The sequence below is a fragment of the Oryzias latipes genome, chromosome 9, assembly GCF_053564925.1.
Source record: "Oryzias latipes strain Hd-rR chromosome 9, Olatipes_Hd-rR_3.1".
In the NCBI taxonomy this organism is placed as follows: Eukaryota; Metazoa; Chordata; class Actinopteri; order Beloniformes; family Adrianichthyidae; genus Oryzias; species Oryzias latipes.
The window spans coordinates 5740119-5884297 of record NC_136245.1 but is presented as its reverse complement, the minus strand read 5'-3'; the positions used below and the strand labels follow the sequence as shown (position 1 = coordinate 5884297).

The 144179-nt window shown below is 39.2% G+C and overlaps 2 protein-coding genes and 2 long non-coding RNA genes across 7 annotated transcripts; 1 reads left to right on the top strand and 3 right to left on the bottom strand.

Moving 5' to 3' along the window:
* Positions 1-28083: 28083 nt before the first annotated feature.
* LOC144994514 (uncharacterized) lies at positions 28084-28391 on the bottom strand. Its single transcript, XR_013658076.1, has 2 exons — positions 28256-28391; positions 28084-28192 (listed from the first exon to the last, which is right to left on the bottom strand). It is a non-coding gene; the product is annotated as an uncharacterized LOC144994514 (long non-coding RNA).
* Positions 28392-32194: 3803 nt separating this feature from the next.
* Positions 32195-32422, bottom strand: LOC144994515 (uncharacterized). Its single transcript, XR_013658077.1, has 2 exons — positions 32367-32422; positions 32195-32303 (listed from the first exon to the last, which is right to left on the bottom strand). It is a non-coding gene; the product is annotated as an uncharacterized LOC144994515 (long non-coding RNA).
* Positions 32423-49337: 16915 nt separating this feature from the next.
* adgrd2 (adhesion G protein-coupled receptor D2) lies at positions 49338-106114 on the top strand. Of its 4 annotated transcripts, none has more exons than XM_078952539.1 (27): positions 49348-49473; positions 49541-49616; positions 50751-50818; positions 50952-51006; positions 51102-51329; positions 51405-52034; positions 53318-53440; positions 60621-60715; positions 60959-61249; positions 64817-64928; positions 71309-71443; positions 71764-71872; positions 75893-75998; positions 76093-76148; positions 76228-76354; positions 76486-76589; positions 76825-76927; positions 80077-80230; positions 83128-83261; positions 86434-86549; positions 91685-91805; positions 98116-98157; positions 98268-98321; positions 98396-98543; positions 100636-100694; positions 100772-100802; positions 104994-106114. In XM_078952539.1, the coding sequence occupies exons 3-27, from the start codon at positions 50774-50776 to the stop codon at positions 104999-105001; spliced, it is 3186 nt and encodes a 1061-aa protein (XP_078808665.1). In that variant the 5' UTR covers positions 49348-49473; positions 49541-49616; positions 50751-50773; the 3' UTR covers positions 105002-106114. The 4 variants fall into 4 exon arrangements, with proteins under 4 accessions (XP_078808664.1, XP_011477905.1, XP_078808665.1 ...); XM_020706244.3 differs by having other exon boundaries at positions 50949-51006; XM_078952538.1 differs by lacking the exon at positions 49541-49616 and having other exon boundaries at positions 49338-49473.
* A 9503-nt stretch (positions 106115-115617) lies between these two features.
* nr5a1 (nuclear receptor subfamily 5 group A member 1) lies at positions 115618-135439 on the bottom strand (the record flags this gene model as incomplete). Its single annotated transcript, NM_001104696.1, is given in 7 exon segments — positions 115618-116401; positions 119876-120023; positions 125203-125322; positions 131910-132565; positions 133307-133448; positions 133755-133873; positions 135264-135439. Coding segments are annotated over 7 exon segments (1461 nt in total). The 5' UTR covers positions 135286-135439.
* Between the last annotated feature and the right edge of the window lie 8740 nt (positions 135440-144179).

The window sequence follows — 144179 nt, the reverse complement described above, 5'->3', positions numbered from 1 at the left end:
CTGGAACCAGCAGAAGAGATCACATCACTCCTGTGTTAGTTTCGCTCCATTGGCTCCCAGTTGATTCTAGAATTAAGTTCAAGATCCTCCTGTTAACCTATAAGGCCTTACATGGAATGGCCCCGTCCTATATTAAGGACCTCATAGTCCCTTACCAACCAATCAGAACACTTCGCTCGCAAAATGCAGGACTGCTTGTGGTTCCTAGAATTGGTAAAAGTACGGTTGGAGGTAGAGCGTTTAGCCACCAAGCCCCTGTCTTATGGAATAAACTCCCAGCTCATATAAGAGAGGCCGACTCAGTTTCTACATTCAAAGCTAGACTGAAAACATTCCTCTTTGGACAGGCTTATTGTCAGACTAGTTAGTATTCAGAGATTATTTAACTTAATGTTAGTTTGTTTAAATTAAACTTAATAATAACTATTTCTTTTAAAAGGCTGCTAGAAGTTGAAGCTGGGGTAACTATGGTACACTGGGGTTCTGTCCTCTTTCCTTTTTTACTTCTACCCTTCCTCTCCTCTATTCTTGATCATAATTTATCATTTAGTTCTCCATGCCTCTGTTTGGTGCAGTGCGATTCATGTATTGTCCCTCTTTTCCTCTCCCCTCCTGGGGAGTGGGAGTGCTTCCAGACTCCAGTTGGCTCATCCGTGCTCCAGTTCCTGACCGTTTACCTCGCCTTTGCTCCTGCTCCTACACCTGGCTGTGGATCCTGCCTCTGGCTCATCTCTGGCTCGTCTCTGCTCTGTACCTGACCGAGTACCTCGTCTCTGCTCCTGCTCCTACACCTGGCTGTGGTTCCTGTCTCCGGCTCGACTCGCGCCTTTGACTGTCCCGATAACCACGGCTGGATGAAGCTCGTCTGCTGGACTTTTATATATGTAGTTGTAGATTTAGATAAGTTAATTCTTCTCTAAGATTTCTGGTAAATCGCCTGTCCGTCCTGGGGGAGGATCCCTCCTTCATGTGGGCACCCCTGAGGTTTCTTCGTTTTTTCCGGAATCCGGTTTTTTTGGGAGTTTTTCCTTACCGCGAAGGGGGGTCTAAGGGCAGGGATGCCAGTATAGCTTAGTCAGTTTGTTAGTTCATTTTAGTATTTTTCTATTGAACTCTTTGTATTCGTGATCCTTTTGATTTCATGTTTTACTTCGAAGCCCATCGAGACGACTGTTGTTGTGATTTTGGGCTATACAAATAAAAAATTGAATTGAATACGCTGTCATTAATCTCAGACTCCGTCTCACTGAAGTGTAGCGCTCTCTTTTTTTCACCACACGTTTCCATGGTGACTCCGGAAATCGGCGATCCATTGAGAATGTCTTTATGTAATTGACGACCACGTGCATTAAGCCTGGGTTACCAAGTCGAGCGTAATTACGCCAACACATATCCGGTCTTTTGGATCCGACATACCCTGAGTAAGCAAGTTCAGGCGGATTTCAGCCAGAGCTCAGGGTTAAAGTCAGGGTAGTTTAAACATGCTTCCTGGAATACCCCCCTGTTCTCCTCCCTCTCCCAGCTCTGCTCTGCTGCTGACTCAACAGCTGTGACTACTCATCTCATCAACACCTGCTCTACTTAAGGAGACCCAGCTCCAGCATTCAATGCCAATTCGTTAACCCTGATGGTAACTAGTCTCTCTAAAACTCACGTCTGGCCCCCTTGCCTCGATATCTCGCTAACCTTGTTTTGTTGTTGCCTCAGGAACTTCTTCCCACAAGAGTCACCTGAGTCAGATGCTACCACGAGCAGCTGCTTTCCTCCTGAATCCTCTGAGGAATCCACTCCCAGTTCTCCAGCCACGCCATTCACCAAAATCTCCAGCCTCGCCACGAACTCCGATCTACACCCAGACCTCCGGTCTCGCCTCGTTCTCCACTTCGTCAGAGCCTCCAGCCACGCCAACTTCCAAACCTTCATCGGACCGGAAATAATAAATTTTACTCACCTAACCACTTACCTGTCTCCTCCTTCCGGGTTACAGCATCTGGTTCTGTCTCGTTTACGGATAATGACACTGTTGAGAGAACAAAATATTTGGGATTTTAATTTTGTATGTGAAAATGCTTTCTAAAGATGTTTTATTCTGGACTTTTACTAGTTGTTTTTTTTTTCTCCTTAAAATGGATTATTATTTTATCTCTACTTTTTTGCCTTTTGGAAAGTTGGCCCCCCATTTTGGGGCAATGTGCAGCACTTTTTTATTGCAAGTGAATTTCTATAGAACGTTATTAATAAAACAAAAACAGCGTATTGCAGAATTGTAATTTTTACATTTTTACAGTATTTGACAGTGGCACAATCTTTGGGACACCATCGCACCTAAAATAAATTATAAAAAAGAGAACTTTGTTGTTCATTATAGTCCTTATATGTATTCATCCTGTAAGAAAATGCCTTTCCAGCTATGTGTCTTTAAATAAGTGCCCCATGTTGTGACCTCCTAACCCAATTGCAGACTGGCATTTCCTGATCACCCTAATGAGGCTTGGGTCCAAACCAGGGGGAGAGGGCATTGCCATTTTAATGGTGTCTCCACCATTAAAACATCTCCACCAACAATGACTGTCACAAAAACAACAGTCCTCCTCTGTAATTAATGACAGAAGATGATGTATATTTAAAACATGGAAGTGGCTATTAGGATGCACAACGCAGAGGTTTGAAAGGGTGAGGAAGCGATATGAAGGAATTACAGGAGTGGCCATTGTCCGGTGGACAGTGAATGATTAGTAACATCAGCGTATTCATCCTAACAGCAGTGATGTTGGCTGGGTGAGGACAAAGTAGAGTGACTGAGTGACATGGGTAATTAATTTGGAGAGGTCATCCTGGGGTGTGTGCATGGGAAGAGCAGGTCAAATCAACAATGCAGAGACCCTGATGGCCCCACATGTCGCTGACAGCAACCTACTGAACTTTGCGTGGCCTTGCTGCAGAAAGGTTACTGTACATGAGCTACACTAATAACCATTCGCTCTGAGGGGTGCAGCAGATGTACTCCTACATATGTATTTAGCTCCACTTTGTTTTGATAGTGTGTTGAATGAGAAACTTATATGTAATTAGTATAGAAGGAGAGCATTTTTTAATCCACTAATTCTTGCAAGTGACTTCATGCAACTTTAGGTCTTAGTTGAATATATATCAAAGCAAACTTTATTTATATAGAACCTTTGAAAGCATAACAAAAAGTGCTTTACATTAAAACAAAACAAATAACATAGAAACGAGCACGAAAATTAAAGGAACCCCGTCCCCAAACCTACACACAAGCCCCCCAACCCTTTCACATCTACCACCCCCTAAATGATGAGGAAAGACAATGAAAAATAGGAAATAGGCTGCGCACGGAAACAGGATGTTTGTTATTGGGAACGCTAATAATAATTGGAACCTCCCTCTCTGTAAATAGCTGCATAGCCAGCCAAATGCAGCATCACAGGTGGGGACCAGCCCCACCACAGCTCAGTGGAGATGCAAATTCCCATCTAGAGCTCCAGTGGTTGAATATATATGAAAGTATTCTACAGGCTTTTTCTGGAAACTTGACTGAATGTATTGATCTGCAAAATAGATGAATTGCGATTGTCTCAACATTTATTACAGTAGCTAATGCATATATTAGCTAATGTATCTAGACTTTAGACATGTCAACAGTCTTGCTGGCTAGCTCCATTATATTTTATTTTGTTTTAAAAAAAAAAGCAGCAGTAAAGCACTTCTAAAGCTCTAAGTAAAAGGTACTTCTGTATATTTGTCTGTAGAGAGCTGCCACAACAGGGTTGAACTTGAAAAGTGCCTATAACGTAATCAGTTTAACTGCTTAGGCTCTCCTTTTTCCTTCATCTTCTAAATCTGTTTCGTCCCTTTCAGGGTCATAGGGCTGCTGGAACCTATCCGGGCCACTCATGGGCGAAGGCAGGGGACATCCTGGACAGGTTGCCAGTCCGGGTGCTTTTTGTTGTTTCATGTAAAAAAAGTATAATTTAGAATTCTGTTAAATAATTTTCTCATCCTCGCATTGTGTAAGCACTTCATGGTGAAAAAGATCATTTCACTTAGACTTGACATTTTTTCTCCTGTTGGTTACAAGCTGAGTATCATTGTTCTCTTCACTGTGAATGACATCTCCAACCTCAGTGCTGATTCTAAGCTAAATCAATTAAAGACTTAGAGACCAATACAAACATCCCCCTTTTAGAAACCTTAATTATTTCTTACAATTATAGAGACACACACTAAAACACGCACAAATGACACAAAGTTCGAGGCTGGGTGTCAGGGCCACCAGGATACTCTGCATAGCATAGCCTACTGTGACTAGAAGATAGAAGCTCTCACTCTCAATTAATCAGCAATACCATCATCTCTCTCTGTCATGGGTTAACTTCTATTTGTCTATAGCTTGTCATAGCATTCTTCTTCTTCTTTTATGTCTTCTTGCTTAGATGAAGCAACGTTACCGTGAAAGAGGGGGCAACCCATACTTGAGCTTTTGATACAAGATTCCTCGTGAAGTCTGACTCCCTACATGCTCTTTGTGTGAAGTTGGCATATTGATTGTTGTATGTGTTGGTGCTTCCTGAGATTTCTGTCAGTAAGGGTTATGTCAGCAGCATTCCTCTTCCTCACTCTGGCAGGAGCCTGTAGAAGAGCAAAATGAGTGTGTACAGTATGACACCTCCTGCAGTTGCAGAAATGCTTTAAACTTTCAACACCTCAAGCAAACTCTTAAAATAGAATTGTCATGGTCAATGAAACAGATATCCCAATTAGTGACTCACCAGGAGTTTTCTTCTTGTGTCACCTGTCATCTCAGAGTCTCAAAACATTTGCCCACAATTACATTGTTTGCTCCAGTTACTCCAATATTGCAAAAACTCTTATCTAATCTTATCAAATGGATTTGTTACTTTCGTTGAGATTAACTTATGGCACTTAAAGTCCAACGCCGATCATTTTTTGAGCTCTTTTAACCCTTGTGCTATCTTAGATGACCCCACCCTTACATTGACGTGTTCTCCCTACCATGACAAAGGTGGATAAAGGTGAGGAGGATTTCATGTAATCCATGGACAGCAGTGAAAATCACAAATCATTGAAGCAAAAGGTACAGTCTTGTGGGGTCCAGGTGCAGGAGGTGTCATACTGTACACACTCATTTTGCTCTTCTACAGGGTCCTGCCAGAGTGAGGAAGAGGAATTTTATGAGTTGTTTAGAAGAAAAATCTTTAAAAAAGAAAAGTTTCACTCAAATGCAAAAGTAATTTGTCAATGTGACAACCTGGACTAATGATCTAACAAAAGATGGGAAAACGAAAGTTTCTTCCAATTCTTTTTTTTGTTTATCAAGATTTCTGTGCTGTGATGATCAGTTTTAAAGTGGACGAAAAAGACATTCTGCTCATCTGGCAGCTTGTCTACAAAGTTGATGGTGCTGGTTGTGGTCTTGACGTGCTGCAGGTTTTATCACATCCTAGAAAACTTAGCAGAGGAGTGAAAGCCACCCAGCTGGTCTTTAAAGGGCATCTTTTCTGCACAGGTTCTTCATTATGCTGTCCATTGTTCACAGCTATGTTCTCTGTTTCATAAAAAGAATCACACGGTGTTCCCTCGTTTATCGCAGTGGTTATGTTCCATAAATAACCCACGATAGTGGAAGTGGATGTTTCGAGGCTGTAAAATTCCTACATAAACAGTTTGTACACTTCTCAGACAAAAATAAACATTTTCACACTTTTTCGTCTTGTCTAAAGTCTCAGATTTCAAAACTTTCGTGGAAAGGTAAGTCCAGTATTATAGAATGAAAACAAAGATCGGGATTGAAGATATGTGCAGATATGACAAACTGAACGCGTTAACCAATCAGGATGCAGAATACACTACACTGTTAGAACCCTTTTAAAAATCGTGCAAAATTGTGCTGAAAGAAATCGTTGAAAACCCATGAAAGACCAGATTATGAAAGGTGAATCGCAATATAGCGAGGGAACCCTGGTCAATCCCAGATTCTAGTGGAGGTTTTCCAGTCCGCTAGAGTGGCTGCTGCTTTTCTCCGTCTCAGGAGTTCAAGTTTGACTTGTTTATGGATGGGGTGTGTTTGTTTTGCTCTTAATTTCCAGTAAATGTGATTAATTCCACCCAAAAGGTGTGCTTAGAAAGCTGCTAACCTGTCATGTTGATTTTTTGATTATTTTTTTTTTATACAATAGTGGTAAATACAGTTTCCACACATTGCTGGGAGGTTTGTAACACGTTCTGAGAAAGCACGGGTAAATATCGTATGTGGGACATTTTTTGTTTTTAATCCCCCGGCCTGCCCTCCCGTTCCGGCTATGGGAGCACCGGGAAAGTGAACTCGGCCCTCCCGTTGCCAGTCATCCGATGCATTCATCCGTGCAGACTCCCTTCTCTGTTCGCTCTCCCACCCCGTTGCTCTTCACTCTGCCCATTAACTTCAATTAATGTGATGGTTCATCAGTGGTGGAGGACTCTGTCACAGGGCTGTAACCCACTACTTATATGATTACACTTAATGGGAGAAAATACGATAAACAAATTGAATTATACCTGACCTATTTTCAATGTTTGGGATACAGAATTACTATTCATGTCATCTGTGAAGTATGAAAACCAAGAGATCTAATTACTTTGGTGTCATGTTATGGATAGACAAGGTATGTAAATATAGTCCATATTCATAGTGATGAACTACTCTGCTTTGCAAAGGCCAGAAAGAAAGACGGAGTGAAGATGAACACCCCTCCTTGTGTCCTCTGTGGCCATCAATTCTTAACAGAGAGCAGCCTTCATTCTCTTGTATTGATGATAGCTTTCTCGACACTGTGGACTCATCCAGCAAGCACACAAATGATGAAGACAGATGGATACAGATTTAATTAAATCTAGACCTGACTATATGAAGATTGAGGGTGGTAATTGAGGATGAATGGATGCCATGGCTGTTAAGTCAAGCTCTAGCTTAAATCTTGGTTTAGAGAACTTTGTGTTGCATTCTGAACCGAAAATAGGAAAATGTGTACAAAGAGTCATGTCGGCCTTCCCACTGCACTTCTAGCCCATCCCAAAGTGTTGGTATTTCCCTTCAGAGTGCTGTCATTAGTGGTTCAATTTGTTAGTATATCACCAGTAGAGAAGCAAAGTTACTTTGCTTGTATTAAAAAAGCAATCTTCAGGGGTTTTCAAAAGGTATGAATCAAAATGAGCTGTTTGCACTGTAAATTTATACAATAAACTGTAAACAGATTAGGAATAAATGCGCTGTAATTCTTTGTTTAAATACAAGTACCAAAGTATTTAAATATTTATTTGCACTTGAGTTTCTTTTTTTTTAGCAGATAGTTGCTTCTTCTAAAGAAAATCCATCCATGGATCCCTTAATTGGGGTCTCATGATTTTTTTTGTGCAATTTTTTTTTCTGTTTAACCGTATGCGTTCCTTTGTTTACATGTCTTGGCTCATTGTGTAGTTTCAAGGTCCATTTCCTCTTTTTTTTACATGTTTTTTACTGTAGACTGCCCAATGTTTCCTTCATAATAACATCTAGTTATTAAATCAGAATGTTGCGTAAATCATAAACAACACTTCTTTTTTTAGGGTTAGGCGAAACATTTGTCTCATGGACAAAATTCAAATTAATAAATATTTTCATATTTTCCAGCCGTGCTTTCCTTCTACACCTTAGCTGGAGGAACGGTATAAGGCTTGTCAGACTATTTTTTATTTTATTGGCAGAAAAATGAAAAAACTTTTAAAAAACGTTTGTTCAACTTAAGTTGTGTACATTGATAAATTCTGAGGCCATGTGTTCTTTAAGCTTAAACCATTGCTTTGAAGTTCCCCACAATCATAAAGTGGGATTGTTCTGTTAATGTTGGTACATCAGAATAAAAGTCCCATAAATAAAACTGTTAAGATAACCAATGGAAGCTAAAAATTTTATTAAATCCTTCTTAACAATGGGATTTTATTTCAGCAGGTTAACATTCTTGACAAAGAGAAAATCTGTGTAACATCACGGATCTTATTCAGATGGTTAGGTGGCTCCAGTGAGCATGACAATAGGTCTTATGAATAGCATGAGCTCCCTCTGTTGGCCGGTGGTTGGTCCTTACTATGTAAGGTATGCAGATGTGGGGCCAGTGATGACTTCTGCCAGGGGCTCAACCATGTTAGAAACAATGCTTGTGTGGAAAATTAAAAATGTGAAAAATAAAAAATCAGGAAATCGTGCTTACTTTAAACTGATCTGACACGTCTATCTTTAGGAAATGAGGTTCTTTGTATTGAGCAGCTGTCTGTCAGTTTTTTATTTGTCATGGAGCTGCTTTTCTGTCCTCGCCCCTCACACCTGGCCCTCTCTCATGTCTGCTTGTGTGTCCATGAGTTTCTTTTTTCCGACTCAGTATATGCTGCCGCTAGTGTCTTCAAGAATTCACTGACTCTAAAGGATCGATGAAGGGAGGAGGTTCAGAGCCAATTATTTTCAGCTTAATGGTCCCCGGGGTGCAGGGTTGAGCAACAACAAAACGCCTTCAAGAGACATCAAATGTGGACAAGCCAGCTCCTTCGTTTCTCAACCGCCACAGTGCAAACATCAACTTTTGGTCCTCTGGAGGAGGATGAAGCTACACTGTAACATACTTTTAAATGCATGCTCACACACAAGCAGTGGGAGCAGCTGCAAAGCACTTGAAACATCAACACTTTGTATAAGCAGATTTTGTCATCTAGCCGCTGCTCTGTTTCAGTCTATCAGGACAAAATAAATGAATCCTGTTAAAGGCATATTTCATGTTCACAGGCTTCTGTTCAAGCCTATTTATTTCAGTGTTGCACAGATAAAGTAAAATGGGATACTCTCACTGTTGGTAGTAGGTTATGGTAAGCAGTGACTTGCCAGGAAGAGCTTTTATGAATTCACGCCGGTGAACCCTTTAAACTTAAAAACAAAAGCAGTTTTAAAACATTTTCCAGCAGAGGTTCGTATGATGTTAAAAAACTGACATGACAGACATCTGAATGAAATACTTGAATGGCTTTATAGCAAATTCTGTCATCTGCCGTCGCCCAAAAATGACTGGGAAAGACTCCAGCATCCATTGCGACTAATGAAGACAGGTTTGGATAGCTCACTTATTTGAGCAAGTTTTCTCACCTTTGCCATGTTTTTTTAAATAAAATTTAGATTACATTGATTGCAAATAAAGGTATTAAGAAAGTCTTAGTAAAAAGTGGGCTGGTTTATAAATGCTAAGTTTAAAAATATGTTATCAGAAAATACTGAGTATTTTTGCAAATCATGTCAAAATGTATTATTTGAACATTTCATGTAAATATTAAATTGTAATATTAATCAAAATGCTGAATCATTTTGGTCATTTTACATTTAGGCAATACATCTAAGTCTATATAAATATTTAATCTTGCTAATAATGTAACCATTCAAAATGACATTTAAAGGTTTAACCTAAACCTCAATGTTTAATGTTAAACCTAAATGTAAATCAGCAAATGTTAATCTAGTTAACATATACTAACTTGTAAAGTTTATCTATGCATGTTGCTGTTAAACCTGAACTTAAAAGCAAATGTTTGGTGTTACTCAAATATAAATCTGAGATGTGCGTTCTTTTTAAGTGTTAATTTATATGCAGATGTTTATGGCGTATGAGATGTAAAAACAGTTGTAAAGGGAAATTCTAAGTGTTCTAAGTGAGCATTAAATGTAAATATATTTAAATGTTTTAAAATTACGTTAATCAGACCACGCCCATCACAGGACCCCTTTGTGAGTGCAGACCCTCCCCCACCCCCTGGACCGTGGGTATTGGCAGAAAAGAAGAGGCCCCTGCAATGTCAGCTACATTTTATGTTTCTTATTGGAATGTATTAATCAATAGATTCCACCTTACAATTCATTTGTTAAAAGAGTTGTTTGATTCGTGTGGGCGTGGCTCAGAGTTCAAAGCATTGTGACTCTTTCAATGGGCGTGGCCAAATGAACGCATTTTTCAGACACGTGAACATTTGCATTTAGCTTTACATTTAAGTTTAAATTTATTTTTTCAAAGTATATTGTAGTATAACAAATTAGGTTAATGTTTAACATTTAGAATTGAACATTCTAAAACATTTAGATTTCCTAGTTAAACTTTAGATTTCACTTATATTTTTATAATTTTAGCCATTTAGACATATTATTGTAATGTAATAATTATTTTAATGTTCAAAATTGAGTTTGAAATATATTTAAAATTAATATTCTGAATTTTTATCTTATCTTTGATTCTAACATTACCTTGTTATTACTAAATTGAACCGCTGAACCAAATTTTTACCAAATTAAAATAGGTAGTTTTGTTTAGCATTTATCTTTACATTTCTATTTAGAATACAATTTTGCATTTTTTTAACTAACACCTATTACAATATTTTTGTCACTGAAAATCAAATGTAATGACAACACAGCAACTATCATGAAGTTGGCTAAATCTAATAAAACTGAGTTAATTTTGACAACCTGAGCTTCTCTAGTTGGCGGCCCATGGTTGATGTTGTTTAAAGTTTACTGAAACCTTCAGGTAAATACGCTACATTTTGGCATGAATTAATAGTCTTCAATATTAAGTATAGTTTTGTAATACAAATAAAGTTAACAGGTGTTTGTGAGCCTGAGTTTGACAATATAGACGTTTTCTTTGGAAAATTTAAATTGAAGGTGACTTCAACTGACAGCAGGCTTCCCTCACTTCTGCTTTTGAAGCCTCTGAAATACTAGAAATCACTACAGAAGCTGTCAAATCTGGTTGAAGGGAAACATGATCACCAGGGAAGCCTTGTTAAAGCTCAGAAACTCTCTGCACTGATCCGTTTTATGTGTACTTTACCTCCGTCACTGAGAAACACAGTTGTGTCCTCTGATAATTATTTTTAAAAAATTTGGGAGGTGAAGCACCTACTGGGCTTGGAACCGTCTCCTTTCCAAGGCTGCCGAGCAACGGGATGCCAGGTTGTTTAAAGCAGTCCCACTGGGCATCTGCGAGGCAACATTCAATGAGGCGCCGCTGGCGACATTATCCCCCAACAGCTTAGTGCTCATCAACTATTTAGATGTGCACTTAACGCTTTTGGGGAAGCAAATGTTTGGTTGCTGGCGAGTAAAGAAACGCCCATTGAAAAAATGTCAGGAATAAAGAAAGGAAGAATTTCTAGCATTGCTCTTCAGGGCCAGAACCAAAGTGGATTCAATATCACTCCGTCCAGAACCCTGTTTTCTTCACATTTGCGACGAGGCAGTATGGGTTTGTGAGACAGCCTCTACTGAGGTAACCTCCTCTACTCTCACCCAGGCCCTGAGACTCCTCCTCTAAACCCCCACCAAACCTCCTTCTCGTCTTCAGTCACTTACATCTTCACTGCATCCCCACACTCCCACAAGCAACTCCATGAGGGGTCGCATGATGAATGAGCAGAGAGTCAGCAGGACCTCTGCTGTGTGTGTGCATGTGTGTGTTCATGCAGAGGGAGTCTGCATGCGCATGCATCTGTTTGTGTGCTGGTCAGAGAGTGATGACCACAACTGCCAGAGTGATCACAGTGGGATTCATTACAGCGACAGACAGGGCCGCCTCTAAAACACTGACCAGTATGTGTGCATGTCTTGACAAGCCCTCCGCTAAAATGGCGTCTGAGGATTACACTGACTGGGACGGAATAAACAGCGCCATGTGTGTGTGTGTGGTGTGTGTGTGTGTAGGTTTGATAAATTATTTACATCACTGAGAAAGCAGCGTCGACACTGTTTATGCCCACACCTGTTCTTCCCCGTGCTTAAAAGATGATTTATGTGTTACGGTCACACTGGATTTCAGCAACTATTGGTCTGCTGTCTTTTGGGACACAGAGCGGTGGTTACAAAGTGCCGCAGGCTCGTTTGGGAGGAGGCACAGCACAAGAACAGCAGCATCATATAACTGGACCAGGCAAACTCCTGTCCAGAGGGCTATTACAGCTCTTTGTTTGCTTTTACACTTAAATGAGTTATGGATGCAGGAAGGGAGGGAAGGCTGGCAGTGCTTTACTGTGAAGAGGGAACCGTATCATGGTATTGTAAAGATGGGTTGATTTTGATGGATATGTAAGCCTCTAATAAAAAGCTAATTAGAATTAAAGAGAATTTAAACAACCTGACCTATAATTTCCTAAATAAAACGTTGATTTATTGGAATTTCTTTGGGTGGTTCAAACGTTAAAGACACAAATCAACATGATTTTAATTTGCAGAGAAAATCTAATGAGTGAGTCAAGCTAGCAGTTACTATACCCAAAACTTATTGACGACAACCAACAACTCAAATCTTATATTTTTCAAGAGTTTTTTATTTTTACCAAAAATGAATGTTTTTTTTACTACTTTTGGAACAAGTATGTTTTCTAATCAAGGTATTTTTTAGTTGAATGTTGATGAAATCCCTCCAGCTTCTCCTTACCCCTCCAAATGTAGGGGCATTTGGAGCAGTAGTGGTCTCCTAATTTGTTTTTTATGTGGGTGTGCTCTGATGCTTAAAAGTTTACATGTAAATGTAAGCACTGACTTTTTGTTTTAGCACGACCTTTTTAGAGTTATAAAAACAATGTTTTCATGTATTTTCTGAGCACTAGCAGGTCCGTGCTGAAGTAGCTTACCGATGATTATTAGGGGTGTTAGAAAACGTTGTTTTGGCAACATAACACCATAGTTGATTTGGCAATACTTGTATCAATTCAAAATGCTATGTATTTATTTAATTATTTCTGAGCGTCCTTCAGTGTCTGACTCTTCTTTTCTACTTAAATCGCTTAAACGCTAGTTGGCAGCAGAGCACATGGAGCTTCTTTGAGCAGCTCTACACAAAACAACTACAGGATCTCAGTGAAGCAGCTTGTTTTGTTGCTATGAGACCTGCACTACAGTTTTAAGTTAGGATGGGTTCCAAACTGAAGCTCTGTGCCATGTTGCTGCCAGTATCATATAAAAACGCAGATTGCGGTGCCTTTTAGCAGCTCAGATAATAACGAGTGAAGCACTGCAGCTTTGCAGCGGCTAATCCCGGAGTATCAGCCAAAATAAAGCATCTTTAACTACAATAAAGCGCTCTCCTTCACCCTGTCATGCTGCCTCATCATCACACCCTATTGTTTCTGGAAAGAATTAATGTTTTGTATTTTACCCTTTATTTTTGAAGCACCATTTAGGCTGCTGAACTGTTTAAAAGTACTGGAGAAGCTACATTCAGCAATATTGAAAATAAACAGCACTTTATTTCCTTAAACTTACTTTTAGAACCTTATTGGTTAAGGCACATTCATTCTATTATTTTTCTTATACTGAAAAATAATTTGTTGAGGAAATCAGACAATGTTGACTGTTCCCTTCCTATAGTTTAAGTTACCAAAATAAAAGCACTATGAATTTGCTTAAGTAAAAGCAACTTGTAAATGAGATACAGTTGCAGTGCTTAACATTGTGATCATTAAATAAACTGAATTTTACAATTTTATTACAATGAAGGACATATTGATATTCAGGTAGAGTCATACGTAAAAAAAAAAAAAAGAAAGGGTTCCGGTACTATATCGGGATACTTTTCTTATCGTGGGACGCGTATTGCTACACGTATCGTATCGCCAGACTCTTGCCAATACACACCCCTAGTGATTGTTGATGACGTAATTGTGTGGGAGTAACTATTTTTCCATAACTCTCTGTTTGGAGGGCTAAATCTAAGGGTAGGGAGAAGCCGTAGGGCTGGGGAAGGATTTGGCCTAATATATCTGAAATATGAATTATCTGAATGGAATCAGGAGCTTTCACCACTGTCTGATTTGAGACTTCCATGAAAAGCAAAGTCAAAATAAAATGAATGGATGATATGAAATAGGCGTCAAGAGGGACAGAACAACTAATACAAAGGAACTAATCATGGCTATTTTTTGTATAAAGAGAACATACTGTATTTTTCAGAGTAGACGTTGCAGTTTTTTGCACAGTTTGGCTCGGGATGGGACTTATACTCAGGTGCGACTTATGTACGTTTTTTTTTAATAAATAGCATGTTCTGCTAGGGACCACTGTACATGAGGTGTATGTATCAGTATTTGCCACTGACAAAGCAGAAAAAGAAGTGCCACTCAGTCTTGCACCGGGCTTAAATCTATACCAAAAGTGCGACTTCTACTCCATTTACTATTGTAAATATGGTTTCTTCCTCTTTATTATGCATTTTGTGGCTGTTGTGACTTATACTCCGAAGTGATTTATAGTCCGAAAAACACGGTATGCATCATCTAACTTTTTTAGAAGTGCTTATTATTTAGTTAAATTATTTTACCCGTAAATTTCAAAACCTTATGCACCAGAAAACTGCTTTATGATTTAGATGAATGATTGTGGTAAAACAGTCTTAAGGAGTTCCCCATGCTGTCTTCAAAAGCTTTTTCCTTTATAAAAATTAATTTTATTGTATTTATTTTTTAACAATAACCTGTTTTTTCTGAGTGTTTTAGAACCTGGTTAAAAATCACTTTACGACCAGTCGCAACTTACTGTGCCGTCTATTGTATCAACTTTATCTGCAATACTTGTATCTACTTCACTGTTTTATTTTATTTATTTTATACTGAAAATATAATTGATTGTAGCAATAACAAAATCAATGTCCATATATTTTAGCTGCATCAATTTTTAATGTTAAGAATGTGGTGAAATCAAAAGATCTCATAACTAAAAAGCTGATGTGGATTTCCTCACAATCCCAACAAAGGGAATACTTGTGAGGGAATATGTTGACTCATTCATGTGTTATGCTTAAGAAATATTATCATATATTGTTGTTTGTTCTACAACTTACTTAAAGGGTATTATCAAAGGAAATGTCACTTCTGAATTGTTCAAATCAAATTGCAAACCACATCTTATTCTAAACAGGATGGTTCGCCAAAGTTGCTCCTTTGCAGCCAGCAGAACGCAAGATGCAACTTTTCTGGAACATCTTGGCCTCAGATTGCATCATTTTTCCTCTACCCTGTACCAAGTATGTCCCAGATATCAGTCTCCTGCTAAGCAAAGGGTGTCATAACCAGATTTACATACAGCCCCAACACAACAGACACCCAGGGGTACTTCAACGCCACACACCAGCTCAATATTTCATGGCCATATGAAATATGCCTGAATGTGTGCATGGCATCTGCCATCTTCAGGGCTTTGCAGCCCCCAGGAGGCCTGTTTGATGTGTAATTGGGAAGTGTGCTGAATTAATCAGCAGTTTATCCGCTTTTTAATTGAAATAACACTTTCAGAGGGCAGACAACACAGACAACAGCACCACAGATCCTTCCCTTATTGTCTTTCGCATACTGTCAATTTTCGTCTGTGTACTCACAAATGGCCCGCTGAGATCTTATTTCAAGGAAATATAAGTGTTGGAGATCAAAAGAGAGAATAAAGAATATGAAGTATTTCAACTGTGTAGACAAATACTAGCTGAATGTTCCGTGGAGACTTGATCTATTGTTTATTTTATTTCTCCGGGTTCTGCTGTTTTGGGAGGCTTTTGTTGATTTCTTTTAGTAATCTTTGCCAGTTATAATCCATTAAGTCTACTTTGCATTGCTGTTCAGTGATGCCTAAAGGCTCCAAGCTTCTGGCAGCGCAGCGACCCACGGGTCTAAGGCTTATGACCTCACCCCCATTAAGACCTTCTTTGTGGAGCAGTAAGACACCAGTGCTTCTTCAGAGTATTTTTCTCATATTTATCTAAATTTGACACTAAAGCTTCTGTTTGTTAATGAGGTACCATCCCTGTCACTATTTTATGTTTTTTTATGTACTAGTTTTACGATTAGACCTCAGGAGTTGTTGTTTGTTTTAAAAGAAAGCTAGTCTGCATTGTAAATACAGCTGTTTAAGTGATATACAGTGGACCCTCGCTATAACACGGTTCATCTTTCGCGGTCTGGAGGATTTCTTTTGTCCAGTTTTCTATTCTTGGCACCGCATTGTGTTCTGCATCCTGATTTGCTGCATACCATTGTGAATGTAACTGCCCCGTGGCATGTCTACTGCATAGACTGTGTTCAGTTTGCCAAATTTACATAAATCTTTGATCTCTAGCAAATCTTTGTTTTCATTCTGTAATACTGGACCTACTTTTCTATGAGGTTTTAGGGTGTATTTAGATTGGAATGTATATATTGTTAAACGATGTTTTAATGAGCTTGCATTTATCTGACCCAATTTCAAAGAGTTGCTGTGTTTCATCACTGCTCCACGTTTGTCTGTGGCTTATGGTTCCTTCCTACTCTGCAATGCCTTCGCTATGATGGCAGTTTTGGTGTAGTTGTTCAGGAGCAGACAAAAAATACAGTTTGTTCCACTCCGAGACTAAGGAAACTCAGAGCGAACCAGAGCTCAGTCCGACTGGAAATGAACTGAGACCACCTCAACAGATGGGTCTGAGAGCAGGTCCTGTTCCAGGACCAGGGTCCACTTGGATGCATTCAGACTTAATTTGTTCCAGTAATAAACTCCCGTTCTGTTCAAGTGAATCAAATGAGTCCAATCTGATTATATATAAACTTACAGTTTAAAAGTTTAAACAAAAGATAAAAGAATGAAAATGTTTGTCTGTCTGAGAAAAATGTATAAATTATGTGTTGACGGATTTTTCTGCCTTAAAACAACTAAAATAATTGTAAAATAATTGAAGATGACCACTTTGCAGCTATGACAGGTTATTTTTATAACAAAACTCTAGCGATAAATGAGGGAAACACTGTATTACAAAAAGAAAGAAGCCAATGTACGTTAAGCTACTGATAAATGATTTCTGAGTCTATAAATGGATAACAACAAAATCTGATGCATTATGATAAAAGTTGTAATGATTAGAATTTCTGTCCATCCTGCCTGATCTCTGGCATTGTGTTCTGAAGCAAATAATCTCATCAAAGACAAGCAAAACATCTCTTTTTTAATCTTTATTTTCTGTATGTCCTCCGTCATGAGTAAATGCATAAGGACAGGTTAAAAACACAAAAAACACAAATTTTATTGGACTTGGTCTTTAAGTTTAGGAATGGGTATTTAACTTCTTTATTTTGAAGGCAGGGTTAGGGCACCTCAAAGGTTTTTGTTTGTTGTGTTGGCCTTGCTCACTCTAAAACAATGAACTGCCATTTTTTGTGAAACTATGATGTTTGGTTGGGCTTTCTTGGGATTGGAAGACCAGGAGGCATTTGGCATGAGACACTTGGGGTCCCATGGTCCAGGATATAATCTTGTCCCACTCATGTCCCATCAATGCTGTGCAGGTATGGTCTCCAAGAACCTCATCTACAAATTCAAATTGAATATATTCTTGAAACCCACAGCTAACACAAGGCCCTTATTGTCATGTTGACTGGATGGAGAATGCCTTTGCAGAAATAACTTGCATTTTATATTGTGTGCTTTTGCCATGTAAAATTGAATTTTCTGAAAAATGGTTGAACCCTGTCAGTTGTGTTTTGTGTGGCTCATATAGGTCTTTGAGTTTGATGGTGATTAAAATTCAAGGTCTTCTCCCAGTACCTCCACTCAAGGACAGTGCATCACACCCTGTCTGCACCCTATGGTGGAACTGGAAAGTTCTAGCTAGGACTCTGACAGCCAAGAAATCCCATTTCTGTTTTACTTCATCCCTGCTGTGGTGTTTCCCCTCCTTACCACTGATCTGTCTTACTTTTTTCCTTCTTTCCTGGATTTTTTGCACAGATTACATAGAAGTTACCATAGAAATCTGTGGAAATTATCATAAATTTAACAGATTTAGATATATCAAATATTTTTTTAAACATATAAAAAGAAAGGTGACAGTAAATGTTTATATGTTATTAGTTTGGTCTTCAAACTACTGACTATGCATTTTATGCTTTTAACTTGGCCAGGTATCCTTTGCAAAAGAGATTTATTTAACTCAATGGGACCTCATAGTAAAATAATGATTAAAAATGAAAAGAAAATGTTGGGGGCTGGTTTCAGGCTGTCTGGTGGGCTCTGACTCTTGAAGCTGACACACTTTGCAGAAAGGTCTTGAGTTCAGGCCTTCCTTTCTTTTACTTTCTCTCTTTCCAGTACTGTTGTTACTGCCGGCTATGGTGCCGAGGTAGAGTGGTCGACCTTTGATTGATTGGAAGGTTGCAGATTTGGTTCTAATTCTAAAGTGTCATTGGCTAACTCATTGAACCTGCCGCACCTGGCAGTTTTGTTTGTGCCTTGAATTGCATGAATTGCAGGGCACCATCAAGACTCCTGTCAAAGCAGTATACATGTAGATTTAGAGTCAACATTTACATGTAATATTAATATTTAAAAATATTATATTTTTAAAATAATTTAGATTTTGATTTAACATTTACGTACCATATTTTTTATCATAATATGCAATACAAATCTTTCAATTTTTTTTTTTTTTTTTCTTCAAAAATTGACAGTGTACCTTATTGGTGAGTTCTCTTTGTGCATTCTGAACTGATACTTGTTAAAATGTTTTAGTAGAACTTTGGTAAAGAAGCTGCACCGCTTGATGGATTATTGGAGAATTATGACTAACGTAGCCTTGCGGGTACTTGCTCTGCTTTAACAAGAAAGAAAAGTTGGCTAAATCTGACAAAACTGTCAAAACTTTTTTTTTTTTGCTGGACTTCTAAATTCCTCACCCAATTTTGTGAAATTAGATATCGCTATAAGTGGACATCATTTACTGTTTATATATTATGTGAATAGACAGAATAGACAATAGATAGCCTGTGTTTGAATGAAATACAGTGTGCATTTGTGTGTGTTATTATTCTCATGTGTGGATGTGAGTTAGTTTGTTTTTGCAGTGTGCCTGAGTATAACTGCCTAAACATGTGTGTTTGTGCAGACAAATGTTATGTTTTTGCCTATTTGTGTGTGGACATTTGAGTGTGGTGCCCTGTGACAGAGTGGTGACCTGAAAAAGTGTGTACCCGCATTCACCCAACAGGGGCTGGGATGGGTCCCAGAAACTACTTGGTACTGAAAACAGATTAAATAGGTTTGGAAAATGGATTGAGTCAATTATGAAATTGATAAAAGCAAGTTTTGAGGAACTTTCTTGTCTATTTTGATGTCTTCTATTTATGCCAAAGATTTTTTTTCTACTATTTTATTATAAAGTTATTATACAATTTTGTTATTGTTAACTTTCCTAAAACTAGCATCATTTTCTAATTTCCTGTTGTTCATATTTTCTATTTTAGCAGCATGTGCTTAGAACAACTACTCCCTGTGACTGAAGTATAGATGTGTATATGGAAGCAAAACCATTTTTTCAGTCACCTGAAATTGTAATTTTTTTTAAATAGTTTGAAATTGTCTCTCACTAAACTCCTGACAGCAGTCTGAGCAGAGGTGATATAATAAATAGTTTCAAAAGCAAATCAATGTCTGTAAGGAGGGGGAGAGAGGAGGGGAGGAAGTCTCATTGTTCATGCTCTGTGTTTCCACTCTAAAAGGAAGATCCCTGGTTGCTTGCATGACGGATGGTAACCATTCTAGAGTAGCCGTTTGGTACTTGGCATCAATGCGAACTGGGAGTCGGGGCTGTCAGGATTTGAGACGGTAGCTCTCCCCAGTGCCCTCTAGGTGGGGGTGCTCCCAGGGGTATTTGCTCTGCCTAGAAGAAAATTAGGTACCATAAATCAGTTCATCTGGGGGTTGCTACACTTCACTATCCATCTTAGGCACTGGTCCCTGATGGTGAATCTGAGGCAAGAGGGGTTGGAATGCAGAGGGTAGAGGGTAGAATCATACACCTGGGGAAAAGACGGGAGAGCTGCTGGTGAGCGGGCCAGGGGTCTCTGCCATCCCAATGATTCAGTAATCCAGGGGTCAGGAGGACATGATATGAAGAAAAGAACCACCAGAGAGGCCACACCAGGAGCATACACCCACAAGAGGATCTTTTATTATTTTTAACTCTTAACATTTCCTGTAATTTTGGTTTGTCCAGTGATCCGGTTGGTATAAACTGGTGTTTTTTAAAATGTTGAATGATAAAAAAAATGTTGATACAGTGGCACATTAAGTGTGCTTTTAATTAGGAGAAGCAAAAACCTAAAATTGTCATTGTCAATTTAAAACTTTGACTTGCTAACCAATCAGCAAATGTTAGTTACATTATTGAAGCAGACCTGGCTCAGTTTGCATTTACTGTGTCTGGCATTGCAGATCCAACAGTCACTGTTTTCTTGGGTCTGTAAAATCAGTGGTCCTCAATCTCCAGGCTGACGAGAGGCACCGGTCCATGGGTCACGCAGAGACCCTCTTGGAGCTTTATTCATTATTTGATTTTGAAGGAAGTGCATTCTGTAAATGTACCCATTCCGTCCACTACATCCATCTCTGACTCACTCTTGAGGCATGTCAAGTTGAGTCAATTCAACACTTTTGCTACGTTGTTAAAATGGTTGTTCGGACCACTTAATTGAAGGCTTCAAGCTAGTGAAGTTAACTAATACAAACATCTTAGGAAAGTTTATTTGTGCTGAAAATAGCCAGTGAGGGAACAGAAGAAATGTCGTTGACTTTGAAAGAGAAAGAGAAACCTGTAATTACCAGAAAAAAACAGGAGTCTTCACTCCAAATATGAATTTATTGCAACAGTTGTTACCGCACATCATAATATTAATGCATAATATGCGGTGACTGACTCTCTTATGTGACGAGGACGCTGCTAATGAAAATAGGGTTTATTGTTGTGTTTAGAAAATATAATAACAATGGTGGCATTGTTTTATTGTGCCATTAAATAAATGATTATTAGTAAGTGTATCTTTGATAAACATTACAGACCAGACTCAGCTTTTTTCTCAGCTTTTTAAGTCGAACAACTTCCAGAAGCAGTGACTGACAAATAATTTTTGCTGCACTGTATATATTGCACTATAGAGCACTGGCAGGCCATAAATTATACATTTTTGACAAAAGCCACAGGGGATATAAAATATGACCCAGGGCTGCAAATGGCTATTAAGCTGAACTTTGGACATGCCTGCTCTAGGCACTTGTGCATGGCATGCGATATACACCAGAAACCAGAGAAAAGCATTGTGTGCTACTGAGCATTTAGCAGTTCAACGCAACATGCATCAACTTTTGGAATATTTATTTATTCTGACTGAATTAAAAGAGCAGAATCAAAAGCAGCACCGGCATCGCTCCTGATACACTGGGACTGCAGCACTCCACCAGTCTGTCAGGCAGCATATTGGGTACACAGCATTCTGTCTCTATCTGTCTGTCAGGAGATGCCCTGGATGCATGTCGTTTTTTTAGGAAGCAGTTTGAATGCAATGTTTAACCTTTGTATACGTGCCTAAGGCTATCTCTATTGAAAGAAAATATTTTTAAAAGATGTATATCCTATCATTCCTACCTCACTCCATTGGACTCTCTAACTCATCATCCATTTGCAATAGATAAAATAATTTAAGGTCTGTCTGTTATTCTCCAGAGCTGTCATGCAAACCAGCTGTTTTTTTTTTTTTTTTTCACTGATGTTTCTTTTTCTGATTGATTGATCTGTTCTCTGTGGTCCCCTATTGTTTGTGTGTTTGCATCTTGAGCCTAAAGCTGATGCTACAACAACCCAATTTCCCAAGCTGGGATCAATAAAGTATCTTTATCTTTATCTCATCTTATCTTATACATGTTGTACAGAATTCTGGGATTCCAGCTGCACATAAAATGTTGGCATCCCATAAAAAGAAATCATTGGACACCTACTGTATGATTCATGTAGCTTCTGTATGGCTGTCAAATGTATGGACCCTGACATGAGAAAGACTGGATTCATCAAAGATGCAGAAGCCCCAGAATCTACTAAACTGATTCTTTGGACAATGTTGGCCTCAGCTGAAGACTCAAGAGGAGGTAAGTAGAATTTTGGCGATTGATATTCTTCCTGTTGACCATAGACTGCTGCTAAGGTTATAACCCTTTAACACCAGAGATGTTGTTTGAATGCCTAAATGACACACCCTCTCTGACCTACTGGAGCTCTGCCACCATTTACGCAATCATCGTGCATCTGATTCAGAAAGAATATTGACTTTGGAGCATAGCATTTTGCATTATACTGGCTCATAGTTAACATGCAAAGTTGCTTTTCTCTGCAACAGAATCAGCTGATTAACTACTGAACAAAATGATTAACCACCGGGGTCAGTCCTCCAGTTGTCCCCGACCCTCTTCCTCATATAACCATTTAATAGGGTGAGAGTGGTGGGGGTCGGCCTGCGATGCACCTTGGGGAGGAGCTACTTGGCAGTGGCCCCCCTCCCTTGGTTGCCGTATGGAACATGCCTCTCCTCTCGGTTTTAATTGCACTTTAGACATCTGGGACCCTTGGTAGGGGGGTGCTTGGACATCACTGCCAGCAAGCAATAGATGTCCTTAGTCCCTACCCACCAATTTTAACCACACCCTTTAGAACACACACCCCCTTTACATCACAAAACACACACTCCCACGCACACACCCATACACAAACACACACACGCTCACTAACACACATACATCACACAAGGAAGAGGGACTTCTGATGTTCTGCCCCCCGCCCCATCCCTGGTGGAGGGAACATGGGCCCTCTGTCACGGCAGCCCTGTCCCCGGGGTGCTGGCTTCCTGGACCCGTCGGCCCTCTCTCCACGCAGGGAGAGGGATCCCAGAGCTCTCTGGCAAGACCGGGAGCCGGGGATCATATCGCATCTGAGCTAGGGGGTGTCCGTGTCCCAGTGGTGTGGGTTCTGGTCCTGGCCCCTGGGCCCCGGCCTTCTTCACATTTTCCAACCACGGGTGAGCCTGGTCGGGCCATATTTATTTCACCCCTTGTGGATCCTCGCTCCTCTTGGGCGTTCTCCTCCTGGGCGGGGAGGCCACCGTCTGCCTTGCCGCATGTCTGGGGCTTGGGGTGCCCCTCTGGGGTGGGGCCACTCGTTGGGCCTCCTGGGCGCAGTGGGGAGGCTGCTCTATGGGTCAGGCTGGGGCTTATTCTCTCTACCCCCTGCACCCCCCTGCTCTCTAGCGTTGGGGGCCGCTGTGGCGGTCCCGCTGGCCCTGCCGGGGGTGGCGGAGTTGGTTGCCCGGAAGCGGTCTTTCTCTATCTGCTGTACTGTGCGTTGGGGGGCGGCTGGGCCCTCCCCCTCTTTTTACATTCAATCATCCACCCAAGAAGAACATAAACACTCACTCACTCACATCCTCTCACCTTTGCACAAACAGTCTGCGTGACTGAAGGAAATGTTTAACATGTTTTAGTCTGAATGTATAAGTATGCGTGTGTGAATGTTAGTAGTAGTATGTCCATGTAGACTTGTTTGTGTGTGAACACTTTTGGAGCCAACAGGTGTGTTTGTAACATTTGAGTGCGTGTGGACAAGCCCCGCCCATTTTAGATTTTTCATGCATCTTAACCTGTCAGTTGGGATTATAAAGCTTCAGCAACTTGTTGCTTTCTGACGCTTCATGATCTCACCCTCGCTACTATAATCACCCCTCTACACCCCCCCCCATTAATCTGTCATCCCTCTCTCTTTTTCATCCCTCTTCTAATCATATTTACAAAAATGATTAATATGAATAAAGTTTAGCTGAAATTACAAAAGGGGTTTATCTAGATATATATCTGGTGTATCATAAGATTCATAACCCCTGTTGTAAATGTAAAATATGTTCAACACAAAAGGCCTTTCAGCTCTCATCTGTTTGCCTAGCTCTTGGACAAGTTAAATAAATAAAAAATAAAAAAGACATAATCATAAGTAAAAGAACACTGGGAATGCTTTTAGAATTGATCAAGAGATTATTGGAGTGGGGCTTTAACAAATTTTTTAGACACAAAAATAGGAAGTTGTGAAAAACCTGCATAGAAAGCTGCAGTGTGAACAATAATCCCATAAAAGCTTAAAAAAGTGCATAAAGCATATGTAGCGGGCTAGCTGAAGACAAAAATGGTTTGTCCCATTCATATTTTCCCTCATTTTCAGATTTTTGTTTTCTGTTTGTATAGTTTTTGTCGCCAATTACATGGCAATGTGTGCACAGTGCCATTGTTAATCTACTTTAAAATCATCTTTACAAACAAACCATGTTCAGAGAGTTATGTCTTTGGTCCTATATAACAGTATAGGAAAGCCGATCCCTTTGGATCTTTAACTTTTTGTAAGAACTGTATGACTAACTTTTAAGAAGGTATGGCAACAACACAGATGAGTTTGTACGTGATGGCATTCTGGAACATGCAGAGCAATATAGGAGAACATAGGAGGAACAGAGGTGGTACAGTGAGGCTGTATGAAAGAGCCTTGGGATTTTTCTCTGTACACAACAGCCAAAGTCTCTGCCATCTAAACAGGAGATTAAAAAAAAGTGCAAAAGTTGCCATTAACGCCTGTCACTCATCCGAAAAACCCCACTCCATCCCTCCCCATCTCAAAAATGTGCTAAAAGCTACAGAATAAATAACAAAGCTGGAGTGGGAGTGAGGGTTGGGGAAGACTCTTCAAATGAATGCTAATTTTAGCAAGCACCCCCCCCCCATCCCAACTCTGGTGAACCCCAGCACCAACAACTTTGTTCACATATTGATGGACGTCGCAATCAACTTCAATGACACAAGCCATCTGGGGTGGGGCAATGATCCGGCCAGGGAACTGGTGATACAGAAAGTCAAAAAAGGATGGAGTGAAACGGGGTCCTAGATTATTTCTACACTTGAGCCCAACCACCGCTTTCATTAGCCCCCCATTAATTAGCCTGCTTGAGCTCATTTGCAAGTCAATAGCTTTAGCTGTAGGACCGCTTTGAGCTGCAGCGCCCTTGTGATCTCTGGGTCCTCTATCCCCTCCACCCCTTGTGCACTGGATACAACTCTTCCTGACAATTAGTACAAAAGAGATTCATGCTCCATATAGCCAATACATTATTCATCTGCTCCTCACTTAAATAAATCATAATGTTCTTGAGGCTTTTACTTAAACAACATGCTTTGTATCCCCTCACTCTCTCTGTCCAGGCTACAGCCTCTGCACACTCAAAGGAAATATGTTTGTAATGACCTTGCCCCACACTCGGGTCGTGTCTTCAACAGTGTAATACAAGCAGACCCCCAATACTCCTTGCAATGGTCACCATGCATCTGAAAAAGAGAATCGTTTGCCCCTTCATATCTAAAACAGCCGATCCTTCCATGCACATTTAACTTTCAAGAATTCCCGTCTCATATTCCAGCCAGCACAGCTTTTATAGCTGGCTTTCAAGCTTCCCCCTAATCAGCTTTTTCTTTCCTTGAACCCGATGCTAGAGTTGAAATTCCTCCTGAGCTCTGAATTCTCCCTCAGAGAGCAAGCAAAAGGCTTCATCTGGAGGAAGGCAGGCCTCGTTGCCTCTTCATTGATCTGATGTGTTAGTGCTGTTGTGCTGGACCAGAGCTGTCTCGAAAGAGCAGAGCATCTTTCTCAATGATTTAGCAGGCCTTTGTAGTATTATTCATCTGACTTGTGGGAGCCAGTGTCCAACTGAGGACTTGCATCTTTCATGACCACTTGCTGCCCATTCAGACAAAGGTACTTCCACTGAATACTTTTGGGATCCTCACCACATGTATATTGATGTATATGGCTGTATATTGATTTTAAACATCTTTATTTCATTGTGAGAAGAGAACTCTGAATTTCTTTACGTTTTTAAAGTAGTTTATTGCTTTTATTTAGGATTGTAACAATTAATCAAATCCTATGATGAAACCAAATGGATCTGTCTGAAGCAAGTTGTTAATCAAATCAACCTCTACCATTATAAGGTTGTTTTAAAAATTAAAAAAGAAAAAGAAAAGATTACATGGATATTGGGAAATACCCTTTTGGCTTGAGGCACAGTATGTTTATTTTACTATAACAAAAAAATGACCAAGTGCATCACAGCAGACATCACACATGTGATGGCAGAAATAATGATCAGTTCATCATTCCAGTCCAATGTGTAGAAACATGGAATTTTGCAAAGACATGTGACCCCTCAGTGTGGTGCAATGTTCAAATAATGCTCCGTTTGTTTTATTTTATGTGGAAAAAAAACAGTGGGCTGCAATTCACATAACTAAAATGTGAATGGATTTGCCCTTAATTATTTTTCACTTATTTAATTTACACTTGATTATCTTACAAGAAATACAAGAAATCTGGAAAACTTCACCTGCACTGTTCAGTACAAAGTATTCATCTCTGAGTCACACTGGTTGAATGTTTGGCTGAAGATGTCCTGGATCAATTTTAGGTCATTTAAAATGAACCAATATCGACTATGAACTCTGACAGTAAATAAGAACTGGACTGAGTAACCCCTACCCCCGCGTTCCAAATAGGAAGTAGCTGTAGGTCCCAAAAAGTAGAACTCACATAGACTTTTTTCGCAAAATGTAATGCATTTTATTCAAGTTAGGAACTGAGATAGCCTTTTGTTGAATGTTCAATTGACAGATTCTCCTAAGCCTGCTTTTAGTGGAGGGGGAATTGGCTTCAATTGGTTGGAACCCAAGCAAAGCTTCTCTGTCGGTGAATCACATCGCTGTTAAAATGAATCGTTACACCCCTACTTTTTATAATTGATGTTTAGTCCATGTTAATACTGTCAGCTCTACTAAAGTCAGATTTATTACCTCAACAAATCTGATAGCTGTCAGCTTTTTCTTAAAACTTGCTGAATTATAAAGTAGCATAGTGTAATATGAGGTAAATAATCTGCTCAGATCCTTGATAAGTTGCAAATTCTCACTATATCTGCAGTCATTGCTTTACTCCAGCAGTGCCAGGCCTTCCTTGTTGATGTGAGGCCTAACAGAAAAAGAGCAATCCTGTCAACTGAAGTTGGGTAGAAACTGGAGTGCAATTAGCCAGCAGAGAACATGTTTATCTGTCAGCCTAAAGACAGAATGGGATATCTTAGAGGAGAAGAATACGAGGATGGCCCCCCCACCACCACCTTTTAACTGTGCTCAGGCTATTAGAGATTCACACTGCTCATTTTTAGATACAAGAAAGAATATAGATGCTCCCTCCCACCAAAAATCACCCAATTAGGAGAAGAACACTCCTTCTTCAGCATTTATTATACAATTCAGTATTTTAGATGCTGTTATCAGTTTTCCATAACTAGGCTTCAAAGAGAGCAAATGCTCCATTTAGTGTGATTTGTTGCCCTGCTTGACCACTTCTTTGTCTCGTCCAGGCTGGTTAAGCACAGTGCAATGGTGCACCCCTGCTGTTTTTGTCAAGTCTGCTGAATCCGTAATGAAATAAGTGAGGGTGACAGTAGCATGGGAGAGAAGGGAGGCAGAGGTAAGACCACCAGACCACCTTATTTGAATCATTTAAGCAAGTCGCAATTACAGCTTCAACTGACATGAAGGAAACAGCCCATTTTCAAAGGCAACACAAATCAATGGGCACAGAAATGGTGATGTGTTTGACAGAAGTGCCTGTTAGGGATATCTCGCTATGCCTCCTCTCAAGGATTGTTACACTCTGTGGACAATATAGTATTTCCAAAAGAGAGGAATGAAAGCAAAGAGCAGTGGGGGGCCATTGGTTCATGTATGAAATGGCCCTGGATGGTACTTTGGAAATAAGACAATGGCATGCCATTTGCACATTTTCAGATACTCTGGCCTTCTTAAGGGGATTTTACTCACTCAGGAGGATACTTACACGTTAAGCTTTTTCTATGTTGTTAACAGTTAAGACAATTCTTAGACTTTATTTACTGTGAAAAATCTAACATAAGGAAATTACCTGTCACGGTGCCTCGGTCTGCCCCGCCCCCTCAGCTCTGCTCCTGACTTCCTCCAGCTGTGACCACTTCATCTCATCAACCTGCCTACTCTTAAGGAGATCCAACCCATTCATCGACGCCAGTTCGTTAACTCCTAACGGATTTACCCAAACGAAGGTCACCTGTGTGGAAGTCTGCCGTCACTCATCTGCCGTCCTGAACCGAGCTCGGAGTCCTCCAGCCGCGGTGTTCCCTCCAGCCTCGCCACGAGCCACGTCCGGATTCCCTCCTGTCAAAGGATTTATTCTCTTCAACTTTTCCTGTGATTAAACTCACTTACCAAGTTACTTACCCGACTGATCATTCTGAGTTCCAGCATCTGGGTCTGTCTCGCCTGAAAACCATGACAGAACGAACTGGCCAAAACCCAGACCCAGCTGACTCAGATGGTCTACGCTACGCCGTGAGCCAACAAGGAATCATCCTGGGACGCCAAGCTGACGCGCTATCCCAAATAGCATCGGCTCAACAGGAACTTTTTCGGCGCCTCGATGGTATGTCACAAACATTAACAGAAATTAGAAGACTACTACGCTAACCCCCCTCGTCACTCCCATGGACTGTAACACCACTCTTCGGTCTGATACTCCTCGCACCATCCCAGAAGAGCCTATGCAGATCGGGCATTCAAAAATCACCGCCGAGGAGCGGCTTAGACGTCGCAACGAAGGTGCGTGTTTCTATTGTGGAGAATTAGACCATCAGATTAATCAATGCTCCCGCCGTTTAAACTCCAGAACCCCCCGTTAAGAGACCGGTCGCGGGGGGATTGTCCCACTCATAATAATTTCTTGTTTGTTCCGGTCAAGTTATGCCACGAATCCCGAATTCTTGACTTTCAGGCGCTGGTCGATTCAGGCGCAGAACAGAATTTAATAGATCAGAGTATCGTTGGGCGCTTAGCGTTACCCACTGAACAACTCCCCTCTCCGGTCTATGCTGCTGGGTTGGGGGGACAGCATCTGTCCATTATTTCCCATCGCACCAAGCCGGTTATGCTTATTACCTCGGGGAATCACCGCGAGTTCATTCAGTTCTTTGTCACTCGCACACCCCAAACTCCTGTCGTATTGGGATTCGCGTGGCTTAAACTCCATAATCCTCACCTCGATTGGTGCCGTTTTACTATCAGGGGGTGGAGTGATTTTTGCATGGGTCACTGTCTCCAATCGGCCTTATCCTCCGTTTCCACGCCCTCGAGCAGTGAACCCGAAATTATTGACCTTTCCAATATTCCGGACCTTTATCATGATTTAAAACCTGTGTTCAGTAAATCGAAGGCTTCTTCCTTACCACCGCACAGACCTTATGATTGTGCCATAAACCTTCTCGAGGGCGCCACCCTGCCCAAGGGAAGATTGTTTAACCTTTCGGGTCCCGAAAAGAAAGCTATGGAGCTTTACATTCAGGAAGCCCTAGCTCAGGGTCACATTCGTCCCTCCTCTTCCCCAGCCGGGGCCGGATTTTTCTTCGTCGAGAAGAAAGACAAATCACTCAGACCTTGTATAGATTACCGCGAACTTAACCAAATAACTATTAAAGATAAATATTCTCTCCCACTCATCAGCTCGGTCTTTGATTCCATTCAGGAGGCACGCATATTCTCTAAACTCGACCTTCGCAATGCCTACCACCTCGTGCGTATGAGAGAAGGCGACGAATGGAAAACTGCATTTAATACTCCGCTAGGTCATTTCGAATATCTTGTGATGCCGTTTGGGCTAACCAACGCTCCTGCCACTTTTCAACGCTTGGTCAACGACGTCCTCAGAGATTTTCTAAATCAGTTTGTATTCGTGTATCTAGACGACATTTTGATCTACTCCAAAGATCCCAAGAACCACCAGAACCATGTGCGCCTTGTCCTTCAGAGGTTAGCCGAAAACCAGTTGTTCGTAAAGGCCGAAAAATGCCAGTTCCACACTACCAGCATCCCTTTCCTCGGGTACATTTTTGAAGCTGGCAGTATTCGACCTGATCCTGCCAAGATCACCGCTGTTTCCCAATGGGAATCCCCCACGTCACGTAAAAAGCTTCAGCAATTCCTTGGCTTTGCCAATTTCTATCGCCGTTTTATTCGAAATTACAGTGCTATCGCCGCGCCTCTCACACGTCTCACATCCACTGCTATACCTTTTCTCTGGGACTCCACGGCTCAAGCCGCTTTCAGTAATCTTAAGAAACTGTTTGTATCAGCCCCCATCCTCATTCAACCAGATGTTTCCAGGCAATTTGTGGTGGAGGTTGACGCCTCCGACTCCGGGGTTGGAGCTGTCTTATCCCAACGTGAAGAAACATCCGGAAAGCTAAAACCGTGTGCTTTCTTCTCAAAGAAATTATCTCCGGCGGAACGCAACTATGATGTGGGCAATCGGGAGCTCCTGGCAATAAAACTGGCTCTCGAAGAGTGGCGTCATTGGCTGGAGGGAGCGGCTCAACCTTTCATAGTATGGACAGACCATAAAAATCTGGAATACCTGCGCTCTGCCAAACGGCTCAACTCCCGCCAAACCCGCTGGTGTTTGTTTTTTGACCGCTTTAACTTCTCCATCACTTACAGACCCGGCAGTAGAAATATCAAACCGGACGCCCTCTCACGCCAATTCTGTGACACCGAACACCCCAAGACTACCACCAGCATTCTTCCTGAAACCTGCATCATCGGCAATCTCATCTGGGACATCGAAACCAAAGTTATTCAGGCGCAAGGTGAGGAACCCGATCACCCCACTCCTCCTAACGGCACTCTCTATGTCCCCGCATCTGTAAGGTCGGCAGTCATCACCTGGGCTCATACCTCTCGCATCGCCTGTCATGGAGGAGTCACTCGTACACTCCATCTAATACGAAGACGCTTTTTCTGGCCCTCCATGAATAAGGACGTCAGAGAATACATCACCGCCTGCTCTACCTGCGCTCGTTCTAAAACTTCCAACTCTCCACCTTCGGGGTTATTGCAGCCTCTGCCCACGCCGAACCGTCCCTGGTCCCACATCTCCATCGACTTCGTCACGGGCCTTCCCGTGTCTCAGGGTAACTCAGTCATTCTCACCGTAATCGACCGATTCTCCAAGTTTGTCCACTTTATTCCTCTCCCTCAGCTACCCACAGCCTCTGAAACAGCAGAGGTCCTGGTAAATCACGTCTTCAGACACCACGGTATCCCTGCAGACATTGTGTCCGACCGCGGACCACAATTCATTTCTCAAGTCTGGAAGGCTTTCTGTTCTGCCTTAGGTGCCACCAGCCTTACTTCTGGGTATCATCCCCAATCGAACGGACAAGCAGAACGGGCCAATCAGGAGCTGGAAGCTGCGCTCCGCTGCCTAGCCGCCCAGAACAACTCTGACTGGTCTAAATACTTGGTCTGGATGGAATACGCCCACAACACACATCCCTCCTCTGCCACGGGTGTGTCACCGTTTGAAGCATCTCTGGGTTATTTACCTCCTCTGTTTCCATCCCATGAACTAGATCTCACCGTTCCATCTGTCCAAGACCACCTTCAACGCTGCCAACTCATTTGGCGCCAGACTCAAGAGGCCCTCCGTCGCTCCAAGGAAGATAACTGCCGTACTGCCAACCGCCACAGGGTGGCAAGCCCCGACTACCAACCGGGCCAGAAAGTATGGTTATCTTCTAAAAATATTCCGATCCAGGCCACGTCCCGCAAGCTGGCTCCACGTTTTATTGGACCTTTCACCATAGATCGCATTATCAACCCCTCATGTGTCCGTCTTCACCTTCCGGCAGCCCTCAGAGTCCATCCGTCCTTTCACGTTTCTCAGATCAAGCCTGTTATGGACAGTGAATTGTGCCCGCCTTCCGCTTCCCCACCACCCGCCCGGCTCATCGACGGCGCTCCGGCGTTTACTGTCAGCCGTGTTTTGGATGTCCGGCGCCGGGGGCGCGGTTATCAGTTCTTGGTGGACTGGGAGGGTTATGGTCCTGAGGAACGATCTTGGATCTCCCGTTCCCTCATTTTGGACCATTCCCTCATTTCCGATTTCTACCGCGCCCACCCGGATCGTCGGCCTCGACCGCCCAGCGGCGGTCGTTAGGGGGGGGGTACTGTCACGGTGCCTCGGTCTGCCCCGCCCCCTCAGCTCTGCTCCTGACTTCCTCCAGCTGTGACCACTTCATCTCATCAACCTGCCTACTCTTAAGGAGATCCAACCCATTCATCGACGCCAGTTCGTTAACTCCTAACGGATTTACCCAAACGAAGGTCACCTGTGTGGAAGTCTGCCGTCACTCATCTGCCGTCCTGAACCGAGCTCGGAGTCCTCCAGCCGCGGTGTTCCCTCCAGCCTCGCCACGAGCCACGTCCGGATTCCCTCCTGTCAAAGGATTTATTCTCTTCAACTTTTCCTGTGATTAAACTCACTTACCAAGTTACTTACCCGACTGATCATTCTGAGTTCCAGCATCTGGGTCTGTCTCGCCTGAAAACCATGACATTACCCTTTACAAAGAAAAGTAAATTTTGCAATGTACTGTGCTGGGCTGAATAATATGACAGCCCTATAAAAAAAAGGTGTCCCCCTCCCCTCACTCCTTTATAACAGTTTTTGCAAAGAGACTTGTGAATTATACCGTTAGAAAAAATTAACTTTGTCAATTACCTTACTGTGTTTTTATTTTTTTTTGCTTTATCAATGAAAGTGCAAATGACAGAACAACAGAGTAAAATAAGGTAACAAGAAGAAGGAAATACAGCTCTGCTTACAATATAGATATTTCCAGTCAGAATGTCAGTTCGGAGGACAGAGGATGAACCCCTAAAATGATAAACACTGAATAAACTGTAATTACAAGAAATATTGTACAAGTTATTGAAAGAAAAAATATGGTAATTAAAGTACCGGTAACTAAAAAGCGACATATAAGACAAAATTTACTTTTGAGGTTAAATCATGGGAAAAAACAGATTGGAATTTGCCTTAAGCATAGTACATAAGTCCCAAAATTTCTGAGTTAATTCTTTTTAGAAAGATAAAAACAAACTGTTTTTCGGGGCCAAATGAAAAGAAAAAAGATAACAACATTGTCTCAACTGTAAAGCAAGAATACTGGTGATGTTCTAAAGCCATTTTGCTGCATCTTGCATGAGGCGTCTTGAATCTGTGATGAAAAATCCTTGTTCAGGTGCAGAATGTGCTACATGGTGTCTCTGTCTCAGATTGGTATCAATCACAGATCATGGGTCTTAGAGAAAAGTAATAAATGTAAAAACCCTGCTAAAAGCTGAGACCGGTGCAGTGGTGGTGGATCAGAGATAAAAATGGTGTGTTCTTATAGAATTTATCAATCCATCTTCTTAACCCTTGTGCTATCTTAGATGACCCCACCCTTGCAGTGACGTGTTCTCCCTACCATGACAAAGGTGGATAAAAGTGGAAAGATTTCATGTAATCCATGGACACCAGTGAGGTTCACAAATCATTGAAGAAAAAAGGTTCAGAGCGCTGTCTAGTGGGTCTAGATGACCCAACTCCCAATGTTAAAGTGCCTAGGGTAGCACAAGGGTTACGGGACGTGATAAATATGGAGTGACATGAAGTGTGTAATGATTGTGCGTTTGGTAAGTGTATCATGAAGTATCTGTAAAGATAATGCAAATTGTGTGAACTTATGACTTTCAAGATATACTAATATGTGGTGTCATCATGCCGGACTCTACTCGTTAGTGAGGTGTGTGCGTACTGGCCTCTTACTGACCACGAGCAAATGCTGCACGCACAGGGTTTTTCCCTTATTTCCCATCATCCCTTTGTTTACACTCTCCTGCTAGCTTACAGCGCCTCACAACCTCAACCTCTACAACTGGTGCAACAATATCAGAGCCATCCAGTCGAACAGTTGTGATCCAGATTCCAGCTCAGACGAGGAAAACAAAGATGTTCATGGATCGATTTATCTGCAAGTGGATGCATCCGAATGGAGGGGAGCAAGGAGATTGTGGGGCGCAGACTGTGGCACCTATGTCACAAATACAAGTTTATTCAAACAAAATTCTTTATCTGCTCTCGATTCACAACAATTTTAATTAATAAATACTCTAAACTTAATTTTCATTAGTCCATCATCAGAGAGATGCTACACAAACATGATTAAAACGCCAAAACCCATATTTACATTGGAGTGTTGGTTTGTCACCCGTGGCATGCCCCAAAGGAAAAAATGTGCATTAACATTTTCTTTCTACGAGCTCACCGAGCGGTCTAGGATTTTGATATTTTGTGCGAGCCACTTGCATGCCCCGCACACGTTTCCCCATTTTTTCCCCCAGACAGCCTCACCCAGAAGGGCAATTGTGGCTGAAGCATTAGTGACAGTTGAGTCCTGCAAACTCTTCAGCAACATTATGATGAGATATTCCTGAAATGTCTGCAACAACAATGGGAGCAGCAATAAACAGTTGAATCTGATTACAAACCTGTTGGCAGCTGCAGCAGATAAATTAGTCATGGTTGAACAAACACCACCTCTTCAACAAATGTAGAAACAGGTCAGGTTGTGATCATTGCAGGATAACAATAACGTTCTATTTATATATGTGGAATTTGGGATTACAAAGTTACACACTCAACTCTTTTGATGATATAACAGCTCTTTTTTTTCTTATCTATTACAATGTTCTGCTGTAGTTGAGCCAAGAATTGTTTGAAGAGCAATACTCAAACTTCATATCACCTGAATCTATATCTGAAAAATCCCTAAAACATATCCTTTTAATCCATGAAATGAATGGCTGTGTCCTTTCAGCAAATTTCCACTGGGAAATACGCTAAAAGTCATTTTTGAGGTTAGTTTCAATTGGTTGGTTTCAGAAATCGTCATAAGTAATTAGATGAAAGGAGTAGAAGGAGGAATGTAGGTCGCTTGCAATGACAGTTTATATGAATTGGACTTTTCCAGTTAGTTAGTCTCAACATTAGATGAGCTCCAGCAGCATTCAGGCCTGGCGTTCGACATAACTCTGACTGATCCTCACACTTCTGGGATATGTCAAGCACCAGTGCTTTCTCTCCCACAGTTTTACTTTTTTGATGATTTCTTCTGTGTGTTTTTTTTTCTTTTTCCAAGGAGGAGGCCATCTGCTGCATGTTGGTGGAGCCAGACATGCTGACTGGAGTCGGTGCAGGCCAGTCTGCATACTGGAATACAACTCACTCCACGCTGCCTCGTTTTGGCCAGAGAGCATCATTGATCTCCCCACTGCGGAGCATTTTGCATGTTGCCTTTGCAGCTCTCTTCGTTTGCACTCGTGTGGACGAGCACACCAGCTGATCCGTCTGCACAGCAGCTGATGAGTGGCATCATGAATTAAATTGGAGTGGAATTATGAGGGGGTTTTTTCTGCCTGTTTCAGCTCCTTCTCTGTCATGGAAAGGGAAGTAAAAGAAGGACACTTGGGATTGAGAAGCAACTGCGAGAACTTGTCAGAAGAAATTAGAAGGAGTTTCTGGATCATGGAGCTACTGACTTGAAAACAGAAATCAGAGGAGAGATCCCCAGACTTTAGTCCAGTCATGTGTGAAAAGGAACAGAAAGTCTTTCACCGGCTTTTTTTTTTTTTTTTGGCTGTATTTCCCGATGCAGCTCTTCCCAATTCTCCTGCTCCCAGTCGAAGCAGCTTGGACCTGCCAAATCAACACCATTTGGGTCCTTTCAGTTTTAGTGTACAGTATGCACATCTTAAAATTAACCCCTTCTATTCTTTCTATTTCCAGGAAAAGCTTTCTGTCTACCAGATGCCTCACCAGACCCGTCTATGGACAACTCTAGCTGGCCAGTGGGGCTCCATGCAGGATCACCCCTCATCTATCAGTGACACTACGAGCTGACAGAGCACTTATTCAAGCTCACTCATGAATATTCAATTTACTCCTACTTCAAGGGTAAAAAAGATATACTGTATCTATCCACAGAAAAGAGGACTGCCATGTCTATGTTTATTCTTTTTTTTGCATTGTCCCTTCAAATTCCTTTTTTGCCTCCTTTTTTGCATGTTCACCACAGACATGAACAGCTATATCCTAGCATTTATTCCACGTGTATGTTCCATTAGAAGTGTCGACCACTAGTCATTTTTCCACTGAAACTTTGAGCAAGCCAAGACTATCCTGCACTGTTTGCGCAAAGGGAAAATCCCATTTGTCCTTTGTCAGCACAAACACTTTAATTTGAGGCTTTCACTCCTGAGTAAGCAGCAGATCTTCTCAGAAGCCCAGAGAGACGCAGGAAATGTGTGTGGGTCCTTCAGTCTCCCCTTCATCAGCAAAGGCACAGCTCATTCTGCATGGCATCTTTGTTTCTTATAAGTCAGCGAGGGCATGCATAAGTCAAAAGGAGGGAAGAGAGCTCAGATGTGTCAGCATCTAAATAGCCGGCAGAACCTGTGGTCGCAGTTTTGTTGCAGAATTTTTATCAGGCTTTGTGGGATAGATTTTGCATTTCGTGTTTTACCACAGTACTGGAAATAGAGACATCCAATAATTAAACCTGCTATTTGTTAGTGCATGTGTTATTAATGGTGCAGATGTTAAAAAATGGAAACAAAAAGTGTCAAAATTAGGTAAATAAAGTACAAATAATGTTTTCTGAAACAAAAAGAAAAAAGTCATGTATGTACAAGTGGGTAAAGATTGTAGAGACTTTGCAGCTTGAGACAATATTGTTCCCTCATTTATTGCATGGGATGCGTTCCATAAAGAACCTGCGAAAGGCAAAATCAGCAAATTAGGATTACTAATGTTTTAAGGCTGTAAAACTCAGACATACATGAACATTTTCAAAATTTTCTCTCTTGTTTAAACTCTTAGACTTCAAACCTTAATAAAAAAATTAAGTCCATTGTTATAGAATGTAACCGGGGAGCTGGTTTAGCTCGTGCTGGTTTGCGGCACCTTCCATCCGTGAAACCAGGGTTCAAATCCGGGCTGCTCCCTGTTCCTTTCTCTACTTCTGTGCCGGTCCCAAGCCCGGTTGCTTTGAGAAGGTTGCATCAGGAAGGACGTCCAGCGTAAAACATTGCCAAGTTTACAATGCGACTCGTTCGCAGTGGCGACCCCTGATGGGAAAAGCCAAAAGAGAAAGAAGATTATAGAATGTAACCATAAATCTAATTGCAATTGAATATTTACGTAACACCAGCAACATGGCACAGAGGAGATTGGTTGACAAGGTCAACCGACAATCAGGTTGACAACATGATGCGCTGTAAAAAAAATAAAAAATAAAAAGGCATGCAAAACTGCACCAAAAAAAATCTGCAGAACAGCGAAATAGCAGGGGAACACTGCATACAAAAGGTTTCAGATTGACTGTCTTACAGTTTCATGCACTGAAGTTGAAGTTTTCCACAAAAACAATCTTAACATTTTATCTGGCAAAAACAATATTTCTAGTGTTAGAATATGTCAGTGAAAAGGGAAGAAGCAACAATTAATTGTTAACACCTTTTAACTTGATTTACTCTTGAATGTGCTCAGAACACATGTCAAACAGTCCTGCTACTTTAACCATCAGGGATCAAGAAGAGCATTACTTCGTGAAACAACTGCATTTTGTTAATGAGGGCTCTTATAACTGTCTCTCTTTGGCACAGACATCCCATCAGGTTTATGTCTGTCTTCAGACATGTATGCCATTCTTACGGTGTTTTGTGTGTACACCCAATAAACACATTCACATAAACTCCAATTCCTGACTTTCACTCACCTGCTAAAAGTATTTCCTCCATCAACCTTTGTAACGCTTTCTTTTACAGTACTAAAAGGATATTTAAGTAGTAATTACAGGTACTCTTGGGGACAGCAGACTAAATTAGGATGCTCACAATATTCCTTTCCCAGACTATTCTAAGACTGTTATCAGTGAACCCAACTGGTCCTCAGCAGGGGATAGGTTCAGCAATCCTGTAGGATCCTCTTGGAGGGGTAAAATTATAAGATTCATCTCGTCCAAGTAGAAATTCTGGGACAAAAAAATCATAGATTGATCTCTGAATTTATCTTTAGGCCTTATCATTTACAAAACCTTTTCTCCACCAATTTATTTTCCTTCTTTTTAATAATAATCATAGAATTTGGTTCTGTTTTTAGTTCTGTTCTGCACTAAATAAGTATTTAATCCCTTGCTAATTTTGTAAGATTGCCCACAAATAGAAGTTGTCTTTGTTTTATGTCTGGCATATTAATGTTTGGTTCATCTGAACAATGAGTTAACAAAAAACAAAGAAAAACAAGAAATCAACGTCAAAGAATTTGTATTAATTTATCTGCATTTCATTGAAGTATTTGACAGTGATTGACAGTGTGTCATTCTAATTGTAGGTTCATTTGAAAAAAGAGGGATTAAAAATCACAAAGAAAAACAGGAAATCGACTTCAAAGAATTTGTTTAAATGTCTGGGCCTTTCATTGAGGGGAAAGAAATATTTGAACTTTCTTGCCAAAAAGACTTAGTACTTTTGGCAAAACTCTTATTAGCAGCAGAGAGGTCAGACATTTCTTGTAGTTGATGAACAGGTTTCTGCACATATCAGGAGGAATTTTGGTCCAGTCTTCTTTACAAATGATTTCTAAATCATTCTGATTTGGTGGCTGTTGCTTAGCAACTCTGAAATTCAGCTCTCTCCACAAGTTTTCTGTAGGATGGAGGTTCTTAAGGCATTCCTTGGTTTCCTTGGCTAAATGTTTTGGGTTATTATCCTGTTGGAAGAACCATCCAGCACCCATTTTAAGCCTCCTGGTGGAGGGAAGGAGGTTCTTACAGATTTGATGGTACATGGCTCTGTCCATCCTCCAATCCACACAGTGAAGTAACCCTGTGCAGGAAAAAGCAAAATGTTTTTGTTACAGTTTATGTTTCTTTGCTTTTGTGTTTTGTTCTCTTTTTGTTCCGTCATGTTTTGAGTTTCGGTTTCCTGTTTTATTTTGAAAGGTTTCCTGTTTTATTTTTGTATAGAATTGTTTACTTTTGGTCCCCATTTGCCATCATTGTTGTCACCTGTGTCTCGTATTTCTGTATGTATTCAAGTCCTGTCCTTTCCTTCCTCCTATGCTGCTCCATAGTCTGATGTAGTGTGATGTTTCACCTGTTCTCGAGTTTTGAGTAGTCTTTCCTGCTCTGCTGTGGTTTTAGTTTTGGTTTAGTTTGGATTAAAGACTTTGTTCACTGGGAACTCCTGCCTCCTCCTCTCTGCATCTGGGTACTCCCTCAACAACCCCCTCTTTGACAGTTTCCACCTCCATGCTTGACATTGGAGATGGTGTTCTTGGGGTCACAGACAGCATTTCTCTTCCTCTTTCCTATACTTCCTCTTTTTAGGCATGGCTACTTTGCCAGCACAATGTAAAACCATTTCAGCGTAAAGTATTTCCGATAGTTTTCTAGGTGACTCTCGTTCCAGCTGCTTTGAGATCAACTAATGATCATGGAAACCCCACCAGGTCAGATCTGGTTTGGAGCCCCAGACCTAAAGGTAGATTGATCGTCATGTTCTTGTATTTTGTCCTAATTGCACCAACAGTTGTCACCTTAACCTCCACCTTCTTGACGATAGTTTTTTTAGTCTTTTTTTAGTCTTTCCATGTTGGAGAGTTTTGAGTCTGACTGATTCTGTGCATAGGTGATTAGTTCCATTAGGTGTCTTCAATGCAGGTAGATTAGTGTGTCAAAGTGTCATGATTGTGGATTTCTTGATTTTCTTTGTGATTTATTTTTTAGCTCTCATTGTTCAAATAAACATACCATTAGGACGGCAGACTGTCATTTTATTTTTAATTGGGCAAACCTACAAAATCAACAGGGTTTAATTACTTCTTTTCTTGTCTTGTACATTTTATTGACAGAGTACTAAGTCTTCAGAAAGAAACTGCAAGTTTTGTTACAAAACATTTGGTTTTGAAACAGGGCATGGCTCCTCTTAAAACTTTATCAAAATGGGTTTCAGTCAGTGCTGCAGGCATGGACAGAGACACACAGGGTCAGCTCTGCCACTTTGGCTCAGATCTGCTGGCTCAGTTTTGCTATATGGCATTTATGTCTCCTCCCACTTATCTGTTACTCTTATGAATAACTGAAAACTCATTCTGGCTGCAAAATATTAGACAAAATAGATGGTTAAATCTAAATCTAAAGTAAAGAGGGCAATGTACATGCCCTCTAAAACAACAATGTTCTGCTTCCCCCTTATGCTGCGGATGATTACACAAATTTTACAACAAACGAAAAAATTTAGATTTATTTTCTCGTCAGTCTTCTAAAAACCTTTTTACCAAATTTTAAAATTGACTTGCAATGTGAGCAATTAAAGGAACCAAATGATGATAGGACTTAAGTCCAGAGTTTATATACTTTGCGAAAGCATACATTTATTACTCCCTCTATAAGATCTATATAAGCTGTTGAGTGCAGTGAAGTCGATGCTTTCCCTTTGAGAACGCGTTCTGGTACGTTGCAGGTCAGTTTCTGTTGAGCGTGATGATCAGTGGTTGTAGCTTTCTGAAGATGATGAGGACTTAATTAGCTGTTTGTGGATTTGGCTGTTGTGGATTGCATTGTGAATAGCAGCTTTGACGCTGGGGCAATGAGCAGACTAAGTGCAAACCTCTGTTCTCATAATTGCACATCTGTTTTGCGTTGCTTGCTCCTGTAATTGCCTCCTCCCTCATCCCTGCGGAGGCCGGCTGCAGGTGAATGCAAATAAAATGGGACCAGGAAACGTGTCTGCTCTCTGACAAGCACAGACACGCAGGAAACGCTGGGATAGATGCTTTTAGAGCTTCTCCTGGGCTCAGAAAATCTCAGACAGCATGTATTCCCATCTGTTAGGCTACCAAGTCTTTCACCACAGCATCACCCGGTGGAAAAGGAGAGACCTGCACCACATGTAGCACCATATCTGTGCTGAAATCTGAGATAATTTGGTCTTTCACAATTATAATAAAAAAATAAATTAAAGAAAGCTACATTTATTGATGCAACCCCCTGCTACCCCAAACTCAAACTACTCAAATGAAGGGGAGATAAATGAGAGAGTGTGAAAAAGATGCAGACATAAGCATAAACAAGTGTCCAACCTTGCATCTGTTCAGAGGAACACTGTCTAGACATGTAGTCAACGTGGACTATTCTGCCATCCAGCTTACCTCTAAACAACCCTGGAGTATTATCGTCTTTATTACTCACATAAATCAAGTATTTGGAACTGTTTTGTTTTTTTTTGTGTGTGTTGCAGAATAAGCCAAAAATAACTGGTTGGGTCTAGTTTCAAGTTAAAAAGCTTAAATAAAAGCAATAGTTAAAAGTCAATGACTTTAAGTGATTAACAGTTGTCAAAATTCAGGCAAATACAATTCTGTATAATCTGATGGTCCCAGGTCTTTTTGATTAAGCCTCACCAAAAGTGTCGGAAAGTAATATGCTGAAACTGAAGGCTTTTTTAAATAAAAAAAAGTTTTAAAAATGACATCTTGAGAACACACATACTGTAATGCAACTTTTTCTAATTTAACACTTTGTTGCTGTCAAAGAGGAATTCAAAATAGACCAATGTGAATGTTATAATAGATCTTGTGGTCTGGAAGTGACTTTAACGGGTACATTTCCTAATTTTATTTTTCTGGATTTTTTATGGGCTTAATTCAAATAGGAAAAAAACATGCTTCACTTGCATTTAGTAATTCAATTCTAGTTTTTCTTGTCTTCTCTTTATGACTTCTTAATCTTTTCTACAGACTGAATAAACAATAAATCTAAGAACAGAGCATTATTACAACCCATGATTCCAAACATGAATAAATATTATATTTTGTGCTGTACAAAATGTAACATGTTCTCACAGTGAATCATCAGCAGTAACATCTAGGCTTAGATTAAGTATTTACCCAAACAGTTGTTAAGCTGTGGCAATAGTGGTGGTTGTACAAATCAAGAAAAAAAAAAAACATAAACTAGAACAGAAGTTACTTTAATCTGAGAGTTAAAGTTTAAGTTGGCATTTTTACTAAACATTAACATATAAAACGCTGGTGAAATGCAGCAGTGTGTTCAGAAAGTCTTCTAACACTATTCGATTTTTATAGGAAGTACGAAAAGAATAATTTGTAACTTATAGTCCTCATTAACATAATGCAGTTGTTTTAATAAAAAACAAATTGAGCACAATATGGGAAGAGTTTACTTCTGTCAGCAATTTGCCTTTATTGCTGTGAAAGTCTTGTTAATGATATTTAAATTAAAAAATGTACTTCTATGAATTTGCAGCAGAATTCTGTTCATTTTTTGTGTGGGTTGTATTTGTGTGTTATCCAAATGAAATGGCTGTTTGTTATTGAATAACATTTCATGCAATTGTATTTGTTGCTATAATTTCCTGCGTGTGGTGCTTTAACCCTTGTGCTATCCTAGGCACATTAACATTGGGAGTTGGGTCATCTAGACCCACTAGACATTGCGCTAAACCTTTTTTTTAATGACTTGTGAACCTCACTGGTGTCCATGGATTACATGAAATCCTCTTCACCTTTTTCCACCTTTGTCATGGTAGGGAGAACACGTCAATGTAAGGGTGGGGTCATCTAAGATAGCACAAGGGATAAAGGTCAGTTCAAACCGCTTCTAACATGGTCACAAAACAAATTCTCTCTCTGAATTAATACAATTTTTCTTTAATTCTTTAAATTCCACATTTGAGTTATTTCGTTTTTTGTGCTCTACCCTCCAATAAGCAAGTGGTGAGCTATTTATGGCCTCTTATGTGCAGATCAACAGTTAAAACTTTCTGTTCCTGCCGATCACAGCACATGTCAGTACTTGTAGGATAGACATTCTATTCAAATAATTCTGATCACAAAATCTTTTAATGAACATTCTCGCGTCTTTGTCATTTCCCAGCAGCTGTCATACTCCAGTCTAACTCATTCATTGTCAAAGCAGAATGACCTGAAAGCTTGTGGCACTAAATCCATTTGATTTCAAGCTCTTTTCTGAACTTTTAGTTCTCCTTTTGTCTTGTACACAGTAATTATTTGGAAAAAAAGAAAATTAGTCTAATTTATTTAAAAACCACTGTGCAATAATCTGGAGATCCCCAAATATATATATTAACAAAATATCCGATGTTTGTCAAATTTAGCTTCTTCAGTGGTCTGTTTGCCCATTATTTGCCCCAGGTGTGTCGTGTAGTGACCTGTAGGAATGGTGTAATTGATGTTTTATGACCCATAACACATACACCCACCCACAACTCACCCCATTAAAGCATTTTAAGAAGTGAGAAGAGAGACATCTACTGGCTGTGTCTAAAAACTACATGTGAGTAGGAAATGCAAAGGATTAAATGTTGTAACATTGTGAAGCTCATTCATATCTAATAATTATACTTTTAAAAACATCTTTCTAACAAATTTTAGAAATTGAAATGTTTGTTCAATTTTAAACAAACTTGAACCCTCACTAGTTCTGACAAGCAAACGTTTGTATGTCTCCTCTTCGTAATATTATCCATCCATCTTCTTAACCCTTGTGCTATCTTAGGTGACCCCACCCTTGCAGTGACGTGTTCTCCCTACCTTGACAAAGGTGGATAAAAGTGGAAAGATTTAATGTAATCCAAGGACACCAGTGAAGATCACAAATCATTGAAGAAAAAAGGTTCAGTGCACTGCATAGTGGGTCTAGATGACCCAACTCCCAATGTTAAAGTGCCTAGGATAGCACAAGGGTTAACCCGCTATAACCCTTTTGGGGGTTATATGGTTGCTGGCTACTGTTGGGTGAAGGCGGGGGACACCCTGGACAGGTCGCCAGTCTGTTGCAGAGCACACAATCACCCCCACATTCACTCGCACAGGGATACTTTAGAGAAGCCAGTTAAACTATAAAGCATCTTTTTGGACTGTGGGAGGAAGACGGGGTGCCCGGAGAAAACCCACACATGCATGGGGAGAACATGCATGACACACAGAAAGAAGCCAGTCGGAACCTGGGCCTTCGCACTATTAAATGTGTTATATCATGCAGTACTTCTGTTTAAATCAGTGTATGTTGTGCATGTACCAAACTATGAGCTTGACAATGATCGGGCTGCAGACACCTAAAGCCATCCCATCTGGTTAAAGTATCTCCTAAAGAAGTCTTTCTAAATTCACACCAAAATGTAATGTGTATGTGTGCCCACACTGCAAAAAGATATAGAAAAAAAAAGATATGAGGTATAGAAAAAAGAACACTTTTTCACTGTTTTACAGCCCAATAATAGGTATTTTTTGCTAATTCTAAGAACATGGTTTGTATTTTTTGAGTTTTTGTGCTTAATTGTAATTCATTTTGATTAAAGTGACAAAAAAAAAAAAACTAGTGTATTAATTAGAAATGTTTCTGAACAAAATATAAACAAAATGAGAAGACAATCTTACATGTTGGCCCATCTTAATAAATCCTCAAACTCCAAAACTAGCATCTATTCTTAGAACACCAGTCTTAATTTTGTCTAACTTGTCAACATTTATTGAACTTCAAACTAAAATAATCATAGTTTGACCATACATTTGAGGGGTTTTATTTTATTTTGAGTCTTAAATCAAGTGTTTTCTGTTGTCAAAGGTATGGAGCAAACTCATGTCCTCATTTCTAGATCCTAGCTCTTAATGAGACAAAAAATTCTCACCTGTGCTGCTTTTGAGAAAAGCTTGGAAAGGTGTAGAGCAAAGATCAGTTAAAACAACTTCAAACCTGGTAAAATATCTTAAAAAAACAAAGTTTCACATTTTTGCAAGCATCAAATCATTTGAATCGTCTTTAGTGCAGAAATCAGCTAAAAATTGCTCTTTTTTTCTCCTTTAATTTTTTTTCTCTGATTTCTTTCGAAGTACAACGGTCCTTAAGCGAGGAGATAAGGATGCGTCTACAACTTGCATTACTCAAACACCTGGTTTACTCTAAGAAAAGGAGGACGGCTATTAGGGATTCCTGTGAAAAATAAAAAGTACTTGTAAAGTTTTCGAGATTATTTGTGATGAGAAACTGCTATTTTTTTGTCTGGGTAGTTTTCATGTACTTCATTGACGGTCCCCGCCAGTCTGCCTTTATGACACATCAAGCCAAAATTGGGCTGCAACTCATTTTCTGCATCACCGCAAACAAATAAACCCATGCAAAATCAACTTTTTGGGCTTTTAAGTGTTTTATAATGTTAATTCCTCACAAAAAAACGACCCCAAAGGGATATTTTGAACCATTTTCACATTTCAGAGTATTCCTCCCCTCCCAATCCACAAAAACGAGCGGGTTCTCATGAGGTGACGGACAGCAGTGAAACTTGGCTCTGCCAGACTGACACACTTTCTCGGTGGAGCTACCGGTGATCAGCTAAAATGTTTTTCTTTTATACGCGCAAAATGCACATCCATCTTTGTTTTCGTAGGCGAAATGCAGTGGCTCTAGGTTAAAATGGGCGGCACCCATACGGCGGCCACAGATAACGAGTCGTTAGGAGAATGAGCTGTGAAAACAACAAATATTTCATTAAAAAATTCTTTCATTGGCAAAAGGTAATATATTTTTTTATAAATGTGGATATAGTTTACTCTGAAAGGATTAAGAAAAGCATGATATAGACCCTTTAAACCCCAAATAATCTAAAAATGTGGTTTCACAGTTGCAGCTCAGCTGCATTCCCACTGTGCCAAAAATGTCAGCTTGAATTTCTTGTGCTGAGAAAAATATAACATTTTCTGCCTTTAATAAACTTCAGCTTCAACTGGAAACCTTCAACTGGATCAAATATGAAGCAAGTTTTGAATTGTCAGACACAGTTCTTTATTGTGCTATTGCCATAACAACACTAAATTTATGGTGTGATAACTGGTTAGCAAAGCCACAGTTTCACTGAAACGGTCTTAAATGTCTTCAGAAAAAAAGAGAAATTCTCAGTTCAGCGTAGTCTCAGTAGTTGTCCCGTCTTGTGCAAAAAAGACACAACCAATGTTGGACTGTTGCTTTTTCTTTCTCTCTGTCGCTTTGTGCCATGCCGGTCCTGCACATTGTGTATATGGTTCGTTTTAACACCGGTCTCCATGGTAATGACGTGACCCCTGCTGCTGCTACTCAGTAGAAAGCCTGATTAATGGCCAATGAGTAGCCATAAAGGCTATCTACCCTTGCCAGACTGGGCCAGACAAACATGGCCTCCGATGTCTGACTTGCCAGAGGTGTTTGCTGACAAAGGAGAATTTTACGAATGTCTGTCTGCAAAGTTACACATATGTTCCCTTTGAGAACAGTGTGTTAAGTGCCAATAGAAAACTGATTTAGGTCATCTTTTATAGGTTCATGGGGTACTGACTAAATCACAAAGTTGTCAAAAACTTTGACATTTTTGTCACATGTTTCTTGATCAAATGTTAAATGGTACAAACTTTGTTGTAGGGTTCTTTATATATTTACAAGGAGGCTGAGCAAGACAAAGTTGCATAGCAGAGGGAGGTTGTCGTTGCTTTTTTGTCTTGCCCATTCCAGCCAGGCCTGCTTTTCTGGGAAAAGCCTTCACTCTCTCTCCACACGTATGTCAGTGGCCTTTTGTGGGCAATGATACACGCCCACAAAGTGTTTGACGTTTTCATACCGCTCTTGCACTCTCCAGGTTGTCATGGAAATACACTGGTTTGAAATGGTGCAAGGGGAGGAAAGGGTGAGCAAAAGAGGGAGGTCAATTAGTCCACTCCTCTTTTGTGAACTTCTGCTTACTGAGGTCTGTTTATTAAGAAAGTTTGGACTGCAGTAGTGTCTGACTTTGAGCAGAAAAGCATCAAGGATTGCTCTGAATCTAAAAAAACAACCTCTGTCATCTACACCAACATTCAAAACACTGCAGTGAAAGTTATCCACAAACACATATCAAGGTTGCCCGACTAAACCATCATTGAGCTGGTGTATTGAGTTTTACTTATTGTTGGTAGACTTATTGTTGGTTGCTCAGGTCTTTGCACTGGCTCCCTGTACCTCAAAGAATAGATTTCAAAGCAGCTCTGCTTGTGTACAAGTCTCTCCATGGCCGCACACCAAAGTACATCTCTGACATGTTAGTGCCATATGAACCATCTCGTACTCTGATGATCTCAGGGGCCGGCCTCCTGTTGATTCCCAGAGTCAGAACTAAACAAGGGGACTCAGCGTTTCAATATTCTGCAGCTAAAATCTGGAACAGCCTCCCTGAAGTCGTAAGACAGGCCTCTTCTGTGTTCATGTTCAAATCTAGACTTAAAACATTTCTGTTTAGCCGTGTATATGACTGAAAGGTCCTATCTGCACTTTTCTTTCCTTTCTTTCCTTTTATTGTTGAATCAATTTTCAAATTTTTTCTTTTCTTTTAAAGTAAATTTTATGTTGATTATTTCTATGATGTATTGTGATTTTAATGCATTTTTCTGTTTTGTGAAGCACCTTGAATTACTTTGTGTACAAATTGTGCTATACAAATAAACTTGCCTTGCCTTGCCTTGTTGGAACCTAACCCTATCGCTTTAACTTTAATTTCTAGAGATGTATTTTCTGATGATTGGATTTATATCAATTTTTAATGGTTGTTGACTTGATTTATAATTGATGTTGATTCCTTTTGAATGGTTCCATTTGGGCCGATTCACTGAACTAAATTGAATCCAGGACATCTTTAGCCAAAACTTCAAACAGTGCGACTCAGACATAACTGGTACTCAACAGTGCAGGTGAAGTTTTCCAGATTCCTTGTATTTCTTGCAAGACAATCAAGTGTAAATTAATTATGTGTACAAACAAATAAGTAGACAAGAATTAAAGTCAAATCTATTCACATTTTAGTTTTATAAAGTTCCGCCTACATGTTTCTCTACATCAAAATAATTAAAAGGCAACATTATAGGAACATTCTAGCACTCTGTATGGTCACATGACTTTGCTAAAATCCCAGTGTTTCCACACATTGGACTGGAATGATGGCTTTATCATTTTTTGCTGCCATCACATGTGTGTCATTCTGTGCCTCAACAGCTGTCCATTTTTCCACACCTGCTTTCCATTCAGGGTCATGGGTTTGCTGTGGCCTACCCAGCTACTGTTGGGCAAGGGCAGGGTAACCATAGACAGGTTGCCAGTATGTCGAAGGGCCACACAAAGGCAGACGACCAAACACACCTAAGTTCATTCATTCATCTTCTAACCATAGACAGGTCGCCAGGGGTCACAATCACACACCCATGCTCTCTCTCATTCATACCTATGGACAATTTAGAGTGAACATGAAGCATGCTTTTGGACAGTGGGTCCCCGGAGAAAACCCACGCATGCACGGGGAGAACATGCAAACTCCACACTGGTAAAATCTCTGTGCCATCTGTATGGAGGAATGTCTTGCTTTCATCTCTTTTAATTGACAGTTATGAGAATGAAACAACTGTTTGCTATCAAATCCTCTTTTTAGGTTACTATCCATCCATCAAATTTCTACCACTCTTCTGGGACCACGTAGCGATGTCAGCAGTCTGCAAGGATGTCCAGAATTCCACTAACTTCTTGCTTTTTTAATGGCTTTTGTTTTTTATCTGAGCCTCCAGTTGCCTTTTTAAAGCACATTTTAATTTTAAAAGGACACAAAAGCTACAGAATTGAAGTTAACTTTGCATTGCTGTGACTATAGCCTTTACTGTGAGCATGCATGGAACAAAAAAGCACTAACAAAATCAGTGATAACCAAGCTGATAAAGTAAATAGAGAACAGATATAAGGTTGTTATTGACCTACATTGACCTACAAAACATATTTTAAAATTAATGGTTGATTTTTAATTAATTTGAACCTTTTTTCCTAAAGCTGAAGCTCTAAGTTTTTCATGTTAAATGAAAGAGGTAAGATGGACAAAGGTGAATGTTTGGAACTAGGAACCTTAAGTATCTTTCTGCTAACTTGGGTTTTTATCCAATGTTTTGAATGTTTATTAGTTTCGTGCATATAATCCCGAATTCTTAGTTGGCATTTAAGCAGTTTAATGAGTAAAAAAGATATTTTACTTTTGAAGCATTAAACCACCTACTTTCCTCCACCATTAGGACAAATTTCACCTTTAATTAATATTGAAAAACCCTTGCCTTTTATTTGATTGTGAAGTACTGCAATAAAACCATTGTGTCTGTTACCTTTAAAGTGTCCAGTTAAAAGAATTAATAAAGGCCAAGTGTACAAAAAATGTCTGCCACCCTGCCGCTGTTTAGGAACTCTCTGTGCCAAATGCTCAACAGTGCTTGCGCAAGTGGGCTTCTTTTAAAAGACGGGACCATTTGCATGACAAAGGCTGATAGCTTCAGGGTGGCAGGCAGAGAGAGGGGAGTGAGAGAGAGGTGTTAGTTCTGGAGGGAGAAGGACTGAGACAGACGGGGACTTTTGGACAGATGAATCGGGATTGCTGGATCCCTCCCAGTCAGGAGACAAGAGACGCTGCTGGATATGGTCAACGGTGACACCAAGGTACTGGAGATTAGGTTTAGTCTGGATTCTGGCTTTCCTGAACAGCGTATGTGATGCTTGTTTTTAGATTTCTCACACGTTTGGATGCCTAAGTGGAGAAGAGAAAGTGTTCTACTAGTGGAAAACGGGCAACAAAAAGCTGGGTGAAAATGCTTTTGAGATTTGTTGGAAACCCATCTTCATTAGTCACTCATGTGGTGTAACAATTCATTTTAACAATGATTAATATCATAATTTGTGGTTACTGATATGATTCATAGTCAAAATTGGTTCATTTAAAAATATTCCCATTCAATGACCTAAAATTGATCCAGGACATTTATGACCAAAACTCAACCAGTGTGACTTAGAGATGAATACATGGTACTGAACAGCAGGTGAAGTTTTCTAGATTCCTTCTATTTCTTCTTCAAATGTAAATTAAATATGTGTACAAACAAAAAGGTACACAAGAATTACGATTTATTCACATTTTTGTTTTATAAAGTTCAGCCCACTGTTGTTTTTCCACATCCAATGAATCCAAAGGGAACATTATTAGAACATTCTACAACACTGTATGATCACATGTTTGATAAATTCAAAGTGTTTCCACACATTGGACTGTAATGATGGCTTGATCCTATTTTTCCTTTGAAAAATATATTTCAACATTAATGGTTGATTTTTCATGCTTCTAAACAGTTTTTTCCTAAAGTTTATCTGATGATGGCATGATCCTGTTTTGCTGACATTACACCTGGGTTGTCCAGTGAGACGCACATGGTCGTTTTTACGTTAAAGTAAAATAAACCTATCATGTCTCAATCCAAATGGTATTTTTCAAGATTAACATAATTAATTTATTTAATTTTTAAATGATTTCATAATGGTATAGGCCTATTTGATCAACAACTTTCCTCAGACAGATCGATTTGGTTTTATCATAGAAATGTAAATCAATCCATCGAGTAAATTTCTGTGTGGAGTTTGTATGTTCTCCCCGTGCATGCGTGGGTTTTTTCCGGGGACTCTGGCTTCCTCCCACCGTCCAATAGCATGCTTCATGTTCACTCTAAATTGTCCTTAGGTGTGAATGGGAGTGTGCATGGATGTGTGATTTGTGGCCCTACGACAGACTGGCGACCTGTCCAGGATGTCCCCTTCCGCCAGGATAGGCTCCTGCAGCCCGTGACCCCGAAAGGGACAAAACGGATTAGAAGATGAAAAAGTTGATTAATCAGTACACCCCTACATGCAACTTAAGAATTTTGATTTAAAAATGTTTACTTATTTAGGTGGGGAGAACACCTGCTTCGAGATGGCTGGAATCTTGGTCACTGCACTGATGTTATTCCTGATTAAGGTACCAACAGTTTTAGCCTACATAGTAAAATTCACTTTGCAAATGAAAGGTTTCCAAAAAATATTGTCAAATTGTAGAACACTGTTTTACAGAAAAGAATGTGAAATGAGTTGGATTTCTTTTGCCGTAGAAGGTTTGTGAAGGGGAGCCAACGGTTGGGGGACCAGACAGAGTAGTTGACCAACATGGTGAGGCTGTAAAAAAAAAAAAGTGTACGATGTAATCTGATGTTGACATTTTCCTGAGCTTCATTCTTTGTGCATTAACCTTTGTGGATTTCCAGGCACAAACAAACTGGTCTACATTACATCCCAGTGGGCCCTCCAGTTGGTCAATGACTCTCTGCCTTTCTCCAGAGCCAACAGCTTCTGTAGAAGCCAGTTTGCTTCCCTTCTTACTTTAAATGAATCAGAAAACCATGAAGATTTGCTGGAGCTTCTTCGTCAAACTGGAACACGTTCATCCGTCTGGGTTGGGCAATCCTCCAAGCCTGCTGCACCCTCCAAGCAATGTGAGAGAAATTAGCTGACCTTCCAGTCTCTCCAAGATTTTGCCAAAACAAATATAACTTGTTTGTTCTGTTCAGATTTGCAGATCTCAGCTCTGAGTTTTCCAAAGGAGTCACATGAAGGCTTTGCTCGTGTGAATATATCCTTTCCTGCCCTGTCAGCCATTAGCATGTGCGTCCGAGTACAGTGGGACAGAGACTGGAATGATGTCTCTACCATCTTCTCTTACGCTGCGCCTGTCTTTACCAATGAGTTTCAGCTGAGAGGCCAGTTGGATGTTCAGGGTCGCGTCCTACTGGCTCTCATCATCCATGGGAAGCACCTTCCATATAAGGCATCCTTCCCAAATGATGGAGCATGGCATCACATCTGTGTCACATGGCGTCGGAGTGGCAACCACTGGGCCATCTATGTGGACGGAGAGAGTAAAGACACAGGCTCAGGGACAGACACAAACAGAGATATCCACGGGGATGGGATTCTGATCCTCGGTCAGGACCAGGACTCTTTTGGTGGAAATTTCACTGAACCTTTTTTCGGGAATATCACTGACTTGAATGTGTGGACGATGGGCTTGGAATCAAGACATATTCGGGCCCTGAACTCATGTTCAACTTTGTCCCAGGATATGCTTTTCAAATGGAGCCTTGACCGCATAAGCAGCCACCCTGCAGTGAAGGAGGTTCAGACCAGTCTGGTTTGTCCAGGTGAGTTCTCGCTGGTTGATTTTAGTGCTAAGATTATGTTGTTCAAATGTGTTCTTTATAATTTACCATATGCAGTACTATTTACAGGAACTTTCTCAGATTAGTTGCCATAAAGGAATTTACAATAAACCTAAATTTATACATGTAAATATATAACATGCATGTTACAAGGCACAGTGGGTTGCACAGTGGAGCAGTGGTTTTTTGGGAGCTCTAAATGTGAGACCATGCTATCAGAATTTTATTTGTTTTTTTCATATTTATTAACAGAGTTTTTGAGGTGTTTTTTTTGTGTGGAGTTTTTCATGTTCTCCCTGTGCACGTGTGGGTTTTCTCTTCCCACAGTCCAAAAAAATGCTTCATAGGTGTATTGATGACTCTAAATCTCCTCTGTAAGGGGACAAGCTGATGAAGAACCCCAAAAATCAGGACCAGAATTTTAGGGTTTTAAAAGTTAAAGTCCATGAGTTATGAATAATAGGTATGACTATCACTGCTAAAAGTACAAAATCATTTTATTCTAGACTTTATATTCAAATTAGATTTTGATTAATACAATTGTGAAACACATTTATAAAACATTTGCTCTCAAATTACTAATTTAAAGTAAAATTTAAAATGATATTAATGAAACTATTTATTATGTATTCAATGTTTTACAAGAATATCCATTCATGGATTTGAGAAAAATGTTTGCTTTGTTCTGAGTGAAAATTCATTTGAACTATTACATTTTTAAACCACACCTTGACCTGAAATGCGAAAGCGAGACATAGAGATTTATAGCCAAAACTCCTGAAGAAGAGTCCTCAACAGTAGAAACACCAATTCCTCATGGCTTATGGACGTAAAATCTGTGGTTATGGTATAATCTTAAAATGAAAGGTATTTGTAACCATTGGGGTTTTGTATCTCTGCCAAATCACTAGATTGAACTCAATGCATTTTCTGTTCAAAAGCCATTTGACTTGAGCTATATTGCTACATCATTTTTATTTTCAAGTTTTTATCCAAATTCAAAAAGTTTTACAAAAGTAAAGGTATAAAATTGACAAAATTTGGAATTTCATACATTGAAAATGAACAGAGAAGAGGTTTTTCCTGAGAAAACTACAATTAAAATTTCTAAAAAAAAAATCTACATTTATTCTTTTAAAAATGGTGAACAGACTTTAAGCGAGCCCAGACTTGGTTTTCTATTTTTTTGTAACAAAACATGTTTGTGTTGCGTGTGTTTGTGTCTGTGGGCATGTGTCTGTGTAACAATGTAAACATGTGAGCAGCAGCATACCCTCAGGTGGAGTTACAGGACTGCAGGACGCTGCAGGGCTGGACCAATCAGCTGCCAGCCTGGGGTCAGACAGAGTGCTCAAATCTGCTGCCGTTTGTTTGCAGAAGCACCAAAGGTTTGTTATTCCCGTTCACAAAATAATTGTTCTACTGTAAAAGATGCAATGTGCATAAAGAAAATATAAAAAAATGTGCTCTGAAAACACGAGTGAAAAGCAAGATATATTTTGTCTTTGTGACTTTCTCGTATTGCTTTCATAGTAACTACTTAGATAAAGATCACATTTCTGTATATTTAGATAGGTCTAAACCACTGACCTGGACCAGGACTGAGGGAGTGTGACATCACCCATAGCAATGGTTTACTTCCAATGAAATTAAGTCATCTCAGTCGCCATTTTCTCAGTTGTCTAACAGTAGCAAGTTTTTAACATTTTCATTAACAGATGTACCTTTATAGATTAAACCATAGCATTATATTGCAAACAATAATGTTTTTTTTAAAATACACTTTATTCTACTTATCTTTATCCTTTTTGAATAAAATCACAAAGTTGTCACAACCAGCTTAGGTGGGCCCTGTTGCCCTGGTAACAGAGCAGACTACTCAGTAAAATGAGCATGACCTCATTGTTACAGTCTATGAAGTAAAACCTTGTTACAAGTCGGAACTGGAGCATCTCAGGCTTAAACATTGTTTAAATTGTCTAGTTTGTGTTCTTTACCCTTCAATTTTCTTAACACCATATTACAAAGAATAAGTCAGTAGACAGGAATCACCATGGACAACGTTTGCAGATGATATTGTGATTTTTAGCAACAGCAGAAAACAGGTGGAGGGGAAGCTCGAGAGGTGGAGGTTTGCCCTAGAAAGGAGAGGAATGAAGGGTAGCCGCAGCAAGATGGTACATGTGTGTAAATGAGAGAGAGGTCACAGGGAGGAGAGGGAGGAACAAGGGTTGCTCTGGTCCAAATGTGAGAGCATGCAGAATACCCTGGAGTGATGTCTAAAGCCGGTTCATGAAATAGAATCCTGAGAATAGCATCAAATCAAAAACAGAAGGGTAAAAAAAGCAAAGAATGGGGCTTTTGAGATCAGTTAGGAAATGCATGTATGCCCAAAGGTTAAAACATAAAAACATATAGAAATTTTTACTGTATTTTTCAGACAATAACTTGCTCATATAAATGTGGCACTGGAATATATGTCATGGTTGCTGCAGCACTTGCCTTGTTTGGCCAGGCTTCCGGTTGGAGCAATCACACTCTATGTCAGACACTATGGTCGTGCTCCTTCATAAGTTCCCTCCTGTGCTTCACTCATTGCCGGAACGTCAGTTAGACTGGTTACATCCAGCCATCCTGCTGAACTTTCCACACATCCGCACGGATCGTTAAGCTTTTGTCACGTCATCGCCTCGCCTCCCCATTGCCTCGTCCCCGCTTCTTCATCCATCTGGATTCTCATCGTAAGCCCAAAGCCTTCTATTGACTTTATAAAGTTGATATCCTCTCCTGAGGTTTCCCAGTGTTTACCGCTAATCATCAAGGAAAGGTCTCTGTCAATGATTATGCCATCAGGTTTAGAACACTTGCAGCTGACAGCCAATGGAACAATTATGCTTTGATTTAATATGTTCTACCAGGGTCTGTCTGAGCAGGTTAAGGACGAACTGGCAGCCCGTGAGCTGCCTCAAAATGTCAACAACCTCATCTCCCTAGCCTCCCGTTTTGATTCAAGAGATGAAAAAGGAGAGGGTGCGAAGACCTGGGACTCATAGCTCTTTCCAGCCACGTCTTTTTTCCCCCGACCATCACCTGTGGTTCATCGCCCGGTAGAGGAGGAAGAGCCTATGCAGTTGGGGCGAACCAGCCTCTCTCGGGAGGAGAGAGAGAGACGCCTTAACGAAGGACTCTGTTTCTACTGTGGATCTCCAGACCACCTAATCAATGTTTTTCCAGCAAAAGACAAGGTTCCACACGCAAAGGGGAGATGTGTATGAGCCGTTCAATGTCCCCCTCCTCTAGCTTGCATCATTAGACCCGGGCTTTCTTTCATGTCAGAGGAAAACTTTTCCCAGAGACTGTGTTCATTGATTCCGTTTCTGACAGTAAGTCTGATGAGATTGTCAGAAAGTGGGGAATAAAGGTCTTCCCTCTACCCCAACCACCATGTGTCAGAACCATTGACGGCCACATCATCACGTCTAGTCGTTTGCTCACAGAACCTATCAAGATGCAGATCTATAACCATTTTGAGCAAATAAAGTTTCATTTTATTAAACGAACCAACTAACCTCTTCTTATGGGCCTAACCTGGTTGAAGGAACACAACCATCAGATTTATTGGTTGTCTGGAGGAGTCTAGAGTTGGGGGTCTGACTGTCTTACTAAGTGTCTTTGTGCTATAGAAACCCCTTCACCAGGTCAGAGTATCACCACCATAGAGACCTATCCTGATCTGTCCAAAGTCCCTGCGGTGTACCATGATCTCAAGGAGGTATTTAACAAGATCAAGGCCTCATCATTGCCTCATCGTCCTTATGACTGTCCCATCGATCTGCTACCAGGTACGTCACCACCAAGAGGACATTTATATTTCCTGTCAGGTCCTGAGAGGGAGGCAATGGAGAGGTATGTCAAAGAATCACTTGCAGCGGGTCTTATCCATCCATCCTCTTCCCCTGCTGGTGCTGGTTTCTTCTTTGTTAACAAGAAGGATGGAGGTCTACCCCTGTGAATCGACTACCGAGGCCTGAACTAGATTACAATATGCAACAGGTACCCTCTTCCTCTAATGTCTTCTGCCTTCAAGCTTCTCCAGGGAACAAAGATCTTCACCAAGTTGGACTCATGTAATGCTTACCATCTTGTCAGAATGAGAACTGGAGACAAATGGAAGACTGCCTTCAATACTCCCTCAGGTCATTTAGAATATCAAGTCATGCCATTTGGTCTTACCAGTGCACCTGCTGTCTTCCAGAACCTCGTGAATGATGTCCTAGGTGATATGATTAACAAATTTGTGTTTGTTTACCTAGATGACATCCTGATATGTTCTCGCTCCAAGACTGAACACATTCAGTATGTTCGTGCTGTTCTCCGGAGACTCCTTCAAAATCGACATCCACATCATTTCTGGGCCTGGTTATCGAGGGGGGTAAGGTGAAGATGGACCCGAGTAAGGTTCAAGCAGTCCTTAGATGCCCAAAACCTGACAACCGCAAGCAGCTCCAACGGTTTGGGGGTTTTGCCAATTTCTACCGGCGGTTTATAAAAGGACTATAGTCGGGTTGCTTCTCCATTGCATGCCCTAACTTCATCCAAGAGGAGCTTTTTCTGGGATGAGGCAGCTGACAAGGCGTTTCAGAAATTAAAGGACCTGTTTACATCGGCTCCAGTTCTGATTATTCCTGACCCTACAAAACAGTTTATCGTGGAGGTAGATGCTTCTGACGTCGGAGTTGGGGCAGTACTGTCTCAGAGATTCGGTCTCTATCAAAAGATCCACCCATGAGCCTTTTTCTCATGGCGGTTAACCAGTGCAGAATGCAACTATGACATGGGTGACAAGGAGCTGTTGGCCATTAAAGAGGCATTGGAGGCATGGCGTCATTGGTTAGAGGGGACCGAACTTCAGTTTCTGGTTTATCCAGACCACAAGAATCTGGAGTACCGGAAGTCTGCTAAGAGGGTTAACTCGATGGGCTCTTTTTTTTTATCATTTCAATTTCACCCTGTCCTACAGGCCCAGATCCAAGAGATCTAAGACAGACGCCCTATCCAGGAGCGATGGGGAGCCAGTACACGTGCCACCTAGGTTCATCTTACTCCAATCGGCACGGTTGGCTGTGCTCAATACTGACCTTGAGGAGGAGGTAAAGGCAGCTACCATTAACAATGGATCTCCGTCTGCCTGTCCCACAGGCTGCATTTTTGTTCCGGACACCCTGATATCCAAGGTTTTACATTGGTTCCATGCTTCTCGCCTGTTCTGCCATCCAGGTCGTAAGCGCACTTACACCCTTGTAAAACAACGTTTTTGGGGGCCCACTCTTAAGGAGGATGTCCAAAAGTATGTGTCTGCTTGTCCTGAGTGTGCCCCAGTCAAGCCTACCAACAGACCTCAGGCGGGTTATCTGCATCCTCTCCCAGTTCTCCGGCGACTATGGTCCCACATCTCCATGGATTTTGTCACTGGTCTGCCCGTCTCCAACGGTAACTCTGTTGTCTTAAGTGAAGTGGACCGTTTTTCCAAGATGGTCCATTTCATTGCTCTTCCCAAGCTCCCTTCTGGTAAGGAAACTGCGGAGAACCCTCCTTCAGAATGTTTTGCGTCTGCATGGCATCCCCAGAGATTTCATCTCTGACCGGGGCCCACAGTTCACCTCAAGATTTTGGTCTGAGTTCTGTCAGCTCCTTAATGTCTCTGTCAGTCTGTCGTCTGGTTTCTATCCACAGTCCAACGGCCAGACTGAATGACTTAACCAACAACTGGAGACCTCTCTGCGACTTCTGAGTAGCTGTAACCCTTCGAGTTGGTCTGGTAACCTCGTCTAGGCGGAATTCGCACACAACTCTCTCCCATCTTCTGCTTTGCTTCTGTTTTGCTCCCGGGAGATGTCTGTGTCTGTGCCTTCTGCCCATGCTTCAGTCCGGCGGTGCTACATGGCTTGGAGACAAGCTCGACGAGTGCTCCTACGCACCGTCGAGGGATATTGTACTGCTGCTAACAAGAGACAGACACCGACGCCCATTTATCAGGTTAACTAGAAGGTCTGGTTGTCAACGGCCAATCTGTCAACGGCCAATCTCCCCTTCGAGTGGAAAATAAGAAGCTTGCGCCTAGATTTATTGGGCCCTTCCCTATTACCAAGGTGGTCAATCCTGTAGCTGGACGGCTATGATTATCCAGACCTCTTCGTGTCCATCTCACATTTCATGTGTCCAAAGTTAATCCAGTTTGTGCCAGTCCTCTAGTACCTCCTACTCAGTCCCCGCCTCCTGCTCGGTTCATTGATGGTGGCCCTACCTACACTGTGTGCCATCTCCTGCGCTCCCGTGGTCAGGGTTTCCAGCACTTTGTGGACTTGGAGGGCTAAGGTCCTGAAGAGCCATCCTGGGTTCCCTCTTGTTTTAACCTGGTTCCAGATCTTATTGCAAAGTTCCATCGTGAGCATCCCGAGCAACCTGATCGACCGTCGGGTGCCGGTCCTTGAGGAGGGGGTACTGTCATGGCTGCTGCAGCACTTACCTTGTTTGGCCAGGCTTCTGGTTGGAGCAATCACACTCTATGTCAGACACCTGGTCGTGTTCCTTCATAAGTTCGCTCCTGTGCTTCACTCATTCCCGGAACGTCAGTTAGACTGGTTACTTCCAACCATCCTGCTGAACTTTCCACGCATCCGCACGGATCGTTAAGCTTTTGTCACGTCATCGCCTCGCCTGGCCTTTGCCTAGTCCCTGCTTCTTCATCCATCTGGATTTTCATCACAAGCCCAAAGCATTCTGTTTACTTTATAAAGTTGATATCCTCTCCCGAGGTTTCCCAGTATTTACCGCTTATCACCGGCATCAAGACTCTCTTCCCCCTCCCAGCTCTTTCTGCTCACTTCCTCTCACGGCTGTGAAACTACAAAGTCCTGCTCCCCCTGCTGGCGGGAGGTTCCCAAGCTCCTTTAGGTCTACAGACTTCAAACCAGGACAATAAAGCTGAATATTTATCCTTCACTCTAGAGTTTGCTTCTTTTGGCTGTCCTTGGCAAAACCTGACAATATAAGTCCCACTTTTGGGAGAAATTTAAACCACAAAATACAGAAACAAGAACAGACATTTCATCTTGAAAGGCAAATTTTAATAATGGAATAGATAATAATACTGGAACGAATATATGCACACTCCCCTTACCGGAACACATTGATAATTCCTTAACTTCATGAAACATAGGAGGAATCTAGTATATTAGCGCACCATATAAATGCTCATTCCGATAACCATAACAAAAGATCCTGACTCGTCAACTAAACTCTCACAATTAAATCACTAAATCCATTGAATTCTTTATCTTCTGTGTCGCTTTGTAACAACTTTGTCAAGCCGGCGTAAGACTTCATCTTCTGTGTCGTTGTCAGTAGCAAATACTAATACACACCTACAGTGCCCTCTAGCAGCTGTTGCTATTTGTATATGTATATATATATATATATATATATATATATATATATATATATATATATATATATATATATATATATATATATATATATATATATACACATTTTTTTATTTATAATTTGCACCCACAGCCAAACTATGCAAAAGAAAAGTGACTTATACTCTAAAAAACACAGAATTTGTCCTGTCTGTGGTTTTTACTTTTGCTTGCAGTTTTTTTAAATGTTTTTTCGAAAGGTAATGTAAACAATTACGTCAGGGCACAGACCAAACTGTTGACAGAAAATGATGACTTGGAACTTCTCCAGAGTGAAAGCTTTTTTTTTCTTTTGGTTTGTCTTTTCTTATATTGGTCTACGCAAAGGGATACGTTTGTAGAATAAAAAAAACGATTAGAATCATAAAAAACCCTTTCAACTTAATGTTATAAAACTATTTCTTGCCATAAATTGTGACTGCAGCTATACATTTTGTTTAGATGCAAGAAATGTCTTCCTGTCCAACTGCAATTTTTTTTTTTCTTCCCAGTATGTTGAAGTTGTTGTTGACAAGGAATAACTGAATTTTATAACAAGGAGAGTGCAAGAAACTGTGTTTTGTTAGTTCGTCTGAGTATTAACATTGTAAACTGATGGATTGTAGAAAACAGATATCCCATTTTTGTCTCACCTCAAAGGATAATATTAACAAACAAAATTTTTTTTTTTAAACGGATACAAACAAATTGAATTTTTACTATTTTAACAACTGTAGCTTCTTCACGCATTGTGGTACTGCAATGTTTTGTTTCTTTCCATTGGTAAGTAAAGAAAGAGTTTGGAAAATTAAATTTTTTTCTTTGCTCTTTCCTACAAGCCACTCAAAGTTTCACTCTAAACTATAGTTTCTGGTTTACCGGTGTTTCATTATGTAACTACCATTACTAAGCCATTCTTTGTGTAAATAAAAAAGTTTCTAGAATTCCTTAGCCTTCACATGAAAAGGACTAACATAAAGAAAGTATTTTCACTGCTTAATTTAGAAACATTTTTCCTCTCAGACTCTCAGATAAATGCTGTTAATCATGTGCTTAAGTGTTTTTCAGTCATCCTGATGCTTCACTAAAACTATTTTTGATGCAGAACGATACTTGAAAATGAAGCAGATGAGCGAATCTCAGAGTGTCCGGCCGTCTGCCTTTATGAACCATCTGATGATGCTTTCCAACAGGACCCAGGTACAATTCATCACATTTATGTGTTAAAAGTTTAAAATATGTTGGAATTATCTTGTGCAAAACGTCGATTCTGAGTATTAAATAGCTGCTTGATCAAAACTAGAAGTAAGGCTTAGTTGCTAAACGAACCCAAAAAATAAAAAAAATGTTTGACCAAAAATGATTTTAAAAAATGGTTTAAAAAAGAAGATTATATTTATATATTATATTTTTTTTGTAATTGTTTCCATTTCTCTTTGTCAGCCAATTCTAGCACAGCTCCCAACAGACCTGAACAACTTGGCTCAGGCCTCAGTCCTGCTGAACATCTCTGCCCAGGCTCTGGAACACACCCCGCAGGGGGAACTGCAGCCAGCAGACATGGTGTCCCTGATCCAGCTGCTGTCTCTGACAGCTGACATCCCCATTCAGCCTCCTACCCCTCTGGAAAACAGCAGCCAGGATGGCGTCCTGGAACTCAGTCAGCACTTTGTCAGTGTGGCTGATAGCATCATTTGTGATGAAAACAGGCTTAAGTGGCAGGCCATCAAAGAGGTAAAAATATGCTTCTTTTTTTTTCTTGTACTTAATATGAACCCCTTTGTAATTTTTGCTGCATTTTTATGAACAGTCCAATCAACCAAGCCACCACGATCTGTATCCTTACTGTTTGTAACGTTAACAGAAAGAAATCACACTTCCTCACTCAGACTGAGCAGAGATTTCTGTGAAGATAGAATTGACCTTGATGTGCAAAACAATTGCAGAGGCTCTTTAACTGGTGGCAAAGCCATTAAATGTCGGATTGTTTAAGAAAACTGGGAATTAAAATAGTAAATCTAAGTTAAAAGCACTTTCCAAAACACAAAAAAAGTCAAATGGAGAATGCAGAAGTGTGGTAAGATGAACAACTTTGAATGACACATGTGCAACCTTGGATCAAATTTCAGTTTTTGTGGGTCTTACTAGTTTTATGTAACTGAGTTTCTAGATTGTTGAATGATTCTAAAACAGTCTCCCAAAAGTCTGAGGCCTTGGCTCACAGTTTCAAACCATTTATGGTAGTGGGAAATGAGAAACTGAGAACTTCTATAATTTTAGGGTTTTAATGTGGATTGGTGCAGATTAAGAGTTTAGAAGTTCCAACATAACCTGCAGGATTTTATGATTTGTTATATTGTTATACCAATATGGAACTGCTACATTTGTTGCTTCCTTGTTTGCATGAAATTCCGAGTCAGAAGAGAAAGTGGGGATTCAGTGTATACATAACTTTTAAGGTCTGTCACAGTCATTTTATAGGAACAGTTCCGTTTAGAGACTGACCACAGAATGTACTCTAAACTCTGTGACATCACATTTTCTCACACTACTCCTTGCTGTTGGCTTCTGCATCTCCAAGTTTTGCAAGCATTAAGTATTTTAACTAGGGGTGTAACAATGAATTGATTTAATCCATTTAAATTCCTTTGATCCAACCAGATTGATCTGTCTGAGGCAAATTGTTAATCGAATCGACCCATACCTTTACAAAATCCTTTCAAAATGATATGAATTGGGCTTCAATTCAATTCAGTTTTATTTATGTAGCCCAATATTTCACCACACTTGTCTCAATAGGCTTCACTAATTGTACAAAAAATAAAATCAGTTATAAAATACAATAGCTACTTGGAAGATACCCTTTTGAGTAAAGCCATTATTACATTCAAATGTGCGGAAACACTTGGAATTTTGCAAAGAGGTGACCACAGTGTGCTAGAATGTTCTTATAATGTTCAGTTTGGATTATTTGGATGTGGAAAAACAACATTGGGCTGAATTTTAGGAAACTAAAATGTGAATGGATTTGACATTCATTTTTGTTTACTTGTTTGTTTTTACATATAATTTGTTTACACTTGATAATCTCGAAGAAATGCCAGAACTAAGGAAAACTTCACATGCACTTCTCAGTACCAGGTACTTATTTCAATTTTAGATCAGTGAATCATTTTCAAAACAAACCAATATCTACTATGAAAAATTATAATAATAATACATTTTATTTATAAGGCACCTTTCTGAGCACTCAAGGTCGCACAGCTACAACATATAAACAGTCTATAAAATACAATACACAGTTAAAACAACAACAATTTAAAAACATGCACATTTGAATAAAATTCATATAAAAACATGAAAAAGTTACTTTTAAAGTGAATAGGCCATTTGGACGAGATGAGTTTTTAGTTTTGATTGGAAAAAGAGCGGCAACCATAAATTATAATATGAATCGAATTGTTCAAACGAATCGTTACCCCGCCCCCTCCTAGTTTTAACAGATAAAAGAAAGCACTGTGATCAAAGAACCAACAAACCCCCAAAAGTTTCAAACAAAAACCTTTCTAATATCACTCTGCAATATATAGACTAAAGGCCTGTTCACACCGGGACGAATTTCGCCGGCGATTTTCGCCGACGTTTAACGCCTCGTGACTAAACAAAGGGCACCAACGAGAGTGTGCACACCGACGCGAAAAAACGCCACGCGTTAAAGCGTCAAAAAAAAAAAACGCCTCGGGTTCGTTTTTTTTTTTCGACGCGTCGCGTCGAAATCTACTCGACCAATGAGAATGGCGCTTTTGCTCACGTGTCTGGAGCTTCTGAAGTTACAGTAAAACACAACTTGGGGGCGCTCAAACACAAAACTGCCTTGCTGAGCACACATACCAGCGAAGAAGATAGACGCCAAGTAGCGTCTACACTGCCGCGAAGCAATAATGACGGACATTCTAAAATATCCCCGAACCAAGCACCAGTTGGAGCTACTGGTGCTTGAAATATTCATGTTTTCTTTGTATTATTCTGACAAGCGTGTAAATACTTGCTCTCTTCTTCTGAGTGAAAAGCGACTTTAAGAAGCGTAAAGTTGCGCAGCGCCACCTTGTGTACAGGAGTATTTCTGTTTTACATTAAGCGCCATCTAATGTCAGGGAATGAAATTGCATGTTCACTCCACTCATCGTCAGCGAAAATCGCCTGGGTGTGAACACAAAAAACGTGGCGAAAAACGCTGGCGAATAACGCCTGGCGAATATTCGTCCCGGTGTGTACGGGCCTTTAACATCACACAAAGTAAAAGGATCATTTTAAAAAGCATTTATAAACACAACATTTGAGCAGTTTAAAAAAAAGTATAAAAATGACCTCACGTTACAAGGACTAATGTTTTTTTAGGCACAGGTTAAGGTTTATTTGACCTTTTTTTCAACAACAAAAAATATCATCCATATAAGCTTTTTGCTTGCAGAGTCTTTGAATCTGGACCAAACGTGTCCTCATCTGCCTAAAAGGAACCTCTGGCCATTCAGCTCTGTTTGGCACACTGAGGTTATCTGCTTTCTCAGACATCCCCACAGTGTTTTTTACATTGGTCCTGTACCTTCTTTGATTTGTGTTGTCTTGTAGTTATGCCACTAGAGGGGAGTATGGCTCTGTACAAATGCATTGTAGAAGTACCAGATTATTTGAAAGAATGACTGGGGGAGCCGATGAATTCCAAATGTACCACCAAGACACCGTTCAGTCGTTCCGTTTCACTCCACATTTTTCCAGTAACATTGGTTTAATGCAATTATTAGTTGGTGCATTTTTTTCTTCATATTGCTTATTGATTCGGGGTGTGCATAGATCCGTTAGATGATTGCCTCATACAAGGAACCATTTTTCTCAGAGCTCTGCCTGCCTTCCCTTCCTCCCACCCCCCACCCTCTCAGTGTTCCAAGGCCACCTCAACGCAGTCTCAATGGATGAGAAGCACTCTGAAAACCTGAGGCATCCGAAAAACTCCCTTGCTCTGCTCCCAGCTCTCTCTCCAAGGCTCCTTTCTGGGGTGCGGAAATCAGAATGCAGGATTTCAGCTCAGACAATGGCAAAATCCATAAGCCTCGCATGCTGAGCTTTTTTGTGCTCGCCTCTGTGAAACTGCGTAGACTCTGCCAAACAGTTAACGGCACTGAAAGCAGTTTGTTTTGTGTGGCAATGAATGGTCATTTTCAAGTGTATATGGCTTTGAGTCTGCAGGTTAGGATAGAGTGGGTGAGTGCTGCTGACGCTGACACAAGGGGAACTCTGTTTCAGGTGGTGAACGGCCCCATGGATGTTGTGAAGAGTATTGACAGAATGGTGACCCACCTGAGCCCTCACTTGATGTCGCAGACCGATCAGCTGACCATTACCAGCCCCAACATTAGTGAGTTACACCAAAATGTCTGCAACACAAATATTTAGTGCTGGAATTTTCTTCTAAAGTGAAATTATATCTGGCCAGACCCTGGTTTCTGCCATTGAGGAAACAAAGAAAAGCAAATATATAAATAAAAAATACAGTTATGTAACTGTTGGTCTTTAGAAAGTGAACAATGGTGAGGAAAATTGCAATATTACAGTAAGAGACTCTCAGTGACATGTTCAAGAATGTGTTTGATTAGAATGCACCATGCATTTACGTCAAAGACCAAAGATTTTATAGGGTTGTCATTTTTTGACTGGAGCCTAAAAACTGGTCATTGTTTAGTTTATTGATTAGCTAATTCAATCTGCTACTAGATAACGCACTTGTGTAATCAGATAATTAACCTATTTACATGTTCAAAAACATCTGATAACTTAAAGTTACCGATAATCAGATAACGGCAAATGAGCTGATCTAGAGTTCACAAGTGCCTATAAATCTTTACAAATACTTTGCTTTGCTTTTTGTGTTTTAGTCAATTCGTTTTTTGGTCGGTTGAGAATTGTGTAGTGTATACGTATTTAACGTAGTTTATACACAATAATCACAGGTTGTGAGTGATTTTTGTGAGAGGCATATGCCAATGTGTGGCTTCCCTCTTATGTCCGCATACTGTATATCTAACTGACTTTTTACCCATGTACCATTGATGTATAACTGTGTATACGGATACAATTAAAATCAAGTAATTGATGCGCAAATCACTAATGAATTAAACAGCCCAATAATCATGCAAGGTTCATGTTCTTCGTTGATTTACGTGTTCTTTGCATAGTTTATTCGTACTTCTTCCGCGGTTTTAACGTGGTTCATTCGTGATATATCTGTGAAAATTTCACATAAAGAACTACGACTTTTTCCACGTATTTTCATGTATGACCAATTTCTATCCGCGCAACATGGGCAAAATATACATGGCTGTTGGCCTTTACACTGTAGCTCTGTAAATCAGGGTCCACTCTTCTGCCATTTTTCATTAATACTCCAAAATGAGAGTTTGATACTTTAGTTAGTTTGTTTTCCACTTATGCTGTGACTGGATGATGCCTATTTTATATATTGTTTCTGTTTAATTTTCTTCGTTTGCATTTATAGTGTAAAAAAATCAATATGTAGATAAATATGTATACATGCAACAAATAATTTGATAATTGAGGAGAATTCCAAGTGTTTCAATTTCAAAATCTCACAATTTATATAATCTGGTTAAGATTATTTGTTGCTAACTGCATAATAGTCAAATAATCTGATAAATACATCGGATAATTTTTACATATTTATTTGAGCACAGACTTTTGGCTGTAATCTTAGGGATAGTCGACTAAGACACCTTGATTTTCTCCTATTGATATATACTTTATCTGATGTACTGTAGCTGTTTGATTAAGACCTCCCCCCACACACACACATACACACGCACACACACATACAGAAAAAGACAGAACGTCATGGTGAAACCTAGAACATCAGCTTACAAACCGGTCATCTGAGCTCTCTCAGATATATTCAACATTCACGCCTTAATGAAAGGAAAAACACTGAAAACAGGGCATCATGAGAAAATTCCAAAGTTTGGACCACATCTGACACAAAAATGATTTTAAGATCACATTTTCCCAAAACATCCTGTGCATCTCCAACACTGAGAAAAAAATTCTGTTGACTTATGAGACAAGATGTGTTTCCTACTTGGACCAAGTCAGTTCAAACCAGTTAAAACCAGTTTAAAAATGATCAAAACAATAAGAGAGAAATACTTTGCATCACAAAATCTTTGAGGTTTTTCAATGTATCTATGCAAAAGTGTTTGTCTCCAGTTTATTATGATCCCAACTACCAAGTGCTACAACTTTTGTTTTGTTGTTTTCCACCTTTTTGTTTAGACCTTTTTCTACACCATATTCACCCACAATTGTGTTTGGTGTTTTTTTTTTCTTTTTAGAAAAGACTCTTTGATAAGAAATCTTTCTCTTTTGAAGAGGCTGGCACATTTGTAAAGAATAAGCAGCAGGCAATGTAAGTTGTGCCCATGAAAAATTACCCAAATGCAGTCTGAAATGGTCTGAAATAAGAAGACATTTTGTCGGTATCACAATTAATTTGTTTAAAGGTCCTGTGCCATTCAACATCTACTTTTTGAGCATTCCTCTACTTCTAAGCATTCCTCTAAAAACCTATACTCTGAGCACCAGCCCCTCCCGATCCACCAAAACGACTGAGTCCTCACATTATGATGTCACAAATTGGCGTCATAATGCTTTCATTAGTACACCACTTTTTAAAATGGTGAGGAATAAATAGGAGTTTTAATGAAAAGAAGCAGAGAGGAAAGGCAGAATTTAACAGGGGATGTTAGATGGGGGTCTTACTGACAAGTGGAGGGCTTGGATATACAGTACAGGTGTCATTTCCCACAGGAGTTTAGTGAGATTGAAATCAGAACTGTTGCATGCCATTCTAACCACTCTAATGTGTTATCATTCTCAAAGAATGATAACACAACACCAGCACAAACAGGCCTGATGGTGAAAATCACTGAGGGCCTACAAGACCAGAAGTGTAATAGTCCTGTGCTAAATGTGATCTATATGCAGCGGGCAAAAAGTTATTTATTGGGCACTGATTCTACAATTTGTCCTAGTTAAAAAAGATGAGAAAGATCTGTAATGATCACCATAGATACAGTGGAGGAAACAAGTATTTGATCCCTGCTGATTTTTTTGGTTTGCCCACCTAGAAAGAAATGGACAGTCTGTCATCCTGTCATTTGAACAGCGACAGATAGAAAATCAAGAAATCAACTTTAAAGAATTTATATTAATTTATATGCATTTTTTGAGGCAAATATGCTTTGATCCCCTAGTAACCATTGTAAGTTCTAGTTAAAATCTCCCAATCAACCTGTGACCTGAATTGAAGACACCTGTTTGAACTAATCACCTGTAGAAAAGACACCTATAAACAGAATCAGTCAGACTCCAAACTAACATGGAAAGACTCTCTCTAACATGGAAAGACTAAAGAGTTTTGAGCAGATTTAAGGAAGAAGATTGCGGACCTGCACAAGACCGGAATGGAACTACAAAACCATCAGTAAGAAGGTGGAAGTTAAGGTGACAACTGTTGGTGCAATTGTGCCAAAATACAAGAACGTGAGCATCAATCTACCTTTAGGTCAGGGGCTCCAAACCAGATCTGACCTGGTAGGGTTTCCATGATCATAAGAACAGTGAGAAATAAAAACAACACAGCAGGAGTTGTCAAAGAAGCTGGATGCACAAGAAAACCATTGGAAATACTTAATGGTTTAACATCCAGCAGTGCTAGCAAAGAAACCCTGCAAAAGAAGTCACATGTGCAGACCTGTCGGAAGTTTGCCAATGAACACCTTCGTAAGTTAGCGAGTGATTGGGAGAAGGTGCTGTGGTCAGATCAGACCAACATAGAGCCCTTTGGCATCTACTTAACCTGTCATGTTTGGAGGAAGAGAAATGCTGTCTCTGACCCCAAAAACACCATCCCCAATATCAAGCATGGAGGTGGAAACATTGTGCTTCGGGCTGTTTTTTTGCATAGGGTTACTTCACCGTGTGGACGGGAGGATGGACAGAGCCATGTACCATCGAATTCTGAGTGAGAACCTCCTTCCCTCCACCAGGAGGCTTAAAATGGCTGCTGGATGGTTCTTCCAACAGAATAATGACCCAAAACATTTAGCCAATGAAACCAAAGAATGACTGAAAAAGAACCAAATCAAGGACATGGAGTGGTCCAGCCAGTTTCTGGACCTCAATCCAACCTATGGAGAGAGCTGAAGCTCAGAGTTACTAAGCAACAGCCACTAAATCTGAATTTTTAAGAAATCATTTGTAATGAAGAGTAGACCAAATTCCTCCCGATTTGTCCAGAGACCTGATCATCAACTAAAAGAAATTTCTGACCGTGCTGTAAATAAGGGTTTTGGTACAAAGTATTAAGACTTTTGGCGAGAGAGTTATCATTTACCTCAGTAAAACACAAATACATACTCCTTGAAGAGGATTTCATGATTTTCTTTGTGATTTTCTATTTGTTGAAATGAACTTACTATTAGGGTGACAGACTGTCAATGTCTTTTTAAGTGGCCAAAACTGCAAAATCAGCAAGGGGTCAAATACTTATTTCCTCCACTGTTTTAGGGAGTAGAGTGAGGCACAACAAATATGCTTTATATATATTTAGAGGTGAAAAAGAATGGCAGCATGAAAGACGCTCCTTACTGTTATTGGTCCTCTATTGGTTTGTTAGGTACTGCTGAGCTTTGCAGCGTCACAAGTGATGACCTCAGAACTAAAGAAAGTGGCAATGAAAAATTCACCTTTAGCCTTTGGGTTTATTTATCAGGAACAAACAGATAAACTATATATTTGAACAAACAGTTCACAAAAATGACTCCAAACAGACTAACACTAAAAGTTAATGTGATGACGTAACAAATGTCTTTGACCTTCAAACCTGCATCTCATAGTAGTGACAGACAAAAAATATGTCCCATTTGTCAATGATGCACACATCACAATTTCAACTTTAGATCATAAAATGCAATATTTTTTTGTTATTTTCTTTTTAGGTTATTTTTAAACTTTAGTTGTTTCAGCAAGGCCTGAGATTAAATTGTCTGTATTTACTTTGTTCCACCGGCAAAAAAGTCCCCACCAGAATGAAAAAAGATAATAATAATTTTGAATTGATTTGATTAAAATAAAACCTCTCAAAACAAATAACAGATGACCAACAGAGCTATGTTACAAGCCTGTTCTTACTAAGGAAATTTAGCAGAACCTTTAAACAGCCAAGGTGTTTAAACCGCTAGACACTATGACTAGATAGATCCAAAAGGAAACCACAGAAGAGAAAAATACAATTAAAATAATTAAATAATAAAAAACAAAAATAAATAAACAGAACTTGAACCCTCTTACTGACTGATAAAATGCTTTTAATCAGGCTCTTTTTTAGTCCTAAACTAATGTTGTTATTCATTCATTCATCCATCTTCTAAACTCGTTTTGTCCCATTCGGGGTCACGGGGCTGCCGGAGGTCATGCCGGGGATGTTAATGACATCTTGAAATAAAATAAATAAACACCAAAACCTAAATCTCTTAAAACAGCTCATTGTTTCATGTATCTGAATCCGTATCTTTACAGCAATTAACAAAGGTTTGCCGGTGTGGAAAAAGAGATTTTTTTTTTAAGTGTGAAATAATGAAGCAAACCATTCAAGAAGCTTTGTAGACCAAGGTTGTGCTGCTATGTTGTTAAAAGTAGAGCTAAAGCTAGTGTCCCCACATCGATTCATGTTTGTTTGTTTGTTTGAAAATGAATAAGGCAGAAGACTTATTTGAATTATATCACTTGAGCTGATTTAATAATTGTTGTTCAATAATTGTGTATTCGAGACTTTACCATTTAAACAGTTTAAATAAAATGAGGAAAGTTGTAATTTAATAACTATTTAATTTATGGAAAAGTGTAAGCATCTTTTAATGAAACCCCCAAATCAGCTTGAAACCTTATTTCCCTTTTTTTCTACAGACTTTCAAATGTTTTTACTAGTACTTACTGTTTTTATATTATTTTATATAGGGCTGATTCTAATTTCATTTTTGCTCATAGTTTTGTTATTCCAGGTTCTCTGCTGTTTTTCTTCAAATGCTTCTCTAGAAAACAACAAAAAATTAGAAGTTATGAAAATATTGTATCTTCATATCTCCACACCCTGCTGCGGCATCTGGCTCTGACATCATTTCAGTTTTGTTATTCAAATTTGTGCACAAGGTGTCCTTTAAAATGTCAGACATGTTTAGACTGTGCAGCCAGCAGTCAGCTATCTGAAATGTTAGCCAGCAGCTTTATTATAGATGTGTTTTTGTTATGGATGCACCATCTCTTGGTGTGGGCAACAGTTTCTTTTTCTTTCTTTTTTTTTTTTTTTTTGGTTATTCTATCAGTAAGAACACCCACCGGCTGAATATATGTTTACTTTTTGAGATTTTCTTCCAAATGTTTTGTCAATTTAGTAAAACCTTTAGGTGGTGTTAAGGTAATTGCAATAGTTATTTATAGTGGAACACAAGCTCAAAGACCTTTAATTTATATTTTGGGCCTCTTAGCACTTGACTCTACTGGTAAATGTAAGAACACACTTTAAAAGTGCTTCAGAAAACTTTCAAACAGACTCCTAAAGCTACTCTACTCTTTTCATGGGCAGAAGGAATTTAGTTTTTGTCTCTTTTGCTGTTCATAAACCTGCGTCGTGGCAGTGAATGTCTGCATTCTGCTCTCCTGCGCTTTCAGAGTTGGAACTGCAACAGCAGAAGCTTCAGGAGGGAAGCAAAGTATCAAGCTTCTGCGGACCTGACACTGAAAGCCACGCTCATCTCGACTGTATTTCTGTGCCACCTCAGAAAATACAGGATCTCCATAGCAACGGTATAGTTTGACACAAACACCAATCATCTGCCACTGTGAGCTCTGTCAGGAACCACTTATTCAGACTTAATTCTTCTGACTGAACACTGGGGACAATGCAGAGAAACGGATTTGTGAATGTTAGGCATGTATTCACCTATTTACTCGCTCAAGGTCCCACTGTAAAGTGCAGAGGCGGCACATTGTTTTGCAACAACACTTCACAGTGAACACTAAGTGATCCTTTCTGAAGAGCATTTCTCCTAGAACTGTTTTCTTTGGCTGCATGATTTGAGGTAAAAAAAAGAAAAATTCACCCAGCTGTTGTGTTGAAATTGCAGGGTTCTATAAAATCACCTTGGTCAACACGTGGTACGGCTCTCTGCGGCCTCTATTCAATCCAGAGGAGAACATCACTATGGTGCCCACCGTCACTGACGGAAGCCAAAGGTAACATTTAAGCACGCACAGGGGTCTCTGTTAGCTTACAGAAAACTATAAACCACAAAAGATCTTTTTAATATGACTGTCAGATAACTTTTACACTCTTTGCTGTCTCTTTAGTATTTTTGAGTCCTTCCATTCAAGCACATTAGCTAATGTAATGATAAGCGGCTGAAATGAGCTTCCTCTGTAGGGTGGCTGGGTGCCCCCTTAGAGATTCGCTGAGAAGCTCAGTCACCTGAAGTGAGCTCATAGTAGAACCGCATCTCCACATTGAGAAGAACCAGTTGAGGTGGTTCAGGCGTCTGGTCCGGATGCCTTCTAGACCAGTGTTTTTCAACCTTTTTTGAGCCAAGGCACACTTTATCCTTGACAAAAAATCCCGCGGCACACCAGCAACCAAAAATTTAAAAAAGGAGAAACTCATAGTCTTTATTGTCCTCTGCAATCTCACGTGCATTTTTGTGATAATTGTGGCAGAAAAAGCTGGAAGTTGCAGCTGTTCTTTCTAAAAGATGTAATAAAAGTTAAGTTAGTTTTCAGTAATAATTTTCAACTAAATTATTTGACATTTTACCCTGGTAGTTGTTTTTCCCTTCAGTTTATTAGCATGCTATTTTATGTAACCTCACAAAAAAACAAATATGTTCTTTCCAAAGAACATATTTGTTTGTTTATATTATTTTATATTATTTTACCTTATATTATTTTATTTTATATTTTTCATATTATTTTCAGTGTTGGTGCAAAGGCAACTGTAATTGTTTGAACATTTATATGATCAACATATGTTATATAAAATTTACACAAAAAGACTAGCATTATATTGATGTTTTCTGTAGCTACACAAAAAGTGAACATGTTGAAGTTTTGTTAGTTTTTCTCTTCTCTTAATCAAAGATGAAGTATGGCGGGACTTTTCCGAAAACAGAGCTGAAGCTCCGGGTAAATCGCCGTACCGCCAATCCTATCAAAGTGTCTTTAATAGAATCAAATTAACACAAAGAAAAAATTATTTTATGATCTTTCATAATCCTAACTACTCAGTGTTTTATCAGGGCCTGTTTGGATGAACACAGAGCTGATATCTTGGTGTTGGTAAATGTTTTTAGATCAGTGTATGGATAATTTCCCATGGTACACCTGACCATATCTCACACTGGTTGAAAAACACGGTAACAAAAGAAAATGAGATGTACGATTGTAGTTTTAGGATTTTCTAACACAGGGAAATTTAATTTTGGCAGACCCTGCAATGGACTGGCAGACCCTGCTTTTACCTGATAGTAGCTGGATAGGTCTTATCGTCCCCGTGATCCCGCATGGGAATTAAACGAAAACAGAAAAAGGATTGGATGGGAAAAGGAATTCTGCACATTTAAAATCTGTTTGGTAAAATGTCAAACTACAAGCTGTCCCAACTGGATTTGAGGGAGGAAACATGTGATCCAGACAGAGAAAAAGGTCTATGAAAGAAGCAAAAACTGATGCACACCGGGCTTCATTACTGGTGGAGGGGTGTTGTTTCTCCTGCCTCCTGTTCCTGTGAAAGAATCCTTTGAAACAATCCTTTGTTCTCAAGATCGATAAAGATATTTTCCCTTTTTCATGTTATGGTCATTTTATTTTTGTTATTTTTTACGTTTGCCTTCATTTTTGCACTTATTTAGTATTTCTGTTGTTTAAAGCATCCTGTACCAGAAAACTTAGTTCAGATTGCAATCTTTTACGATGAGCAGCACACTTTTCCAATCCATATTTCAGAGTTTTTTCAATGTAAATTTCACAAGTTCTGTCACGCATGCTTGCTCCCCAGACTTGGGTGAGTGGTGAATATTTTTTCTTACTTTGTTTTGCTAGATGTTCTATCAGAGGGGTAAAGAAAAAAACTGTTAAACCTGTTTCTATGTTGTTTATTGTACACAGTAAACTGAGTGTTAATAGTTTGTATTTTTTTGAACAATAGTTTTTATCCTTAGGACTCCAGGATGTACCAAAAGGTCAGGCATTCAGGAATCAGTCATTTGAGGTTTCAGGATTCAGCTTGTTCTAAAAGTAACACAAAGTTTCCACAATCATTCCAGTGTGTGAAGCAAACTGTGTCTCTTTACTTTTTCTCACACCTTGACTCTTCTGCCTTCTATGGAGTCCACACATTCACTTTTAAACAAACATTCTTGTCCCAGCTAATGATCCCTCTAAGTTCTTTTTTCCGACCTATGACACGGCTTTCCCAGAAATTGAGAAATATCCTGAATAGTCAACTCTGAAACTATATTCACACCGGGCATGTGACGCATGTTCAAGAACGCAGTAAAAGAACATTCTTGAATGCACGTTTAGCATATGGTGTTTACTTCTTTTTCTTTTGCTACTGTTTACTAGCCCATATCCGCCCCCTGCAATTGGATGAGAATTGGTGTGAAATCTATCAAATATCACTATGAATCAATTTTTAAACAATTGGCATTTTTCTTGATTTAAAAGGGCACGTGATCCGTTCATCCGTCTTATCCGTCTAGATGACCCAACTCCCAATGTTAAAGTGCCTAGGATAGCACAAGGGTTAAACATGTGCAAAGCCACATGTGAGCACCAGAGTTTTGAACACGAAAGCCCGAAAATGCAAATTTACGCCCGTTTACTTAGACTTTTCATTGAAAGCAGCTGCTTGAACGCGGAATACTGAGGGTGGTGTGACAGACCTTAACATTTATGTAATGCAAGTTTCTACATACAGAAATAACGTAAACAAACTTGATTGACTTGGATTGTAAACTGTTTTTTAATTCAAACACTCAAAGAAAAGTAACACACAAAAAAGACAAACAACAGCAATGAATATAAAGATATATCAACCATGGGATAATATTCATAAAATTGATTGGAAAATACACATATGTCTACATACACTAGTAAATAATTCAATTATTACCCGCAATCGTAAATAAACATGTTAGTTCTTTGGCATATAGTCCATTACAACAGTGTTTTTCAACCAGTGTGCCGCGGCACACTAGTGTGCCGTGGGAGATGATCAGGTGTGCCGTGGTAAATTGTCCTCATTACCTGATTTAACAACATTTTCCATCTCCAGGATATCAGCTCTTTGTTCATCCAAACAGGTCCTGATAAAACACTAAGAAATTAGCTATATGAAAGATCATAAAATACTTTTTCTTTGTGTTTATTTGATTCTATTAAAAACATTTTGATGAGAATGACGGTACCGCGATTTAGCAGCAACTAAAGCCGTTTACTGAAAAGTCCCGCCCCTTTAACTGTCTCCACCAATCATTCTTGGATTCTTAATCACATGTCATCAGACTGACCAATCAGAAGTGGTTAAAGTCTTCACTTCCTTGCTCTGAATTCTGCTGATAAAGTCGCTCAGTTCTAACAAAAATACCAGCTAAAGCTCGTCTTTAGCGGTGTAGATTTCCACAGAATCCGGTGTCAGACCGTGGAACAAGTGAAGAAAACCATGAAGCTCAGAGATGCTAGTCTTTCTGCGTTCGGCTGATTATTTAACTACATCTCCCATGATGCATTGGGTTAAAAGTGACAGCGTGAGCGTGTCGGCGCATGAGTCTCTCCTCTTAACGTCTTGAAACAACAGCGAACACAAATCAAAAAGTTTTTAAATCTTTTAACTTAGCTTTTATTACATCTATTAGAAAAAACAGCTGCAACTTCCAGCTTTTTCTGCCACAATTATCACAAAAATGCACGTGAGATCATGGAGGGACTGTGGATCAATACAGACTGTTTTTATCTTTTTTTTTTTTAATGCTGGTGTGCCGCGGGATTTTTGTCAAGATTAAAGTGTGCCGTGGCTCAAAAAAGGTTGAAAAACACTGCATTACATAATGAAGCAATTAAGTATTAAGATTGTCAAAAAGCATTAAATAGATTCCTTGAAAGGGAGGAAGCAACCTTATATAATCTCCCCCCTGCCTGTAAGATACCTCTTTTACATATTTGTGTTTGGGTAAACCCGCTTTAAACTTGTGTCGACCCCACCAGATATTTGGGAACTTTCCTGGGCTCTTCTGTCGTGTCCACCACTGTTCTGGGTGATGACCAGCCCGTTAGCATGGCCGTTAACTTCCAGCTCCAGCACAGAGTGGAGGTCAACACACTCCCTGTCAATCATCTTTTTTGAAGGTTTCTGAAGAGTTTCTGTCTGTTTCATCATACATATGGTGTGCTCTTATATGAAATAGAATTCTCTCGGCACGGTGTATGATCCAGTGTGTGCCTTCTGGGATTTTGATCTCAGGTGAGTCAGAAAGATCAAGCTCAACAACATTCCTGTGTGTATCAAGATCTTTCAAAACATGCTGTTTATGTCTAACAAGTCCAGAGACTGGTGGCTGGTGGAATACTAAAGGCTGCAAAGTTGTGTCCAGACATTATGGTCACACCGTGTGCTACTGCAACCACACCACCAACTTTGCTTTGCTGCTGCAAGTCTATGAAGCTCAGGTAATAGCTGTTACAATTTTGTGTACGCTTTTGATCAAACGGAATGTTCCACTATTTATATGTTAGATCCTTTCTGTGTGTGTGTGTGTGTGTGTGTGGGTTCCTTCATTTCTATTTTTTTTCTTTCAAAGAGGAGCCCAGAAAACGAAAAAGCTCTGCAGGTGCTGACGTTCATTGGCTGTGGAGTGTCTATGTGTGGCCTCCTCTTCACCTTCATCCTCTTCATTGCTGTGGGGTGAGTCACAAACATCGCAGAGTGCACTCTGAAAGCACCAAGGGTGAAAAGCATTTCACAAATCCCTGCCACAGTCTCATCAATAAATGAAAAAGGCGAACATTGTGCTCTGTAAATGTGTGAGCAATTCACTGCACTGCAGCAGTTTTATTTTTTATCAGATTCTGAGAAATACTGTAAAAGCATCACTCAACCTCTATGTTCTCTGCGTTCTTTCTTCTGTTCGTCTTTGCAGTGTCCCTAAGTCTGACCGCACCACAGTCCATAAGAACCTGATAGTTGCTCTTGGTGTTGCTGAGCTGCTTTTAATGTGCAGCGATTGGGCCTCTGACAACCGGGTGAGTTTCCATGTTTTTGTAAACTTGACCCACGTTTGCTGGAATTCTCACCACACCAATTAACATTTCCCCTGAATAGATGTGGATTCAAATGAACATATGTTCATTTAAGACACCTTTTTTTGCTACATTTGTGGTTTCTGTGGGGTTACAACACCCAGCCTTCTTTGTAAGATGATATATACCTTCTAGGAATTGAATAGATAAACAAAAAATTACCCAGCAGCTAAAGTTGTTTTTGACCAGAAATGACATGCATCACCCAAAACATAAAAATATGTTGTACAAGAGGCATCAATGAAAACGCTTCTATTTATATTTGAACCAAAAGTGAAGTGTGTAATTATTTACACTTTATGCAAACTGTCAAAGCTTTCTCGCTGCTCACAGGTTAGTGCATCATAGAGTGTATGCATTTTGGTTTGGTGTCCAAATCTACGGCTATGTCCGAATTCCCACCCTGACCACTAACTACTAAGACTATATAGGCTTACTCGCACTAGTCTAGTGCTCTGAATTTTAAAAGCAATTCGGACACCATGCTCACTGCTTTAATTTTTTTAAACTGCGGATATGACGTGATCTATTTCACGAAGTTAAAATCTAAATGATATGACAGTGGATGGTTAGTAAAAAAATACATTTAAATATTTTATTTTGGTAAAATTCGTTCCGATGCAATGCATTGTGGTCTACATTCGTCAATCTAGTGAGCATCGATGCACACTGGTTTTTCGCAGAGACTTCTGGGAAATTTCTAGGGCACTTGATTTTGGAGTTGTAGATTCGGACATCTCTACAAAATGACGACCGCGCTATACAGTGAGTAGGAAAGGAATTGGGACACAAAGTACAATTCCAAAATCCAGTGCCTTAGACATTTCCCAGAAGTCTCTACAAAAAACGAGTGTTTTACTATTGGCATAGATAGACCACAATGCATTGCGTTTGAATAATGTGTCGTTTGAAACAATGTTTGTAGATTTGCTCCTTTAAAACTCTGTTTCCAGTTCCTAAAGTGGAAGTACTGGTATAGATGCCTAATAAATCCTTACGTTTTAAAGCTTTTAACTTTAGAATTTATGTTTTAGTTGTGTTTTAAGTCTGTTGTATGACTTATGCTTTGTTTTTTACATTAACATTTGGACTTCGAGTCTGTAATAAATTATACTCCACTATTTATCCACGTTTTCATCATCAGAACATGGTTGATTTATAAATAGTTAATATTTATTACGTTTTTGTTTTCGTCTTCTTTGGCTTTTAAAAAAAGCTGTGAGCATGGTGTCCAGATTGGGTTGAAATCCAGGGAGCTGGATAGTCCTGCACCATATAGTCTTTAAGGGTTTTATGGAGCAATTCGTACACAGACACGGGCATAGTCTATTGAAAAATCCAAATGTATCTACTTGTTGAGATAGTCCAAGCTGTTCTCAGTCATCTTGATTACCCCTGACTCACTGGAAACAAGTGCTTTAATCATCCCAAAAGGTAAAAATCAGCAGTTTTCTGCAGAAAGAACAAGAACACGCTGTCAGCCTGTAAGAAACACAGGTGTTTTTAAATAAAAATGTGTTTGAAAAATGTCAAATGAAGCTGTCATAAAAATCCTTTTAGCAATTATACTGATTATAAAAATGAAAATATTAAACATTACTTAACTAATCGATAAATTAAAATACTGACTCTAAAAGGCTAGTGTAGTTTGCGAGAATTGTAGGAATATAAAATAAAAATTAGCATAGTAATATAAAACGTATTTTAAAAATGTGTCTTTGCAAAAATACTTAGTAATAAATAATAAAGAAAAAGTAAAAATTTGGACCAATATTTCAATCAAATGCAGGTTTAAGGGGGAAAGTCTTAAGCTTTTGTTTCAGAGAAGACTCTCAGAGAGACTTTGATCCTGCGATCAGATGTCACCTGTTCTACCTCAGCTCACCACTGCCCCCTCCTTAAAAGCATGAACTGGTTTCTCAAGAACAATGAAATACCAAAAAAAGTTTGAATTTAGCTCAAAGCATCAGTTGATAAAAGCTAGTTCTGACAACAAACAAATATTGTACATCCGTCTTAATGCTAACTAAAGCCTTAGTCACAACTGCTCTTACGGGTGGACACGGGCTGTCTGCAGGTAATAGAAAAAGGGCAAATCTTTAAAGGCCACGCTGGTGGCCCACACACAATCTTAAGATCATAGACAACCTGGTGACCCTGTAGAGCGTAAATGGTCATGCACTTTTTTTTCTCTGGCCATGCTGCATAGGACAGGTTGTAGTGAGCACTTGGGCAACAAGTAAGGTAAGTAAGGAGGAAGTAGGTGAGATGCAGGCACATTGTACAGATTTTTAATTTTTTAACCCCCTACGCAAACCCTTCGCATTGTGCAGGAAGCATGTTACTGCTGTTCAAGTGATCAGCAGTCAGAGAGTCAGTCTCCTTGCTTGAAGACTGACTCTTATGACATGACATTAAGAAATTAGACAATAAGAGCGTTGTTTGTGTGGGCATCCTGCAGGCGCTTACGTAACACATGCACACCCTGTGAGGGCAGCATCTGTGAGCAGTCAGTAAGGAGCCAGTACTCCTTACAAATGACTGGCGTAAGGGCACCGTATGACAACTGCACCTATACAACATAAATACATGTAACTTCCGTTAACTTCACAATAAACCTACCACACAAATGACAATGGTACGCTCCGTTTCCATGACGTCCTTTAAGGTGGTCACACGAGCCTCAAGAGAACTGCAAGATACTCCTACGCTCCTCTTTAGATGCAATCCCTCCACTCTACAACCTTCAACGGCCCAAAAACCTGAAGCACCCGTACGGGTCCACCCTCTCGTATGGGTGCATGTGACTAAGGCTTAAGCTCTTTATCAGAACCAAATGGGCCCATTTACAGTCCTTATCTCATTTAACAGGACTGTGGGCCTCCTACTTTAGCTTGCTGGTCTCTAATGCTTGTGGTCTGGATTTGAACAAACTTGCCACCACTACTATGTCTCTGGGTACCAATAAAAATTGCATGCACCTTATTGTTCTCCAAAATTGAAACAAAAATTCCCCCAGTAATGTAGCCTAAGCAGCTATGGGTACGGGCCAACGTGTTTGTGACGGCTCTAATTTTCCTTCCATCCTGCAGGCAGCGTGTTTTTTGGTGACTGCACTCCTCCACCTCTTCTTTATGGCCTCCTTCTCTTGGATGTTGGTGGAGGGCCTTCTGCTCTGGAGCAAAGTTGTGGCAGTCAACATCAGTGAGGACAGAAGGATGAAGCTGTATTACATCATTGGATGGGGTACGTGTTTTAAAATCTTCTTACAGTTTGGGTTGATTCTTGGAATTTTTCAATACCACTATAGCTTCAAATAGTTTAAAAGGTCCTAATAATTAACATGTGTTGGGCTAGAAAATGTGTAAATAAATGTGTTTCCTTAAAAGTACATGTAGTTTAATTATTCCAAAGGACAATTTGCAATTATAGGAAAAATAGAAACATGAGATCCTAAATGGTTTTGGTTTTTTGTTGGTTACTCTACTGGCCCAGAATAAGGATTTACCTCTGTTTCTGCAGCTTGACATGCATTTGAGCAGTGAACTTACATGACATAATGTATTAACAATGGAGTGAACCTTCCTCTTTATTTATATGAGTATTAACAGACAGTTTTGTGAAATTAAGACCTCTCAGAAAGTACGGCCTTGGTACAGCGGTAGGGCGGTCGACCTCTGATCGGAATATACTGTGGTAATGTACAGGTTCAACTCCCGCCTTGCCCGCCCATGTGTCAAAGTGTCCTTGGGCAAGACACTGAACCCCACATTGGCTCCGGTGGTTATAGGTTGGCGCCATTGTTTGGCAGCGGAGCTGCCCTCAGTGAATGAATGTGTGTGCATGAGTGAAGGGAATGGTGACTGTAAAGCGCTTTGGGCCTTCTAATATATGAATATATGCCAGTTACCATTTTTACATGTGTGTGTGAACCACCTTAAACAAGACATCTCAGAATTCTACTTTGTTTTTCTCAGAGATCACTTTTCTGGTTTAGGCTTGACAGAATTTTTTTCACGTTATATTTTTCTACACTGAACAAAAATATAAATGCAACATTTTTGTTTTTGACAAAAACTTAAAGATCTAAAATATTTACAAACACGAAACAACAATATCTCTCAAATATTGTTCACAAATCTGTGGAATTGAGCCCTTCTCCTCCCCACCTCACATGTGTGCCATATGAAGATGCTGATTAGACAGCATTATTGCACAGGTGTGCCTTAGAGTGGGCATGATAAGAGGCCACTCTGAAACAGTTGTGTCACATAGCACAATGCCACAGATGTTGTACATTTTGACGGAGCGTGCCGTTGGCATGCTGACAACAGGAATGTCCACCAGAGCTGTTGTTCGTGAATTGAATGTTTAGTACTCTACCATCAGCCGTCTCCAAAAGGCGTTTCAGAGAATTTGGCAGAACATCCAACCAGCCCCACAACTGCAGACCACAGCCCAGGACCTCCATATCCAGCAATTCAATTCCAAGATCTTCTGAGACCAGCCGCTCAAACAGCTGCTGAAACAATCAGTTTGCATAGCCAAAGAATTTCTGCACAAACTATTGGAAACTATCTCAGGGAAGCTCATCTTCTTGCATGTCTTTCATACTCACTGGACATGTCAGCAGTTGAGCATGTTTGGGATGCTCTGGATCTGCGTATACGACAGCGTGCTGCCGTTCCTGCCAATAGCAACTTCGCACAGCCATTGAAGAGGAGTGGACCCATATTCCGCCGACCACAATCAACAACCTGATCAACAAAGATGTCAGTAGCTGGAGCTCTTTCTTTCCCTCTGGTCACACACTTCATCTCAGCTGCCCCAGCGCACAGTTCCTGGACGCCGCTCACCTGACTCTCATTGACAATCACCCAACTATGGTCTGTGCCTGCCAGCCTGCAGGCTTCTATGTCCTTCTCTGACTCTGACTGCCTGCCACCTGCCTCGACCCACAGCTGCACTGTGAAATCCGACGTCTGATGCTCCCCATGCTCGTGCTTGACCTCTGCCAGCCCGACCCTGCCTTAGCTTCACAGACTTCTAGTTGTGCTTGACTCATGTCAGTCCTTCTGTCAATAAACCTGCTGCACATGGAACCAGCCGTCTGCTCTCCTGTTTGTGACTAAAGACATACATGGATCTGTATGTCTGCAAGTAGATGCATCATAATGGAATGGAGCAGAAAGCTTGTGGCCCACCAATTGTAGCTTCTAGCTTTTCCTATCAGCATTTTTTGGTCTGCTCCTGGTTCAGAACAATTTGAATAAAGAAATACTCAGAAACATAATTTCAAATTTAATTTTCTTTATATATCTCCTCCATATGAGAAAAATGCTACAATAACATGTTAAAACACCAAAAACATGATGTTCATTGGCCTGCGTCTTAAACCAAGTTTAAAGAGTGGCCTGCTTTTTTTTATTCCATTGCTACAAGGAGTTACCCATAATTCATAATTTTCTTTTAGAGAGGCTGCTATGACTGCTATGTTTCAAGTATTTAACAATGTATTTGTTTCTCAGATTTAACCCTTTTTAAACCTCATTGAACTAATTTTACATTTTAAAAAGTTGAATTATGTATATTATACATTCACTTTTGTTTGATTGAAAAATAATAAAGAAATCCATATAGCTAAACAGTAAGGGCTGAAAATAGAGCATGGTCCTGGTTGTGGAAGAATGACATTAACTCATTCTGTGGCCTCCGACTCTTGACCTGTATAGGTTCTGTTCTTATCAGTTTTATAGCTGTTATTTATTATATCCTACCTAGAAAACATTACGCGATGTCTTGTCATGTTACTCTTCAGCCTTAACCCAGTTTTTGAAAAAACATCCTGCAGCTGTTCGTGTTTCCAGATCTGTCTGCGAGGGTTTGTTTTGTCGCATGATGAGCTGAGAACACCATGTGAGCTCGTCGTACAAACAGTCAGATGGGACTCACATCTCCATGCATTTGTTCAGAATGCTGCTCAGACTAAACAGCCACCAGGAGCAGAACAGACAAAATATTTAGCTGAACACGCGCCAACAATCCATTTCACAAAAATACATCTTTCATTTTTTTTTCTTTTTTCCTTTTTTTGTCAGAGTTATGCGAAGGTTCATCTTTTCTTTCATCAATATGTTTTTCAGGAGTGCCTGTTCTGATTGTTGGTCTAACATTGGCGGTATCAGTGGACAAGTACAAAGCCGAAGATCACTGCTGGCTCAACGTGCAGACTGACACAATCTGGGCCTTTGTGGGCCCTGTTGTTTTTGTCTTGGCGGTACGTATTCTTGATTAGTACGTAGTTCACATCACTTTTACTGTGAATCCACTAGATTTCAAACCTTGAACAAGGGCTGACTCTTCAGAAAAAAAATATCAGGTGTGTCGAATGGCTGATTTTACATAATCTCACCAATTGTTTAAAAGTCCCCGAAAACCCTTGTAGGTTCAGCAAAAACAACTTGAAACTTGACACACAATATTTACAACACTCATGTAATAAAATACTTTGGAGGAAACCTTGTAAGATTACAAGTTTTTGAAGTTGACAGCTTAACTGCAGTATAACTGCAGTATAACCACTACAATAACTATAAGTAGTTAAAACTCTTTTCCATCTTTTATTGATAGGATGTGTATTTTTCTGTGTCAGACACACAACATATTTTGAACTCTGTGGGGTTAAGCTTTGTCAGGAACTAGTGGTGTGGGACATTAAATGCAGAAAACCGGGATTGGTGGCAGAAACTTCAACATTTAGTAAATAAACCTCAACATGACAAAACCAAACAGGTTTGTGACCTCTGCTGTGACAAACTAAAAACCAGAAACTTAAATACATTGAGGATCAAGACAACTGTTGATAATTGGCAATAATACCTAGTGTGACTGACTTTGTTGCTATAAAAGCAAGCTACCAACACATATTAACTCAAAATTATACTTTTAAGATGCAATTTCTATTTGGCACCAACACACGGACAATTTGACATTATAGAAACCAGTGGTTTGTGAAAAAGCCTCGGCTTCACCTGCTTTAGGTCTCTGCTCCAGATTAATTTATAAACATACTCCTTCACCTACCGCTATTCTTCTGTTTTTGATGCAATTTCCATAATTCCAACAGATTCTGAAGTGCAAAAGAGCAGCTTTACACCAATTTGCATGTTTCATTTCTCCTGATCCGAATGAGTTGGTTTACGTTTATTGTAAAGAGTTGCATTTTAGCCCAAAGTTGTTTTCTCTACTAAAGAATCTGTTGGAGTAACAAAAATAACGAAAAAATATTTGAAGAGTCACGGTAATTTAAACAATGTCAACACTGGAGTTAAAGCTCCAGCGTTAAAGGATTAATGCAACTTCTATGAATGCATAGAAGTTGCATTCATACCCACAGGTATGATACCTGTGGAGCTACAGGCTTCAGCATTTTCATCTTGAATTGATTTGTAAATACTTAAAGTAACATTTCCTCTTCCATTTGTGTGACCTCGCTGTACATTTTTACATATTTACGTAACCTGCAATGCGCAAAAGGGACGGGTAGTCATGCCAAGGACAAATCAAATCAACATCAAGTCTGACTCCATTTTGTTCTTAATATCAAAACAAAAACTACCGTAGTTTTGAAAATGCAACCTCCCCCCATTTTTTGACTTTACAAAATTGTTTAAATTGTGTTGTAGAACACAAACTATTTTATACAATCTTTTTGATTGACTCAGGAACTGGTGATGTGTGACTCAATATGCAGGAGACCAGGCTTCGTGGTAGGAACCTAAACATTTAATATTAAACTTAAACATGATAAAACCCACGGAGGTGACAAAGCAGAACAGATGACCTGACAATGATGAACTGAAAACCAGACAATCAAATACACCAGGGGTCATTAACACAAGTCAGGACAGGTGTGGAGAATTGACAACCTAAACCGGGTGTGACTCACCAGGGAAAACACAAGAAGGTCAAAAAACCGAAGAACGTCACAAAAATCCAAGAGCAGAGGCCTCACAGATCAGGTGTTTTGTGTTATGGCTGAACGTGTTCACATCACTTTAACAGAACAAAATACCGTATTTTCCGGACTATAAGTCGCCCTTTTTTTCATAGTTTGGCAAGGGGTGCGACTTATACTCTGCAGCGACTTATATTAAAAATAAATTGAAATAAATACATTGTTAACCCTCCTGTTATGTTCATTTGTGAGGAACAGAGATGATGCTCCTGGGTCAATTTGATGTATGAAGTATTTTAAGTGTTAAGAGTATGTTAAGTGACTCAGAGAATCAGCAAACCTTTTTTTACAGTAAGATCTTGAAGGCTAAAAACATAATATTCTATTTTCCAATGATTTCATAGATTTAGAAATGCAATAAAAGTGAAAACTGTTTCTACAAATACAGGATGAAAACAGAGTATTAGTTGGCCAATGATGCTTCATGAAAGGAATAAATAAATAAGTTTTAAAAAAAATTCTGTGAAATTATTAGATAAACAGTCTGCTATGATTGTGTCATATAAGGTTGTGAAAGTTAAAATGCGACTTATAGTCCAGTGCGACTTATCTGTGTTTTTTTCTACTTTATAATGCATTTTTGGGCTGGTGCGACTTATACTCCGCAGCGACTTATAGTCCGGAAAATACGGTAATATGGAATCATAAAAAAGTTCAAAGAATTTGCTCAAAAAGACAGACACCTCTGTCAGCTACATTCTTTCTGTTTAACATAAACAAAATATTTCTCTTTTTCCAACCAGCACATTATAAAGAACAGGTTTTTATTTTCAAATGTCCAAACATTTTGTTTTATACTCAGAGATTAATGACATTAATGTCTTGTTTTATCTTTTGTCTCTTATTGTGTACTAAAAGCCCAGTCTGCTGGGATGGATTTTTGAACACCTGACACTGCTACACACAAAACAGGTCCTTTAGGTCCCAGACAGATTTATTTGTGTTATGGTGAAAGGACTGAACTGCTTATAGATGTGAAAATGCAAAATTGGCAGCCTTTCAATTTCCCCCATTATTGTGCAGACATTATAAAACACTGGATTAAGCAGACATATACATGTCGTACCCAGAGACACAATGCCTGTTAGGAGTCAAATCTCCAAACGATCACATGATAAACAACTACAGAACCCACTGATCAAAAAAGGGTCTTAAAAATAACACGGAATGTAGGAAAAATAATTTCAAAATGAGCTCAAACGACACTGAAATCCCATTCAGTGCAAAAATAATAAACCAACAAGATTTCCCCGCAGCTGCCTCCATCTCATGCTTTCTGCAGAAGCTGCAGCGATTTGCTTTTTTTCTCTTCTTTCTGAGCGGATTTGGCACGATTCCCTCCTCTCCGTGTAGCGTGAGGATAAGTGGATCTGCAGCGGCACGTCTCATATTTGACCGAGGCCATGTTGATGCTGTTGTCCTCTGTCTGCAGGTCAATGCAGTTGTGCTGTGTCGGGTTGTCATGGTGACCGTTTCCAGCGCTCATCGACGAGCTAAGATGCTCAGTCCAAGTTCAGCATCAAAGATGCAGACCTTTGACCTCACTTGGTGAGATTCAATGGCATGTCTACCACTCCGTGTCACTCTCTCCCTTCCTGCAATTTGTGCTCTCTCTTTCATAAAAGGTTTTTTCAGTTTTTCTTGTGCGCCCACGCTCTCTCTGCCTTTCCCTCCCTCCCTCACCCATACACAGAGGAGTAGTACTTTCTATTTGGGTGAGCAGTCATTGTCAATAGAGACTGTGTGAGAGTTTAAGAGTTCACAGTGGGAGTTGGAAAGGGCTTATCAACTTAACACCTGGTCTCAGCACAGTTGTGTGTGTCTGTTCATTTGTTTGTGTGTGTGTTTCAGGGGTGCAACTCTGGGTCTGTCCTTTAAACCTCTAGTCTTCTACAAGTGTGTTTTTGTTGTATCCATCCAGTGGTGCTTACTTCTGCTCAATGGTTCACATGATCAATGTTGGAAACATGACTTTTACAAGAAAAATGGAAGGTGGAATTTTAACTTTTTACCAGTTGTTAAACAGTACAGTTATTTATTAATTGGAGGCCGTCCTTTTATTTTTTTTTTTGCAACAAGAATGAACACATTTAATTGGAAAATGCTTTGTTAATCATAAAAAGAAATTTCAAAAAAATATACTTAGTGAAGCTACTTGTGTATACATTCATACACCCTCACGAAGAGGCTGGACTTACTTTGCTTTCTTGATATAACATTAAATAAAGGCGCTGCTTTCCACCATGTGGTGTTCCTCATGCGGCATTCTGGTAATGGCTCCAGAGATCACAGAGCTAATGCGAGGATTGGCTAATCTTATAAGCTGGCAGGTACCACTCCACCTCAAACACAACTATATTCATTATCGATTCTTCCCTATATTAACCTGGTGTGACTGACAGGGGCAAAACTAAAAACAGAAAACAACCAAGAAACAGTTGACAAAACCAAATCCTGGAGGACAGTCCTCAAATGTCCAGTTTCAGTAAAGACCCACCCCAATGAAAAATGTGTTTTTAACCCTTGTGCTATCTTAGATGACCCCACCCTTGCATTGACGTGTTCCTCCTACCATGACAAAGGTGGATAAAGGTGGAAAGATTTCATGTAATCCATGGACACCAGTGAAGATCACAAATCATTGAAGAAAAAGGTTCAGCACACTGTCTAGTGGGTCTAGATGACCCAACTCCCAATGTTAAAGCGCCTAGGATAGCACAAGGGTCACCATGTTTTTGTGGCATTTTTCTGATGATAGAGGACACATATAAACTAAATTAAGCCTAAAATTACATTTCCCAAATCATAGTGAATCAAGAGCAGACGAAAAAATGCCAACTGAAAAAGCTTGTAGCAATGATGTAGGTGCTACTGTTGCCAGATGACAAGCTCCCTGCTGCACGCCATTCTGATGCATCTGCTTGTTGACAGCTGGATCCATTTAAGTATTTGTTTTCTTCGTCTGAGCTGGCATCTGGCTCGAAACTGTACGACTGAATAGCGCTAATATTGTTCGCCGTGTACACAAAGGGATGATGGGAAGAGGGGGCAAGCTTACACCGTGCCAATATTCCTGCCCACAACTCAGAGGAAAAATTTCCTGTCCTAGAAAACAACACAAGTTTTTTTTAACTTGGGCTAAAAATATATAATATGTAATAATGATTAAAAGGCGGGGATACTTTTGAAATAGATGATCAGATTGTGACTTTAAGAACAACTTTAGCCAGACATTTCCACACAAACCTGTTGTCCAATAGAACGTGTGTCTGATTTTAGGATTTGCTAATTTGGTTTGAATGGAGTTTGTTCTTTTTATTCCGTTCTTTTCCAATTCTGCAAATGGAGCAGAACTTGTAAACAAAGTATGTGTGTGATGATTTGTGTGTTTCTAGGTTTGTCCACAGCTCACAGTCTTCAGCTTGACTCCCACAGTATATCATTCTTCTAATACTCAGCCGCATAGTAGCTTGTTTTGTAAAAAGCTGGTGATGTTGGGAGTATGACCACACATGTGCAGAGAACCTAATCAAATCGTGCCTGGTCTGTTTGTAAGCAGAATTAGACCACCTCTTCAGATATGTTTTAATCTTCCTGTTTTGTTCAAACCAGAGTTCTTTGTCTGTATTACTCACACCTGAATATTTAGCAAAGAATAAAGCTATGTTAACATCTCAATTGGCGACTTGCATGTAACCCTTGTGCTATCTTAGATGACCCCACCCTTACATTGACGTGTTCTCCCTACCATGACAAAGGTGGATAAAGGTGGAAAGATTTCATGTAATCCATGGACACCAGTGAAGATCACAAATCATTGAAGAAAAAAGGTTCAGAGCACTGTCTAGTGGGTCTAGATAACCCAACTCCCAATGTTAAAGTGCCTAGGATAGCACAAGGGTTAAGTGACCAATGAAAAGTCTATGTAAACTTGAGTAAATGTGCACTTTGAGCTTCTGATTCCATAACTCTCATTTTCAATCAGGCATGCAAGTTTATTTGACCATTTTTGGGATCTACATACAAAGGCACAGCCATTGAACCTGCGTTGGTTGAACTTTGACCAATCAGGGACAATTTGGTAATGACGAATCGATAACATCACCTTTAGTTGTCACAAGTGCCAACTGTGTCAACAAATAGTGTCACAAATAGTGGTTTGTATCCGGCAGGAATCATGACATCAAGTCTTTCATTAATCAGAATAGAGCTGTGAATGAAAAAGCCCGGAGAAAGATTCACAAGATTTGTACAGCTTTGATATTTCACACTAAGCCTCTTCCAGCAGTAAACAAAGAAGAAAAAGACCCTCTCTGCTTGTCAAATGTGAACACAATATGTTGAACCGGCATTAAATAATATTTAGCACACTCTTGAATGTGTGTCAGATGCCCAGTGTGGCTGTAGCTTAACACAACCAAGCACTCTTAGTTTAGTGAACTTCATCCTGATTTGGTTGTTGCTTGATTTGGTAAGAAAAGCCTGTTTATACCTTGGATGGTAATGAATATTCTGGAGTCTTCTTGTTACTTCTTAGTTTATATATTTTTATTCAGAAAAAGGGTTTTTCTTAGAGAGAATAAAAGAAAAACCCAATGAAACATTTCAATTTCATCATATTACCAATTGTATTGTGGTCACTCTTGATGGTTTGAATTGAGATTTTTTATTTTCTGAGGCAAACTGGGGTGATTTTCTGCTTAACATACATAACTCACAACCCTTAAATTTGTGCTTGTCTCAAAACAGCATGTAAAATATGCTTCTGCGGTCCAATGTTGATGGAGATGTTTCAACACTGCTCTCCCTCAGTCCCCTTTTCGTTCCGTTGCACATAAACTGAAGGAGATGTATGCACCAGCTGTGTTTCGTCAGTTCAGGAGATTAGAGCTAGAAAGACTTTCAAAACTAAACAGAAGAGACAGTCGGCTTTGTCCTTGCACAGACTGTGCAGCCTGAAAACTCAATTTTTCTACCCAGGTGCAGCACCGCGGCAACAATAGTTATTTGAACAAAGGCGACCTTTTCTTGCCCTGTGAAATGTTTATTGGCCATATAAGCACCAGATCATTGAAAGGATGATTGCCAGCGAACAGAAAAATAACTGTCGCCCTCAGTAAAAGTTAGAAGTTGTTCAGACATTTGTTTATTTTTAAATAAAAATTTGTAGACGAAATATCTGAAGAGATGTTGCTTTTAAAATCATCTAAAGAGACTCGATGGTATCAACAGATTTGATCAATCTTATAGCTTAGCATATGTAAATGTAAAAAACTTCTACAGCCTGGTTTCCACTGAGCGGTCAGGTACGGTACAGTTTAGAATGGTTCAGATAATTCATATGAGCCTTTCCACTCAAAGTTGGACCCTCGTGGCGCGGGGGCGTAAACCGATTGCATAGCTTTGCGTCATAGTTTTTCAGCTTCAACTAAAGTGATATATCAACAACTACAATGGAGGTCATCCAGCAGCTCTATTTTTTTCCGCTTAGTTTTTGATGCTTTGTATATAAAAAGCACTTAAAGTTGTTTGAGAGAAGACTGCGGACGATGAAGAGGAATACAGCCGAAAACATTAGCGCTGATTTGGCGCTTACTTTTATCGTTACAGACCTTTCAGAAATCAACGACTTTCATTGTGTGATGACAATAGCTCCACCCGAACTGTTCCATCCCATTTTTCTATGAACCTACAATCAATGGGGGCCCAAAAATGGAACGATGCGGTACGGTTTAATTGGTCCAATTATAATGGAAATGCTCAAAATACCAGACTGTACCAAGGCTTACAAATATTTGGCTATTGTAAATTAAAATATCATATTTATTATATTTAAAAAGGTTTTCTCTTAAAATTCTTCTTTTAAGACTTTTCAATCTGACGTTACACATATTATGTTGGAAAGAAATGATATAAATTTTAGATGATAAAAGGTACATACCCTAATAATACAGGATGCTGTGATTTTCTTAAAAAGATTTTGAACTGCATAGTAAATCTTGTAGCGTTTTTCCTTCCTTTGTGCCGTTAGTTTTGCTGTTGTTGATACTCTTACTCGGTCTCATTACCCAGTTTGGGTCAAGCTTTAGCAGCTGGATAGAACGTTTCTGCAAAACAAACCTGAAGCATCAACATTCCTCTGCAGTAGGCTACTAGAAACTTTATATTTTGGGCTTATGTTTGTCAAACAAATATAGATTGCTGAAATATTACCAAATATCTCTTTTTTCAGTTTGTTCTGGTCAGATTCATTTCAGAATCCGTTGAGTTTGTTCAAATTTTCAAACCAAACTCCTGATTAATTTTACCTAGAAACAATGGGTCTTGTAGCAATTTTCTAAACAATGTGTATTTATTTATAGAATGTACACAAAGTACTATAAGTCTTAGGCATTATACTTTCCAATAATAATTATTTAGAGGTGGTTTCATTTTTCTTTTTTTTGCCTTATAAGGCAATTTCTAACATATTTTGATTTAGCTTTATGCTTCCAAAGACAAAGGTATCCACACCAGCTGATAATCAGTCTATCAAGTTAAGCTAATTGACTGCACCTGGCTGACATTGAACCTCTAAAAAAACAGAGCTTGGCTTGATCTTGCAAGTATGCCTTTGTTGGTGTTTCTGTAAAGGACCATACAATGTTTTCTCATTTCATCTGACTATATACGTGTGTCTATAGGGCTGTCACTCGCCCGGTTCTCATCCTGCTGCCAGTCCTGGGTCTGACTTGGCTGTGTGGAGTCCTGGTCCACCTGTCTGTGGTCATGGCTTATGTGTTCATCGCTCTCAATTCTTTCCAAGTAAGTAAATGTTTTGTGGAAACCCATAGCAATAGGAAGCCCTGAAAATCTTACAACCAAGATCTGAGGAAGTGTATAACGAACAAGACAATGAATGCACAATGATAGAGAATTCAACAGCACAAAGAAAGCTAGGTTATAAATGTCATGAACAAAGCAAACTGACTACAATACAGAACAAGAATATAAAAGAGAAAAACCTAACTTAATATGTAATAATTGTAGCAATGTCACAAATTACAACAAATCAAATCAAATAAACATTTGTACTCTGAGTCTGAAACAGCCCACTCAAATCCTGTTGAATTTCTTTTTTCAAGAAGCATAGGGATAATAGATGTAGGCATAGAATTTTTCAACATAATGTGAATGAATACATTTGGACAATAAAGCGTGCAACTCTGAACCACAAACCAAAAACAAATCTTTAAAGACTTACTCCTATGATAAAGGTGATTGGGAATTCAAACTGCATTACATGGAGACAAATAATCTTTTTTTTAACCCAAAATAATACTGTCAGTTAGAATCAATTATGTGTTGTTTTTTATTTTTGGTGAATAAAGATATGGTGAATAAAGGTCATCATTGCAAGATTTCCTCAATTTAGCAGTTTCCTTTTTTGTGTTTCAATTCAGTTTCAAAAATGTTGATCTATTTTGTGAAAAGTGCTTTAAAACATTTCTGTTCATTTTAAACAGAAGATCAAATAAATGCTTTTTAATATGTGCTTTTTAGTAATTGATTTTTTTTTTCATCTTGTAAATAGCATACATACTCTTATTTTGCTGACCTTTCTTTTGTTTTTTTGAACAACAAATAGTAATTAATTTGATTAATCATTTTTGAATAACCATTGGAGGTTTTCTCTGTTTTTCCTTCAATTTCCTTGAAAAACTATATGACGGAGGAAGCTTTTTTGTGAAAGTATTGGGTAAAATAATCTGTCTACTAGACTTGGTTTATCTTTTGTGTTTCAACCTCTCTCTGAAAAGCTTTTTGGTGAAGTAACCAATGACAATCCGAATAAAAAGAACGTTGGGATGACTAGTATGTGTAATAGAATCTTCAACAGTTAATCTGAAAACTGGGGATGTAAAGGATACAGATGCTTATCGAGAAGTGGATCTAGTTGTTGGATCTAGTAACAGCAGTATCTGTTCAAAAATAGGGGTGAAACAATTAATCCAATTGATTTCTATTCCAACGATCAAATCAGATCGATCTGAGGCAGAATCGAATCGATTGACCAATGCCATTAAAAAATGGTTTCAAAATTACAGATTGAGGCATGATATGTTTAAGGTACTCTAATGTTGTCCGCTGTGTCATCACAGCAGCCAACAGACAATGTGTGGAAACACTTTGAATTTAGCAAAGACATGTGACCAAACAGTGTGCTAGAATGTTCTAATAATGTTCTGTTTAGACTCTTTTGATGTGGAAAAGCAACAGTAAGCTAAACTTTGACACTAAAATGTGAATCGATTTGACATTAATTCTTGTTTACTCATTTGTTTGTACACATATTTAATGTACACTTGAATGTCTTGCAAGAAATAGAAGGAATCTGAAAAAAACTTCACTTGGACTGTTCAGCAGCAGGTATTTATCTGGTTTGAAGTCTTGGTTAAAGATGTTCTGGATCAATTTTAGGTCGGTGAGTGAAAGCTTTCAAAATGAACCAGAATTCAAAGTGAATGAAATGGAATTATTGTTAAAATGAATTGTCACACCCCTATCAAAAACAGATATTAACAAGATTATGTTGGTAAAAAGGTATAAAATCAATCAGGATGTAATTACTGTATTTGCCTTACCTAAGTTACACTGGAGTAGCCTAAAAGTCGCAAACAAGGTTGGGACTTAACAGTATTGTGAATTCGCTACAATTCTTACGTGGCTAACGCGTAGCGTGTTATAAAGTCCAGATTTATCTGACTTTTTGGTCTCATTTACAGCACTTTATAGTTCAGTGCACCTTATATATATGACATATGTTTGAAAAGTAGACCATTTATTGATGGTGCACCCCATACACTGGTAATACAATATTTAGATGCATATCAAATCATGTGAAGTGGAAAGATACAAATTTTTTTTTTTTTTTTGTAAAACATGTTCAATCTGAAATAGACGGATTTGTTTTGCAGCAAAAAACTGAAAACATTCATTGCGGTGTTATCGTCAAATATGCTTACATGTTCACATAAGAACTATTGATGCTTTTCCTGTGATTTGCACTTATTAACATTCGCTATTTTTGCCTGTCGTTTGAAAACCAATCCACCATATCTTTTCTTCACTCGTATAGTATGTGTGAGAGTCTTTCGTGTGTTTGGGAGGCAGCGATCTTTGCTTTGAACGACAGGTCAGACCACATCCGACTTCAGCCCTCCTCCTCAAATAAAATGTCATTCACTTCCTCTCCCATTAACTGCTTTTACTCACCATTTTCCTTACTCTGCCCTTGTTTCATTTACACCTTTCTGAAAATGTGCCTTTTCTCTCTTTACTTGTCCTTTTATGCCTCTCCCACCCCTCTTTGCCCTTCCCGGGCTCCAATTAATCAAAATGAGCTAGCCCCTGGGTGACCCCAAAGAGATGCTAGTTAATTTAGATTTACTGCCAGTGTCCATTTGAGGCCAGATAACACTACAGTAGGAGTTTTTCCTCATGTAGGTAGGAGGATCAGGCCTAGCCAGCCTTTCTTTTTATGAAAATAGGGAGAGGTGGTAATGAAACAAAACTGTTCTCAATAAAAGGCTCAGCAGAGATAGGTCTTCTGCAAGCTGTGTGTTGCAGTTAAAAGAAAATGAAATATTTGTCAATTATATTTATTGGCGGAATAGTGTGTCCGGTTCTGTCTGAAGTCAAATCAAGTTACAGTGGGACATTTAAAAGCTGTTTTCCTAGAACTTATCTTGAGATTGGCCCACTGTGTGCAGTTTTAATCACTGGAAGGTTCTTTGTAGCGCAAACACAATTTACAAATATTTGGAAACTTGTGTAATCTTCAAATTTTTCCTACACTTGGTTTAAATTGCAGCACACTGTCGCATAAAAAGTTAAACCAGTTTTTTATTTTTTTATTTTTTTTACCTGAGACATGCAGTCCCTTCATATCTGCATTTTTGGCTTTAAAAGAAAAATGCAAACAATTTGAATAAAAATTAGGTTTGTTAAGTTAAGCACATTTTCCAATCTGTGCTGCAAAACAACGTCTAGTTTCGGCAAAGTTCCTAAAGCATAAAATTGTGTTGTTTTTTTTTTTTTAGGAAATTGGTTCGTTCTGAATAATTTAATCCACTGACCAAGTATGGAATTCTCTGAAGTTGTCATCAAACTTCCACCTAAAACTGTTTTGTGTGAACTAAAATGTCCCTTTGTTTTAGTAATTCTCACGTAAATCATCCATATTTACATGATAAAATCCTCATATTGTCCCCACAATAATTGAAACAAGCAGCTGTGTGTACTCATTAGGCGGCACCTTTTCCCTCTGGTGTGTGCAGTACCACTGACAGAATGTCACCTGTTTAGGATCTTGCATAAAGAGTAAATTTACAAGACAATCTTTGTCTTGCAACAATCAGCGTGCTGAAAAATTGAACCATAATTTGGCTTGTGCAGCTGGCTGCCTCTAGATGACGCCATGAGGCTCTCCGGGGACCTGATCTGACTGATTGGAATGGTTTCTTCTCAAAACGGCACTGCTGGTGCACAACTGGAGTAAAACCTGTTCATCGGGATCAGTTCTTTCTAAATTTTATCGTGATCAAGCCTGAATATTGACAGTTAATTTCTTAATCTTCCTTTTAATGTGCTCTCATATTCTGAGGGTACAATACTAAATCCGACTACAAATCACCTCCTGACTGCAGCTGAGCCCGCACACACATTCGGGAAGAACTTTTTATGATCTCTAACAGGTTTAGATCACAATTTGGGATTAATATGTTCATCGTTGAACAACACGGAGAAGTTCGCAGTCACAGAGATTCTTTCAAACAGTGCTCCCTCATTTATCGCAAAGGATACATTCCATACGAAACCCAGGATGGGTGAAATCCGTGAAGCAAGAATATTGATGTTTCAAGGCTGTAAAACCTTCACTACACACTTGATCCACTTTACTCAGCGAGACATGAACATTTTCACACTTTTCTTTCTTGTTTAAAATCTCAAAGTTCACACCTTCATAGAATAATAAATCCAGGATTATGGAATAAAACCAAAGATTTACTTACAATCGAAGATTTAACAAGCTGAGAAGCTGAACGTGTTCTGTACAGGAGTCACAACATGGAGGCGATCGATTGACAAAATCCACAGCCAATCAGGATGCAGAACACAGTAGAAAAAAAAAGCATGTAAAACTGCACTGAAAAATTCTGCAAAATGGCAAGACCACAAAAGGTGAACCATGACATAGTGAGGGACCACTGTACCGCAAATGGTTAGGTCATTGTTGTGACGTGACATTTTTATTGTCTGCTTCGTTAAGAGAACTGAACTGATTCACCCTTAACGTTCCAAATAGGAAGTTCTTGCTGGTCCCAAAAAGCTGAAATCCCATGAACAGCTATTACTCAATCATTCTATTTGTCAAAATAACCATTCTTGCACTGATGCTTTTCATTTTTTAACATTCATTCATTTTCTATTCCGTTTTTTCCCTTTCGGGGTCACGGGGCTGCTAAATTACTCATTTTTATTCATGGTATTTTCACTGTAGTGCAACTTATTCAAGTTATAAACTGACCAATCAGATGCCTCAAAAGTAGGTGGTCTCAGTAACTGAGTTCAGTTTGTTGGAACCATAAGTGAGCCATTTTCTATGGGTGATGTCACTCTCACTCGGTCCAATTCTCTTACACAGTCAATGTTAACAACTGAGGTAACATATGTGGCCAAATCTGTCACACTTTGGAGCTTTGATTTGTATTTGATAGAATTTTAAGTTTCCATAGTTAATATTTAGGTTAAGCAAGAGGAACAAGATGCCCTTTTCTTCCTAAAACCAAATTCGTCCTTAAAGGAATTTTTTTTTTCACTTTCCCAAGGAAAATTTGGAAACTGCACAAAAGAGCCACCTCATGAAGTCAAACCAGAGGTGAAAGAAAACATTACGCCAATGCAGAATAGATCAATTTAAGCAGCATAGCAAGGGACATTGAAGACGCATCAAAAGTAGAAAAGAGTGGCTGAAGAAAAAAGGGCTCAGTCTCAGCGAGCTGCTGCTAACATCAACTCTTAACTACAACACAATTCAAAGAAACTACAACACAATTCAAAGAAAAAAGATCACCAGATCTGACCGAACCACCTCAGTATCTATTTCAGAACAAGTTTCAATATCCCACAAACGAGAGCCCTTTCTGCTGGTTTCAATGAGCATTAGTCAGTTAACGCCAGCACAGAAAGAGAAGTAAAATAAAAGTGATCCCGACTTCTTGGTTCTTCTGTTATCTGACCCGAGTTGTGTTTTCAAATACCTGACATGTTTCGACCGACGTCTTCGTCAGAGTGACGACTCTGATGAAGTTGTGTCTGACTTTGACACCACCCGTGTCTGATAACAAAAGAACCAAGAAGTCAGTTCATAATTACAGATAGCATGAACTTTATTGCATGGAAAAATGATCCTATGGAATATAGAGATACACATGATCATCAACATTTTACAGGAATTTATTTTGCAGGAATTGTGATGTTATAATATTTTTATGACAATAACAACAATTTAAAAACTTGATTAAATCATCAGATTAGTAAAGTTAAATGATTTATCTAAACTAGTTAATAATATATGTATTTTCTGTCTCTTTAGTAAAGCTAATAGAGTTATTTGATATGTCACACGGGAGCCCTGCCTTCAAATTTATAATATTTAAACTTTCCAAATGTCTGAAGGCACATGTGGTGTTCTTATTGTTTTTTTGTTTGTTTTAAAATTCAACTAAACATGGTTTTAGGGAAAAGTTTCAGACAAGTTAACTTTTCCCCTTAAATTTGAAAATAAAATTTTAAAGAGAACTTTTTTCTGTGTGTAGCAAAAAACTTGCATTTCAATTTAAAACCATAAAATTAGAGACATTACTCAGCTCTACGAGTCATTCATTTGAGCAGTTTGGCAACTTGCCTATGAAATGTAACAAACTTTTATTTTTTATAAGCCCTTCTCTGACTTGATAGCCATGGACTTTTAAATGAACTTGTCTGAGGAGTTATAAGAAAGAACAAAGTAACATTAACTAACAAAAATCGCGTTGTTAATCAAGTTTATTTTTCTTGCTTCTCTTCACAGGGCCTCTATATCTTTTTAGTATATGCTGTTTACAACAGTGAGGTAAGGAAGCATTTGTTCCATTGTTAGGGTTTGTGTTGCCTTTGAGGCAGAATGGAACTGTGCAGAAAGAGAGGCCCTTTTGGAGAAACCTTCTGCTGCCTCTCGCGTAGGTGAGGAATGCCATCAAAAGGATCAAAGAAAAGCGAAAGGCCTTATCTTTCACGGTGAGTGGACACAAAAAGCACCCAGTGGCAGAAATGTTTTTTTCTTCCTCATAAATATTGGGATATGTTTTCAGAACTGCTCTCAGCCAACCAGCTTCCTACATTCCCAGAGGGTGCCTGTTTCCTCCTGGAGCCGCAGTCCACCAACTCCCTCCAGTCCAGAGACCAGTGAGACGTCAGGAGCCAACAGTTCCACCTCCATGTCATTGGTTATTAAGAATGGTAGGCAAACTATAAAGTATTCAGGTCTAATTACAGAAAGTTATAAGCAGCTGTAAAGGTTCTTTGTTTAGGAAGGTACTGTATTCATCTATGGTATGCAGTGTTGGCCCCAAAAAAGTCATTTTCTTCTTCTGTAATTCATTAGTAGTAGGTTATTTATGTTTAGCATCTGTTTAAGTATGAAGCATTATTAGGACAAAGCAAATTATCTTTGCGTTATACTTTTTTTTTGGCGGATGGCGTCCTTTTTAATTCACATTGCCAATTGTTTGAAATTTGATAATGGAGGAGAAATTAATTATTGCAGTTTTGCTCGGATGGAATTCTATAACACCAAGTCTTTCATACTTCAGGATGGAACTGTAAAAAAAAAAAAAAAAAACTGGACCAAAATGTACAAGATTTGCACCACTTAAAAATTTCCCACTTGGCCTCTTCCAACTGCAGGTGGAGGACATGTGTCAGTACACAGTGGAAAAAGTTAAGAGGAAACCCCTCTCTGCTTGTCCAGTGTGTACATCAGATTCACACTGGACAAGCAGATTCAGAAACACATGTTCAAGAACCTGCGTTTAGTAATGCACGTTTTCTTGTCTCAACGTAGCTTCAGAGATTTCATGTCCCTAATGTACAATCCACTTTTGGCATCTTTGCTCATGGGACTAGGGTCCCATTCACATCCCCACAGACAAGGGAACAACAGATGAATTCTCCCACTTCTGAACCACACCAAGACCCAACACAACATCTATCGGTTATTCTGAAAATCAGGAGATTATTCACTGTATCTCCTCCTTTAACTAAATAACTTTTTTGCCCCATGTCAGTAATCGTCTTTACATAAACAACCCAAAATTTCCATCAGCAGTCAGAAATAACTTAAGAAGGTTTTTGGATGAGCAGCTATCTTCGTTATTCTTCTAAATCAACTTTTAAGGTTCAGTTTCCTTGAAGAACAAAATCCATCAGGACCAGCAGTGTCTTCTTTCATAGACCTTTCATTTGTGGTTCCACCTACACCATTGTTTTAAATGGGATATACTTCTACATTTAATTGCATAACAAATTAAACAGGTTTTTGGCTGCATTCACGTCGCTGAAAAACACAATTGTTTTCATTCCTCATCTATTCTTTTATTCAGAGCACACTCTTGAGCCAAATCCGTACTCTTCCCCTACTCCTATGTAGGTGTCTCCCCACCCCTCCAATTTTTGGGGCATTTAGAGGGGTGTGGTTTGTCCGAAAAAGTTTTTTAAGGATTCAAATTTGGATTTGGCCTTGGGGTGGATTACTTCCATCTTTGCTTGCACTTTCTTTAGCAAAGCAACACAACATCGTGGAAACAAAAAAGGTTTATTCAGAGTGGTTCAGTGCTTCCTGATAAAATGTAAGAACAAATAATTAGACTTAAAAGGAACGTGTCCAGAAAATGCGTATGCTAGTGTTGTTACACTGTTTTATTTGTTGACAGAAATCATTGTTTTAACCTCTTCAGCCCTGAACTATTTTTTGAGCCAACACTCTACACATGTAGTCACGGGCCACAGTTAAGTAGAATTAAAAACTGTGGTAATATAACCCAAAATGTCATGTCCACACTTAAGGACATCATGCATGTGTGCGTCAGGTCTTAAGAGGTTAACTATAAAATTCAAACGGAATACTCTGATTAAAAAAAAAAACAGCATAAAATCATCCAAGTTCAGAATTAAGAGCATGCTGCACAGAAATTGTGTGTTTATGTTTACTGCAAATTATTCTCATTCACTTTCACTGGACATCAGCAGCTCATCAAGAGCATCCCGCCAACAGCAGTCTGTCCTGTTTGTGTAAAGCGTGGTTAAAAAGCCTGTTGTTATAAGTCAGGATGATGAACAAAACAGCTCTGACAAAAAACAATTCAGGCTGTAAAAATCACATAATTGTTGATTTTGTCATTCATATCAAGAGCTTCATTGTTTCTCTGTGTGATAAAAGTTGGGGCTTTGTTTGTTTTACACTCCGCTTGACTTTGGCCTTGCACAAATAAATGTTTGGGTTTCTGAAGACAAAAGCCAATTCTAATTTAAAATATCTCTTTTCTTTTATCAGAGAGTTTCAGAAAGGAGAGTTTTGTGAGTTTCTCCATGAAACAAGCATCAGAAAACCAAGTAAGCTACGTGTCAGCTTTGTCACTGCATCTGCGCATTCCACCAGCTAAATTCTGATCTGTTCTTGATTTTAACAGGTAGTGCAGCTGACGGGGTTCAAGCCATCAGGTACAAAGTTTAGCTGGTTTGACATCATATAGAGTTTAGATAAGACTGTTGGTGTTCCCACTAAAAAGAGCAGAGCTTTTTAAAACTTCCAATCACATAAATCTCTTGTTAAGTAATGTTATTTTTGTTCTTGGCCTGCAATCTTTTGCACTGCACCCACAGCTTCTTGCACACTGCACAAGTTAACACCTGATATACGGGAATTCTTCAACTACTTTAGTGACCATATTGTTATTTTGACTTCTAGGACAGTATTTTTTATACAAGTTGGATTATATTGAGAAGATCTAATAGTATTTGAAAGAAGTGGTAAAAATCTAGCGGTGTAACGATTCATTTTAACAATTTGATTCCTATCATAAATGGTGGTTGCTGATATGATTCACAGTCAGTCTTGGTTCCATTTGTCAGAGATAAATACCTGGATACTGAACAGTCAAGGTGAAGGTTTCCAGATTCCCTTGTATTTATTTGTAAGAGAATCAAATGTAAATGACTTTATGAGTGTCAAATCATCACATTAATTGCGATTAATCAATTTTGGACAAGTCAGAGTGTTTTATTTTTTCTTAATTGCATTAATCTCATTTTAAATCTATAATTATTATGTTCTTAAAATATAAAAAACAAAGGTCCAACTGTAAGACCATTTAGTTTGAACTCCTTTAAATATGCCTTTTGCATTGCTTCCATTGCTAGTCTTGGAGTGTGTCTGAATTCCTTCACTATTCACTACATAATGCACTATATAGTGTGCGTTTGCCATTTTGTAGGGCTGTCTGAATCTACAGTTCCAAAATCTAGAGCACTACAAATTTCCCAAAAGTCTCTGCGAGCATCGATGCTCGCTACATTGCCAAATATAGACCACAAAGCAATGCGTTTGAACAATTTATTCTGAATAAATGTATTTATGTAAAACATTTTTAAACTATCATCTGAACACAATGTAATGATTTTCACTTTATATTCGCCGTTTAAAAAAAAAAATTAGTGCCCAATTTGTTTTTAAAATCCAGGGCATTAGTCCCACACTATATATGTTTTTGGTAGTTAAGGATTAGGGTGGGAATTGGGACATATCCTTGGTTTCTGCGTAATGCTGTATACGCGGCACACACCGCTCTGCTGCTGTGGTGTAGTCAACATGCGACTTTGTAGTTCTTCACAGAACTAACACAAACAAGCCCACAACGCCACAGATATTATATATTATGTAGGGATAAAACTCGACGAGGTGTTTGTTATGATACATTAAAAGGGCATGTGGAGGGCTGATCGCATGGGATGGTAAACTGTAAATTAAGGTATCACAGATTTTTTTTGCTCAGAAAATTGTTCTTACTAAAATTATGTGTTAAATTTGAGCACTATGGACCTGATGTTTTCTCCTGTTTTTTGTTCTTTTTTTTTTTTGTTCTTAATTGTTCGAGATTGAAAAAAAAAAAAAATCCCCCTTGTTGGTATAAATGTAAAGATTAGAAGTCTGTTATATTAGGAAAACTTCAAAAAGCCAGTGTTCAGTTGCAATTTGATCTTTGACTGTGCCACAATGAAAATATTTCAAAATGAGGCTTTTTTTACTGAAGCTTTTGAGGTTAACAATAATTGCAGTTAAAATATTGTTAAATTAGTATAATGATTACACGTCACAATTAATTGAACGCACTAAAAAATTGATCGCATTACTTAATTAAATATGTGAACAAATAAACATGTAAACAAGAATGAATGTCAAATCCATTCACATTTTAGTTTCCTAAAGTTTAGCCCACTGTTTTTCCACATCCAATGAATCCTAAGGGAACATTCTTAGAACATTCTAGCACTCTGTATGGTCACATGACTTCAAAGTGTTTCTAAACATTGGACTGCAATGATGGACTGATCAGTTTTTGATGCCATTACATGCGTGTCGTCCGCTGTGATGCACTTGGTCGCTTTCTCGTCATAGTGAAATAAACCTACCAATTCTCAATCCAAATGGCATTTTCCAATTTCCACATAATTGATGTATTTCATTTTGAAACAGCTTTATACCGGTATAGGTTGATCTGATTTACAACTTGCCTGAGACTGATCTGGTTGGAATGTAGGAATACTGTAAATTGATTAATCTGTCAAGTCGATAAATTGTTATACCATTAGTAAAAACACATCAGGAAAATAAATAAACAAATTTCTAATTTAGTGTTCAATTGTCATCAAGATATTAAAACCTGATTAGTTTCATTTCATGGGAAAATTAATGTATATGGCCTTGGCCTTTTCCAATTCATGGCAGCCTCCAGACGGTAATTTTTTTTTTTTTTTTTTTTTTTGTCATTTTTGTCCAACGAAGGTCTAGGTTTTAACTTTAGAGCGCTCAAAAAAACAGAGACACAAAGAGCAGAAAAAAGATCAGGAAAATGGAGCAAATGACAAAACATGACATGGAGTCAATTTGACTGCCAAGACTTGAGTAGTAATAACCAGATCTCCATTTTAGTGATAAAAGAAAATGTTAGAATAAATTGTAGACACATTTAGAAAAAGTCAGGGTCTTATTGGTACATAGGGATTTTTTTTAACCAAGTTAAGGCATAGCAAATTTTGAGAAGTAGTCCTAGTGTTAAACTGCTGATGTTGTTTCAAATGCTGTAAAAAAAAAAAAGCAGAATTGTCTGGCAGTTTAATTTAATGCAGGTGCAATAGGGTTCTGTGACTAGAAAGGTAAAACTTGTGCCAACCATTCAAGTTTCTCCCATGCATTACTTTCTGTTCTTTTTTTAAAGTGTACAGATAAATCTGTTTTTAGCGGGGGGGGGGGGGGGGGGGGGTGTCTTTCTTTTTTTGGTTAATATGCTTTGCTCTCAATGTCACTCAGCACTTATGAGAAGTCGGGACAGCCTTGCCTGAAACCAGCATGTTACCAGAGCGGAAATTTTTATTTTTCAGCAAAACAAATACATTGAAATGTGTGCCTCTAAATACCAAAAGGCTAGTTTTGTAAAATTTCTTTTTTTCTGTGAGACATTCTTGAGCAGGTTCATTCATGATAATTCAACTAATATTTGAATTTATACAGGAAAAATAAATTAAGAGATAAGCACAAGCCAAGCAAAAAGAAATACTTGCTGTGCTCGTTATTTGGGTTCTCTGAGTTCTAAATGTAAATTTTTATATCATGAATTGTACTAATACATGTAAACCATAAATATAGCCATTGTCTAAGAAATGAGTCAGCTTAAAGCGAACCCCCACATGTTTCTGCAGCATGCGCTTTGCTGTCTGCACTTCTCATATCCCAGCATCCACCTGTGGCCTCTGTCCTTCCCGTGGAAGGCGCACATTCAGCTTAGTGTTCTTTCTGCTGATGTGCTTTCAAATCACATTAAAGGAGTATCTGCAACAGCCTTGAAACAAGAAAACATGATTTGATCCTGGGCTGATTGAAATGCCTCATTTGCTTTCTGAGCCGAGTGAATGAACTGACTCATACACCATATAGTCTATAGTGCTGTTTTCAAGGCAGAGCTCTGTTTATACTCTCATTTCTATGCTTATTATCCAGGCGTAGACAGAGACCTGAACTTACAGAAGATGCATTTTCTCTGTAAAAGCCTTTGAGGGCTGATGGAGAAGACATCATCCTCTTGTTGATTTCAATTCTTTGGGTAACAGCAAGTCTTCAGATAATGAAGATTTAAATGTGGTTCAGAGGGCTGAGTGGAGGATGGAAATCAAGAAAAGATGGCCTCCATTTAGCTGTACGGGGGGCTGCATTAGGTCTGTGTGAGAATTGCTGCTACATCCCTCCTTAAAGTGAGTATGTGACAAGCCGCAGATGGTTGTGGCATTAGCAGAGGGTTAAGTCACTGTTAAAAGCTTAGAATTTGCCGGCGGAGAGAGCAGAAAGTTTGCGCCGCATTCATTAAATGCAGAAGCGTCTGCGAGGAGCACCTCCGGCGTGGTGTTTGAGTGCTGCTCGCTTGTATTGTTGGCTGCAGAAACAAAGCACAAGTTCACCTCCTCATTCAGGGAGCGATGGCCGTGGCCATTCACACCATCAGCCATTAATCACTCCAGCACCTGCTCTCGCTCTCACTAACCCCCCTCACTGAAGCCCCCTCTACACACATCCCTTCATGAACACGGGTTGGCAAATGAGCGGGGCGTTGCAGCTAATGCTTTTCACTGTACCTCACGCAGGTTGCTGAGCTGCAGATGGAGCGCGTCCTGTTCCCATTGACCACACACTCCTGCCAGGAAGGAGCAGGATACACATTAGAGGGACAACATTGAAGGAAAGGAGTGTGAAGGAAAGCTGAACCTTCATCTTTTCAGACCAGTAACACCCCAAGAGGATTCATTTATGCCGTTACTAAAATTTGCACAGATCATGAGGTGATCTATCATTCTATTAGTGTGTTCTGAGAATCATGTTTGCATCCAGTTGACTTTTTTTAGATTATTTAGCTTAGAGACCCACCCTGATGATAAACCTTGTTTAGGGTGGTTTTAACATTTTCTTGTGGCATTTTTCTCATGATGGGGGACCTATATAATGAATATTAAGATTAAAATCACATTGAGTATTTCTTTATTTAAGTAATTGTGAATCAGGACCAGATGAAAAAAAGAGCGTAATTTTAGTAGAAAATACAGTGGGTGGGCCACAAATTCCCTGCTCCGCTCTATTCCGATGCATCCACTTGGAGACAAATGGGTCCATGTACGTCTTTGTTTTCCTTGTATGCTCTGGCATCCGGCTCAACACTGTAAGACTGGATAGCTTCGACATTGCTCGCCATTATGTTGCACCGCAAAATGTTAGCTTGGGGTTGTGAGGGGCTGTAAGCTAGCAGAAGAGGGTACAAACAAAGGGATTGTGGGAAATGAGCAGAGGCTCACGCACCAACTGTCCTGCTCACAGCTCAGAGGTGAATTTCTGATGAACTCTTCCTGCTCTCCAGAAACTATGTCCTAGAAAACAACACAGGTTTTTATTTTATTTTTATTTTAGCTAAAAATCCTAATTAAAAACCACTGGGAAAGCTTTTTAATAGATCAAAAGATGATTGGAGAGGGTCTTTAAAGTTAAACCTCCACTTAGTATCTCTGACGCTGAACATCCTGTCTTGCAGGAGATTTGCTTCTCATATTTTATGTTGTCTGATGTAGATTATAGGTGCAAAGTCATTATTTTTGCTATTTTATGAAAGTAAAGTTAACTGTCTTCAGGGTTTGTCCTATTTTCAGTACTTTTGCTGTTTATGTTAGTTATCTGAACAGCACAACTGGCTTTCAATAAAAGTTACAAATAAAAAAAACAGCTTTTTATTTGAAAATGAATTATTACGTTTTATGTGTGCAAGAATTGGGCTTAATATATGGGAAAATTGTGTTGCATCTTGTCTTTCTAGTCCCCTCTTTTGCATTTCAAATCCAGTCATAGTTTAGTTTTATTTAGAAAGATAAACAGTGAAATGAAAGCCCACTGCAGTTTTACAAAGAAAAAAACGATTCCTCATAAACCTTATTTCAGATCAAATGAGTGTGCAATCATGTAAACGGTTTTGATCATCATGGTCGCACTTCATTGGTGTTATAAAAATTCAAATGTTTTCCCAACACTTAATGTCCACGGTTCTGACATGAAATTGATTTCAGAATAAAAAACAATCTGACAATTGAAATTTATTGCATTTAGCTGACTTTAGGGGGCAAACAGCATTTGGTCATTTAAACCTCTTATTTGAATTTAATTGTTAAATTATTGTTTCACTGCTGTAGAACACTCCATTTAACATGAAATCTAACATGCATGTGCTGTGAGGTGCTACTTATAAAAACAATGACATCAGTTTATTGCAGTTTAGCTTAACTAATGCAATTCAGCCTCTTTATGTACAAATAATGCATTTTAAAATATTGTCCCAGCTCTTCAAAGAGAAAACAAACTGGGCAGAAACTGTTCTAATTATCTTATAACTCATTATGGTCTACTTCAGTGTCCTCACTTGATAAAAACATCAAATCTCATGTGGCTTATTTATTGTATTAATATTTAACCTCTACCAATGAAAACGGATGTGTATTATTACATGTAATTAGCTAGGAAGTAGAGCTTTGTAGGACAACAGGGAAAGCACCAAGACCATGTGCTAAACATGCTTTCTTGAACGTACGTTTAAAATGGATGATGGAATGTAAAAAGGAGGGAGAGTGCCCAGTCATCCCCATACCAAGACCCCCACCCCCCCACCCCCGCAGCAGCAACGGCAGCTAGAACCCCCAACACCCACACTGTAGCAGATAGAGAACAACCGCCCTCCGGCTCTTGGTCTTGTCAGAGAACTCAGGGATCCCTCTCCCTGCGTGGAGAGAGAGCTGCCAGGCCCAGGTAGCCAGCACCCAAGGGACACCGCTGCCATCGCCGAGGGCCTGGTACCCCCCTCCAGGGATGGGGTAGGGGACAGATGGTCCAAGATCCCACCGCCCTTGTGAAAAACATGTCTGTGTTTGTGAGGGTGTGTCTGTGTATGTATGTAGTAGAGCTGTGACGGTGTGGGATTTTTGATCACTGCGGGGATGAACCAGCAGGGGGCGCAGTGTTGCGGTTAACCGTAGTGTACTAAGGGGGTGCAGTTAAAATTGGCGGGTAGGGCGCTGAAAGGACATCTGATGCTTGATGGCAGTGATGTCCAAGCACCACTCTACCAAGGGTCCTACATGTCTACGGTGCAATTACAACCTGGGGGGGGCAAACTTGGTTTAACTTTCAACGTGCATTAAATGGCTTTTGTACATGGAGCCAAAAACAGTCGTAAAATCCTGCATAGCACCGCAAGAGTTTTAGGGCGTATACAGACTGGACACATTTGGTTGGCTTAAGGTGAACCAGAGTTAATTTGCCCCAATGACAAATTTTCAGTCTGAATACACCCAAGCCGACCCTGGTCCGGGACCAGGAACCGCTCTCTGACCCATCTTTAGAGGTGGTCTTGGTTCGTTTCCTCTGTCTGAAAATGATATGTCCTAAGAACGGAACAGCTGGACCAAAATGGCCACCGTAGCCAGTGGTCACGTGATCTACACTGTCAGAATGTATCAACAGATGAGCCGCGGACAAATGTAACCCTGGTGCTATCTTAGATGACCCCACCCTTAAATTGACGTGTTCTCCCTACCATGACAGTAGTTAGTCATATCATTAGTTTGAAGAAAATAAAAGGCTGACCCGACCTCAGGTGACCTCTAAACACTGAGGACCAAAAAAAAATATTTCTTTTACTAAGAATGATATCTTCCAACTCTTTAACCCTTGTGCTATCTTAGATGACTCCACCCTTACTTTGACGTGTTATTCCTACCATGACAAAGGTGGATAAAGGTGGAAAGATTTCATATAATCCATGGACACCAGTGAAGATCACAAATCATTGAAGAAAAATGGTTCAGAGCACTGTCTAGTGGGTCTAGATGACCCAACTCCCAACGTTAAAGTGCCTAGGATAGCACAAGGGTTAAAGCAACGATTGCCGTGTTATCAAAGAGGAAAAAAGGGTCCAATCCTTCCTTACCTGTTACGTTTATTTTAGCACAGCTGAAAATGCATTTTACATGATTTTATGTGTCTCGTTATGCAGCCTCCGCTGCTGTGATGTTATCCTAAAAACTACCTTGTAGTTCCTTAACAGAAATCCCTCAAAACCCAAACACCACAACGATGAGACACAGCAACTCATGATGAATGCAATGAGCCTGATGAATGCAGGCTCATTGAAACAACTTGTATCCTGATCCACGTTGCTTCTCACCATTTTGCCCTCAATCTATGTCATAAACACTTATCAGTGTATCTTCTTAGACGTCTTCTTGCCAGTAACCGCCCTGCAGCGTGCCTTCACCGCACCAAAAAGCGAGTAAACAGGGTTAAGCCTAACATAGATACAGGCATTTAAAATTGGTCAGCAAAATATAAAGTTTAAATGAACTTTCCTGACAAGAATAGATAGACACAGATAAGCAAGAGGGGAAAAAAGTAGAAGCAGGAGTAAAAGAAGAGAAGGCAAAGTAGATTATTTTCCTGGTCTGCAGTGAGGTCAGTATTGAGGACAGCTTCTTGTTTGCTTTCATGAAAGTATTAATAAAAAGATGATCAGAACTTTTAAGTATACTGAGAAATTGCCCACTAATTAATCAATTAAATCTGTCTGAATTTACAGCACAAAATAATCTGAATACACAAATTTTCATTTTAATTTGTTAAAAACAGGAATGTGAGCAGAAGTTGGTATGTGCCTCATGTAAAAGCCCCATTCACCTCATTTCTTTGGCTCATAAAATACTTTAATTACTTTCAGCATGAGAATAAATGAAATGATTTGCACTTGCCATCTGCATTTTGTGTTTTGCAGATGTTGGAAATAAAAACATTGCGTTTTTGAGATTTTTTTTCCCCTTTTTGTTTCACTTGAACAATGATGTGGCAGAAGTGGCCCCTGGTTCCTTTGACGGTTAAAAACCCACTCCAAATAAAGTTGTGTTTTTAACGTTTTCTTGTTGCATTTTTCTCATGATGGAGGACACACGTAAAGAAAATAAGGCTCAAAATTGCATTTCTGAGTGTTTCTATATTCAGGCCATTGGGAATCAGGAGCAGACAAAAAACACTGTTAGAACTAGATCCTACTTGTGAAAAAGAAAACACGTTGGACGGGCCACAAGCTCTCTGCTCCGCTCCTTTCTGATGCATCCACTAACACCAAATAGATCCCTGAACGTCTTTGTTTTCCTCATCTGAGCTGGAATCTGGTTCAAAACTGTACAGTTGGATAGCTCCAATATTCCTCACCATTTTACTTGCACCTACAATGTTGGGTTGGGGCTAGCAAGAGAGTGTAAACTGAGATCTTTCAGCAATGAGGACGGGAAGGAGAAACTATGTCCTAGAAAATTACGTTTTTTTTATTTTATATTTGGCTAAAAATGGCAGAAACACAATTAAAAGACCACTGGGAACACTTTGAAAATAGATCAAAAGATGATAGGGGTCTGACTTTAAGAAACAAACATGATTTAATAATAATTAATAGCTACATATACATAGCTAATAGGTACATGGGTTTAGATGAACAAGTGAGCAATTGTTCCCTATTTATTAATGGAGAATAATGAACAGATCCATGAACCCATTGGAGATCAGCACCTTTCATCCGAACAATAGTTCATAGTCTGGTTGCCTAAATGGATTCAAATCAACTCTCTGTTTTTTTCCTTTTCTTTTTTTTTTTTTTTATCACACTTGCATTCATAGCTTCAGATGTTTAGATACACCAATAGTGTAAGCATTATAGAAGCTGCATGTTGTTTAATGAATGAAATACTTGAAGGCAGAACATGATACTGCAGCTGATGTAGATTTTTAAATAGAAATCCTATTTGGGTCAGTATCATTGAATGTTGATTAGAACTGGACTGAGTGACCCCTCCCCTTCAGCATTCCAAAATCGCATCGATTTTTACAGAGAAATAAACAGCTATTGCTCAGCCATTCTATGTGTCAGAAAAAACATTCTTGGTGTGCTATCCTTTTTTTAAAATGTTCTTGATAATCCCCTTTTTTCTGTAGTGCAAGTTATTCAAGTTATAAACCATATGACCATCAGAGGCCTTGGTAAAAGTATGTGGTGCCCGCTGGCCCCTACGTCCAACAATCGAAATGTTTGATTGACAGATTTTGTGTAGCCCACTCTCAAGTGGTAGGGGTGTGGTCGTCCAACAAACTCATTCCTGATTGGTGAGAGTGGTGGCCATAAAAATGATGACTTGACCCTATCACTGCTTAGTGACGACGTCTGGCTCCAACATGCCGGTGTCCAAATCGTAAAAAAAAAGGTGACTGAACAGATTTAATTTAGTTGGACTCTGAGGTAAGCCATCTTCTATGGGTGATGTCACACCTAATCGGTCCAGTTCTCTTATTCAGTCAACATTAGAAACTTTGTTTGGTGTTGAGATGTGTCTGCAGGCTCTATGTTCACCGCAAGCAACAAGATAACTGAAAGAAGTGAGGAAATAAGACAGAAGTCCTACCTAGAAATGTACTGCCCTTCTGAAATGCAACAACAGGAGACTGTAAAAGTAGGATTATGAGCATGCCTGCATGAGTTTCTCATTTGCAAAGAATAACGCTGACATAAAAAACAAAACTCCCCTCTCAGATCGCTGTTTTCAGGTCTGTATATATCATCTCTGTATCACATGTGAAGAAATGATACCTGTGCAAAAAGAGCAAACAAAGCTTTACTTTAATGACTTTTATTGGTTTGATGCTATTACAATAAAATATATCTAAAGAAAAGAAAATGTTTTGGTCATTTTATTAACTTTTTTTTTTTTTTTTGAGAAAAACACTTTAGATTTTTTTTCAAGAAGGACAGGCTGTCAGCTCACAGAAAAAAAAGAGTGAACTCAAAGAAACAATATCAAGAGAAGCAGTTCCACTATAGCAGACCTCAACATAACTTTTTCAGTGGGAGAATGTATCTTTGTATTGTTGTAGATATTCACTTCACAACATAAATATACTTTACAGATGACACAAAGCTGTCTCAACTGGAAAACCAAAGTCTGTGTGTTCAGACAGAGAAGCTGGCGATGTGACTGTCTTTGATACTTAAACATAAATAGCACAATGGACCACTTGGTTGGAAACTTTATTTTACTGTCACTCCATTTCAGTGCCATCAAGCAGGGTTTTGATGCTTCCGTGTTACCAGAATAAGTGCCACAGTTGACCCAGCACATGCACAGTGCAGTGTTTTTAGCAGCTCAAGGGTTTTCTTCCATCCATTTACAACTTCCATGCTAACCAGAATAACCAGAAAGACCTGGCGTGTTCCAGGAAAACATGAATAAACTTTAGAAACAAACCTTAATGAGCTCCTTTGCTCTACTGGAAATGGCAATAACAATAAATTAGAGATAGACCAGGTCTTCCATCCTATACACCTCTAAAGCCTTTTTTCCACTGAGCGGTAGAGTCTGGTATTTTGAGCGTTTCCATAATAAAATTGACTCATTAAGCCATACCAAACTGTAACATTTGTGGGCCCTCATTGGTTGTAGGTCCATAGAAAAATGGAACAGACCTGTTAGGGCGGAGCTACTGTTGAAACTTTGGTGGAAGGCCATTACGTCAAATGAAAGCGCCGGACTGGACCACCCAGTTGTAACGAAGTTTAAGAGTTTGACCCCATCTGTAATTTGGAGCATATTTACATATATGTTTGGATGTAACCAGTCAACAATCTGATCCTCATTTCCTAAAACCTAAAAAAAAAAAAAAAAAACCCTGTCAGCTGGGGGGCTGCTTTACAAAAAAAACAAAAAAATTAGCTTTGGCTACATCTCATTTTTGGGAAACATTGACCAAAAATCCTCCGCAACAATTAACACCATTATGTTATGCAGCAAATTTGGGGAAGCAGAAATGTTATTTTTAAGAAATTCTTACGTTTTTTAGGCAGTAATAACTGTCCTGAATTCCCTAAAACCACATTTACAGGTTAAGAACAGAATTTAATGACATTAATATTCATGAGTTTGTATCTAGCATGGATTTCTAAAATAGTTCCAACATAAACGTGTGACCTTATAGTTTTAATGATGACATTTCAAGTAGTGTGAAGCAGAAAGAGGGGAGTTTTCAGCTCACGTCTTGTCCCAGTCCTCTGAATGGACCATTCAGTAAGTTCAAGCAAAATTTAGATGCAAAACTTTTGAATTAATTTTAGCTGGAATCCTCGTGTCTTGCAGGGAAACCCCTCTAAGGCTGAAATATTTGATCTCTTGGGGAGTTTTCATTGCAAAAAAAAAAGGAAACCTGTCCAAATTCCTGAAAGCTGAAACTGGCTTCATCAGCGTCGCCAGATTTTTCAGCTCAGTTTATTGAAAAGTAATTTCAGTTCAGCTCTTTTTGGAGCTAGCTAACCTGAAACTTATTTGTACAGAAAGAAAGGTTTAATTCCCCAGAGAAAGCTGAAGGACGAGCATTGCAGATAAGCACTGATTGCCTTTCACATTTTTAATTAATTGGGGGGAAAAAATGCTTATTTGTCATTCATCCTTTACTCTTGACATTTGTCTTTTCTCTTCTTTATGCTTCAGTTTGCATTGGCTGTGTTTCCATTTATTTTACTAACTTCCAAAACATTGATTCACACCTATGCTGTTCATTTGTGACCCTGTTCCAAGTCTCTCTTCTTTCAAATGTTACTAATAGGAAAAAAAGAAATTTGGTACACTCGTTTATCCATTTGCTGTTTCCAGTTTGGGACAGCAAATACAATTTGATGGCGTCTGGAAGCATGCTGACTTTTTTAAAGTCAGATGCTCAGTGTTCATCAGAAATGAACTTACAGAAATGAACCTACAATGAACCTGCTTATCAGATCACTAAAACTTTCTAGCTGCTGGATTAACCCTTGTGCTATCCTAGGCACTTTACCATAGGGAGTTGGGTCATCTAGAGCAGTGTTTTTCAACCTTTTCTCAGCCACGGCACACTTTAACCTTAAAAAAAATCCCGCGGCGCACCAGCATCCAAAAATTTAAAAAAAAAGGAGAAACTCATAGTCTGTATTGATCTACAGCCCCTCCACAATCTCAGATGTATTTTTGAGATAATTGTTGCGAAAAAGCTGTAAACTGCAGCTGTTTCTTTCTAAAAGATGCAATAAAAGTTAAGTTAGAAGATTTAAAAACAGTTTGATGTGTGTTCGTTGGTTTCAAGACGTTTAACAACAGATCTCCTCGTGCGCTGTCACTCTCACAACCCAATGCATCATGGGAGATGTAGTGCATAAAACGGCCGAAGATCGCTTTTTGGAGCTTCATTGTTTCGTTCACTTGTTCCACGGTCTGATACCGGATTCTGTGGAAAGCTACACCGCTAAAGACGAGCTTTAGCTGCTATTTTTTTTAGAACTGAGCGACTTTACGAGCTAAATCGGGACAAGGAAGTGAAGACTTTAACCACTTCTGATTGGTCAGACTGATGACATGTGATTTAAGCCCCCCCAAGAATGATTGGTGGAGACAGTTAAAGGAACGGTACTTTTCCAAAATACAGCCGAAGCTGCAGCTGAATCGCGGTACCGTCATTCTTATCAAAATGTCTTTAATAAAATAAAATAAACGCAAAGAAAAAGTATTTTACGATCTTTTATATTCCTAACTCCTCAGTGTTTTATCAGGGCCTGTTTGGATGAACAGAGAGCTGAAATCCTGGAGATGGGAAATGTTTTTAGATCAGTTAATGAGGGCAATTTCCCACGGCACACTTGACCATCTCCAGTGACGTGCAGTCAGGAGAGGCAGGTGAGGCTGTGCCTCACCTGTCATTATGGGAAGAAAAGAGAAAAAATAAATTCAATTATTATATTTAATCAGTAATTTGTGCTTTGCAGTCATTTTCCATTTAAATGTACCAATTTTGGGTGTTTTTTCTTTTCAAAATCGCTGAATTTCCGCATTTGCCGTTCAGATACTAAGAAGTGACGTGCGATGAGGCACCAGCCCGCTGAGCCTCACCTTGGATTGCGCAATACCTATGCAGTCAGACGGTACTGCTGTCTCTCTGTATGTCGGTTCAATCACTTGTAGTATATGAGCTGAGTTTGCATAATTTAGCAGATGTATATGACGTACAGTGTTTGTTTTTATAAATAACTGTATGTGCGGGACGTGTTTCTTGTGCTGAGCGCTAAACCCCGGCGAAAAAGCCGCTGGGTGAGGCCAGAAGTTCCCGTGCCTCACGTTAGGGGGCGCCGGTGAGCCTTGAGATTATGACGCTAAAAAAATAATAGAATAAGTGGTAGCAAGCGTTAAGTCATTTTCTTCCGAAAGAGCGGCGTATGGACTTTAGTTACAAGTAAAGGTAAGACGATAATAATGTTTGTGCTTTTTTCCATGCTGCGTTTTGTATATGAAAAAAAACATGTTGAAATGATATTTTAAACAAAACACCTTAACTGTTGTCAATCAAATGGAGAATAAATTAATCAGTATGGTTCATATGTTTGTAAATCTGACTGATGACGTCAGTGCCTCACCAGCCATTAACCTCACCGCACGTCACTGACCATCTCCCACGGCACACTAGTGTGCCGTGGGTGTCTAGTGTCACTAGACAGTCACTAGACAGTTTGCTGAACCTTTTTTCTTCAATGATTTGTGATCTTCACTGGTGTCCATGGATTACATGAAATCTTTCCACCTTTATCCACCTTTGTCAGGGTAGGGAGAACACGTCAATGTAAGGGTGAGGTCACCTAAGATAGCACAGGGGTTACAGAAAATAAGAGGCTGACCCTCCAAACACTGAGGACCAACAAAAGGTTTTCTTTTTACTAAGAATGATTGATATCTTCCAACTCTTTAAAATGTGAAAACGCATCAGCGCTGTACAGAGGAAGGTCTGCACTCCATCTGAAACCAGAAATCTGCCTTCCATCATTACAACCAAATGACTGGAACATCCCCATGCAGTGGACGTTTTTAAAGCCGTCTGCTACAAATTTGACAAAATCCAATTGTGGGTAGCTGGAAAAAATCCTACTTTTAGAAGTCAGTGCTGATTTGAAATGTTGTTTTTTTAACTTCCTGATTCCCCAAAATTGAAGTTTAAATGTCTGCTGCAGGCAAGTCAATAATTACTCAAAAGCGTCTCATAGAGCCCCAGTTTAGATAAATGAAATGTTCCTTGAAGTCACTCTAAACAATATTTAATTTCTAAATAAAAGACTAATCTGGGGAAAGTGCACAGTAGTTTACACTGGATTTTATTTTTTACAAAGTCCTGTGACAGTGGCATAAAGAAACAGCTGAGAAAATTTCAAAACAAAGCAGCTAACATGGGACTGGGTAACTGGGCACCAGATTTGACTGACTTGGTAGCATTTGGCTAAGGTGGAGTCTCTTCCTGCAATTTTAAGTCATTTGGCAGCTCGGAGGAATGGATTGTAATGACAGATTGAAGACATATTTAGTCAAAAAGAAACACAGAACAACTCCACCCCGAAATCTAAATTTAGACGTTTGAAAATCGGGTAGAAAATCCAGTTTATAAAGGTCACATTAAAGTAGCTTTGCAGGATATGAAAACAGTAGCAGTCCAAATATTAAAATTATCTTTCTTTTATATTCAAACTCTAAACAGAATTTTCTCACGTCCACCCAAAGCAAAAGCCCCAATAAAGGCAATCCAGTGTAAACCTGTCAATCTAAGAGTTTTCCATCTTTTCCACACAGTCATTCTCACCAAACAACACATGACGACAACTCTTTGTGTGTCCCTCACACGCACGCTCTCTTAGCGTGCAGCATCTCGATGAGCAGATTATTGCAGGGCACCTCTCCACTCAGATGCATGTAGCACAGGTAGTCCTCAGCCTGCGTGCTGAGGGAGCGCAGCTCAGGCAGCCGCACCACCAGCTGGCTGAATTTCTCCTGGAACTGAGGGTACGTGGTGAGGGTGTACTCCAGCAGAGCGCCGTTCACCTGCTCCTGGACACCCTCCACGAAGGCCTGGTTCTCCAGCAGCTTTACATCTGCAAAGAAACAACTTGAGATATGAGGCAATCCCAGTCCACCTAACCTTTTTATTATTGCTATACTGTTCCTTTTAATTGTATATTATTTTTAATTTATTGTTTTAACCCGATGTTTTTATTGTGATGGTGCCTTTCGGCCCAGGTCTCCCTTGAAAAAGACATTTTATCTCAATGTTACTTCCTGGTAAAATAAAGTTTAAATAAATAAAATAGAAAAAATAAAAATCCACAGTATGGGGTCAAATCAGGATGAGCTTAAAGTGAAGAAAAAACTAGAATGTAAATTTGAAACAAAACAAAAAGGTTTTGACTCACAATGAGATATTTTAAACTTGAAGGAAAATTGAAAATTCAAGGAAAAGAAATTTGATAAAAAATATACTTTAAACTTCTGGTGCATCAAACTTTAGGAGAGCATTATCACAACCGTACGGCACATCAGAGGAGGGATGACACAGGCAAGAATAGATTTGGAAATGATGTCACCAAATCATCCGAAGTCAATCAAGTCTCGGCGGCCAGTGGGCTCAAAGCCCCATCCCCATGTAAAATTAGGCTCAATACCGAAAATAAAAGTCTAAAATGAAACTAAACTGAGAACTGAAAGCAAAGAGTGGAAGAAACGAAAAAAAAAAAAAAAAGTTGAAAAACAAAGTGGCTGCTTTTACAAAAAAAACATTGTTTTCATTTGGAAAAAGTTTTAGGTTCATTGTTTGTTTTTTTAGGTTTCAAATGTACAATTTTTTTTTAGGAAAAAAAATTACAAGTTTATTTAATTTAATTCACAATTTCAAGTATAAGTTCTAAGACCTTATTATCAAGCAAATTCATTTTTTTAGATACAAACACAACAAAACCAAAAGACCTTTTTGTTGTCATTGAGGGAATAGAGAGTTCACTGTAAAATGATCTAACACAGTTTCCTCAAGTTCGTCCTGAGTTACATTCATGTTCACATTGTTGATTATTGATAATGAAGTGATTTTTTACAGACACAACATTTTAATTTCTGTGCTTAAATCAAAAAAAATTAAATTAAAATTCAGTTCAAATTTGAATGAAATTTATAACCACACAGCAGCAGAGCATCGACCCTTGCAACAAACCTGTAAGCATTGAATACAGTCAAAACAATGTTTAATGTGTTAAACATAAACTGTATTGTACAGGAATTGGGATTTAGGTGTAGTTTTATTCTTAGCTCAGTTCTTTGGTATCACTTCATTTTTGCAACTAATGTTTCTGAATTCCCTCACTACTCACTACTAAGCGCACAATATAGGGAAATAAAGTATTTTTTTTCAGTGTCTAAATGTAAAATTCCAAAATTAGATTGACCTGGAAATATCTCAAACGTCTCTGTGAAAAACTAGCGAGCACTGATGCTCAATAAACTGATAAATATAGACCACAATGCATTGCATTTGAACAATTTGTCATTAGAAAAAAAAAGAATTAAATCATTCAAATTTTTATCATCACAAGACACAAGGATTCATAAATAAGTGTTCAAAAATTTACTTCGAGAAATCTGTGACGTCTCATTTGGTGGGCAAAAAAAATGAGCATTGTGCCTGGAAAATCCAGAGCACTGGATAGTCCTACACTCTAGTTTTTTAGGGGTTTTAGGGAAGCAGTGAAGCAATTAGGACATAGCCTTAATTGTCTACACCTGTTTTCAGTTAATTGATTTAACCATTCCTATTCTTTTACTCCCCTTTTCTGTTTTTTTTTTTGCAACTTGCTGTCAGATCTGGACCAGTTTATCCTCTCCCACATTTTTGTTCATTTATTTTCAAGTTCATCCCTTTTTTTCTCCTTTTATGTCAGGCTTTCATTTCTATAATAGGTTAACAAAGTTTCTGCCACCAGTTTGGCTCTGGTCATGACTCTACCCCCACCTGAAGAACCTCGTCAGAATAAAAAAGCAGCTGTAGGGTCACTTTTCTGTTCCTTAAACACAACACTTTGCTAGTTTGAAATGAAAAGAATTATAAAATATAGGTTTGACAATATATTGTTAGGGGTAATTTTTGTCTATTTCATTTAAATGTTTTAAAATGAAATAAAGAACCATCACTGATTTTTTTTTTCATTTAATAATATTTCTGTTAATGTCTGTAAGTTTACTGAAGCTGCAAACACACCTTTGTCTGTGGTTATGCTGCAAAATAAAATGATAGAAATCTTTTTGTGCATTTTTCGTTTTATCAATTTTTTTCAACTTTAAGACAAATATCCCCTAAATTCCAGAAGTGCAAATAATTTCTCAAAAAACAGCAGTCATTTGGCTGAGTCCAGAATTCACCATTTATTTGCACATTTATGTTAGCATTTAAATTTTAAAGGGTTAAACGGCTGCACTTATGGTAACCAAAGCCTGTCAATCATGAAACAATACAATTTTTTCATTTAAACATGTTTTATATTAATGTGTGGCAGAGGGCACATTCAGTTATGACATTTTTATCCATACATATTCATTTCTACGTATGTGTGTGTGTGTGTGTGTGGGGGGGGGGGGGTGTTAGAGAGAGAGAGAGACAGTATCCTGGCCCTCCAGCTGAAAGGCATTCAACATCAGCTGAGCCCATCTCTGAGAATCCATTCACACAGTAATTAAATGTTTTGAATCAATGTTCTGAATCATCTTTTCAAACTGCTTAAGGGCAATTAAATTACCCCCAACAAACCTGACTCTGAAGATGAAGCAGAACAAGAGCGAGAGCGGGAAAAAAAAATGAGGCTGGCAAAGACGGCAAATATTTTCTGCGAATGACAAGTGCTCTCCCTGCTCAAAAGCTCTTTGTTCCTCGCTTTGCCTGCTCTAAACAGCAAACACTCCTGGGAATCTGGACAAGCCACGTCTATGCACTCTCCATCTGAACAGGCCACTACATGAATGTCAGTCCAGCTATCAAATGATAGTCCCATTGATTCATCTTCTTTTGAATGCCATTAGTGGACAATGGATAAGGTTGTCTTTGTTAATGTTGGCTTTTGTCAAGCCTAGAAATTTAATTAAGTGCATTTATTGGAGGGAGGAAAGGCCATCTTGAAAAACACTTGTAACCTTATATCAATAGAGGTGCAGATTATCAACAATTATGACAATTTTTTATCATCACGATGTCAGTGCTGCTATTCAAATTCTGAGGCATGCATGGCCATGCAGCTCTAACAAGTTGATTGATTTTTGTATCAGCCATTCTTCTAAATATACATCACCCACAGGCAGGCAACGCATAGTTTGTGCCTTTCACAACACATCTTTTGCTAAAGCGTTGAAAAGGAGACACTTTGTGTAAGCGGTGTGCTGCATGAAGTTTTCTTTCCTTTTTGCAATGTTTCACTTGGAAAACAAAAGTTAGCCACTGGAAAATATCAAATGAAGGATAAAGTAATTCAAGCGGGGTTTTTTTCTTTAGCGTGTGTGATGATGGAAGAACATGTGAGGTGAGGATGACTCACTGGGGTTGAACAGTAGAAGGAACTTCAGACAGGCGATCTCTCTGCGGTCAACCTGCAGCGCCCTCAACCTTGCTGCCAGCTCCTGACCTCTTTGGACCAGACTGCACAGGGTGGCCTCTCCTTGAGATAGGATGGATGACAGCTGGACCTGAAACCACAAATAACACTTTACTGTTTACTTCCATACAGCCTCAGTATTTCACAGAAAATACTCCCAAGCAAAGTTTTTTTTTTAACCCTTGTGCTATCCTAGGCACTTTAACGTTGGGAGTTGGGTCATCTAGACCCACTAGACAGTGCTCTGAACCTTTTTTCCTCAATGATTTGTGATCTTCACTGGTTTCCATGGATTACATGAAATCTTTCCACCTTTATCCACCTTTGTCATGTTAGGGAGAACATGTCAATGTAAGGGTGGGGTCATCTAAGATAGCACAAGGGTCAAAGTGATTCAAAAGGGAATATGACACTTTTGTTCAGGCCAATTCAAATCACTTCAGCTTCACTAAAAGGGAAGAGACAGCTTGGCTTTGTTATATCATTTCTGGCATATATATTTTTTTATTTTATATTAACTTTTTAAAGGCAGAGTCAGCAAAAAATGTCATTATTCGTGATCTCAAATGGAACCAAAGCTGGCCCAAATGCCAAAAGTTGCAGTGTTGTATTGGTCTCACTATTTCCAAACTGTAGCTTTTATTTTAAAAGGTAAGAAGACAGGTATATGATCAGGGCTGACAAACTTGTTAAAGTAAGATGGTTTGATATCTTATTTTTTATTTCCATTGGCAAATAATATATAAGGGGATTTCTAATGAAAGTTTATTGAATTTTTACAAATCACAATATTTAAAATTGTGCTTTTCAATCAGTGTACCATGAGAGACGGCCAGGTGTGCCATGGGAAATTATTCCATTTCACCTAATTGGTCTAAAAATCCATTGCCAGGATGTCGGCTCTGTGTTCATCCAAACAGAACCGGGTTTCACACTGAGTAGTAATATGAAAGATCATTATAGACTTTTTTCTTGGTGTTTATTTAGTTCTTTTTCAGGAAACTTTGTTAACACATTTATTGTTAAAAAAAATTACAGGGCTTCATTGGTGGTGTGGCTTGAGATTTTTATGGAGGAAAAATGAACACTGGGCTCCAACTGTGTTGAAAAACACTGATTTAAAACAAAGAATTTATCAGTGCAGCAATACATTAGTTTGACAGCTCTGCAGTTTATTGACTGTATACGAGAACTGGAGTGAGTGACACCTCCCCTCTTACATTCTAAACAGGAAGTATCCAAGAAGCCAACTTCCATAGAGAAATGAACAGCTCTTTCTCAGTCATTCTATTTGTCAGAACAAATATTCTTGCTCTGATACCTTTTTTCTGATCCTATTTTTCTTTCTGTAGTGCAACTTATTCAAGCTATAAACTGACCAATCACATGCCTCGATACAAGTAGGTGAACGTTCGAAACATTTGACAGATTCTCCCAAGCCTGCTTTCAAGTGGTAGGAGTGTGGACTTCCGACAAGCTCATCCCTGATTGGCCAGAGTAGTTGGCATAGAAACGTTGACTCAGACCGACTTTGACCAATCGCTGCTTACTATTGTAGTTTGGCTCAAACATGGCGCAAAAAATGGCGACTCAGTCCAGCTTTCTTATGCAGTTTGAGTAAAGAAAGAGAAAAAATAGAATGGTGTCTGACATTTCCTGAGCTATAGGGAACATCTGCACTATTGCATCCACATTTTTTCTTATTCATATATGTCATACATGAAGGATTTAGATCATCCAAGCTTTTAAAAGGAAAAGAGAAACTGTCAAAACAAGTATGTTTTTTGAAAAACACTCTAGTGAACAACACTGCACAGTTAATTTAGTCATAAGTTTGGAGAATAAGGTGAATCTTCCAAGAATTTATCAGCTTTTTTAAATGACAAGAACACATGGATGGCAACTTTACGAGGTAATTAAAGCACCAACAATAATGCATCTTCACCAGTCTAGTAGGAAAACCTCTGCACTAACCAAACACCACTCAGAAAGACTGTTTAGCTTTGGCTAAACTGCACATCTCTGCAAAAAAGAAAATTCACTTCTGATAGGAATCCCCGATGGAAATCCCAAGCACTTACCTGCAAATGTTACCGAAATAAGATGACATAAACAGTTTTTGGAAAGGGGGGGGGGGGGGGGGGGCAATTACCTTTTTTTAAATGGCTCAAGCAGGTTAAGGTGGATTATTTTTTGCCATCAGTGAATTGAATCCTTGTTTAAAAAAAGGATTTGTCATGTTTATTTGTTGAAAAAATATTTTTATTAAATATAAAAATGCAGAAAAGAGGAAGAGTTTTAAAGCACTAGAAGAGCTTTACTGTATGAACTTAAACAGGTTATTTTGGAAGACAAATTGCCGGCATTTTTACTGGGTGTGATTTTTATTAGTTATTTACTTTAACATTATACATTATACTTTATCATTAGAGGAAATTCTATAAACATTTTGCTTGAAACACTTCCAAACGCTGAAACAGTCCCCTTAAAAAGTTTAGAGAACATAACATCAAAAGATTTGAGTCACATAATCCAGAACAAAAATATTATTAAAAATGACTGTGAACTACACTCACGTCCTCAACAGAGCTTAGTTTAGAGAGCACTCTTGTTTTTGACCTCCACTGAAAAACTTCTTCTGCTCTACAATGGTGTTGACAAATATGGCTGCCGTTTGGACCTGCAGGAAGCAGCTTCAGCAGGTCATTAAGACAGCTCTGTGGATTCTTGGCTAACCACTCCCACATAGATTTGATCTACTCAAAACACCTTCTTCGACAGACCAGAAACATCAGAAACTCACTGTTCGCCATCCTTCCCTCTGGCAGACCCGGAGTCTTTCCAGCCTGACACTCTGAAGCCCAGCTACTTTCTAACAGCCACGAAGAGGCTGCTACAAGAAAATCAACTGTCCAATCCCGTTTTCTGCCACATAACATCAATCATAAATGCAATGCTAAGTTTTGTTGAAAAAAATGGTTTATCTAAAGTATTTATTTAAGAAACACCTTCTTCAGGGGGTGTTTCACAATGAATCACTCCCTGATTCACACACTTCAGTTTTATGACAGATGACCTTCCTGACCTGACCCAATGCACTGAACTTGGGAGGGCTTTGGAAAGTTCCCCCATGGAAATGTCCAACGATTAGCCAGGTCCAACCTTGCTTAGCTTCCAAGATCAGGAGAGATTTTAGGATGCCGCTAAGGTTGCTGTTGACAGATTTTCTTGTGCCCTGATGTAAAACAACAATGAAGCTGCCTCCCCTAACTAGTTGTATGTAATATTGTATACACATGGGGGATTGACTGTTACTGATAACCACATACAAAGAGCAAAGAAGTTCATTTTACCCTGAATATGCTACAGTTGTGCTGATTGTAATTGTTTTGAGAAGAAAATCATTTAGCAGTGACCCTGTCTCAAATCTGAGCTGGATGGGTGTTTGTGCCCCCGCTTTTGCTGGCTTTGGGTTCCTCCCGTCATGTTTGGGCCAGTCTTCTGTCATCCAGATTGATGCTTGCTGGTCTATGCTTGCCATTCGTTCTTTCTCTTGGATTATGCCTCGTCCTTCTAGTGTGGGGGGCAGTCTTTTTCTTCACCCTAGACTTGACTTCCTACGTAGTCGGATTGTGCACTGCCTGGGGCATTGTGTGGCACCTTTGGGGGGTCCTAGACTGCCTCTGGGTGGGGCTTTTAAGCAGTGATAGGCCTTGTTCAAGGTGGGGCCTTCAGGCCTGTGAGGCCTCTCACTGGAACCTAGGAAACCAGGGCCCAATCTCTGCTCAGACTCACTGAGCCATTACAATCTCGCTCTTGCGATGGTCTTTCTGTGGGTGGCCGTAATAGGGTTGTCGGTTCTACGGCTCCTCTTCCATGATTGGTATGAGGACAATGGCTCTCTGTGCTGCCACACTGTGCTGCCAACATTTATGTGTGAATATTTGGCAAGTTGTTCTTTGAAAACAGCAGGTTCCCAGCAGATATGCCTTGGGTCACATCATTTATATAAAGAAGCTAAAGTTAAGACCATTTTGAAGCCAAAGACTGGATTTTACCCTCATTTTTAACACAAGACGACCCCTTACAAAAAGTCAATGAAAACAGCAAAGCAAACAGATTTTGATGAGATTTGCTTTTGTCTTTTAACACTACAGGTTAAGTACAGAGAACAGTTAGAAAGATAAATGCCCAACATTTCTCATCAGCATCTGTGAATGTGACAGTGTCATCATAATATAACACGGACCAAGAGGACTTTAAAAAAGAGTTAGCTTGTTAGTTGATATTATCACATGTCTAGCTTCAGCTGGAAGCGTTACTGCCAAAACCTAAGGCGGGGGTGTGGGAGGGGCCAAGTCACAGAGTGCCACACCCCTTTGCTACCTGAGAAAAGTTCAATACAGTAGGTTTTCAAGACCCACTCTGATCATCTTTTGATCTACTGTCAAAGCGTTTCCAGCGGTCTTTTAATTATTAGTCTGCTTTTTTTTAGCCCTAAAAAAACTAGAACATTCTGCTTCTGCAGAGCTGCAGTAGTTCATTAGAAATTCACCTCTGAGTTGTGGGTGGAACTGTTAGCATGGAGCAACCCCACCCTCCATTCCCTCCCATTGCTGAGAGCTTGGAGCAGGGAGCTTATGGCCCACCCCCCAGGGTATTTTCTACATCACAAATACACTTTTTCAAACAGCGGCTCCTGATTGACAATAATGTGAATAAAAAAATAGTCAGAAAATGGAATTTTAAGCTTAATTTTCTTTTAAATGTGTTTTATCATCAGAAAAAGGCCACAAGAACATGTCAAAAACACAATTTTGGGTCTTTAACAAAAAGTCCTTAAAAAATGACCTGGATCTCTGACACAAAAAGCCAAATGCTGGTTAAATCCCCATTAAGAAAGAGAAGGAAAAGCACAACGGTTTGGTTCAGAGAGTTGACACATAGCAACTCAAGTTTTGAAGCATTTCTCGAAATTGAGGTATGTGTGCGTTTGATATACTTTGATTCTGTTAGTGTATTTGTAACTTCTGAGTGCATTCCAGCATTTGCATGACAGTGACGTGATATTGTGCGTCACAGATCTACTAAACATTAAAATCCTTTTACTGCTTTTATTCTATTGTGAAAATACACTACATTTTCTCTCAATAGAGCATGATGCCTTTAAATAATGAAAGAAAATGAAACACACACTCCCTGTCTGCTGTACGTGAATGAAACAGACGTGTGCGTTGTGTTGATAGGAAGTGGTGCGAAGGAGTTGTTACCTCCTGGCCGGTCACCAGCAGGATGCTGTCTTCCTTTCCGTGCTGGACTTGTCTGAAAATATGATCCAAGACCAGAAGTTCAGACCAGCAGTTATGAAGCAGCTTCATTTGATCCCCCACCTTAAGGAAACATGAAAGTTGGATTAGGAAAAATACAGATCAACAAAAAGGAAACTGGCTTACTTCAAATAAAATGCACAATCTGTTGTTTGGGTTTTCCTGCTTTTTATTCTGGAAAAAAAATCTTTTTACATTTTTATGTAAAAGGAGATTTGAAATTCTTGTGAAAAAGAACTTTATATATTGTGACCATAAAATATCACCATGAAGGAAGTGTTTGACTGTGGGTTGGGAGCATATTCTTCAGCTCTACCCAAATCCCATGAGCTTTGCTTTTAGATTTATCATCATCCATTTCTCTAAAAATTATAAGCAACATTTTTTGCAGTTTATTAGTTCATACAATCATTGATCTGGCACAGGATTTATTACATATTAGTGTCAGAGCATCATTTGTAGTGGTGGAGGTCTCATTTACAGCCATGAAGGAAAGGGATAGAGAAAGAAGAGGTCTTGGTGACCTCCTGTGCTTCCTCTCTAAGAGGAGTGGGACATTGGAGCCAAAACGTGGCAGGAAAAAATCCTCCAAACACTCTGGAGGGCTTTGCCTCACAAGTAAACATGAGGAGAATCAGGAGCGTGTCTGAAAGAACAGATTCAGAGGAGTTTGTGTAAAGAGGATTATGTTAATGTGTTCATGGCCCCCTGGTGTTTTGTCAACGGCAAACATTTGTGTTGTGGCCGTAGAGCATATTTTTATCATCCACAAGTGTCACATAAAACTAGTTTCAGACATTAAAAGTACCGGTATGTCCTGATTGACCAAAGCTGTTGCAAAACGCCTTCTCTACCAACCCAGGGACAAGTTGGCAGCTTAGAGACCATTTCAGCCTGTTCATGCCCGAATTTATTTCCAATTACCGTATTTACTGGACTATAAGTTGCTCCACCAAAGTGAGAGACGACAAAAACAAAAAAGCGTGGTAAAGAAGAAAAAAGTCACACAAGTCACATGGAAGTATAAGTCACACTTTTAGGAGAAATTTCTTTAACAAAATACAAGAACAAGATCGGACATTTATTCTCGAAAGGCAAATACTGATAACGGAACAGATATAAAAACTAGACTGATCATATATACGACTTACTACCGTAACCCTATTTAGCACAGAATATGAACAAATATTCAGATAACCATAGAATTATTACATGCTAGCACAATTACTAAATCCATTAAATTATTTTTCATATATTTCACTTCTGAACAAATCCGCCCCAGGGCCGGTTCTTCTTCTTCCTGCTTTCCGATACACACACCCGCAGCGCCATCTAGCGATTATTTGTGGTGAAATAACAAACACATCAGCCTGTTTGCTTTTTAAAAATCACATATAAGTCGCACCTGAGTATAAGTCGCACCCCCCGCGAGGCTATGCAAAAAAACACAATCTCTACTCACAAAAATTTGGGATATAAAAAGCAAATTCCTCCGTGTTTTTCCTGTTCATAAAGCATGAAGGGGTTAAAATATAAGGTCAATAAAGGCTACACCTTCTTAAAAACCAAGTGAGCTCTGTTGCTTCCTATCATTAATCCATCTGCCAGTCTATCAAAAGAACAAATATAGATCCCCAAATGTGAGCTGCGATAACATCAAAATACTTGATTAAATAAAAACATGCAGTTGCTTCAAAGTCAGGAATAGGATGTTGACCTTTGACCAACACCAAATCACATATTGAAAATCTGAGATCCCAACATCAATCAAGCAAACCACAGCTTCACTCAAAGCTTTCACAATAATGTAACAGTGGAAATGCTTGATGCAATCTGGTCTCAAAACACAACTAAGACATCCTCTATTCAACATAGTTATTAGCAATACTCTTCTTCTACATTTTCTTTGAAAATGTTATTGAAGTCTACCTTCCATGAAGTCCCGAAGCGCTTTACAGTCACAGTTCCATTCACCCATTCACACACTGCTGCCGAACACCGTCGTCAACCGATAAACACCAGGAGCAAAGCGAGGTTCAGTGTCTTGCCCAAGGACACTTCGACATATGGATGGGCAGGGTGGCAATCAAACCTGCAACCTTCATTCCAGAGGTCATCCGCTCCACGGTCTCTGTACCGCGGTCATTTGTGATCTTTTAGAAAGTTACTGCTGATGATATTCATTGTCTGCTCTTCTGCAATAACTTCCAGGTTCAAGAGTGAAAGGCCAACAACAAAACAAGATAATGATCAGCTTTAGGGAACTGCAGCAATCAGAGCTTCTAGCCTACAAACAATTTAATAACAATGTAGAAGAGCTGCAGCAAAGGCTGACATTCCCCCGTTATCGTCTGCTTGGAATGTAATTATGTGGCCGAGGCAAACAGCTCTTCTTTCAGACGCACACTCTCTGCCAAATGTGGACGGTTTCTTCGCACTGTTTGACAGTCATACACAAGAATGGTCTGACTTTCAATAGAAGGCCATCAGGAACATAGCATTTGTTAATGAATTAAACATTTTGAGACCAGAAAACCATTGAGTTACAGGAGGAAAATACAGAATTTGAAGAGAAAAAGACCTAAAAATAAGGATTCAATTTTCGTGCTATTATTTCAAATAAAAAGGTTTAAATCACGCTTTCTTATTCAATGGAAACCACATTTCATTTTGTTCTAGGGTGTTCTCAAGTTGAATATAAAGAACATTTCTTTTTGTTGTATTTCACTGATTTTTGTGCTTTTAAAAATCCCAGAAAGTATGATTTGACTGACGCCAAAGAGCAGTCAAAAACCCAGATGCTGCCTTGAACCTTTTTTTAAACAGAAGATGCAGATCAATCACCTACTGCATCTGTCTTTGTCAGATATAAAGCGAGTTGCAACTTTAAAACAACATAACTGACTATCAGATATACAAAGCTGTGTATAATTAATGTACTGCTAATATGTTTGTACTTCTCTGCAGGCAAATGCTCATACAGTATATTAAAATAGATGAAATAGTAGGACTTTCTCTGTTGCATCCTTCACACAGAAAATACTTAAAGTCAGCTCTATAACATCAAGGTTATATTCAAAGGTTATATTCGTAGTAATAAAGAAATCATTTCTAAATAGGGCAATTTCTAAGGAACTATTTTTTTTAGATGAAAACAAGACAGAAAATGTTAAATCAAACCTCCTCACAACCTAATCTTACTACTTAATTTTGATGTACAAAAATTCTGTCTTCTTGTGAGTTTTAGAAGCAGTGCACACATGTCTAAAGATACCTTGTTTTGTTAGTGAGGGAACAAATAAACTAAATCATAATCCTGTTTTTTGTGAAAAAATAATAATAATAATAATAATTAAAGAAAAAAACCTCATGAGTCTGTTTTCTCTGCCTGTAAGACACACAGAAGATTGTAACTTTTCAACAAAACCATGTCAATCACAGTTTTTGTGTTGAATTTGTGCTAACATTGTCATTTTATGATGTAGCTGCAAGCAGAAATAAGCAGGCAGAATTGTTCAATATGGTATAGTTGCCATGGTTACTAGGTTTTCACATGTCACTGGAGTTAGGAGGGAAAAAAACGACAAAAATGTAGATTAACTGGAAGAGGCGACCAAATCAGCTGTCCCTTCCAAGGACACGTGTTATGAACACAGTGGGAAAAAAAAGTAAATGCAGCAAACAATTGGAAAGAAAAATGATCACTTTGACTTCCAGCAAAATATTTTGTCCATTGCACAATAACACGCAAAAAGGAACATGCAACCTTTGCATGCAAAGCAGCGTTTTTATAGAGTTCAGCTCCTTCTGTGAATAGAAAGCTTCTATTTGTATGAACACCAACGCAAAAACAGCTATATATGAGGTGGGAAAGGTGGCGAGTCAAGTCCAGTTTCTAACCTTTAAAGACCCACTCCGATCATCATTTGATCTTTTTTCAAATCGTTCCCAGTGGTCTTTTAATTATGATTATGACGTTTTTAGCCAAAATTGTAAAAAAAAAAAAAAAATAGTCGTTTTCTAGGACATAGTTTCTGCAGAGCGACAAGAGTTTATTAGAAATTCACCTATGTGTTGTGGGCGGGACTGTTGGAACGGAGTAAACCTTCTCCCATTTCCCATCATCCCTTTGCTTAGATTCTCTCCCGCTAGCTTACAGCCTCTCACACCCCCCACCCAACATCAGCAGTTCAACAAAAATGGCGAGCAATTTTAAAGCCATCCAGCCGTAAAGATCTGATCCAGATTCCAGCTCAGACGAGGAAAACAAAGACGTTCATGATCTATTTATCTGCAAGTGGATGCATCAGAACAGAGCGGAGCAGGAAGTCTGTGGCCAGCTCATCTTATTTTCTGTCACAAATATGTTCTTTTTTCAAATGTCATTTTTTTTTGCCTGCTTCAGATTCACAACAATTTGAAGAAAGAAATACTCACAAATTTTAAGCTTAATTTTCTTAAAATACGTTCTCCATCATCGGAAAAATGTTAAATGTTTAAAACACCAAAAAAAGTATTTTATTCGGAGTGGGATTTTAAAGAAAACCTACACTTTAAGCCTCTTCAGTTTGTTTGCTTTAGATCAGACAGCATGACTTGGCATTTGTAATCCATAATTTGCATTTTCCTTACTTTTTGGCTCATTTCAGTAATTCAGTTTACTTCCAGGAATAGATTGTCATTTCTCTTCAACAGGCCGAAGCCTAAATCCCGCCGTACGGTGTAAACTGCACCACAGCAGATGGTGCTTTCCTCCGTTATTACACATCTTTTTTAGCAGCAGAGGCAAAAAGCATAATGTCGAATCAGGTATAGCACTAAAAAGCAACTGTTTGTTGTTTGAGTTCCTCTGTGCCTTAGTGTGTCAGAGCAAGTTTAAATGGCACAATATGTTTTTCTTTCAAAAAAAGAAGAAGCAACAGCAGATGCATCAATTATCATCTGCTCTGCAAATATGAAAATCAACATTCAAGATGATTTGGCATTCCAACAGAGAAAGCTTTTGATGATCACCAAAGCACTTCACCGTCACCTGTCCAATATTTATTCTTAGTTTGTCAATATTTTTTTCATTATGGACAGAAAAAAATGACGAAAAGCTACGAAAAGTGTTTTAAAAAAATTGGAAGGCTTCAAATGACAACAGCTCTAAAGTCAGAAGCAGCAAAATCAAAAGGCACCAAGGAATTTCACCAAAACTCACCAAGGACAGATCCAAGACTCTGTTGTGAGTAAATCTGTTTGATTGGCGAAAAACAATTTTTTTAATTTTTTGTCAAAACAGACGCATCATATCATGACTCTGAAAAAGGAAAAGAGGATACATTTTTGTGTGTGTCATGCTGTAGCTCTCATTTTTCATGTAAGAAGAGTTCATCAGGTGGAGCTGCCATGTTGTCAGCTGCAGTACATTTAACCATGACAAGTCTATTGATTTCAATTTGACCGAACAACTTAATCTTCCAAATAGTAAAGCAGGCTGACAAAGACAATTACATTGCTGGCGCTGGTGGATTAGGACATTGATATATGCCCAGTCAGTACTGTTTGCAATGCATGTGTGCGTGCTGAAAAAATAAACATGTATGTTGCCTTGCTGTCATGACAAAGAAAACCTCTAGTAAAATCAGACGTTTGCAGTTTTTGCTTTTGAGATGAAACTTTTCTGAAAGACAGCTGTGGTTTGTCCTCTGAGCATTGGCTGCAACCTCAGTCTGGACAGATTTCTACAGGACTCTGGGCCAAACGTGAGGCTATGATTTCAATTAATCAAATATGAATGCATGAATATCTGGATTCCTGCAGGAAGAGTCTGGAAGAAACAGCATGACAACAAAACCATCCTTTGACGGCAAACATTGAGTGGCAGGTTTTATCAGTAAGTATTTTATATGATTATATACATACATAACGGAAAAAAATATGTTTATATTCTAAAAAACCGAGTGAAAAAAAACCTTTCCCAACATTTTGAAAGCAAAAATGAGATCTGGAGACTGAAACCTGAAACAAACATCAAAGAAAACAATTAAAAGCTGTTCATAACCCAATATGCAGTCCCTATCTTTGTATTTTTTTATTTAGGTTGGAATTTTTTTGCTGAATGCTAAATGTTGATAAATAATAAAATGTTGACGAGCATCAAAATAAATTAGATAAATGAGCACTGAAAAGTGGCGACAAATTTAGGAAATTGAATGGCCATAACCCAAAAAGGATGGCACGCACATGTTTATGCTTTCTGCTTTTCAAAACATCAAGTTAAAATTCCGTCAAAGTGAGTTTATTGAAACAAAATGAACACAAAGAAGATCTGGATAAGTATTCTTAAAAATTAGCATAATTTATTTGGCAATCTCTTGGTTTAAACCTTTTTATCATCAAAATGTTTGGTTTTTCAGAGCGTAAAAAAGAGTTGCAATATGGAATGAAACTCTAAGAAAAGAGAGATCTTAAAATTAAAATTAAAATAAACCTACTGGATAAGTGAGAAAACAGACTGTTTTTCAGTCGGTGCACAGAAAATATTCAACCGACCACATTTTGTCTTTGTCACTGCAGAAATGTTTCAACGTGTTCCAAAAAAAACCGTTTTTTAAGTGACAGTGTTTGGAGGCTGAGCGTGAATATTCATATAAGAGGTCACTCACCCTTAGCTCCTTGAAAAAAATGCAGCTCCGAGCCCACTCCACGATGGAGAACAAGGTCTGGTCTGCCATGCGGCACATGAGGCTGAAGGTGCTCGGCTTGTCCAGCCGCCCCCTGTTGCTCTGCTCCTGCTGCAAATGAGCAACAATCTTGTTCTGCACCACCAGCTCGTCGGGGTCGCAGCGTAACAGCTCCAGCACCAGCGGAGGCAGGCTGGGGGGCTGCGGTGAGGCCGACGGATACACATCTGGGTACGGGTATCCAGTCAGGGACTCGGGGGAGCTGGTGTAGTCAGGGCACTCGGCTTTGATTGCCCTGCTGGGAAAGGCCGTGTACTGGTACTGCGGGTTGAGAGGCACGTGAGACTGCATGGCCATGCCCAGGGATGTAGGTCCATATAGGTTGGCTTCGTAGTCTGTAGGGGTGACAGAGCTTGTGGTGGAAGGAAGCAGACTTTTGGAAATGGTGGGCAGCGTGTGCAGGGTGCCAGTGAAGCTGTAGTCAGTCTGCAGTGGGGAGGCTGACGGCAGAGCCGTGCTCTCCAGCTTGAACCCGTTGGATCGTATCAAAGCCTTCTTCTGCTGCTTCAAGGCCCTGTCTCTCTTGTACATTGGGCCAAATTTATTCCTCCCCCCACGCATGCGATCTGCGCGCACCGCTATCACAAAAGAAACAAGAGGTGGACACAGATTTATAGATGAAACACCAGCTTTTTTCAAGCTTTACAAAGCTTCTGCATGAGACAGAGTTCTAGAAAAAACTGCAAGTCACATTGGAAGCGTATATCTTCCGCCATTCCCACACAGTCAATATTCATTTCTGCTTCCCTTTTTAGGGTTGAGAAGAATCCCCAGAGTCTGTGCAGCTACTCCCTCTTCCCTGGGGAGTCTCCAGTAAATTTTATCAGTAAGTCAAGAATGTGTCCTTTTTTTCTGCTACGGAAGCAGGTGCTTTCCTTTGCAGTGCTGTCTGGGAATTAATCCTATCCCATGTGTGTGAAATAACATAAAAAAGCCACAAGCCAGACAGACAGAAACAGTTGGAAGTTAATATTTTAGCCTGTTGGTTTTTATTCTTTGATGTTTACTTCTTCTTTTTGAATGAGTGCCAACAGAATTTTACTGTAGAAATACAATGACAATAAAAATCTTTGAATCAATAGGAGAAAACTGAATTATGAGCAGATAAGCCAGTTACTTCATATAAATTATTGTTGCTATAAATTATACATTTGAAGCCAAATAGCAACATGTTCTGCTTTTATTTTAGATTAATCATCTATTTCGTTTAAATAACAATCTTAAAGTAGTTGGAATGGCACAGTACTGTAACTCCCAGCCAACCCCAAACCCCCTCCTCCCCCACACAAGGCTGACTGCCGCAGCAGATCACAATGTACCTTCTAATCGCATGCCAACGTTGAGACACTTCTGGAAGCGGCAAAAGGGGCATCGCTTCCTCTGTGTCTTGTCTATTTTGCACTCCTGGTTCTCAGCGCACGTGTACCTCTTGTTGTTCTGCACCGTCCTCTTGAAGAAGCCCTGCACAGTGGCGAGACCAAAAGACTTCAGCAGAAGTGGGCACAACAGACAGGCCGCTCTGAATCAGTGTGACAACAGTTTGGTGAGAAAGGCGCTTACTTGAAAAATAAACTGCGAATAATTGTCATTATTAATAATACTGTTGTTGTTTTAACTAACTTTAAGCTAAAATGGAGGGAAAAACTCATGCGTCGTTGTGCAGAAGTTGGCTCAAAGCGGTTTTCAGTGATGAGCGTCACTTTTACGCGCAAATCGGTGCGTAAACGTTTCCTGGCGCAGCGGGATGAGGGCGGCGCGCGTGGTTACCTTGCAGCTCTCGCAGGTCAGCAGGCCGTAGTGGTAACCCGACACTTTGTCACCGCACACCGGACACAGCTCTTCCAAGTCTTCATCATACGTGTACTCCATCACCTTCAAAGTCACGCCTGACTCACGCGCGCGCGCACACACACAGACACCCAACAAAGACAGTACGTCATAACACGAATTATTGTAAATCGTAATATTGACTGTTTTTTCAAAATAAGATAAACTTTGAAGATTTTTTTTAAAAAACACTTTTTAAAACAAAAATAGCTTTTGAGGAATATGAGTTTGACATATGTATTTTTTATTTTAAAAATTCATACTTTTTCCAAAAATAAAAGAACAAAATAATACATATATATTCTATTTTTATTGTATTTTTAATTGAAGATTTTAAATGCTGCTCTTTCATTTGTTTGAACAGAACGTGGCAGAAATCCTTAATTAAATACACCAAACTACACGCGTTTCATTGACTTCCTTTCAGCGCATTTCCTGTGTGATCACAGGAGTTTATTTTTAAATACATCAAATTAATTATTAAAGCATTCCTGTAACGAAAACTTTTAATCCATTCTGAAAAGACTTGATTTTGGGTCTCAAGCTTGGTTTTTCAAACCCCTTATTCACGTAGCAAGAGACTTTATTATCTTCCAAATTATCATTAAAAAGATGTCTTTACTGTAAAAATGTTAAGCCATGTCAGAAATTATGAAAACTATCTCTGAGCTCAGAGCAAATATGCAGGGAGTGCATGTAAAACCATGACCTACGTTAAAAATACGGAAATATTGAGATTATTTAAAAAAAAAAGAAAAGAAAAAAACCATTAAGAAACAGCAGGTCATTCTGACTCCAGTTTAGGGAAAATCTGGATCCGCGGAGGCCGCAGAGCAGACAGCGGGCTCGCGCTGCAGGCGCTGCTGGATATTGCGCACGCTGAGGTGCAAACGAATGAGAATGCAGAAAGCTCTTATTATTACAATTATGATTGTTCTTTTTAAAGTGTGAAATAAAAACTGAAAAAAAGTTGAGTAAATGTATTTTATCTTTTTTATTTTTGTTAAAATGCGTAACTATAAATATAATATACAATGAATATACTATGAATTAATACTTTTAATACTTAAAATGTTCGTTTTATTATTATTTTTTGCTCTCTAATTAAAAGTGTATTAGTCAGATTGTATTAGTCTATTCGTTTTATCGTTTTAAATATTTTTACCACTTTTTAAAATGTATTAGCCCTAAACAAAAATATACAACTATAAAGATATAAATAAATAAAAACGACTTTTATTTTAATTTTAAATCTAATTCAATGTTTCATACAATACGGGCCTTTTTCTCCTTTTCAAATCCTGATCAGGTTGTCACTTTTTGTTCTGGGATGGGAGTCTGGAGAAGACCACTCAACATTTCCCCCTTTTCTTCCTCTTCATGAAAACATTAATCAATATAAATAAATGAAAAATGTAAATGAGCAGAGCAGAGGACAAGCGGACTCACCGTGAGCTTTGTCTCCCAACATTTGCGCAGCAGCCTGTCAGTGGAGGCAGTCTGATATGAGCCTGGATTTACTGCTCGCGTTGCTGCAGCCTCGCATGCGCTGCTGCACCAGAGCGCAGATAAGAGTTCCCGATAGACGCCGTCTGCAGCCGGGCTGCTCTGGAGCCGGAACGGGCAGAGTGCGCTGATGAGCCCTGACGACCGAGGAGAGTCCAACTCCTTCAGGCTGAGCGCTCTTTACTGTCCTCCCCTTATCGCAGAACTTGGACTGACGCGCAGCCATTGGCGGAGGCCAGATCACATGACGGATGTTCGCAGCTTCTTTAGGGGAAAAAATGCCCGGACAGGAGAGTGAGGCGCAGAGGAATCGGTGATGGTTTGTGCAGGAACAACACTGTGTGAAGAAAAGACAGCTGGGGTGGCACAGTTTACAGGCCTTCTTGTGGCCTTTTCCCCTCTTATTAGATTAGATTCTTCAAAAAATTATTGTTATAACAATGTTTACATGAAGAAATTGTTTTCATTCATCTCCATTTTCGTTTGAATTAAAGCTGACTGCAGAAAGTCCCTCAAGAGTAAGCAAAAGAGGCATTAATAACAATAGAATTTCGCTTGGTAGGCATATTGAAGCTGGTATTGTTAGCTGTGGCAGGAAGCACTGGGCTGCTAGTGCTGCTGGGGGGGGGGGGGGGGTCACTGCATGGAAACAGGAACAGAGCCAGGATTTTCACAGCCAAGAACCCTATAAGTTTGGAGCATTTATCCAGTAGGGGACCAAAACAAAACAAATAATGTTTTGTTTTTTTTCAGAGGCCACATCCTAAAGTTGAATAAAATAAAATTTCTATTGAAAATTAAAGCGCCTTAATATATAATGAAGCCTTGAAAAATTGGTTTTTAATTTGGAATTAGACATAATAAAGTCTTTGGTTAAGACAGCGCTCTGCAACCTGAGGCTCCAAAGTCACATGCGTCTTTTAACCCTCGATAATGACTCTCTGACTAAAGTAAAATAAAAGTGGTGCTAACTGTTAAAAATCACGAGTTAAAATGGATTAAATTTAGATTAGAAGAGTTAGATAAACTATAAGGTTTTTTTTAACACCCAAATCAAGAGACCTTGTGTGCTCTACCATTCCTCCACTATAGATTTCAAATCAAAGCTATGCTAGAAAGTTTGGCTTGTCTTATCGCTCTTTAATGAGTTTAAAGCAAATCTTATTTTATGCTGCAGAGCGATTTTTATACGCTAAACAAAGGGGAGTTGCTAAAAAAATGTTTTCTTTATATACTATTTCTATTTATCATAAATTGATAAAGTCAAGTTCAGGTTCTAAACTGTAGTAAGTAGGGAAGAAGCTCATTAAAGAAATCACAAGAGGAAAGGACATTTTTGTACTTTAGCTTCAGTTGGATTATCCTATGCGGCACAGGATGTCTTTTATTTTGAAAGGAAGTCATACCAGCCTCTGTTTAAAAATAAAAAAAACAATTTCACTTTTAGAAAAAAATGTTTATTCTCTGTATAGTACTGTTTCTATTTATGCTAGAAAAGAATTACAATGAATACATATTTGAATGATACAAACACAGAGCAGTAACAACATTTTTAAAAGGGTGTAAAAAGACTTTCTTCTAGGTTTTGATCAGTGAGAAAGAAACTAGTTCCAAACGGCTTTCAGTATGAAAAGGTTGCAAAACCGTGAGTAAAGGAAATACAACCACAAAGGAGTGCAGCAGCCCAGTGCTTTTTAAAGTCGGAGTAAATGCTGGGGGTGGAGTCAGGATGGGCATCCGACATAAAATCAAAGCCAAATCAAAAACAGAAGTTATGGACGGTGATTCGCAGAGGAGACCATTGTGCGTTTATGGCACAAGGAGGGAGAATGATGAGAGATGACAGCACAGAGCAGAAAAAAGCTCCTCCTGGTGGTCATATAACATGAAACTACATGGACCCACTATTACCGATCAAAATCTTGGAGCTGGATTCCCCCTCAGCTCATGCTTTAGCAGTTTAGCAGTTTTCTACCACAGATGTTCAGGAGGTTTTACAGAAACCTGTGAGGCTGGTTAAGCAAAGTGTTTCAGTCATCAGACTGTTTGCTCAGCAGAGGATGAGGGATGAAGGGTTCACATATCTATCAGTGTGTATCACTCTTGACCTCAGAGCGAGGTCCTCACACTTCTCCTCCGTTGGGGTGCCCATGTCACCAAACATGGCTGAGTGGAGCTGGGGGCCCCTGATGAGCCAGGCCCTCTGTCACAAGGGCCAAGAATTATGGCCTATCTAGTGTTTGTCTCTTGCACATTTTTGTTTTGCAAGTGTGCTGTGGCTACTGCGGCGTGGAGCCCCAGCATCAGACAAGCTCTGTCTCTGTCTCCCAGATATATTTGTACAATAAATAAAGGGGAAGGGCTGCCGCTAGACTAATGTTTTGACTTCATCATTTATATTTTGTTGATTTTTATTCCCCCCCCCCCTCTACAAACACGCACACCCACTGACATTTTCTGCTTGAGTGGCAGGATCTTTGTGGATAAGAAATGATAGTATGGCAATCACTCTGGGTGAAAGTTGCAGGAGGATGAGTTACTTTGTTTGTGTGCACAAGTTAAAGATAATTAACTAGATTTATGATTGCGAGCTCACTGATTAATAGTTGATCAGAGGGCTCTTTTCTCATCTTTGAACATGTATTTGTTGGTGAAGGCTTCCCTCAAAGGAGGAAAATCCAAATGTTGGTGTTTCTTTTGGTAAATATGTTGCTGTAATGTTAAATGCATTGAGTGTGTAGAGTAGTGTAGTGAGTGTAGAGTACAGAGTTTTTTTGTTGTTGTTTGGTTCTGCTTGTGTTGCACTTTTTGTAAATGGACTACAATTTGTAACCCAAAGCCTGTGTATGATGACTGCTGCACCTACTGGCCACAAATCACAAAGATTGGTTGATGCAACCCATCAAAACAATAGTAGTCATGATTGCTGCACTTGTTGCTGGGATGAATATCTGTGAATTTCTGAAAATGAGTTTTTGATCAATTCTATTTGCTACTTTTTTAAAGTCGGTTTTCACGCATTCTGTTTGCTCTTTTGCAACCTTCACCCAACAGTTGAATGGATGGACAACGTAACACGATGAAGGCTCGTGTGGTAGGGCTGTTGGTCTCTATAAGGCTGCAGTATCACCACATAGCTTTGTCTCAGAGATTCCTAACAAGTTCATCAAACCATAAGCTTCATTCACAATGAACGCAATTTTTGCCGTAAAAGAGGCATCAATATCACTGCTGGACACTAGTCCAAAAATGTGTTTAGTAAGCGTGACACGCCGATCACATGTGGGAGGAGCTACTGACAAACGTTTTTAGCCTCATCGCTGCAATGGTAGCATTGACCGTATATCTCATTTACTATGCATGGAAGACCCAGATGATGTTAAGAGATCAGGTTTATTTATTTTAAAGGGCTCCACAAAAGCATCAGTAATCACGTCTCCATGTCCAAGATCATGAAATCATTCAGAGACTCTCCCAGTATTCCAGTGGTTCTCAAACTGTGGGGTGCACCTCCCTAGGGGTCGCAGAGGCATCTCAGGGGGGGCGTGATTCACCTGGTGGGACAAGGCTGGGAGAGAACCCACGGGTGGGTGCTCACATTGCGACGTGGACCAGTGAGAACAGCCCCTTCCAGGAACCGCCCCTAGGCTAACACTCAAAAGGGGGTCTGGGTGTCTGGGTGTTGTTTTTGTGGGTGAAACGCAGACACGCTGATGCTTGACGTCATGAATAGGGCAGCACCCAAAAGGAGCGACCACCATAAAGGTGGTGCCTCAGAGGTGAAGTCGTCTTTCTTCCTGGTAGCAAAATAGCTCCAGAAAATAACTAATATTTAATAAAAATGTTGTTTTTGTGTGTGCCAAATACATAATCATATACATGGATATTGCTTACTATAAAATGCTTAAGAATAGCATGGGCCCTTTAACACATTTGTCTACTGGAATTCCAAAATTACCAGAATTACCATTACAGTCATTTTGACTGCTCGGACATTATTTGTACATAACTGCGATTATATTGAAAAATATGTAAGAGTATTTGAGAGAATAGGTAAAAACACATCGGAACACAAAAAAACTATAATAATTGAGTACTTTCATTTTTTCAAATGACAAGTTCAGGCCTTTTTACCTAGTAAATGTAGATTATAGTAATGAAATCCTTAAACTCATCAACAATTGTATTCTATGAACTTATCTCTCTGCCCCTGTGCCAACTGACTGCATAAAAGCACTGGACTGAAGGACCCCTCCCCCTGCTGTTCCAAACAGGAATTACCCACTGTTTCCAAAAAGCTAAATTCACATAGACTTCTATTTGGAAATAAAAAGCTGTTACTCAGTCATTCTGTTTGTCAGAATAACCATTCTTGCTCTGATACCTTTTTTTAACATGTTATTACTAATCCTAATTTTTCTTCATATTCTTTCTATAGTGCAAGTTGTTGTTACGGCTGTGGTCATATCTTGTTTGGTTCTTTCTTTTTGTTCTGTGTATCTTGTTTGTGTCAGAGTGGGACTTCTGTGTGTTTGTGGGTCTCTGTGTGTCTGTCTAATTACTTTCAGGTGTGGTGCTGGAAAAGGCGTGGCTCCCAGTGGCCCTAAACTGACGGCAGTGGCCTTAAAAGCACCATGTGAACCTCCAGCCTGGGAGAAGGGAGCTTTGCTGCAACCTGTCTCCACTGCAGCTTGGCGCTCTTCCCCACCTGTTCTGTAAGTTTGTGTTGCACTGTGTAGTTTTTGTGGTTTTGTGTTCAGGCCCACTCTGTTTAGTCTTTTGTCTGTACTTATGTTTAATTGAAGCTGTAGGCTGCCATTTTCTTTCACATATGTTTTCTCCTGTTTATGTTAGTCAGATTTCAGTTAGGTGAAGTTTTGTTTGTCATTTTGGCCGTGGTTCACCCTGAAGACTTTTTGCTTCACCGTATAATTTATCATTTGTTTGTTATTTATTAATTTGTAAGCAAATGTATTATTTTATGGAGGCAATCTTTTGGTGTTTTTGTTAAAAAACTTTTATTTTGTACTCCTTTAGGTACCCCTAGACATTAAATGGGGCATAACAGTCATTAAAACATGAACTGACCAATAAGATGCCTCAATAAACCCTTCTCTGTGGGTGAGGTTGCACTCACTCAGTCCAGTTCTCAGATACAGTCAATGTGTGTGCCATAGTAACGGTGCAGACCCTGAAGTGGTTTGGGATGACAACATCAACCAAACACAGAAAAGAGGAGAGGGCATCCTCAATGTTGTGTGTGTGCGTGCGTGTGTGTGCGCGCATGCGCGTCTGTGTTTATGTGTGTGGGTGGCGTGTACTGTTGGGTCCGCGCCTCCTGTAAAGAATCTGACATACTCCACTGTTTTCCCCCAATTGTATTACAATCCACTCTCGGCCATCTTTCACTGTTTAGTGCCTCTGTGCTGAAGGTTGTGGCTCAGCTTCATTATTCATTAGCAGGCTGAGTCCTCTTGTGGTTGACACCGTAGGTTCTGCTGACGTTTCATGTTGTTCCACTGTCATTAGAACATTGTAGCATAATTAGCTTTATTTCATGAAATATTTAGCTTATCAGAAGTTTGCAATTCATGGCACACTTGACAGACCAAAATGTAGTCAATTAAACACTGTTTTTTATAATTATTTGGAGGCTTCCTCCAAAAAACATTACGAAGCTTACAACAGCAGATGAAACTAGGACGTGTTTTAATGTAGACACATGCATCATAGCAAACATTTCCCTAAAAATAATGATGATAATCCTCCTGTGAGCCTCATTCCTTGAAAATTAGCAGATGGGATGTCAGCAAACGGAAAATAGATGTTTCTAGTTGTCCTTTTTGCTAGGGAACACCTCTAAGATTATTCCTGAATCTCTCTCCGAGCTTAATGAAGTTTTTTCTAAACACCAAGAGACATCACTCTTAACCTGCTCCTTCTTCAAATTCTTCCTCATAAAGGACAAAGCCTCTGTATCGATCATTTTTTAAAATACGTTTTATTTTTTCTCCATTGGGTTTTATGAAGCGATGACCAGAATTTAGCTACAGAGAGCACAAAGAAATCAAAAGACAATAGAGCATAATAATGAACTATATTGCCCCTGTAAAAAGCATGCAGTCAAATTGACTGCTGTGGTAAGTCAAGGTGGTTTCACTCATATCTCTCTTGTGTTCTATATTCTTTATGGTAAAGCAAAAGGAAAATAAAATTTGCACACATTTAGAAAAAGTCAGGGACCCTTTGGTCCATGTTTTTATTTTATTTTAGTTAAAACATTGCAAATTTTGAAAGCTGTCAAAATGAGAATCTGTGATCAAATATATGTAATTATTATTGATGTATGAACATGCGTATCTTAAAGGCAGCAGCTGTGTGATCCATGCTTCTTGAGAATGTAAATTTTGCAACATCTTACTAGAATAAATTAGATTGGCACTAAGCACCATAAATCACATATAAAAAAAAATTAAATATAAAAAAAAAATCTGATTTTTTTTAATGTAAATTTATGTGAATCTGTTACAAATTAAAATTGAATGTTAATGTCAAAATTAGGAAAATAATAAAGTTATTGATATTTTTACTGTGAACATTGGCACGTATGGAGTCCTTAGAAAACGTTTGTATTTGAGTGAAATGTTCTTCACTGAAGGATTTATTGTCACAATTATCCGCACATTGAACAGAACACAGAGAAACCTAAATGAATGTTTGCTTTTTAGCAAAAACTCAGACAAAATTTCTTTTAGTCAAATTCATCACCTTGACTGATTATGACGAAAAGCCAAATTATGCAGTCCTTGGAATTTGTTGGAAAAACTTTATTCTAAACCAAAACTGTTGAAACGAAAGATATTGTGTGTTTCTGTGTGTGCCTCAGGTTTTGTTTCATCTCATTGTTTTTGTTTTTTTGAAATGCCAGAAATGACTTTTTTTCCCTAATAAATTCTCTACTTTCAATTATCTGTCTGGAACTCACACACTGTGCAGTTCACATTTTGTGTTTTTTTGTCTTTTAGGGTTTTTTGAGGAGGGGTCCTACACTCCTTTCAGTTTTATATTTGGACCGTCCTTTATTTTACATTTTTTTAATAATTTTTTTATTTGTCTTCTTTATTGCCATAGAAAAAAGCAACAATAAACTCAAATCTGTCCATTTTGATGGCAGTTCTAACCAGTAGAATGATTTATTTCTGGCCTCTGAAACCCTCCTGGTCAAAGGCAACAGGCATAAACACATTTCCAAGTATATTCCATGATTTACATCTCAATGCTTCTAAAATAAATGTCCATTTTTTTATTACAGCTGATGTGGTGACATAAAGCTGGGTCAGACCTGACACCTGTGCATCTGACACGAACCTAACCACGTTCATCAGCTTAACATTGCTATCAACATAACAAAATTATTAACACTTAACCCTTGTGCTATCTTAGACGACCCCACCTTTACATTGACGTGTTCTCCCTACCATGACAAAGGTGGATAAAGGTGGAAAGATTTCATGTAATCCATGGACACCAGTGAAGATCACAAATCATTGAGGAAAAAAGGTTCAGAGCACTGTCTAGTGGGTCTAGATGACCCAACTCCCAAAGTTAAAGTGCCTAGGATAGCACAAGGGTTAACTAAAATGCAATCAAAATTAACAGCATGAAATCAGACAAAAATTACCTAAAATAAAAAAAGTAATAAAAATGAAAAGTTTAACAGTGTCACATTCTAAAATTTCATTTTCACCTAATATTTTTAAGGCACTTTTTGGGAGGATTTTTTATGTAAGTTTTACTTTTGAATCAGTTAATTAATTTCATACTTGACATACTTGAAATATTTTTTGTGTCCTTTCTAAATTTTGGCGGCTTTTTCAATCTCTTTTTTTTTTTTTTTTTTTTTGCAGCTTACATGGGAGGGCAGAAGAGGGGAAGGAAATTTTTTACAGGGTGGCAATTGAGAACAGGAGTGGGTAAGGGAAAATTGTATTATTGTTATTATTACTAATAACCCCCCCCCCCCATTTGCCTCCCTCTAGCTTCACCAACTTTATGAAATGATATGTCACTCCATGTAGAGTTTATCAAAGGAATGTTTATAACTGTGGTCTTTTGAAATGCTAACTTTTATTAGTTATGATTTATAAACCAACTTTTTTTACTGAAAGGCAGGGGAAAAAAAGTCAAAATAAAATCTTTACCAACCTCAGAAACTGTTAGGTTATTGTAATTTCTGGAACTTGATTTCAAATTTTATCAGACAGCAAAACCCATTTTTTTAAGGATTGTTTAACATTTGGACCTATTTTATGACATATGTTCCATCAGTGGTGGTACATTTTTTTGAATTGACCAATGCTGAGATGTCAGAACACGCATCCGCCCAACATGTAACTGCTTTACCCTGGAATTGTGGGATCAAATTGTTTACAGGTATTTCACATTCACAAGGAAAAAGATTTTTGCACACACACAAAAAAAGAAAATCTAAAAATTCAGAGTCCTCACACGTGTCCTTGACAAAGCCGGGAACAACCAGCCACTTAGGGAAGGGAAATTAGGTAGAATGACAACAATAGCAGGAGAAAACGCTAACTCATCAGAGGGTTTTCCCCAGTGTCATCCCACAAGGTCAAAATAAACCCTAAATTTGCCTCTGAAACTCTCTCAAGGTTGACAAAACCAAACAGCACTTGAGATTGATTTATGGATGGTCATGAAGCATCACTGCTACTCATTTGATCAGAATCCTAACTGGTTGGATTAAATCTGTTGAGAAAGAACATATAAATACCTTAAAGTTACTGTTAGAACAGTTAAATGATACATATTTTCACTGTATTTAATACTTCTTTTTAC

Coding starts and splice junctions, on each gene's coding strand:
- adgrd2 (XM_011479603.4), top strand. CDS start 50,774: ATGGCTGGAATCTTGGTCACTGCACTGATGTTATTCCTGATTAAG. Junction 53,441..60,620: donor TGTTTGCAGAAGCACCAAAG/GTTTGTTATTCC, acceptor TTTTTGATGCAG/AACGATACTTGAAAATGAAG. Junction 61,250..64,816: donor AGTGGCAGGCCATCAAAGAG/GTAAAAATATGC, acceptor ACTCTGTTTCAG/GTGGTGAACGGCCCCATGGA.